Source organism: Ischnura elegans, chromosome 4, assembly GCF_921293095.1.
Source record: "Ischnura elegans chromosome 4, ioIscEleg1.1, whole genome shotgun sequence".
NCBI lineage: Eukaryota > Metazoa > Arthropoda > Insecta > Odonata > Coenagrionidae > Ischnura > Ischnura elegans.
Genome location: NC_060249.1, coordinates 56478833 through 56623011, shown reverse-complemented (window position 1 = coordinate 56623011; position 144179 = coordinate 56478833). Strand labels below are relative to the sequence as shown.

The window sequence follows — 144179 nt, the reverse complement described above, 5'->3', positions numbered from 1 at the left end:
TTTAGTTGGAAAAAAATATCGCCAATTCGTTTAAAGAGTATCCTCAGCATTGGATTTATTTTTTATGATGAAATAATTACAATTATAGTGACTGAGACAAACAGCTTCATAGCGTGTAGTTTCTCGAAAATTTACAAAGAAAATTCCTAAGCAAAAAAAATTGCTCTTTCAAAAGTGGTTTCCCACAACTCTGGTGGAAATAATAGTATTTCTAGGCTTGCTCATATCGATGGGAATAAATAAGAAACCAAGCTTCCGAATGTATTTTATTGGAAAACATGTTTGATACTCCACATTTTTTTCTCAATGTAATGGGAAAGGAAAGGTTATTATTGCTCACCAAATTTCTCTGTTTTGTAGATAGATAGAGGAAGGAAGTTGTAGAAATAGATCTTAACACTATAAATATTTCACCCATTAGTGCAAAATATTTTAATTTCGTGAACATCATAGCAGGATGGCTCATCAGTGCAAACAGACAGCGCAACAAAAGCGCCAAGGATGGCTCTCGGATACTGACACGGAATGTGCTTGATCGACCAGATGGCATTTTTTTCAACGAAACCGACCAATTGAAACATTTAGGGTTGAAAGAAGAAAGTCTGTAGTGAGTGAGAAAAACATAAAGAGGTATCAGGCACAGACTGGTCAACTGCTACACACAGCATACAGGAACAGGCAAAAGTAAATGGCTTTGAAAATTGTAAGGACGTATTAATAATTATCAAGTTCAAACAAATTTTTTGAGAATATAAATAATTTTTTGAAATTTTTTCCATGAGCAATTATGAGGTTAAAAATATTTTATTTAATGTCAGCACAAAGCTTCAGTGCCCCTGAAATAAAGCACCCTGGGCGATTTATATACCAACGATTAATGCACCACATGGGAACGGAATTGTGAGGACAGAGTTTTGCTGTGTCGTACACGCTTGAGAGGTAAAAGTTCACAGGTACCCCCCAAATGAACCTCCCTGAAATGCACCTCCTCACCAATTTTTTTTTCTGGATACAGCCTCGCAGATAATGTTGTACTTCTTGTTATCCATCAAAAATCCCCAAGCAAATGTGTGCATAAAAATGGCTCATGACAGCATATTAAAGGATAAATAAGTGTAGGAGATGAGAACATTTGAGAGGAATCTGCCAACATCATGTTCGTATCAAGTGACTTAATTGATACAGTGGATACAAAACCCTAGGGTAGGCTCGCAGGGTTACAACCTGGGCCGAAGTCTCAAGCTATAAGCTTATCACCTCTGCACCATAGGAGGGGGGGGGACAGGAAGGAGAAAAGAAGGAGGCACCACCGCGATAGGAGCCCGACGGCACCTCCTGGGGCAGGAAAGGGAAGGGACGAGGAATCCCACACCGTCACAGAGGCGGGCGGGTCCCACCATCAGCAAAACCAGGCATCAGCCATTGCTATTCTAACAACTTTGGAGAATCATTCTATGGGGAAGAATGATCCAACGATCAAATCATTAGATACTTAATTGATACAAGAGCTTAGAGGGTTCTAGGTGAACCCTCTCGGGATACAACCACCGGGGCCCGGAACCAAGCCCAAGGCTTATACGCCAGGACACCCGGGGAGGGGCTGGAGTGGAAGGAAAAAGGATGGAGACGCCGTCGCGATCGGAGCCCGCCGACGCCTCCAGGGAAAGGAGAGGGTTGGAAGGGAGTGGAATAGGGTTAAAACACTCCAATGCTATGGAAGCAGAGGAGGCCCTACCTAGCAAAACCATGCGTGCGCAATTTTTCTACCACCATCCCGGGGAGATTTTTCTATGAGGAAGAAAAATCCCAGATAGGGACAGTATTTAATTGATACAGTCCTCATCCTGATGAAAGCTGTTCATTAGGAACCCCCATCTTCATATGTGCCAACTCAACCCCTTTCCTCTGCTTTGGACTTGGCCCACCTCCACAGTGAGTGCCACCCAAATTACCATAATTTATCAGTATCTCCTGCTTCCATCCACTACCTACTTCTGCCCACTGGTGGCTGGTGGTAATTTATCTAGGGTGTGCATTGGAGCAGACATAGGATGATTTAATTATATTATGTTAATACTAATCCATGAGCATCATATTTTGTCGTAATAGAATACATAGCAAGCAAAACATATCACTGGTATATTCTACCCTTAAATTAGCATGAACAGAAATAATATTAGCATGCATGAAAATAATTATTCTAAACACACCTTTACAAGTGACGGTAGTTGAAATTCATTCTCCTTTCCTTACACCCTATGAGGAAGTAGTGTAGAATACGGCCACACAGATGACTCTGTAGACGGACTAGGATCCTGGGCGCAGGTAGTGTAGGTGGCGGCTACACCACAACACTACCTGCGAGTCACTCACCAAAAATATGCGCGTGCGCACTCGCATCGTTTTGAGTCTGCTCTCATCACCCATTTGAACCCCCCCCCCCCGCTTACTTCGACCCGCCAGAGCACCCTCGAGCGATTGCATAGACCAAAAATGCACCCAGCGCGATACCACGGGATTGCACACTTGTAGAGCAGTGAATTTGAAAAAGAGATATCTGTAGCGTTCGGAGCTTCATGTTTCTTGCATATGCACGCACCACCACTGCTTCTGCCTCATCTTAACCTCACCTCATATTTTCCTCTCTTCACCCAGCATGTGAGCACTTCCTCTTTGACCCCCTCACCTTCTCAACACCCACATCTAGTGGAAGTGGGGTAAGCTTATAAGGCTTGCGATAAATTTCAAGACCCCCACTTGCTTTTCACTTCATTATTAGCTAAGTCCTAGGTTACATACTGAAATTGATCTCAAACGATTCAAATATGTACTGCTGCAAGTGCCCCGAGCCTTTTTTCATCCTTCCCCCTCAGCATTAACGTTCTGTATGCACTTACATGGTGCTATTTCTCATAAAATTGTACAGGCATTCTCCCCTGTCAAGAGATCCCCTGCTACTACTCAAGATAAAAAAATACATCCCTTTGAGGTAACAAAACACATACCAACTTTCCGAACATGACCCGTGTTCAGGCACTAATTGTAAGTCAGGGGACTTCAGCCTTGTGGCATCTACCCATGATATATCGGCTTAGGAGACCCCTAGCCCCTATCCTCTGACTCTCTATTTCTCAATATCACTACATTTCAGTGTCTGCCATCATTGATGAATTTCACTTTCAGCATTATGCAAGAAAAACATGTAAGAAGCTCATTTTATGAAATGAATGCTTATCTGATGTATGCAAATTGAGAACACAATATCAGGTAAGGCAACCCATACACCACCCAGGCTCCCCCAAAATAAACTTCAGATTATATGCCTGATCTTGTCATGCTTGCATTTCCAAAAATACTGCAGTATTATGCATTCAAACTTTCGGTGAAATCAGTGTAAATCATAGGTCACATAATTATATATAAGTGCAATGATGGTTTTCATCTTACTTCACTTCTGTGGAATGTCCAGGCCCCATTGACATGCCTTTTGATGTAAGATCACTTAAATTACGCAATACTGGGTCCAGACTCAGGTTGGATAGGTGACCTTTCATACATTAACCACATTGCTCTTTTCTCCTATCTGCAAGTGGCAGACACGAAATTGGAAGAATGGAATGAGAAAGGTTGAATTTCTATCCACCTGGCCTCGTTAAGCCCCACTGCATCAATTTTCCCTTTCCAGATTAAAATCTCTCTTAATTCAACAAGTAAACCTTATTCCTCAATACAGAGCAGTTTCCTTCTCATCTGGCCTCTCTTCATCTGGATACACATGAATATATAGAATTTTGCTAAATGTCGTCTTCTTCTAGTTGCAAAGAACATTACCCACCCAAACAGGGCAGGGTCCTACTTGAGTTCCGCTTTAGAAATCCATAATCCATTGGTTTTCAGGGTGAGATAATTGTTGATGAAGTGTAAAGATTTTGTTTACCATTAGGGCTAGGTTGTAAAAAAATCATTGAGTGAACTTTTACTTCCTATCTGGCAAGGGCAGCTAAACTGGGTGCAAAATGGACTACACCCATCGACATAATTCTTTTAATTCAAAATTAATGACCATTAAGCATTTGCAATGTAACTATATTAAATATGGGTCAAGAGAAATGCTCTTACCACATCACGGCGATTAAGAGCAGAGGCCTTATGGAGATGCAGAGAAATTGTACAGGCATGATTTATTATATATTTATTCTTCCAGCTTTAACATGAATAAAAAGGGGGACTTAAGACCAAATTCAGGATATTATAACCATTGATTCTTTCTATTTGCATATAAGTAGTATAAAAATTCTTTCTCCAGCTTCTCCCCAATTTATGGTATGCCCAAAAGAATATGTATTTTGGTATATCTCAATTATTTATCCTAAAATATTTCCAAACAGAGATTGAACAGCTTAAATAATAAATGAAATTATAATTACTCACTTTTCTTAACTGTGTAAATAAATGGGATCAAAATATAAGGAGAGAGCCACAGAAGCAATGAGCCTGCCCTATTAATACAAGCATAGAGGAGATTTGTATTAACAGCCGCTGGGGATGGAGGGCACAGAGGCAGATTAAAAGGATCAAGGGGGGTGGCAAAAGGATGAAGGGGGTGGGGGTGGTGAACTTTATACATCCCTTTCACCTGCAATTTAGGGAAATTGCAAAGACGATTATCTTTATGGCGAGAGACTAATGAAAGTTTTCATTTCACCAACTTAACAAAGAAGGTTCAGAAATAATTGATTGATACCTAAGAGCTACTAATCAACACATTCAGATGCATTATTGGTGACTGGTATTGCATCCCACCAAAGTAGGACACCTTGCTCTTAACAGCATTTTTAAGGGAGAGGAGGAAGAAGCTGCCCTGCCTTACCCATATCATATGATAATCAACCCAAGGAACTGAAAAGCACCTTTTCATAATTAACTCCACAGCATTAATTGAGACCTTAACAACAATATGGGATTGAGTTAAAAATTTGAAACAAGAGCCCATATGATTTTCATTTATTAAGGTTTCCCAAGAAAAAAATAAAAATACAATCAGTATTAACTGATTACACAATTAACACTATATTTCACCAATGAATTTACAATTTATCTATTATTTTTCATCACTTCATAACATTGCACACCATTAATTGAAACTATACACAGCAACAGAAGAAATTCTTTAAAATCTAGCATTATTCTCTTGGGGAAAACCCTCATTAAGGGTAAAGAGTGCTTAAAATATCTAAGGCAGTACACCAGTATAATGCATGTACACAATGATGAACTGCCCCTAAGGTTTGATGAACTTTTAAGCTGAAACATGAACTGCAAGAAAGAATTACGAGACATTCAAGAAAAGCCATATAAATATTTTAAATAATAGAAATGGCAACATTCTCAGACAAATGATACTTTTAAACCATAAATTACAAATACGTATGGGTTTAACATCCCTTACCTCCAACAGGATCTTTAAAAAACTGGTACATTTTGCCACATAAAATATAGAGGGCAAGGAAATAAATTCTTCCATACAGAGCAAATAAGCAGTCAGTGCCAAGTGGAAAACCACTTCCTTTTATCTACACCCACTCTATTTTACACAGTCATACATTGTTTAAATATGTATATATGTATAATATCAGCATGAAATCGTTTACAATTTACACAACTTTCAGTTTCGCTTTTAAGTACTTAATGTTACATAATTCCTGTTTTTTCACAGTTATGATTAGGATTTTGATGACTATAGTTGAAACAAATACATGTAACATCATAAAACTTGGAGTACTCTAATGATTATGGGGAATGAATAATTTTACAGGCATTTGAATGTTGTCTTCATTTTCTCCTCCATTTTGTGCTCTTTTAGTTTCACTAATAACTGGGACCCGAATCAAGTTTCTGCTTCAAACAATAAGCATACTCTCAATGAGAGCACAACACAATTCACACCACAAATCTATTCTGTGAGATTCAAACAGTCAATAGAATTTTTACATCATAAGCAGAATAGTATTATACTTTTGGTTCCATGTAAAGTGCCCTGCACGAGGGAGGAAGATATAGAATAGCTGTTCATGGATGTGACTGTGGAATGACTGTTACATTTACATTGAATTCCTCTGCACAATTGAGATTCTTCTTAAAATATCAACATTCCAATAATTTAAAAATCGTGCAGAATGTGATAGAATACTTAAATGAAAGCCTAAAGCACACCAAATAAAGTGTCACAAAACATGAACATGTGATGGATAACTTATAAAAGTTGCACAGAAAAAAATGCCATTATGTACCACTCAAAAATTCAACCCTCTTGTTGTTAATTCGATGTTAACCTTTGAAGAGGTGATAAATTTGAGCATGGGTGAACCATGGTAATATTTACAATTCAATATCAATTAATACCTACCACCATAATTAAATTCTCTTACTGTTTTCTGTTACTCTACTTGTACAACTTCAAAAAAGTACTCCTGATAGAATAACCTCTGTAAGTTACATACTGAAAAGTTTTTTTCAAAGAAATAAAATAAAGAAAATTGATAATATATAATACATGGAGATATCCAATCTTTATTGTCACTAATTCAAATGAATATGCTCAATCCCCATAAATGTTATCTAATTCACTTGTTAAGGCTAAAGCAATATAATAGTTGAAACATAATGGTGGGAGACTTTGAATTGGAGACAAACCATACACTAGGTCAAAAAGACAAGTGATGTTTTCCAAGGAGCCAAGTACAAAATGAACATAGAAATTCAACCCCTTTCCCTCTCCGCCAGAAGAATAAAGAGCCGCTTATCCTTTCCTCTCTCTCACCACCCCATATTCTCTCCTCTCAACCTTCCCAGTGGGCTGGGGTGGGGGGCGGTTCTCCCTTCCCTCTCCGTGGGGAAGCCTACTTTGCTGCAGGAGCTGGGGCAGGACCAGGTTGGACTGGGACTTGGGCTTGGGGCATAACAGGGGCAGGCATAACGGGTGGGGGAGGGTTGTCTGGCATGAATTTAACTGAAGGAGACACAAAGGAAAAATTAAAAAACAGTGCCACATTAACTAACATACATACTTCAAAATAAATTCCTATGGCTACACATGTACATATATTTATATTTCAATGAAAATAGAATGAAATGAGCTTCATTTCATAAAAAAAGGAACAAAGTAATACTCAACAAAAATAACACAAGATTCCACTTTGCAGCCCAAAATACTTAACCTTAAATCAGTCAATAAAGGCATCTTCATGAGTACTTCATTACAAATGGATAAAGGGAAAACCATTATCTTAAAAATGGCTGCTATGCACCATGAATATAAAGACAGCAGCAACCAAGTTTTTTTTTCGGAAAATTTGCAGCAACGTTGTAAGGGGCTGCATTGAAGCTAGTTAAAAAACAAATTTCATTAAAAATTTAAATAATTAATACAGAAAAAAGGATTTTCTGCCTTAGAAAATTTGTGAATGGTAAAGAAACCTTTATAAGACTGTGATTTCAGCAAAAACGAGGTGATACCACAAAAACCATAATACCCTGCTATCTTAAACGTTTACAGTGTCTTCCGATTCTTTAATGATAATGTTAATAATCTGTTTAATCAATACTTAGCATAAGCATGCACACAAAATCAGCCATTAATTTTGATGCAAAATAATATCACTATACATATAACACCAACCAACTTACACCAATCAACTTAAATTGCAGAACGGGTTTCATGGGCCAGCATGGGAACACTTATACAAGTATCCTACACAGTAACTACATAAATGAAAATAATATGGTGCCCAGAAAAGATATAGTAGATTAAGGCACAAGAATTACACGTACAAATACAACACTAGATGCCAACAAGTATATAACATTGTTTTCTTTGTATAGATAATTACAAAAAACTAAAATATTTATCTTTAGCCAACAATTCACGGTCTGTAAAAAAATAAAAAAACTATGGCGATCAAGAGAGATTTGATATAAAAATAAGCAAAGGTACTGAAAAATTTTAGTTAGAAGTATTTATATCTATGAAGCAACATCACTAAAGTTTCATAGGAGAATGTTTCTTAATCTCCAAAGAAATGAGTAGTTAAGGCAATCTCCACCTGGTTATGGATCCAAAGTAATCATGATTTTGTACAAAAAATATCAGTTACTTGTTCCGTGCTATTCAACACCAAAACAAAGATACTATTTGACAAACAGTACATACAAGGTACACACTCTCAAACACACATACCAACAGCATTTTACGTCTGAAAAGGAAAGAAGAAAGATAGGCTTCTGGATTAAGTTCACAAACAGCCTTGAGACAGAGCAGCTACTACAAGCTGAGGAGGAAAGACAACCATGTGGTCATGTATTACATGTAAATATGGCAGTTATGAATTGAGTAATATATGCTGAATAAGAAATCCGTTAACTATCAGCTGCAATGCTACCTCCATTATGATAAGTACTTACAATTTCTATTTGAATTGATCATATTGTGATTTGAAGCAATCAACCAAATTAAAATGTAGGTTTTACACATATCTCATTCCAATAGATATTTCGTAAGTTATAAGTTGCGAGAAGGTATGTGACTTCCACTGGAACTTTATGAAATGTTCATGCAAATGATGTCAATCTACATGAAGTATCACGGCAAGCCTAGAATTTCATGAATGAATCTTTTCCCCTTCACTCTATTTATGATATATATCTCTCTCTGGATAATACATACTGCTAACAAACTTTGGCTGAATTGTACACTTGCAGCTATACTATAATACTAATGTGTGTAAATGAGATATAGCATGTAATTAGTCACCCATTCACATTCCAAGGACACAAAATGCACAAACATGCACTAGCAACCATCATGCCAAGAACACACTCTGCTAATTATATTGAGATCAAATGTGAAAGCTGATTACATCCCTCTTCCCAGGCACCATATCAAACAATCGACAAGACACACAGCACTCACAAAAAGCATAAAAAAAAACACCAAATAATGTTTAAGTAAGGTTGGAAGGAAAACTAATACCCAAAATCACTAACCCCCAGCTTAAAATGCTCTCTTGGAAATTTTTATGAATTGCAATAAAATTATTTATTTTCAGACAAAACACTAATAGAATCCTAAACTAAGTTTGCTAAAATGAAAGACTAAAGGTAATGAAGGAACTTATGGAAGAATAATCATGAACTGCGGATTTAAAAAGGTATTCATTCATGTAAAAATGCTTATATCTGAAGTGTCATCCAAAGAAAATAAATGATAATGCTTAAGTAAGCATAACTTGATCAAATTTGGTAACTTCCTTTGAACTTTGAAATTCCTTTCACACACTGTTGTCAGTTATCTTAGGGGACTTGAATACTGATCAACAAACAGACAAAAAATGATTGATGTAAATAATACATGTACAATCAAAATCTCACCTTAAGCGAATAAATACACCATAATCACCCATGCCAGAAAGAGAGATACTATCCTCAAAGGTTCAGATTTTATCACCAACAAGCAAACACGAATGTATAGAGGGAAAAATAATGATAACTTGGTAATATACCTAATTAAATTAGTAACTACAGCACTGATCAACAATGGATTTTTGAGGTAAGTAAAAATATTTCAATCAAATTAACTTCTACTGGGCCAGTAAATGTCGTGAATTATCAATGATTAAAAAGTAAATTTAAAGCCTCAATGCTACGACTTCTTGGATGAAGGCAAATAGTTAAGGTGCCAAGTGCAGAAATTGTCAAAATTTACTTCATATGCAATTAAAAGTATTTCAAGTAATCTAGAATCATTTGTGGCAAATCATCAAAAATTAGGATGAAGATTTTGATATTCAACAACAGGAAGAACAGCTCTTGTCTAGAAATATTTGATTTCAACAATACATGTTACACTTTAGAATGGCACACGAGAATGCTGCATAATTTTTTCAAGCCCACCCTTATATTTCACTCATTTTAATGCAATATTTCATGACTTCATATGACAGTCATTACATTTATGCAAGCAGCCAATGACAGCTCTCCAAATACATGCTTCCAAACTCTTGATGAAACAGTCTGATAAGACAAATTCTGAAGAGTAGTTTTTAAAGCAAGGAGTTATCTTAGTAAATCCAGAAGACTTGCTGGCACTAAGACAAATGTGCTTTACATTGCCATTTTCAAGAAATTTAATACAACCTCCAGGTTTCTTTAATTCAACTCCCGACTAAGCTCTACATAAAAACTAAATATAGGCCAACTTGTTCTATCCCCAAGTCATAGTCAAGGCACGATCAATCCCATGGCACACAATGGCCCAAGCAATTTCAGGTCATGGAGAGTTCAAATTAGTTTAAAGGTAAAAACTAACGCCAGACAACAGATAATCTGTACATTTAAAGCAAACATCATGATGTTACTAAACAGGGTCTAAAACATTGATTGAACAGACAATCCTAGACAGCGTAAATAATCACTTACCATAATTGATATATAATCCAAAAATAATATTTGGAATGTCCAAAATTTCTATTGAGATAGCTATCAAATCATATTTCTACTATGAGTGAGCACAGCCATACCACATGGCTGAGGAAATATGAATGACAGCTGAGAATTCATTCAGTTCACTGGCCTTTAACTAAGATAAGTTTACAGAATGGCTTAGCAATGAAACAAACCTGTATTTAACACAAATAATCATACCAGGATTAAAATTTTATAGGCTAATTCACCTCACTAATTCAAACAATAACTTTTGAAGTAATTTAAAAGTTTCACTTTTGCCTGTATACTAGAGCAGAAAGGATTTGGTCATGATCATATTTGGTAAATATATGTATATAATATCTTTTTAAACATGCATCCCAAGTATATATTTCTATTTAAAATAAACGAATTTGTAAATTAATGAAGTAGGGCCGGCTCCAGAGACTTCAATGATGTCCAAAGAAACATATGGTGCAGGAAGTAATAACTGATGTGGAGGAGGTCAGGGAGGAGGGAGGCGGCAGGATGATTCCATGCCAGTGAAGACAAGATGACCAAGGGAGTTGGAGTTCGTTTTTTTCTTTGTATCGTATGTACAAGCATCATGAGTATATATACTTTCATGTACTTCCATTTTTTTCAATCCTTTTTTCCTGATATTCACTTCCTTGCAATTAACTTGCAGCCCAAGCTGTGAAGAGAGGAAGAAGGGAAGAAACAAAGAGGGGTGGAGGAGAAAATACCACCCACTGTTAGTCAATTCAGGCAACCCATCAACCATTTTCCTCCCTCCTGACAAATTAACTGAATGACGAAACTAAACTATCTACATATGTCACTACTTTAAGCTAGTACTAACAAACTAAGAAAGAAGTTAATATGCCAAGGCAAATTCTGTGCACTTATTAGACTAAAAGGTACCTTCAGTGAAAACTCTCGTACCTCAGAAAGACATTTTTTCACAAGATCTCTAAACAGGTCACCATGGAAACTTTAAGCAAGGCTTTAAAGGTAAGATAATACAAAGCCTTATGTCTGCGTAAAGAGATCCTTTGAATATCAGAGAGAGCCTAGACTTGCATGCACTTAGATTTAGATGTTAAAAATGTTACTATTAATGCTACTGAAACTTGAGTAAAAACATGCCAACATAAGTGTATTAAAATATTCTAACCACATAAAATGTTTGTCTAACAAGAATGAAATATGGTAAATGCAGACTTATGATTATTTGATCATTACTAGAGAGCTACAATCCAACTATGGCTCGAATACATATGAGAATAGAGTATCCCCAGAAGTAGAGGATTTACCAAACATTTTTAAAAATACAAGGTAAAAGTTGAAGCAAATTTAGCATCAGGCACAAATCAGTGGCAAAATTACAAGGGAAGGTAGTCCCAGCAGAATGGCTGGCTGAGTGGCAATAGCATTAAGGCAAAAGTAGTAATGAAAAAGAGTAAGAAGAAGAAAAAAGAGGAGATATCATAAAATTTCAGAAACAATGATTAAAAAGTTAAATATGAATGTAATGCTTACAAAAAGATACACTAGATTTTTCACTAAGTTGATATCAGAGGCAAATATTAATTCAAGCCCAAAATTAATTTCTGTAATAGGATCATTAATCATGAAATTTGAAATACACAAAAGTTATTTTTCTGTACACCTAATATATAGAGAAAAACTATCATTGGAAAATGCATTCATGAAATGTAGGCTTGAGTCATGATGAAATAATTAATATTCACAAGAGGAAGTATATTACACCCTTATTCAAATTTCATTTTCTGAATTGCAAATTTAGACATGATATTTATCCTTGAACAAAATCTATTAAAACATACCTTTCAAGAGGAAATATATAAGTTTAAAGGGTAAATTACTTCCATCAGTTTGGAGAAGAATCTTACGGATAAAACATCCTGAGGTAGAGAGATAAATATAAAAATTAAAGGAAGATGAACAAGAGATAACCTTTCCTGGAAGACCTTGATTAGTAGATATAGAAAAGATTCATAATAATAGGATAGGAAAGAATGAGTAGGTAGGTGCCACTTAGCCAGGGACCATCTTCACTGCATACTAAGAAGAGACAGAAGAGCAAAAGAGGAGTATGTATGCAGAAGATAGTGTGTAGATTAAAACAAAGAAATAAAATCACATTGAGTTTATAGCATAGAAGAGTCGAGTTTTATACAAATCTTAGGAAAAAATTAATGAAAATCCATGAGTTCACTGATTGTTTCAATCATATAAAATTGAATACCTCTACGTTTGCATTTCATGAAAAAGTCAAAATGGCCTAAGCACTGACCAAAAATACTTCTACAGATAATTGTTAGTTTCATAGGTATCAGATTTTTGCAAGCCAATACCTTAACGAAAATAAAGTAGTTTTCTGTGCCTTGAACACTGAATTCTCGTAAATACCCAACATTAATCTTTCCAATAGAGAGCCAAATTTACTTGGTTTAAATATAAAGCAAATCTTATCAATTTATAACGGTCTTTCAACTAAACATTACACACTTCACTCATAAGGAGAACTGAAAGCTCAAGTAAATCTACCTTTCTCATTACTAGAGTATTTTACTGGCACAATGTTCTTTAGTATAGAAGGTATGTACTCTTCATTTGTGAGACATGTTACCTACTCACAGTTTCCAGAGTAACATGAGTATTTTGCCACTTCAACAGTGTCAACGCTAAGATTTGTATTCCTGTAAATTTCTGAATACGTACCAAGTGAAAAAAAAATTCTTGGTTACCCTTCTATTCCATTAGCCTATTAAGAACTGATGGCTAGAAGGTGAGGGAGAAAGTTGTTTCTTCAACTATTTTTTAAGACTTTAAGATAATGATTAACAACTTACGATGAGGCACATCACAAAGTAGTGGGTAAATTTAAAACCTGAGAGTGAATCAATTTGCCAATCTTAACTATTTCATGTCACAAAAATAAGGCAAGAAATAAATACAAGCCTAGGGGATGTCCATCAATTACATTAAGGATTTATGAGGGAAGGAATTGGGCTGAATCTCACCCTATCTCCAGTGGGGGTTAGAGGGAGTCATGGTAAATACATCATTCTTTCCCCAAGAAACAATAAAATTACAAAATCACCTAGGTTACATTAAAAATTTTTTTTACACTTAATAAGGCAAAATCTTAGTCAGCCCAATCCCTTCCCTCATAAATATTTTCTGTAATTAATAGACATCCCCTACGCTTGAATTTATTTCTTGCTTTGTTTTTGCGACATGAAATAGATTAGATTGGCAAATTGATTTACTCTCGGGTTTTAAATTTACCCACTACTGTGTGATGTGCCTCATCGTGAGTTGTCAATCATCACCTTGAAGTCTCCTAAAATAGTCAAGGGAACAACTTTCTGCCTCACCTCTCCTTCACGTAGTCATCTGAACACCACTACGGAGCATAAGAGCCTTGCGATGATTTAGCTGCTGATGGCCAGCAAAACGTGCTAACTTTACTTCTTCACAGAAGTTCTTGGTCAGTTCTGTGTCCAAGAGACAATGATTCTGAGTGGCTAAATCCGAAATCTACCTCCATGAAGGGCAAATGAATGTACTTTCGCTAAAAATATCCATAGTGAAATATTCACAAGCCATTAGGGGGAGAAGGGGTCAAGCCAAATCACATGACATCTCACGAAGGGGGGATGAGGGTAAAAAGTCATGTAAATTGCCTCGTAATTAATGGACAACCCCCTATGTCAACAATACAATTTTACATAAATATCATGAATACAAGAAGAAGACGATGTTTTCATGGAAGAAAGGCCAACAGTAAACATTGAAAAGGTCAGAAACTGGTCCATAATTATGTCAATGGTGGAGTCCAGAAAATTTTAAATTATGGCAAGAATATAAAATTCTATCTTTTAATGTGAAGGCTCTTGAACTTGCAGATCAGTGCATAACAATTTATCCTAGAAAATTTTCTTTTCACACTTATAACGTGATTCAAATAATTTTACGAGAGATATTTTCATGAAATGCCACCAAGTTTAGGACCACTACTTTTATCTATTCTGAAAGATTTTCAAAGGTCCCAAATTTTTATTTTCTTCCCTCAGTTATTTCATAATGTAGTGATCCGCCTATGATCGAACAGAAAACGGATAAACCATGGTGAAATTATCTTCATTCAGAAACCAGAAAATTTATTTTTCCCTTAAATGGCTGTTACGAAGGGAAAATTTATAAATACTCAGATTAATAAGAATGAAGAGTAAAATATCAAGAAGGCAAAGCAAGTACACAACAAAAACATCAGATGCAACATATACATAGGGGGAGAGGACACGAGTAAGACAACAAAAAATAATACACAAGACACTCAGTTGAAATACCTGCTAACCTTTCTTTTTTTCGAAACAACTGGCAGACAGTTACATGAAGTTGACTATAAGAGAAAGACATGAAACAAGTTAAAATTATATCTCACAAAAGCAAGTGTAGAACTCAACTCAGCACACATAGCAAAGGCTTCAAACTTAACATACCACAAAAGACATCAATTGGTACAGGAAGTAAAACAACACATTCATAGTTCAGGAATTAGATACATGATAGGTATTATAAAATTTGAAAAAATGTCTGAAGTAGATTCATAATAATGGATATTCAAGCTTGAGTTTTTAACTGGAGAACCTGTACATACTGTATATCCTTCAGTACAATCAGAGCAGAGAGATTCAATCCTCCTAGCCAAAACAATCACTAATACAGAGCATTTGCTGAATTTTTCGTACCAACATAACATTAGGTTAACCACTACAAGTACGATAAATGAGATAGTAAAGTAAAATTTCTCGGAGGAGCATTTGTAAATTAAGTAGGTTTTACAGAAAGGGATGCATGGCACGTGAGATAAAGATTCAACACTCAACGTTAACAGGGATGCCGACCGACAAAAAATATTAGGGGGCCCAAACCAGGGATCTTGCCCCAGGAAATTATACAAGTACAGGCATCCCCCGAGTTACGTATGTCTCGACTTACGTAAATCCGTACTTACGTAAGTTATAACCATACTTCAAATGATTACGTTAATTTTCGAATGCGAGCGTAAAGAAGAAGATATTCGCTTGTACAACCTATGGTAGAAAAAATATCGATTAGTTATCGAGTTTTTTACGTGCTAAAAATAACAAAGTGACCCAATTTGTCATTCTTCGAAGGAATTTTCATTAATTTCTGTGGAAAAATCACTAATAAATCCCAAGTCAGCAATCAACGTGAAAATTTGCAGTTATAGCGATGGATGTGGTTGCGCTCATTCCTGTACGATACAACTTGTTACACAGCATACAACCCGAACTCCGACTTTCAACTATTTAAAAATTGTATCCTTAAGTTTGGACATTTCCATCTGTGGAATTAAAAGAGAATGAAGTTCAAGCAGAAATCTTTATTGCGGAAAAGAATTGTTTAGTACCCACGTAACGGCATTGAAATTTTGAGTGTTGGCAATGAACGCCGCGAAAAAGTTAAGAAAAAGTTGACACACGATATTAATTGCGTAATTGTTTAAATGTTTCTGGCGGAAAATTTTATTAAGCTGCATTTTCTCGTTCTCTCATATTGTGTGCAACTGTAAATGAATATTGCGTCATTGAAAGCTTTTCCCCACTAACTTTGTCGCACGTTAATGACGGAGTTGGCTGAATAAAAGCTCACTTTTAATTAGCTTAGTGCTTTGGAAATACTCTTCGATATTTCGTATGTGCGTGTGAATGTATCTAAGAATATAGTAATTTTCTGGAATTTTTTTGTGTGTTATTTGCTCGTAATCCCAGACACTCCTCCTACGTGTATTAACTGTGACAATGATACCACCAGATTCATCGATCAACGTGATATATATATATAGGGCAGAAGATATCATGATTATAGGTAGGTAGACAACGCATTCTTTGGGCCCTTAGATCGCAGTATAACATAATGAATCAATTTAAGTATTCAGTTTCGTAATGTAGCATTGAGATACCGTACTTTCCCGAATCCACGCGATCAGTCAACTCTGGGAATAATATTACGCATTTTGATTGGCAATGCTCGAGATGCAACTCTCAGACTATATTAATGCTTATCGATTTTGTATCAAATAACGTAAGAATACACGGTAGAGTTCATGAATATCGCAGTGAATTGAATGAAACTTCACCGAGAATTTACCACGCATTTCTCCGCTGAGAATTTCACCGCGCCGATCGAAATCTCTGAAGCACTAACGCAAAGGTTAGAGTTACGTAAATTTCGACTTAATGCAGAGTCTGCCGGAATGCATCTCTTACGTAACTCGGGGGATGCCTGTACAGTACACTTCCGATTATCAGGGTTAACGTCGCGGAGAGACGGTACGAATAATGGGAAAACACATATAGCCCAAACTTTCAATGAAATGTCTTGCAATGTTCATAATTTACCTAGAACAATCAATATATTATTATTTATGCAGTTATTCTGTTACTTTAGAGTACTTCCTGGTCTCAATGAGAGCTTTCTTTGCCAGTTTGCAATCTTTTTAGCGGGAACAACATGGTTGTACTCGTATTATTAATTCTCCATGTAAGGCCTGGTTTCGAAAATCACACATCGGTGGCTGTGTGATCATAGATACAGAAAAGTGGTTTGCACCAATGCTTCAAAGCCACTGCTTGAAATCGGAAACTACACTGGTAGGCACCACGCCACGCAGTTGCGTCTCACGAAAGTTGCCCAGGTTGCAAATGCTGCGGGACGTGTATCTGTAATCACGGAGCGCAGTCGCGTACTGCGAGGCTTGGTAAACGGGTACACGGTGCTCCCGTGATACAGCTAGCACATGATGGCTTCCGTTTTACGAAGGGGATTCTAACGGAGATAATAAGCCCAGTGTATCCTAGCATTAATGCAGTAATTCCGATGATTTTTCGTCCGATTTTATTTTTTTATAAAGATCGCAAAAAAAATTGAGGGAGAATGAAAATCGTGCACAACCCGGATAATCGGGAGTCTGCTGTCGTGAGTTTTAAGTTTAATAAGCATTTTAGAAGAGTCATACGATCAACATTAGAACCCTGATAACTCGAATCTCGATATCTGGGCATTCTAGGAAAAATTGACAAGCCTGACACTTTTCCCTCACACCCATCACGAATTTTTGAGGGGGCTCGGGCCCCCTCAGGCCCCATGGAGTCGGCGCCACTGAACATTAACCTATCTAATTTATAAAATCATGGAAAATGATGCACATTCTTTTAACTCCCAGTGATATACATAGAGGAAATAAATTTAATGTGTGGATGGTCAAGAGTCAGAATGTGTTAACATTGTCAGACTAGATGAATGAATGAATGTGAAAAACTGAGGAACTATTTTTTATTTCTCGGGGAAAAACCTATGGGTAAAGAAGTAATATAAAATTACACCATGACATGTAGATGAACTGAAGCAAAGAAATTACTTTGACTTTGGTTTAATTTCTATTTTGAACTTGAATAAACATGGAGCAAATTTAAATTGAAACCTCTCACCAAATGGAGCCATTAGGTAAGGTTAAGGGTAATTAAGTTTAAAAAAAATTTAAATCTCATTCTATTTTGGATATATTATCAGTAAGCAAGGATAACTCTTAATAGTGCATATTTTTGCACATTTTAATGATTAAAAAATTTAGAATATTAGACTACAGCAGACTCCCAATTACCCGGCTGCGGTTTATCTGTATTGCAGCTTTTCCGTGCATGAGTTTTACTCTTCTTCGTTGTTTTCCGCGATCAATATAAAAAAATTAATTGGATGCAAAAGCACCATGATATTTGCATTTTAATCCAAAAAATCAACCGGGCTTATTATTTTCATTTGAATCCTCTGTGTTTAACCCTTTTGCTGCTACAATAGATTTTTCATCGGTTCCATTATTTTGCCTACTATCCAGAAAAAAATGAATTGAATCATTCATTTGACGTCGCTGAATGTCGCCGCACGAATGGACGTAGTTCCGCTAGAATTTCGAGCAGATGACAGCACCTACGACCGAAGGGAGGGTTTTTCGAAAACGTAGATATTTACCCGCATGTCGTGTTGAAAGGAAAAGTTTTTTGAAAGTCGTGGAATATCCCCGCATGTCGCAGGCAATAACCATAATGTTTTTTGTGGGTATTCCCGCTTGTAGCAGCGAAAGGGTTAAGGGAATTATTTTATTTAATTTTTGACAAGGAATGTTTCAAGTTTGATGGACGTCTCCTCTAGCATTTAGACAACGATCACTGGCAGGAAAAAAACTCCTGAAAATTTTAGAAGATTCTTCAGTAGTTAACCATACACGAAGTAAGAGAAATGTTGTCTATGATCTATAATTGCATATTTCACATCACAAATGCGCAGTTATTTCCGTGGCCGGGGATTGAGTTGAATACGGCCCAAAGGAACCGCGGATTTAGTCGCACTCTGGCATGTTTACGCCGCAACGAGTCAAGGTCAAACTGGAGAGAAAGGGAATAGTAGAAGTGAAGAGAGCTAGGGAAGTGAAAGTAGAGATAGCATGAGTCATAGTTGGGCACTCGCCTGTGTAGACTATTTTCCATTAGTCCTGGTTTCTTATAGCCGCTGCTGTGCGATGGGTTGATTGCGCACCAATAACCTACACAGAAGCTTCCCGTTCACGTTATCTAAACATCACGGTGTGCGACTGCGTTCAGTGATCACAAAACCACGTTCCACATCAGTTGCTTACCAGGTAACTTGTGCGAGATGCAATTATGCAGTGTGGTGCCTGACAGTAGAGTTTCACGCAGCGGTTTTGAAGCATCCCCTAAACCAATTTTCCAATTCTGTGATCTCACAGACACAGGTGCACGATTTTCGGAAACCCCGTATTACATGGAGCAGTAGGAATATGAGTACAATCACGTTTTTGCCGTTAAAAAGATCGTGGTCAGGAAAAGATAACCGTAAATGATTCTGGAAAGCAACCTAAAATAACAGACAATGTGCATAAATAATAATAAATTGTTTGATGTACATGAATTATGAAAAATACATGAAATAAAAGAGAAAGATTGGATTATTAGTGTTTTCCAAATATTTGTGCCACCTCTCCCCATCATTAGCCCTGATAATCGGGAGTATGCTGTATTCCAACTAGGTACAATTTGAGTTATCTGTATTATTGCTATCTGAAAGTTTTATCCTTGTTTCTTTGACTGTAACTGGTAGAGCACTTTGCCAGAAACTCTAAGGAAAAATAATCTCTTACACCAGATGGTATCAACATCGGTGATTTGATGTTTTGTTGACGAAAAACACATTTACAAATTGATTTCCACTACACAACCAGTTACCACTTTCCATTCCAGAAGACCATCACCATTAGATGATCATTAAATTAATCTCACCCATACCAGACAATTACTTATTAACAGATGAAATTAGAAATGGCAACATCAATAAGAGACTGAATTTTTTCGAGAGGCATAATATCAATGTAAAAAAGGCTATATCTGAAACCATGCTTACTTTCAATATTTAGAGACTGAAAGAGTTCTAAATTACACTGGGATATTACTCTGGGAAGGACAGCTTTGTATTGCATTATTGACATTTTAAATTATCATGAAATCCTGCTTTATATTATCAAGTTTTCACAGTCCGTATCCCAACTAATGGTTACAGGAACATTAGTTCACTATCATTTGATTTTGCCATCTCACGGAAAAAAAAGATTTTAGTTTTAATTCATGTTGAGGGAATTTTTCAAATGGTGCCCTTTTAAGACTCAAGCAGGAATCCTGCATAGTTTTGATGGCAGTGTCTACAACTCCCAAACAACAGCCAACATTATCTGAAAGATACATTGCAACATTATCTGAAAGATACATTGCCTCACTTTTGAAGGGTATAAAATGCTATTTCTCTAAATTTCCAGAAGTGAGAACACTACTCATATCCACCTTCAAGGAGTGCTTATGCAACACATGAATGCCCCCTTCACCATTATGAAATGTATTATCATCTTGATAAAATAACAAATATGGGAACCAATGAAGCATCTGAATACTAACACCAATTGCAGAAATGCGGCTTCGTAATGGTCGTTGAGAGGGCTCATCATTTTGGAACTTTTTTGGAGCAAATTGGGATACACGACAAGAATAGCCTAACCCTACCATGAACACACAAGGGATTTTATTTCCAGGCTGAGCACTGCTAGTGCATAACTTGCAGAAGTAAACAATTATTCCAATAGGGTGCAGTACATATCTGTTTTCGTAAAATGAATCCCGAAGAAATCTCAGGATAATGAACAAAATTTTACTATGGAAAGCTACCTCTGAATTAGCAACAGCCTTTTATCAAATAGGCAATTGCTAAGGAATTAATTCAAATCCATTACATACAACAGCACCAGGTTAGTCAGCATTTTTTGGCAGTGCTCTCTACATTCCAAAAAAATGGTACAGGCAGTCCTCAACTTTCGTAAACTCAAGTTCCGCACAATTCACACTTTTTTATGTTCCAAATTGACACCTTTCACTTGACTTCCATAGGCTAAACTCGGACTTTGAAAATTTGTCTCCATGTAATTTTTTTAAATTCCTGCAATGTTTACTGTGCATCCAACATTCTGTTTCATATGGCAGTATATGCTGACATTATGAATGTAAACGATCGAAGGCAGAGTGACTTCAATCAAGGTCATTTTTTTGAGAGAGATACTGACTGCTCAAGGCTCCTTTATCTAAAGAATAAGAAAGCTGTAGATCAGCCTTCATCGGAGAGATTATTCAAAACATTTGACTAGGCAATGTCAAAAGACCTTCAATAAAATTAATAAATAAAAGTGAACAGATTTAGGCGTTACTTGGTGGAACGATGAGATATTCATGGTGAAATAAAAACACAGTACTATTCCACAACCTTATATTTTTGCAGTCTACTAGTTTCAACGTTTACACCGTCATTATCAAGACTAACATGTTAGTCTTGATAATGACGGTGTCAACGTTGAAACTAGTAGACTGCAAAAATATAAGGTTGTGGAATAGTACTGTGTTTTTATTTCACCATAAATAAAAGTGCTTCTTTCTAATTGTGCTTTTTGTTTGAAAGCTGCTAAATTCATGTAAGACATTTACACCTTCCGCAACCATATTGCACAAAATATCATACGAATTTCTTATGTCTATTCTGAACAACATGCAAAAGATACGTGATCACTAGATACGCTGTGACAAGATGTCACCCGCCGAGGAATTTTGATGCAAAATTTTAAAGGTATCAAGAGTGAGGGTTCAACAATTAAACTTTGTTATGCCTCTTTATATATCTTTTCATTTATAGTGGCCAATATAAGTGGAATGTCAACTTAAAAACAGAGAGGAAGTTTCACTCAGTACCCAACAGAATTCAGTTTTTTTTTTAACTTTTTATAAATTTTCTGCATATTTTAAAAATGATTACATGACGTGAGGAATTTTTCTTATTTATTACTAAATATTAGTTAATAAAAATAAAATCTGAGAAAATATAAGGATTTAGTATGCATATTTTGCTCTTTTGGAATATAACCCCTAATTAGTATGGAACTCAATGGTTCGACTGTCGTACTTGACTTTGGTACATGTTTTCATGAATGCATTGTGTGTCAAGGGGACCACCTGTAATCATCAAATGGTTGTACATAACTACTTTTTAACAGCAGTAATATTTTTATGCAAACCCAAAATTTCCTTCGCTTATGGTGCAAATACACTCTTCTCAATTACCTGCTCTCTTGAGAGTCAACTAGGAGAATTGAGTCCTGTTTCAAATAGATTAGTAGCATACCAAGTCCTCTTGAGGTAGTACCTTGACCAAAAAAACCAGGTCTTGAAGCCAATTTATGAGTGTTCAATCTTTCAAACCCAAGCACAATTTAAAAAAATTAACTTTTCCTCCAGGGGCACATTAAAAAGGGAGATTACCACCGATTGACTATGCTGTACCTACCAAGAAAGTTTTGTGATAGGTTTGATAATATATCTCTTTTAAAACCATCTTTTCTGTGTTCATGCAAGGTTGAGATATTTAAAAAATTAATCCTGTGATTGAAAATTGAGATAGAACTATTGGAATTCAATGATCTGAATGAAGTATTGGCACTTTAAAAAATCTTAAATGAAAGGATCAAAGGCCAATTAATAAGCATTACGATTAAAAAATGCAGCCTTGAATCACAAGTTCTAGAGCATCCCTGAAACTAAAAACAAAACTAAACCATCAACTATGCCCTTCTTTATCAGTTTTGTTAACCACTTCCAAATGCATTCTGTCAGTGGGAAGGGCGTGGCCAGCATGCCTGCTGGTTTCCCACCTTGCTTCAGCTGGTAGCTACTATAGGTCAAGGTATATACGCAAGGGACCCGCAAGAAGAAAATGGTTAGTGAACGAAAAATTTTGGAAGTCTACTAAGAATTTCCACTCAGTAAGGACATAAAATTTAACACTTCAGTTTTTACTGCAGAACACTGCCATCCCAACAAATTGATTGATGGAGCACACCTCATGACTGTGGGTCCCTTGTAATTCCTCTATTAGGATTTTAAGGTGAAGAAAAACCACTTCACAATAACTGCCATCAGTGAGTAATTGTTTTTTTTATTTAAAATAAACTTTAGTGAGTGAATCAGTATGTGAACACAAATTTTAATTTTAAATAAACATTGGCATATTGGCAAAAAACTTGCCTAACTTTCAGTCATTAATTTTTGCACAAACCTCAAAAGCCTTTATAACCGATGCATTCTTTCATTTTAAGAACCAAAATTGAGATAGTTTGATAAAAGACTAATATTCACTGCACTATATTCAAGTAATTTTACCAGATAATCAATAGGGTAAGCGGAAAATATCCAATTATTCTGGCCTTCTGGAGTGATTTTTCTTTAACCTCAGCCTCCCTGAACCAAATCAAAGACTTTTTAACGTTAACTAAAGAGAGGTTCCACGCTTATTACTAATCTGACATGGCGACTTGATAGCTTATGAGTGAGAATTAGACCATAATTTTCACAGATTTCACTTAAATTTCTCGGTGATTTCTCCACTTCTCAACGAGAACTTGCATTTTAACTCAAGCAAGACTAATTTCTGAGGCCAGAGCAGACATTTGATGACCTCATGGGATGGAAATACAATTAAGTGCTTAGGCCTTCTAATTCTGATGGTATTGCTACAGCACACACACTAACATACAGTCAATAGCCATTTTAATTACCATCTGATGATTACGTAAATTCACTTTATCCTAACCTGTTACATTCCCATGAAGGATACCAATACCAATTGATCAAAATAATAACATCGTGGTACTTCAAGACTCACCAAGGCAATAGGAACGGAAACTTTGTGAGAAGGCATTGTGCCAAAGAATATTTACCTTGATTCACTCCTTAGGGGTACATAAATATTTTCCCAAGTAAGATGCATTTAAGCGCTAAATATGTAATCAGAGACAAATGCAATGGCCAAGGGCACACTTGATCAGCAAAATAAGCAACATTAATGGATATACAACAGGATAGAAATACAGGCCACAGTTGAAAATAGCTGGGAGGAACATTACCAATCATAGCCAACATAGAAAAGCACACTCACAAGCAAAACCATCCTAAAATTTCCTTTTCACATCAAACCATAACAACATCCTGAATATGCATCACATGTCTTCCAGTGTTGGTAAGAAGAATGACAGTACAATGATAGACCTATTAGTGTGACTTATCAGCACCCTATGAAAATGTAATAACAAAGTAACCTATTGAAAGATTATCAAATTATGTAGAACACAAAAACTCAATTGGAAAGATTAACTACTTCCAAAATAAAACCACCCACAGACAGGAAATAAAACTGTTTAATTTGTGGTGTTAGTCAGAAACATAAGTTACAATGGTAAAGACCTTTCCCACGCTATATGTGTAATATTGAAAAACCAATCATGCTTGTTGAAGTTATTAAATTTTTACAGGGTGCCAAGAAGTCAATATGTAGCTTCAAGACTCATGCTTTAGAGAAAACAATTTGACAGAATGAGATTAAGGTTCAAGCTTAGTAAAAGGATGAAGAAGCTAGAGCTTTGAATGTATGATAAAAAATGATAATTAGGTACTGCTAGCCATGAAAATTTATTAGCAACACATCATATAACCAAACCAGTGAACCTAGGAAAGTAACTTTACTATATCCAGTAGAAATAATATACTGTTAAAACCTAGTATGAAAATTAGGAATGTCTAAAATAAATTATGCATTAAGACTAATGGATTAAAATTATAATCAATTATCGAATAATTAAATCACAGCAGAAGATGGAGAACCCAGAAAGGGTACACCTCCAAATATGGTCCTTGGATAGTTGATTCCCACCATATCTTGAACCAATCTGTGTCAAAATGCTCGTAAATAACTACATAACATTAGTATGAAGGGTAATTTTCAAGAGAATGCTGTACTGAAATAATAATCTTACATTAATATACTTATTATAATATTGGTATGCATCAACATAAGAGTAAAAGGTTCATTTAATACATTACACGATAACTTGAAAAAATAGATAGTATGAGAATAAGAAAACTGTACCCATGAAAAGCTTTTGTTAAAAATACGGAATAGAATATAGAATACGGAAGGACAGAGATCATTTGAGAGACAAACTTTAGACGTTAAGTATCATATGATTCCAGTTGGAACGCTAATTACACAATATCAAAAATAAGAAAAATGTTGATTTAACTACTTTGATTTAACTTAAAATCTCAAGATATTGCCTATGATTGTTATTTTCTATGGCTGAAAATAATTTACTTACCCACAATAATGGCCAATATTACTAGGCCAATGACTCCCATGATAATCATCATCTAAAAAAGAGCATAATTAAGCATCAATATCCAAATTAGTATAAACATTCTTTCTGTCCCAATATCACTATAAACAAAGAGTCAGTTCCATTCCACCACTTCAAAAGCTCGTTTAACAAAAAATATGATAAATCATCACAAAGCAAAATGTGTAAGATACCCAAATTTCCAATTATCTAATGCCATATTTATGACAATAAAGAGGCCTATTACGAACGGCTCACCGCATGCGGTGAGATACCGCCTGCGGTATCATACCGCCCCGAAGCGCGTTTACCGCCCCCGAGCGATTACGAGTGGCCACCGGTCGGTATCATACCACGGCTTAGGGGTCGGTATGATACCACGGCCAGCTACCCCGGTGGTGAGATACCGACCCCCTAATGGCGGACGTCTGTTTACCTTTTTCGGGTCGAGCTGGCGTTTTTAAAACAAAATATCCGACGATAGAGACTCGGAAGTTATCATATTTTGTGTTATTTATAATATTAATGTCTGAGTAAGCGTATAAAATATAAAACTGGAGCCGACTGGAGCAGTTGAACAAAACATTTATAATACCCATATAACAACGTTGTAGCAGTCTGAGCCACGGCCGTAGGAGATGGATACGTTGGTTGTAAGTTGACCCTCATTCATTTATTTAATTAGAACAATTTGGATGTTTTTTAATGTCCGCTATGTTTTTATATGCACAAACCTCTTCCATTTCTTCATAGGTACCGGAAAATTCGTCGTTAAGGACTGCCTGTGCTTGTATTGTATGGTGAATACAGCTGTTGCTCGCCGCTTGGAGATTTCTACGAACATCTTTTGTGGCAAAATATTATTTTTTCAACGTGACAACTTCTTGTATAGCGAGGTGAATACTACTTTTGCTCGCTGCTTGGAGATTTCTACGAACATCTTTTGTTTCAAAATAGTGTTATTTTCAACGTGACAACTACCGTTAATCACAGTGCCAGTGGTTGTAATGCACAAGTTTGACGAGGTTGACAAATATCTGCCAAGATCTGTAATTATCAGTGTTCCATTGTGATTGGTTTGTAAACAGTGGTATTACGCTATCGAGAAGTGTCTGATAGTAATGTAAAAATTGTCAGTGGCGTTTTTACCTTCCTCATTCACCGCAGAGATTACATTTCACGACCAAGCTATCAAGTTCAAAGCCATGTGTGAAATTTGTTTATACTAGTATATCAATCGTACCAAGGAATTGTAGTGAGAAAAGTTACCTGTGCCACTTGCGTGGGATAATCTGAGGCTTAAAATCAGTGATTAAATAGTTGTTTTCATCATAGCGAGCTCTTCATTGTAAGGTTTACGTGATGAATATAAGAATGGTAGTGACTTCCAGTTTTTGATGATCCTATTTACCATTATTTATAATGGTGTGAGCTTGTATCGATTGTGGATTTTACCTTAAATATTGAAATAAGTTGTAGCCTGTGTGTGTGATTGCCGCGGAACCGATTCGCGATCTCATATGTTTATTGTGGGCAAACTGTTTTGCTGTGGTTGTGTACCCGTGAATAAACCAAAGAAATGGTGAAACTCTGTGACATTATATTGAAATAAAATTTTCTTGTAACCAGTAGTGCATATCTTGTGTTTTTTAATTCTCCATTGCTTTTCATAGATAACAGCCAAAAAGTTATTTTTCGTTATTTTAAAAAGTGCCTTTCTTGTTCTCTGAATTTGCATTAAGTTTCCAAACCCCGTAACTTACACGAAAGGAATGCAGAGCAACAGATATTTTGTCATTTCACAGATGTTGAGTGTCGTATTGTCTGTGATTAAAGCCGATGTCCCACGGTCAAATTTGCGTCAAAATATTTTGATCAAAATTTTTGTCCAAAAATTTTGATGCAAATATTTTGATACAACTGGACTGGGGGTGTCCCACGATGCATCTCATTTTTATCAAAAACAAACGAAAGACGATATTTATGTAAACAACTAGGAAACTTGTGGAGGTGGAGGATTCTTTCTTTTTAAGCAGGCGAAATTGTTTGAACAGGCCTCTTGAACATTTAAGATGCGAAAAAAAGAAAACAGAAGGAATGCTGAACTTGGCCTTGGCTGGAAAAGGGGTATGAAAGCGTTGGAATAAGCATGCTAAACATGTTGGAGAAGGAGTTGGTCGCCGATGTTCCCGTTTATTATCGATAATAATTGACGACAAGTCAGGATATTTTCATGTCCCTTATCAGCAAGGTTGAGGGCAGAATAAAACGCCAGGATACAAACGTGAGGCAGTTTATTCCCGCGAGGAAAATGTTATTAATAAATGATGGACATTGTGGTTGAGGAGATGTTATGAATAGTGCTGTAAGCGTGCATTTAAATCACATTTTTCTCTCCTAATCTAACAGTTTCTAAAATAAGGTCCTTATCCTATAATCATAGTAATAGAAACGGGCAGCTGTAGTGTTTCACAGGTACAATCGTCAGTTCATATTAGTCATTTCTCCAGCTGCTCGCTCGCATTGTATGCCTTCCATAAAGCGTAAAATTCGGCCTCGATACCTTAAGTAAATCTTTTATTATTTCCAGAACATCCCTCCTGGTATTGCGATTCTAAAGATCGCTTCCTTTCTATTTAAGATCATCTGATTATTACGGATTTCCTAGTTGAGAGCTTCCATCGCCTATCACTAAGACAAATTTTTGCTCATATTTACCTTTAGGGCCACACCAGGCGATGAAATAGACGATCACGAACGTATATATATATTTGAAATAATGTTTTGTGAATTCACTTCGTGGTATGTTGATATTATAAATTTAAAACTAAGCCTTTTAGTATTCCATACAATACTAATGAAAAAACTCAACCGGTTTCGATCTTTTCAGGTCCTTATCTAGAGGTTTACGATTAAGATAACGACCTGAAAAGGTGGAAACCGGTTGGGTTTTTAATGCATACTGTGTGGAATACAACAAATTTTATTTTTGTGTCCATAATATACATAACTATTAATTAAAATACTCATGCAGACGATAAATAAGTTTAACCTATTTGGCCTGTGTGTCAGCGCTTGGCGATGCTTTTTTGTCAAAGGCTCTGTGATTGGTCGGTTTCATCCAATTGGATGAAAATTTAGAACCTGTCCTATCCATTTGTACAAATCGGTGATTTGTACAAATGGATAGGACCAAAAGCCAGTTGGACAAAATTTTGACCGTGGGACAGGGTGCGCGTCAGTTGCATCAAATTTTGATGCAAATATTTTGACGCAAATTTGACCGTGGGACATCGGCTTAAGGGTCTCCAGCTAAGTATTCGTGGTGGATTTTCATATATTTTTTAAGAATGGGCATTTCGGTCAAATATCTAATGGAATTGGTGGTTCACCTTGCCCGTTGGCCTTAAAAGCACTTCTATCGTAATTTTTCGATGGTCTGCCATGCAATTTATCACTGCCTGCGACTGCTCATACGTGATTTTTTGATGATATCTTCCGCAAGTCACTGCTAATTATTGTTTTATTCGACTTTTTATCCTATAAGTAAGAATTGAGGAGCAAAATTCGTTCATTTGTCAAACTTTTAAGGTGAATTAACGAAGGACACATCCTTATTAATCCATAAATACCACTAATTGTCTTTATCGACTGCCAACAACTCTTGCCGAAATATTCGTCTGCTAGGAACAGTTGCCGCGGAATTGGAACACCGCACGCCCTTGCCATTGGCTACACCATTTTCGGGCTGAAGGAGCTCAGAATTTTTCATACAAACGTCACTTCCGCCGCATCGCTCCTTACGCTCCTTACCGACCCCCTGACACGTACTCTCCGCCCGGCGGTGACTTGCCGACCGTCCCATTCGTAATCGCAAGGGGCGGTATGATACCGTATACCGAACGAAAACTCCGCCCGGCGGTAGCGTACCGCCCGCTCGTTCGTAATAGGCCCCAAAATATAATTAAAAAATCACAAAATTTAACATGTACTAACAGAATAGAACAGATCATTGTGAATTGCTGCTGGTGAGTGAGTCCACTTGGGTTAAGGTTTCCTATACACAACTGATTCAAGGACTGAGATTTATATCATATTCATAGATATTTGATTTGGAATGCAGAAGTGTGGTGCTTAAATCCATAGGGGAGGGATCAAGTTAATGAAGATAGATGAAGCTAGGTTTCTAGTCATTACATTCAGTTTTACCTCTTACTCAGATGGAACCCTAAATCCCTAAGACATTAGTGGTTCCTTACACTACCCTGGCTCTTCCTGTGCTTCTCAGCTAAGACTTCTCCAGAAATGAGTCACGGAGAGGACCTTTGAGGAAACTGCTAAATAAATATTGGTCTTCCTCTTTTGATATTTGGCACGTAGATGCTGGATAAACATTGAGCAAACAATGGACTGCCAACGGCGAATAGGTCTTGAAGTCATAAAAAGCCTTAAAACAATATTATCCACAATATTGGAATGAGAATGAGGAAAACAACTGACAGACATGGTAACTATTCCCAAAAACCATGCCTTATTTGGCTCAAGCCATACCTAACTGACTAATGCTTCTTTTACTGGAAATGGGTTATGAATTTGCAAATTACCCTGATTGGTTAATGCATTTGTCTAACGGAGGCCTCCTTGGATGTGTCCCGCTACCCTCAGGACTGAGGTCTACATGAGGTACTCCTTCCATTTGGGATTAGCATTTCCCAAAATTCATTCCAGGACACCCTTTTGTTGATTCACCCTCTGTGAGATGTGTTATCTATAGACTGCTGCTAATAACTCATGGACAGCCATTTGGTCGAGGGTCCTATACATGTCTGGTGATCTTTCATTTCAGATTGCCATTTCCAAGAATGCATTCCAGTGCAACCTTTCAATCATTCCCTCATAAGCCTATTGTTGTATCTTCCCATTTCTGCTAGCTTTCGCCCATAGATTATAAATAGATAGATTCATAAATGCAAATTTTAGAGGGAAAAACTTTCAATTTCTGAGACATGGGTCAGAGAACCCAGGGCAATGGTGTCCATAAAAGAGAGAATTGTGCCCAAAAAGGTGTCTGTGTCCGAAAGAGGGAGTTTCTAGATATAAGAAGTTCAATCCTTACGCAAATGCATATCCTTCTGCCTGGAAATTGAGTTGTCCTTAAGCCAGAGGTCTCCATAAGAGGTTTACATGAACTGAGGTTTCACTGCAATTTGTTGTGCTTGAAAATTTTTATTCTAACAGAAATAAGAACCCTCACAGAGAAAATTTTCCCGCAAAACAATTTACAATCCTATAGAAAGCACCACAAATCAACAGTTCAGAATCAAAACCAATTGGAATAATTTCGATAAGCAACAAACACATCCCCTTACAGATAGACCATGTGCAACTGGCAGAGTGAAATGCCAGAATGGACTTGAATTTGACCTTTCTTTTCGTACTTAAGGAGACATAATTAAATTGATGAAGCATGGACATTTCTTATTTTCTATGAATTTGTCAAGCATCTAACACTTCCACACATCACAGAAATGAGGTTTGATTCAATTTGTACTCCCTTATGCAATAGGAGTAAGTGATAAACACGAACAAATGATCAACCACATTTAAATCTTAATTCAGTAATCAACTCACCTTCAAGTTTTGCAACCAAAATTTTCTCTTCAACTTGCCAGCCTGCTGCTCAAACTGTGAAGCACCTTGTTGCAATGCATCTTTAAAAATGAGAAAGAAAAATTGTCATTGCCAAGCATAAAGTACCTACTACAGAATGCAAGGCTGGAAGATACACCTGTTGATAACCACTTTTATACCTATTTTGAAACATTAACTACAGCATTTCTAAAATTTTTAACGCAATGCCACTAAAGACTGATGTCACGTGCATATAAATACTTTGAAGTACTTTGAGAATTAATTTCATTGATTTCTTTTCTATCAATATAACATTGTGGGATGAATCTGAAATGGGTGCTATAATGTCCCAAACAAACCACATCTTATATTAAATAAATACTCTGTAGCTAAAAATGATTCCATTCTGCAACATACGGTCAATCCTGTAAAAATGTTAAACATCATATGATACATGTTGTATCATCTAATCTGTTGATTAGTTACTGTTTTAGTCGAAGTCAAATAAAATTGTTCTGTGTGATCTGTCGAGCGATTAGTAAAAAATAATTAAAGAATTAACAGCAGCTCAACATGTTAAGGACCCAGGCACCTATTTCCACCAAATGATTAGATTCTGATGAAAACGCAAAAAATAGAAGACAGAGAAAAGACAATATTGGCATTTAAAAAACTAAAAGAGGATTTTAAAAAAGAATGAACCTGTCAACAATGAAAGAAGATCTATCAAACATTGAAATACTAAAAGGAGCTGAAACTTTCGAATTGTGGAAGTTCCAAACACGAATATTCTTCCGAGCAAGTGGTCTACTGGACGTGGTCGATGGAATTCAACGTCTGGCTGACGTGAAAGATGAAAAAGACATATGTCACTGGAAGATGATGGATGCCAAAGTATATAATAATGACTATTGATAAAAAGATAATGGTGCATATTGTCTTGTGTTACTGCCCATGATATGCTTAAAACCCTAATGAATATATATGAATGCGATACAGAGCAACAGAAGTGTAATCTACTGCAACAGTTCTACAATTTCCATTTCGAGAAGAGAGCCGATATAATGACGAATCTTTCCAACATCCAATCAATAGTTCACAAACTTAAAATGCTACAGCAAAATATTGATGAAACCATGTTAATAACAAAGATACTTAGTGTGCTGCCAGCTGATTATCAAAACTTTAGCACCGCGTGGGGGTCAGAGACCATGAAAGACAGAACTCAGCATTGAAGATGACCACGAAAGACAGAACAGTCATACAGAACTCAGCATTAAGAGCGGAAACGAAATACTGAAGAAATCAAAATAAATGTAATCACAGAATCATTGTTTTGCAGTATATGTAAGAAAAACAACCACGAAGAAATGAATTGTTATTTCCGAGAAAGATCAAAATATCAAAAAGAGTGACATCACTCTAAAAGACCAGGACATTTTATTAAGCAATGCCGTTTCCTGAAGGATGAAGAAAGGAAAGATAAAACAAGCAAAAATACATTCATCAGTTCCACTGCATTTTTCAATGAACGAGTAAATGAAGAAATTTGGTAGTAAATGAAGAAATTGTGTGAAAAGAACAGAAGAAAAAAAACACATGTGCAATGAAATTAAAATATTGGAGGAATACCAAGAGATTAGCGAACCCAAGAAAATAAAAAATGGAGACGGATCAATGCTGGATGCGGCTGGTTGCGGGATGGTAAAACTTCTGGCAAACAACAGTGAAGAATGGATGGAAACAATCCTTAAAAATGTCTCGTATGTGCCTGAACTTAAAACTAACCTTTTTTTCTACGGGAATAGCCCTTGACAAGGGATACAAACTGGAGTCCGATGATAAGAAATGCATGTTGAAGAACACGAAAAGTAAAATATGTGCACAAGCAATTCGATCCGGTAAATTGTACATAATGGACTTTCGAACAACCAGGCAATTAACTGATGAGTTATATTTGGCAAAGAAATCGGAAACTTAGAAGGAGGGGCATGATAGATTTTTTATATTTTGGTCATCAAAACTACACCCAAGTGGAACAAATTTTAGAAGAAAATAAAATTCCATTTACAGAAAACAATCTCAAGTTTTGCAGTTTCTGAGTAGAAGGGAAATATGCAAAAATAAAATTCACTCCAAGCAGCAGTAGCTCTAAAAGCATGTGTGTATTAATACATGTAGATTTATGTGGACTGATTGAGACATAGCCAATTGGAGGAAGCAAATATTTTCTGTTATTGAAAGATGACCTTTCACACTTTCTATGTACTATTTTACTTGTATTCTATTATTCCATGTACTATTCTAATGTACTTTCTATTTCACTTTCAAAGTACTATATTTTCTCAGAAAGAAAAGCGAAGAGAAAGAAAAGCTGAAAGTTTTCATAAAGTACGTAAAAAATCAGACTGGAAAAGGGATTAAAATTTTTAGGAGTTATAATGGATCAGAGTTTATAAATAAGGAAGTAAGAAAATTTTTAAAGATGAGGGCATTTGTCATTAAAAATCTGTGCCCTACAAACCTGAGCAAAATGGAAAAGCTGAACAAGAGATGAGAACTTTGGTGGAATCAGCTAGAACAATGCTGTTGGATACAAAACTGAGCAAAGAATTTTGGGCAGAAGCAGTTAATACTGCAGTGTATGTCATCAATAGAACTGGAACAAGCTCAAGATGGGAGATACAAGGCTAGACTAGTAGTTAAGAGGCTGTGAACAAGAGAGAGGAATTGACTTTGAAGAAACCTTCAGCCCAGTGGTAAATACAACATCACTGAGGTTACTGTTTGCCATTACAGCTAAAAATAATTACAAAATGAAGGAATATGATATTAAAACAGCTTTTCTTTATGGAGAAATAGAAAAAGAAATTTACATGCATGTGCCAGACGGTTTTAGTGTCAAAAATAAAATTTGTCGTTTAGAAAAATCCTTGTATGGATTAAAACAAGCACCCTAGAAATGGAATCAAAGGTTGAAGAAGTTTTTACTCAACAGAGTGCTTTTTCAGTTGAAATCAAAGCAGTGTGTATTCAGAAATGAGAACGAAACTCTGTATTTAGCTGTGTATGAAAATGATGGGATCATAATAGGAGAAAATGGATCTGATTTAGACAATTTTTATTGGACAGTTTAGGGAAGGAGTTAGAAACAAAGACTAGAAATAATCCAAAGGTTTTAATTGGCATAGAGGTAACAAAAACTAAGGACTCTATTTTTCTATCTCAGAAGGGGTACACAGATTATATATTAAATGGATTTGAGACGAAAAATACCAAGGGAGCTGATACACCACTTCAAATTGGGAAAAGAATTGACAAGCAGGAAGAAAGGGATAAAAGTGTTCTCAAGTTTTGTTACAGAGAAGTGGCTAGGAGTCTTTTATACTTGATGAATAAAACAAGACCCGACATGGCTTCTACAGTCAACTATGAAAGCAGAAGTCTGGCACATCCAACAAAAACAGACATTAAAAATGTTAAAAGAACATTTAAGTATTTAAAGAATACAGAGAACCTGGGTATTCAGTACAAAAGAAGTTTGAACTTGACTCTTGACTATGCAGGTGTCTTAAAGACTAGGAAGAGCACAAGTGGATACCTCCTGATGTTCTATGGAGGTCCAGTAGCCTGGTGGTCACGTAAACCACCAATTGTGGCTCTCTCCACATCAGAGGCAGAATATATTGCAGCAGCTGAGTGTGTGAAGGAAGTCATATATGCAAAAATATATATTGAAGAATTGGTGGGTAAAGAATTAAGTGTAAGTTTACATCTGGATAATCAAAGCACTATTCAACTAATTGAGACAGGACAACTTAACAGGCAAAGCAAGCACATTGATGAAAGATATTATTTCATTCCTGAAAAGGTGTCAGAAAAAGTAATGACATTAAATTACTGCCCAACACAATATCAGTTAGCCGATATATTTACAAAGCCCCTAAACAGACTCAAGTTTCATGCACATAAAAAACGTATTATTGTCAAGTAATTGAAGGAATTTTAATTTTTGCTAAAATGTAAATGTGTGATTCAGTTTTTTTGTAATATGGTTATTAAAATATTAAGTAATTCTGTGAAGTAATTTTCAAGAAATGTTTTACGATGTGGAATGATGTAATTTGTTTTCTACTGTTTCCAAAGAAAAAAAATTAAGAGAGAGTATAAAATATTATATGATACATGTTGTATCATCTAATCTGTCGATTAGTTACTGTTTTAGTTGAAGTAAAATAATATTGTCCTGTGTGGTGCGTGGAGTGATTACTAAAAAATAATTAAAGAATTAGCAGAAGCTCAACAAAAAATATACCTGCTCGGTCATCCAACTCCGATAGCTTCTGATCACGTTCCAGCACTTTTTCAACATTAGTTTTCATTATGTCCACAACCTTACCACAATGCAGCATGTAAAAATTTTTTAAGGTCATGATTAGCAAACATAACAAGCTGAAGAGTTAGACCCTCAACACAACAAACGTTAGCCAGCTGATAAGTTAGTACTTTAAGCTAAGGGATACATTTTCAGCTCAAGGATGTCACAAGTAAAAAAAAGGTTTCCAAATTATTTCTTTCCAAAATTTTTACTTCTTGAAAAACAATGTGAGAGTAAGATTTAACGTCCAAACAAATGAGATGACATTGATTTTTGTATGAATTCATTGCGACAGAATAATTTCCAGCATTTTAACACAAATAATTTTCTGGAAGTGCTACACATTTCCAATGTTATAAAGGATATGTGATTTAGTTAAAATCAGAAATTAACTACATGTTAAAATGATAAATAAAGGATTCACACCTCGTCCACTTGAGCCTGTGTCTGCTGAAGTCGTTTCTGTGCAGCAATTTGCTGTGGTGTTCTGGGACCTCCGACAATTGCTCCATCACCTCCTTCACCAGCTGCACCGGCCGGTGCTGGTGCTCCCTCGGCTCCTGACCTAATTCATTATATCATACATCATCACTGTCATGCAGTATTTGACAGAGCTTTGTGTAAAATTGTGTATACTCGTGGAAATAACAACCATTCATTGAGATGCACAATGTTTGTCCAATCAACTAACACACTAGCACAATGAAATGCAAAAGCGATGCTAAAGGAATGTTTAAGAGCTACTTTGATCACTAATATTACGAACTATCTTTAAAGAGTTGTAAAAGAAAGAATTGTAACCAGAATCACACGTTATAAATTATGTAGTCCGTACTTACGACGGCGCTTTATAGAGTTTAGACGCAGTTAATTAAATCTTGCGACTTGCATGACAGGAAAAAGCAACGTAATATCATCTAATACTCGATTACGACGGAACAGCGATGACGAATATACTTAACAACTTTATTTCTACCATTTGACCGATTTTGCATCATACCGCACATCTTCATGTATTGCAGACCTTAACAACGTGACAAAAAATGAAAATTTTAATCCTCTTCGAACAAAAAAATAATAAAAATAAGTATGAAAATCTAATGCATCGATTACCTTTAGACGTGACCACATCTAGATATGCTATAATTTCGTATAATGTAAGGTGTGACGCACTAACGGCTATGAGTACGTAACGATTATGTGACGAACATAACCGTACTACACATTAATACTACCAAATAAAAAATGGCACTTTTTTGTCATAAGACATACATAAGACCTCTAAATTAATTCTGATGGTAATGAAGGGTGAGACCGTCCAGTCATACTACCATACATATATCTTAGTGTGTATGTGTGTGTGTGTGACAGAGTGGGTGGGTGGTCGACGGCTTAAACTGTCAATATTCTTCACGTATCTAAAATAAATGACACTAGCAAGAAAAAATGAATTCCCTAAGCAATGAACTACTTCCGTTAAACAAAATAAATGGTCATATCAATTAACAGTGAACAAATCTAATTATGAACGTCGCAAACGAAACGTTTACAGCTGAACTAAACTAATAAGCTTTCCTCTAGAGACTAATTTACGACGAAAAACTAGCACTTAACCATCATCTAGTTACTAATCAGTCACGGAGCATCTACGAATATTAATCGACGATAATTTTGGCCATTTACACTACCATTATTCACGGAGAAGTTCTCACCAGTCATAACGAAATTAGAAAGGACATATTAGGAGGGGATTGTTGAAATCACTCTATGCTCCTTATTAAACGTCTTGGTAAGTAAATAAAGAAACAACTTACATTTTTTAGAAGAGGTAAGGTGGCTTCAAATTCACGAAGAGGATTCTGCCTTCGGTATTGATAAACCACCGTAATGGATACGTATCGATAGGCGATGCGAGATATCGTACCACGGCGATCGAAGTATGTATCACGGCATCACTTGTTATATTCTATTAATTTTTTCCTCTAAATAGTAAGACATGCATTTATATTATCTTCGCTTATCAATAAAACACACAATTTTCATATATTCAGACTTTATTCATTTGGATAAAATAATCCAATTCAAAATTATGTTTTTTTTTTCAAATTAGCATGTCACATTAATAAATCCTTTGGAAAATAAATGTGCCTTAAAGTCTCTGTGAAAATTAAAAACACAAAACTATTGTAAAATATGGACATTTTTCTATCTCAAATATATTATTTTCGATTTAGAAGGATCGAAATTTCCCCTCGAAGTAGGCCAAAGCTCTGCGGACATTTGCGGTTACGTCATACATGACGTCGCCTCTCAGGAGTGGATAATACCGCGGGATTTGTCGATACTCCTCGTTCGTCTGCCAGGAGAATCTTATTTCTGAATTTCGACCCTTTACATGTGAGGATATCATCAATTTTCCTGAGCAAGAGGTTTCATTGGAAAATTAAAATGGGCCTAGTGGAAGGTAAATTGTACTTTTATGCTGAAACGGCAATATTTTTAGTAAATTTTTTACACAACTTAACCAAAGGTCACGTAAAATTTCTGTGTTTTGTCTATACTATCTAGATAAATTTTGCTTAGTATAGTCGGGAATTTTAAAATTTTGTTTAAGTTAATGGACCTGACGTTGATTGGAGTGCTCTTATGTTTTTTTTTAAATAATCATGGCCAATGGAAGAATATTGATTACTTCCCTTCTCGTCAATCTCCATTGTAACTAAATTTTTATACATTTTAAAATCTGCTCCATATAAAATGTAGACTTCAGATGGTAGAATTATCTGATGTCAATAGCGCTGTACTCACTCAATGATTCAACCCGAACGTTGGTTAATAGATGTGAGAGGGTAGAGTTCATCCCAGATCAGGGCAAAGCCGTTTTAATTTTCACTCATTGTGGGCCAGTTCATTTTCCGGGGCTACTTTGCACTAAGAGCATTATTTTGGATGCCCCAAAGCCTTACTCGGGAGTTCAACCTGTGACCTTTCGGTCAAACACTACCTACCTAGTGGGTTCAACATTCCTCAACATGGGAAAAAATGGCAGCCTGTTGATGGCCCAGAATGTAGACTGTTGGCATAGCAGGTATCCCAGAGGGTAGAGCGCTATGCTAGGGTCATATATTCCACTCCGTTGTTAACCCTTTTGACACATAACATTTTTTTACATAAAATTCGAAGTTCGAGGTGGCCCATTGACCCTGGCCCCCGATCCTGAATGTGCGAAATTCGCATGTCCGTGGCTTGGTGTGGGGAGAGAACTACCCTAACATAAAGAATAAAATCTGCCCTCGGGTTGAAAATGGAGATGAAAGTTGCATTTAATGTGTGTCCAGTTCATCATTATTATTTTGATATCTCGCACGCACCGACATTTGGAACGTTAAAAGCCCTAACCCTTCATAAAAATATGTTCCAAAGCAAAACTGAATGTCAAAACTGGAGAGGCATAACTTTGCCCCAAGCTCTATCTTCTTGTGGGATGTTAAGTCTTAAACAGATGGATTGCTTTTCCATACCTACCAGTATCTATCGCAAGATAGGGCTGGTCTCAATGACTCCCTGTTCATTTTAACTACGTATGTAGTACTTTTTCTCGCATGTAATTTAAGGCTTGAAATCTGCGTCCCGATTCACATTTTGTGATTTTCTTGATAAGCAAAAGCTTAATACGCGTATTTATATAGCCTTTTTTTTTATAACCGATGGCACAGTTATTTCAATCGAGCAGTAGCCAAAATCGAGGCCGTAGCCAAACCCTCGCCTTATCCCCCAATTTTTTTGGATTAATAAAAGTGCACCCCCCCATGAATCCCCTTCCTATATGCATCCTGCCTTCAACTAAACCCAAAAGATTACGTATATGATATTATAGTTTGATTAACGTTTTCTATTGTTCGCCCAACTGCATTTCATCTAGTAAAAGAAACAAAAAAAACTACTGAAGTAAAGCAGTTTCTTTATCCAAGAATGGATGACGTGAATCGATTGCGTTTGCAACAGTGTAGATGCTAGCGAATGGAACCCGTTGAAATGTAGGTACCTACAAGCCGTGAAAACAAAAAATAATAACTCAACGATTATTTCAAGTCTTGGTTTGCGGTTAACAGTGTTTCTATAAAGTAGAATTTACCGATTTTCTACATTACATATTTAAGGAATTTTAATTTCTCTTATTCATTATAATGGAAGATAACATGGTTTTCTTTCTCTTGATCATTTCTCTTATCCCACCCTTTTTCTGTTTCCCCTAACATGTATCATGAATTTTGGAAACCTATCCCCCTTTTATTTTGCTTTAATCATTAGCTTTGCTAGATTCTGGTCTCTTTCTAAGTATTCTCTCCATGAAAGACTTGACTTTGAATATTTTATTGGATTTATTAAATGGAGACTCTTCTTGAATATCATCCAGGGGAAAAGGAGGAATATTTTTTATTAGTATTTCTTCTGGCTAATCATGAAGACTCACGTAAATGAGACCAACCTTTGTATTCGAAATAAGTTAGAAATAGCATGAGAGACTTTCATTTACCTTTCTTACCGTATTATCTTGCATTATGGTGAATGAATTTAGACTTTTATGTGTTTATATCATAATTCAACTCAATAAAGATCTGTAGTCTCTTTTCATAAGAGTCGATTTAACAATTTTTCTCAAAAATTAGAAATGGAGTTTAAAAAATTTAGAACTGATATTTTTCGTCTTTATGAACCACTGAAACAACCAAAAATCGAGAAGCATACCGAGTGGAAACAGTGTTTTAGCAGAATATGCTCGTGTTAGATCATATTTACTACATGGGTATCTTCTTGAATCCGTAAACAGTATTTAATAAATTTAATACATTTTAAGGCGAGGAATTATAAAATCGTAGTTATTCGATAAAATTGAAAAAAATATTCTTTCAGATATTTCCGTTTTAATACGAAGCTTGATCCGAGAGAATTGTTTCCGGGAGAAGGGTATGCTTTTCACTTGACTCATAGGAGATGCAGTGTAAGCTATTTTCAGGCGCCAAGGCACAGAGTAGATATATCTCTACTCTGTGGCCAAGGTGTTATGCGACACATCCGAGCCGCCTGTAACATGTAACGGTGTATTGATCTATGCATTTTTTTCTCGGGTTTTCTTCCGCATCAGTTGGCTTGTGGACAAAAGTTTCTCTAGTTATCCTATCAGCGTCTTCAGGAAAATTCCTTATCTTGGTCACACAATTGTATCTAATTACCACGTCGTGCTTGTTTTTAGTATTCTTCTTGATAAGTGATTCTGATGTTCCGGCGATAAGAGGGATTGTGACGTACATTTGCGGATAAAAGAACGCCTGAGGGCGACGAAAAATAAGAAATTGCGACTTCCCGCCATCGCTGAACACACGTGGTCAGGACCCGGCCACGAGATCAAAATTGAGGAGACGAAACTTTTAACGAGGGAGTGCAGAATCTTCCCTTGCACTGCAGATACTTCCCTTGGCAAATCAGGGAAGCCATAGAAATTATTTTTTTTTAACTTCGTTAAATATCAACAGGGAGGAAAGATATCTCCTTCACGGCACCTGGAAAATACTGATCCAAGAAAGAGCCAATCGGAGAGTAGAACCCAGCCCGCCCACGATATATATAAGCGAGGCAGAAAATACATACCGATACTTTCGACCTTTCGCTGGCAGGATAGTCAGCGAAACTGTTGTTCACAACCCAACTGATGTGGAAGAAAACCCGAGAAAATGCAGAGATCAAACCATCACCGCGGAAACCTTCGTACAAACATTATGTAATGGTACGGTTGAAGATTAAACTGGAGAGCGCAAGCACTTCCTTGTTTTCATCAAAAATAGTTCGAAAACGCTCCTGCTTCAGTATAAAATTCGTCACGGCTATTATAATCTTGTCTTCTTTAGATTTTATGTGTACCATGACAGCTGCATTTTTTACATAATGACCGAACAAGTACCTTATATAATAATTTAGTGAATCTGATAACACATTTGATGGCTACTATACTAAGTGACACGAGGGATATAGATTAAACAATAACGTTCACTATAGCCTACATCCATCCCATGGGACCGCCTCTACGGGCATGTTAAATATTACCGATTATGATTCTTTACCTCTACGAAAAATTAGTTTTGTATTTTTTATGACAGAGACAAATTGAAAAAAATCACTTGTATCAGTTAAATTCTTCACATACAATTTTTATTTTAGTATAAAAATCCTTACTAATTCCCATTTTAACGACAAAAAATTACTCGCATGTTAAGTTTCTGCTTCCTCTTCAGAATTTCGCTAAAAATTATTTCCTGTTCTGAGTCATAATGTAGTTTTCCAATTTTTCCTGACTCACCAGGCAGCTCAGTGGCGGTTTGCCCATAAGGACTCTCGGACGCCGCCCCTCCCAAATATTTAAAAAAGTAAAAAAATAAATATCCATTAATTTATAATTATACATCTGATTAATCAAAGCGTTTTTTCAGTCCCATACATCGAAAGTGTTGGAAAAACACGAAAAGAAATAGCGCGAGAAGTTCGTATTTGTAGCCGTGGGGCGCTGGCCAGAACGTCCCAATCTATCCCCATGCAGTTATATGGAGAGTGGTAGTGGTGGGGGCCGCTGGTGCTATGACGCGTCTAACGTTGTGTCTTATGGAAGTCTTGGGACGTCGTCCGAAAATGCGCAGAGCGACGAGTGAGTTGTATCGCTGCGCAGGTCGGCGGGCGTATAATCTGGCGTCTACTTGGTGCTGCCACAGAAAAGGGACCTACGGAATCAGAATGGTCACTGTACTGGGTGTAGTTATACGATTTTAATTTTTAATTACTGGTAGGTATTGCTACAGTAAATAAATTATCCCATTATGCTTGCGTTTTTTGGTGTTTGAATTCCGGAACACATAAAATCCAACCAGTTAAAGGCTGTATTGACGAAGGAAAACTATTCTCGAGTATTTGACACAGTTCTGTTATGATTACCTAAGAATTTCAAGAACCTTGGGAAAACTAATATTATAACATTTAGGCCTTAACAATGTATTCATACCTTCCCGATGATTAGAAATGTGGTACCTATTTTTCAGATAAATTTATCAAAAGACCTGCAGTATTAGGAAAAATCAGTTAACATTCCCCACTGATTTATAATTTAAAAAATAGTTGCGTGCGTGATAGGGTGAAGGAGTATGATTTAAATCGTTAAGCGCGACTTTAAATAGAGTCATTCAATTAATGTCATGAAGTTCCGCGTACAATGCACCTTTTGTGTGTAGGTTCATCATTTTTCTAGCCGTCCTTGTTGTATTAGTTCATGTTCACCTAATTCCTCAGCGGCAGAGCGGTAGCTGTCTGACGGAAAATGCCCACTTGGGTCTGATTTAAGTGGCCTCGAAGAGTTCATATCAGTGCGGAAATCCTTACAGCTCCCATCTATGGCTCAGTCGAGTCGTCTTCTTTTACGATCTAGAACTTATTTTCTATTATATCATGGCAATGATTTCGAAGACACGGTTATTCCAAATGCGACCCGTTGGCGTCTCGTGTGTTTACCACATATGAATCTTAGACTCAAGGAGATGGTCCGTGACGTCCTTTGTTTGCTTGAATGGCTTTGCTGACCTTAAATTCGTCCCTCAGCTGAATCAGCATTAGTGGACCACGACTTCTATCTCCCTTGAGTCGTCCTTATAGTAACGGCAAGACTCTCGGAAAGAACGGAGTGAAATGAGTTCAGACATCATTTTCGAGGAGTTAATTGTGCGTAATTGCCGATTAAGAAGTTTCTTAGTGCTGTGTGTACATTCAAGAAGACAATTTTGAATTAATCAACAGTGCTCGTTTTTTTTAAGGGAAATATAGGGAAAAAATTTCCCAATTCTGTGTCCAGGCACCTTGTTCTTTTTGGTCGTATTTTTCGTCGGCCTATTTTGTGTCGTCCCTTGTTTATTTATAGACTAGTGCCCTTGCCATGTGTTCAATCAGAAAGAAATTGTTGTCCAGCGCTGATTTCAACGAACGTGTAATTGATCACCTTGCTGGACAAAATGAAAAAGGATGGACTTTTGCAATATAACTAAAGGCCTGTGAGTATTTCATATTTTGTTAAAAATGTGTGAGAAATGTTTAATTGTTGATTTTAAATCATACTGTATTCAAGAAGCAACGCGAACACCGCCATCAAAGTTTACATCTGCAATAGCAAAGCGCGCGCATTCTAGTAGTGTTTGTTGCCGAGTGGAAGTCAGTGACACTCTCCTCCCTCCTCAGGTGTTAAAAGTGTCATTGCTACCTAAATCATTGCAAATGTTGTATATATTTGACAAATAACGCATTATGATTGCAAAACGAACAACAGAAGTGTATTTCGGGCATATCCGCACGAAGAATGTAGACGCTAAAACCTAAAGTTACGTATTTTCGTTTGTATTTGCAAAATATCGCAGCAAATATATTTTTATTCTTCAAGATCATTGATCAGTATCATCGAGAGTCCGGACTAAGCCGATCCGTATGACCGAGGGTCTACTGCATTTAGTATTTATTAATCAAGCTTTATTAGGAAAACTAGGTATTTTTGTTGAAAATAAACGGAACGTATGGCATCACAGAATTTAATTCCTAGATTGCCGTAAAAATTTAATAAAATACACGAAATATTAAAAAATTATGACCCCCCGGTAGAGTGCGCCCCCCCTAGCATTTGACTCACGAGCCGCCACTGAGGCAGCTGTATACTGCTCTGAATATTTCATCTGTATTTTTCGATGAGAAGTTATCAGAAATTCGTGCCAATTAGTGAGCGAGTGAATCAGACTCAGTCAGAGCCAGTAAGACAATATTTTTTTTAGATTACTATAAATCTACGTTTGTTACGAAAATATATGTGTAATGACTATGAATTACAGCCCTCGTTAGGGTGAATAATGAGTCACGGCTCCATGACTCACTATTTACGGTCATCAGGGGCGCAGCTAGGAATAGGGTAGTTTCCTTCATCAAAGAAAACGAAATGCATTGTTTGCGATTCGTTACCCACCATTAGTGTATTCATAATATACAAATTATTTGGTTTTAGAAATACCGGTTTAGACGAATGGCAGGGGTTAATTTTATCCTCATTTGAAAAAGGCCAGATTGGCGCCCATGCGATGCCACTCCACGTGACGTCACAGGGACCTAGTTTCTATACGAGTAGATAGGAGTTTTACATCGTCTGAGGTTACCAATGCATGCATGAGGCACAGAGCTCAGGGAAACATGTCTTAATAATCACCTATTAAAACCGGGTAATGTCGGAAAGTTTTCCTCGTTTGATAAGGTATTAATAATCCTTATTTAAGCCAAGCGCTACCAGCTAGCATGGTACTCTGCTACCTGCTAGCATCCTGCGTCTTATCAGCGCTCAGAGCCTCGCCCCAAGGTCACCTCACTTGCGGCAGCGGGAACCAGAACGACGTCACACCGGAGTTTTCCCGGCATTCATACTTACCCGTCGCGTTTTCGCGCGCTTGAAAATTTTCACTTTTCATTTAATCGCGAAAAATAGATATCGTCATCTAAAAATCTAAAAGCGTGAAATACATACTCCAGAAGTATTAATAGTAGAAGTAAAATAATCTTTCGATTTAGGCAATAAAAAAATAATAGGAAACCACCCTATTCAGGCTAGGGGACAGGCGGATTCGGCGCAACTAATACTGGGGGGGTCCGGGGGTATGGAATACCCGCGGGGGCACTCCCCAGAAAATGTTTAGGATAAATGGTGAGTTTTACAGCTTTCTGAGGGATATTTCACCAATCTTCAAACTATTCTGTAAGTAATATTAATACAATTAATTAATTAATCCAATACCCCCCGCCTAGTTTTGATCCTGGGTACGCCATTGCATCTAACACGGCAGAGATACGAGATATCAATTCCAGGATGTCGAGTTGCTACAATCGATTAAGGTAGTTATCATATCCGAAAAAAATATTCAATTGCCGCTCAGGAGAAAGCAATCCCTTTGCTGAAGTTTCATGGCATTCGCACTCCTTCGCCAATGAAGGAGCATGAACGAACTTCAGTTCATCTCCGTCGATTGCCTTCATAACTTTCGGTCGCAAGTACTTCTTAGCAACTACTTCGGACATTTATTTCTTTATTTTAAAAGACATTGCGGAGCAAATAACACGCCGTTTCAATCAGTGACGAATGTAAAGGATTTAGTAAATGCATATCCTGGCATAGGACCCATTGAAAGCGAGATGAACTGAAAAATCTTACATTCTTTTTATTGGGTAAACTTCATTAATTTTCACCGAAGGTCACCTCTGTGCTAAAAAAAGTAAAAGCGGTATATGGTTGACTGGCTTATCTGTTCATTTCACTGTTTTTTGCGTATTCAACTCGCAGAAATTCCAAGTATCTTTTGCTTTTAATTTGAATTCAAATTGTTCCCCTTGATGTATAATTGATCCCTGTTTTCCCGCAGTATAGTATGTACTTTGGTAACTTCACGTCCAGTCGAAATTTTATTCCGCTGCCATTACCCCACAATTTTTACTAAAAATTTTGCAACAAATTCTATGGGTTACTTACAATTTTTTCGCCATCTAAGTCCGACTTAAGTTGAACATTAAATATATGACCAAGCAACTCAATAAAGACTATTGTTAATAGAATACTAAAAATAACATGAATAAAAATCATATGTCAGTGGTTTACAAGGAGATGGGAGGGAGAAGGATGTGCCAGGGAAGCCATACGGGACTAATGCGACTGTCATTCGAGGAGAGTTCATACCGAGGTGGCCGCTACACCGTTAAAATCTCCGTTCTCTATTCCGTGGAATATTCCGAAAATCTAGAACAGTTGCCGGCTTACACTATGCGGCAGTAATCACCTTCAAGTGCCAGATCTATCGCTCGGCGGTTAGTCTAATTGCTTAGACAAATTTTAACACTTTTCATAATCGAAAAAACTTCATTTTCAAAGAAATAATTTGTAAATTGACGATTTTTCAATATTTTGTTATTTTAAGAGGCATGGTAGTTATTTTGTTTTATTTTTTGGGAGGGTTCAGACCCCCAGGCCTCCCCACTGGCTATGCCACTGAGATATACCAAAGCCACGCATCAGACGCATTAGAATACTTTCTTTACAATTGCAATATTTCTGAAGGAGAAAGAATATCTATCTCAGTGAAATCGTCTATTCTGATTTCTGCTCAAGAAAAATGAAAGCGTAGTCAGTATTGGAATAGACGAGTAATTTCTATTAGAGAGTCCGGTAGAAGCGTTATGGCAAGAATTTTATTTGACAGGATTAAGATCAACTCCTATTGTCACAGAAGTAGATGGTACTCAGGATGGTATTCATCAAACAGAATTAAATTCACAGAGAAATTCATGGATAAGGGAATATTAGTATATAAAAATGAGATGCGACACCAAAGGAACATCTGCAGCAGGATAGCTAACCTACACGAGTTTTCGACACAATCGTAATAATATCAACTGCAAAAGTCGACTAGAAGTTTTACAGGGTTTCGCACAGGGTACTTGAGTTTGTAAATGCACAAAGAACCGATTGCACAGGTGTAAAGGCCAAGAAAACTTCATAAATATGATCTACCTGGAAAGCATGAATTCATTAACGACCCTACTAGAATTCTTCACTTCACCCTTAGTGTACTAGTTTGGTCTTTCGAGTCTGCGTAATTGTTCACTGACACGAATTAAAACTGTGAACAACTTACTTCTCGTGTTTCGCCTTGTCGGGCTGCGATGTATACGTGCATGGTCCTGTGAGGACTCCGCGGCCGTCGGCATCTTGACTGTACTGCTCATTGATGGTCGAGGGTGTCTGGCTGGCGACTGCGGGAAACAAGGAACGAAGCGGCCCTCATAAGGTGCCCGGGACGTCGAAGGCGGGACAAAGGACGGGGGCGGCCCTAGGGGCGTGCGGGAGAGTTTAGGTGGGGGGAGAGAACAGCGCCAGTGGAACCCCGAACCAATCAGGGCTGCCATTAGGCTTGGTCAGGTTAGCTAGATTTCGATTCCGGACCAGGGACGCCGACTTACAAAAAATATTGGGGGGCCCAAACCGGGGATCTTGCCCCGGGAAATTTTATAAGTAGTGAGTTTTAAGTTTTTTAAGCATTTTATAAGAGTCATATGATCAGCATTAGAACCCTGATAACTCGTATCTCGATATCTGTACACACCGGGGAAAATTGACAAGCCTGACACATTTTTTCCTCACACCCATGACGATTTTTTGAGGGGGCTCGGGCCCCCTCGGGCCTCCCCATGGAGTCGGCGCCTCTGTTCCGGACGAGTGATCTCCATGTCATTACAGGGTCTTGAAATGCTATTTTGACACGGGTCCTCGCAATGAATTTCGGGAGACGAATTGGGCGACGAGACTAAATGGTACCACCTCCGTCTTATCCCCACTCTGGGTGACGTCCACAGGTTTCTCTCAATTAGGATTCGATTCCTGCCACTGGAATATAATAATTATATCATTCGTATGACGTAAATGACAATATTGCGTTGTGTGTCACAAAAACTTCAACTAAATCGTTAAACCTTTATTAAAGTTATTATGTTTTTACACGAAACCACAGAGTTAATATTGTCATTTACATAATGAATGAGTTCTGCAGGGAAAGGCTTGTGACCCTCAATGATCTCGGTATTACATTGTACATATTTAGACCTTTTACGAACAGGCTCGATTGGATTTGCATTGTTTCTCGTGCTGAAGAGTGAATGAGTAGTAGCTGAAGATACAACTAACCGTATGAAAGGCGTTACTTGTGGCGCAAAGATAATTATTTTCATTCCTTCCCATTATTTTCATTCTTATTTCCTTTCGAAATTCCCATTCTCTCCCTCCCAGCCTGCCCCGACGTAGACGATCTACGCTGCTGATTGCGTCTGCAAAAATCCAAAACGTTTGGCATTTATCTCATTCACATCGAAGGAAGCTAGAGGGGAATTTAGGAAGAAATGGCATTTCTCTTCGGAGTGGAAAATGGGTGGGGATGGAAATAAATAACGGATATTGAGCCGTTAAGTTTCGTGTTTTGTAATACTAAAATTTTGTCACCATAGGTATCAAAGAATAGTGCATATTTTCCGAAGTCAAGACGGTAAATATCATTTCTTGACCATGTCTTTTTTTAAGCTATTTTTCTCACGGAAACATAAAAATTAAGCCACTTTTTCACTTCCCTAGGCTTGATCAGAGGAACATCGAATTAAAGGAATATAAGTAAAATTGAAATATATCTATGATTTATTAAATGGGAGACATTTGAAAAATGGCAAAGAATATTTTTTTCCGAATTTTCACTTTCATACGCTATGCTTTCCGAAAATTTCAGCAGATCCAAAAACATAGATAGGGAATTGATGATAGTGGTGTTGGATTTCGAAACGTTGACACTTAACTGCGAGATGTTCAAGTCAGAGCCAAGAGGACGGGTAGTTAGGGAATAACTTTTATAAAAATTCTGTACTTGAAATCACAATAATACGATTGACCTAGTCTAAGAAGTAGCGGACGTTAGCAGCGATTTTAGCACTAGTCAAGCTGTCTTTCCACCATGCTTCCCTTAGTTCACCATTGAATCTCCTGCGGAACATCCTTCAGTAAAACTGAGAGACTGCGCACACCAGGAAAATATTCAAACATTGGGCAAAACGAATTCCCCGCGACTTCCGTAAGCCAAACGATTACAAAAAAATCCTTACCATAAAGGCCAATTAGACCGTTGTTGTGGATCACATCAATTGGTCACCTTGACTCGCGACCCTTTCTCTTTACACGGGAAGGAAATGTGCTTGTTGATTTTTTTGCATCTGAATGACTTCAAACATCACCCTGGAAAATGAATCCACTGAAAAAAGTGTGCGCAGATTGCTATGTGGGCATATCTTGGTTTTGGACAGAAAGCTATTAAACATCCAGGAGTGGTCACTCTATCAATCACAATCAGTGCTTCAACACGAAGATTTGGTAGGAGAGTTGAGAGATTTAGAGAGAGCAAATGTCTATAAGGAAAATAATATTTTTTCAAGCAAATAATTTTAAAAACTAATAAAGATCAGTTACAGTTTCCTTAAAATGCTGATTTCATTCACGTTTTCCATGCTTAAATCTTACCTACAACTTGAACAACCGTGGCTTGCCCCCCCCCCTCTAGTTTTGATCCTGGGTGCGCCCTCGTGATGTAGCGTCTCATTAGAGCAATGTATGATAATCCTCTTTGTTATATTTGTTTTTAATTTCATCAAGTTGTCTAAAAACCTGAAACCCTTGCTTTGTAATGCTCCTTTCTAATTTTTAAATGCATTGATTCGCCATTAGAAGGTATGGAGAACGGTACATGCAGTGAATACCGTGAAAATTTCATACAATAAATCCTGATCGCCTCCTGTTATTGACCGCCAAATTCTGATAATTCAACAATGTCATTCAAAGTCGTGAATTGTAAATTCATGCCATTTTCCCTTTGCTAACCGAATTTACCCCAGTATAAAGTATTTCATCGCTTAAAAAATTGTGGATCGAAATCGAAATTGAATTTAATTGATCAATATCGCACGTAAGCCTACGTTTCATCAGTGTTTCAACTGAGAAAGTATGTTAACACCGATAGCGCGGAGGAGAAAATTATTCAACCAACAAAGGGCAAGACGATGACAAAAATGGTAAAGGAAGGACCATATGACATGTATAAATCAATGAGGAAAGTAAAGGAAATAGTAGAGGTAAGAGTTTAAAAGATAACATTAGCATCTTAGAGAATTGAGAGGAGAGCTTAGTCAAACTAACCTTACCATTCTTAGAATAGTTGACCGAAGATGATGATGAAAAAATATATATTTTTTTTAATGGAGCAGTTCAATATTTTTAAAATGAGGAGATAGACATATTTTTAAAAGTAAAAAAAAATATTTTTCATTACCATCAACGGGCATATGCAGGTTAAATAACAAGAAGACTGAATAAAAGAGGAAAATTTTATCAAATGGTAAAGCATGTAGTATGGAACTTGAAAATACAAACAGGGAAAAGAAAACTGAGTAAAAATCATCATGTGCCAATGGTTAAAACAGTGCAGAAAATGGACGACAAAATAAAAATATGAAGTAAAATCGACCAAGTGAAATGAAATTTCTAAAAGCAATATAAGGAGTGACCGAATAAGAAATGCGTATGTAATGACAGACTTGAACCTAGATATTGTAAAATACAAAGTGAAAACAAAGAGAATCAAATGGTGTGGAAATGTTAAAGGGATGAAAGTAAGCCGTTTTCCGGGAAAAATGTAAGAACTACAGGTACACAAAAAAGACAGTGGCGGATCTATGGGGTTGGGGCAAAAGGGGTCCCCCATTGGGTCGAAAAGTACACCAGATAAGATCGAAATTCGAAGGGCAAGTGGAAGGCAAGAATGGAAAAGGAAGACCTCGAACAAAATATATGGAACAAGTAAAGAGAGATGTGAAAGAGAATAAATACGTGGGTGTGAAAAGATTAGCTGATAGGAGAATAGAGTGGAGAGCTGCGTCAAACCAATCCTAGGATTGTTGACCAATGATGATGATGAGGGCATATTTGTGAATTTTTTGTCAAAGAATTATCCTAAAAGAGCTGTTTTTGAGCCTGACAATCCTAAAATTCCAAAATTCCCGAACTCTCCTTCGGCTGGGAGGAATTCCCCAGACTCCCAATTTCCCCTTTCCCCCTTGGTCCAAACCACTGGAAAAACACATAGAGGAAGACCTAGAAATATTAGGAAAGAATTTGTGCAGGAGAGCGTGGAGAAGGTGGCCACAATGACGTCAAGTGGTTGAGGGAAAATAGTGGAAAGAACAAAGTAAATGGAGGGTCATCATTAACACCTAAACCAGGCAGTATCTGCAACTGGATGTGCTTACGAGAATGATTGAAAATACCAATTTGAATCGGACTGAGCAAGTCACAAAACTTTTCCTGCATAGGAAAATGTCAGGTTACTAGAGGACCATACATGTGGGTATGGTCAGGGACTAAGTAAGTTTTGTGGACTTCTAGAATGGACCAACAGTACTGGTCCTACGGGGAAATTTTGGGGAGAAGCTCGCCGCCTCCCTCCTAAAATTTATATCCACACCTGCTACCACGGACTTCCTAATGAGATCGCTTTTTGGCTTTGCTTAGGTACTTGCTATATTTCGACTTGTTTAACATTTTCAATATTAACTTTACAAATTCTAGCTATCTGATCTGGCAACTGGATCGTTTTAGTTCGGCCAAATGATAAACTAGCGTACAAAAGTGCCTCTTAGTTATTTGTTCACTTTCACTATTTTACACGAAATATCGCTGGTAAAACTCAAATCCGTTCCAAAAATATTGGGAGAAAACATTGTTTGTGAAAATTTTCATTTTCAGAAGTTACTAAAGGCATGCTAATGATGCAAATATTATTCAAGACTGTAGGCGTTTAAGATGCGGGTATGCAGGAGATTTGAGGATGTGAAGTGAGCTCAGGGGAAGAGGAACGAGGGCAAGGCATGGTAAGCGAGGAAACTTCCAGCTGAGATGCAGAGATCACTGATGGTTTGGTTGTTGCGAGTACTCAGCGGGTTGTAAAGAAGAATGTTTCATAAGCGAGGGTGGAGAAGGCGGGGAATTGGATTCAGTGGTAGAATGAAAGTAGTCGGCATTATTGTGAATGGTCGAAGGATGAGTCCAATTTTAAAGGGAAGGCAAAGCCGTGGAGTCGCAAAATTCTCCGTGTAGACCTACCTTAATCCGTAGAATCCGCAGCACAAGAAAAAAGGATTGTGCGTAAGATAAGCATAATTCAGCAGGGCAGCCTTCATAAATGTTGTTCCTGTTCCGTTTCACTGAAATTAAAGACCCCCAAGCTCTTCGAACTTTTTTTTCGTCTATCATTCTTCCAATTCTTACCTACTCTTGTCCCATCTGGTCTATCTCTTCACAAACCAGCCTCTCATCCCTGGACTGTGTCAGCAATTTCTTTGCCAATGTAGTAAAAAATAGAATACCGCATTTACGCAACATGTTAACTAATGCTATTCTCTCCTCCCTCTTCATCCCTAATCTCACTACCCATAGGCTCACAGCTGATTTAAAACTTATTTATAAGATTCTCAATTCCACCATCGACTGCCCTGCATTGCTCTCTTTTATCAATTTTAAAGTTCCACCCCGCCCTACCCGTTCTCATCCCCTAATCCACATGCCCATTCCGAGACTTTCACTCACTAAACGTTCGTTTTTCTACCGCATTACTTCTGTGTTGAACTCACTCCCTCCACACATTGACCCCTTTGCACTTCCATTGAAATCCTTCATAAGCCTTTCCCTATCCTATCTGTCACCGAAGTAGTCTGTCACTGCAGTTTCTTGTTGTCCTTTTGTTTTTGTAAATGTAATTATTGTTTTCTACATGTTATATTGCGTCTTCGTCCTCTAATTTATGTATTTTACCTGGCCACTATAAAATGGCCAGTATATGCTGTATGTGGTTATATTTCTTTAAAATAAATAAATAAATAAATAAAAATTACCATCAATCGTTCAACTAGACGTCTATATAAATAACGTTAATTACCCAAATCATCGTTCGCTGGCATTTAAGTAACATGAAGCATGACAATGTCCAGGGTTGAATGATTGCAAAATCTTTCCTTTCCGCAAGCATATTCAAAGTTAGTGGGCCCAATCGAGAGATTTTTTATGCAAAGAGCGTTCTGGGAGCATCTCATTGTCATTTTCGCGGTGGAATATCTCGTCATCAGATTTAGCATGAACAGGAAATGAGACATCCTTGGCGAGATCGATTGGATAGTAATGTCAATGCCAGAATATTTGACCTGGCAGCGATTTATTTTGTTTTTTTGCCGCACTACCCTTTCCTTACGTTCCTGTTGCGTGGGCAAGCGGGGTGGTTCCACTCGTATCGACCTTTTTCCCCCAACGCTGAATGAAAGAATGATAAGTAATCGGAGGGAGTGAGTGAAAATATTCGAGGGAAAGGAATCGGAATATATTTCGACGAATTTTTGGTGCCGCTCCGTGTTTAGGTTCTAGGCATTGTTAAAATAACATTGACGTGCATAATTTCATTACAGCCTTTAGATAAGCACTGCGAGAACACCAAAGTTCGCTCTGAGAAAATGGCTTGGCCGCATAACTGGCTAGCAAACCTGACCGGTAATTGGGAGATCCGGGTTCGAATCCCGGCAAATATTTTCATAAGTCAAATATTTTTTCATGGCGAACTTCATCCGTTGGTATATTTTTCATAGATAAATACCTATATTTGTAAAATCAACTGAAGAGGAAAGATTGTGAAGAGAAATTGAAGATTGGCATGTGTCAGCAGGCCAACCTAACCATTCAATAATCCTATCATACCGGCTAATAATATCAATCGCAAGATGTTCAACTTAAATAAAATTTAACTCAGGCAAATTTAAATACGTTCAGTATACGTTCTACACCATCTACTTCAAAACAAGCCATCCGAAAAATCTGAAATTCCCTTAAAATCATTCATGTATCCATTTTTGTATTCCTTTAAATTAGTTATATTTTAATGTTAAATACCGACCATAAAATGTTTTACTCGAAGTTCTGAAGTGATTGAGAGATTTAAAGCTTTCACGCTTCAAATTTTAAACTTAAATTCTTCGCAGTAATAACTTTGAAAATGGGAAGAAAGTAAAAAAAGGGAGTAAAACACTGCTCGTGTAAGTAACAATATGAAAGCATCGTTGCTAAGGGAGTGGGATATTTTGATGGCGTACTCATTCCATGTGGGGGACAACTTTCGCTATATTTTGTAATAAATTGAGAGTTAGTGGCTATAAGTAGGAGAATTTTGATATCGCGAAAAATCTATTTTCGTCCATCTAGAAGTTATGAACTCAATCGCTACTTTTGGGTCAAAATAAAGACCCTATTATAGTTCTATACTTGAAGTGGAATTTGTGTAGTTTTTACGCACTTCCAGCATTTTTTGTTATTGGCACCGACAGAGATTATTAAGATTATCTATTAAGATTCGTTTTGAGGAAAAGAAAAACTGACTTGCTCGCACAATTTCAACAAAAAAAAGCCTCTAAGCTTCGATGTGTTTTTAAAAAATCGATACATTTTTATATGCTCCAAACCAGTGACATAACTATGGGGGGGATAGATCCCCCCCTCCAAAGCCTCATAGAAATGAAAAATATATTTTAAACTATTGTCTAGTTTATATATTTAATAACCGCGTCCGCTTAAAGTTTATTTTTTAAGGCGAAAATGACGTGAAATGTATTTCCAGGCATGTTATTTTTCAAAAATTTTTGGGGGGATGGGATCGCCACCCCAGGCTATCCCATCCCCCCTCCCCTAGAGCATAGTCCTGGTTAGACGCCAGGCGTTTTGGGTAAGTGTGGTTGTCGATGAAAGAGGTAGCTTTTCATCTCGAATGTTCGGATTCCATTCGCGGTGGTTTCAAAGATTTTCATTTTTGAGAAATGCAGATTCTTACTCCAGTGATGTGATTACTTGAAAAAAGCATCATCTAATGTGACGTTACGTCTTGGACTTTGTGATCTCCATTGAGAGCAGCAAAATAGCGTACCTTGTTTCCCTTCATCTTCCCCCTTTCTATCACTATGCGTAGGAAAGGGGGCATCCATTAATTACTTGAGGTGATTTAGGCGATTTTGTACCCTCTCTACCCCCTCAGTGATATACCGCAAGATGTGGCTCGACCCCCTCCCTATAATCTCAGGTGAGATTTTTCAAAATATGTATGATTAGTGTAAGTACGTTAATCTATGCTTCATTGCGTTGTATTTATAAAAAAAAAACAAATTATTTAATGATATTCATTTAAATTATTTAAGACTAATGTTTAAGTTATTTAATACTAGTATTTAAGTTATATAAAAAAATTACGTGATACTCGCCAGGATTCTCCCGGTTTAATATTTCCTACACATAGGGCCCAGTTCCTTTTTTTTCCAACACCGTGCATGGGGTTCTCTCTCGCTAGGTTTCACGCAGTAAATCTGTTTTTACTTTCGGACCGGACTCGCAGAGGATTAGCTGACCCATTTTCTTCAGTTACTGGGGATTATCTCTGCTCCTTAAAAAATAAAAACTGATATCTGGCGTCCATCATTTAATTTATTATTGTATACATTGACAACTACGTCGGGTTTTCCATCCCTCTAAAAATTTCCCCTCTCATAAAACGTTATTTTTAGCTTGATGAGAGAGTTATTTGCACGAATTAATGCACTATATCGCTTCGATAATCCTTAGTATCTTGAATCGGAATCGGTTGAACGAAAATTTACCATTCACAGTAAGTTTCTGAACAAAAAATGATATCTTCAAAGTAATTTATTTATTTACAGCCTCTTTAAATTATCTCGCTTGAGTTCAGGTGTAAATTTTTGAATAAGCATAAACAAATTAGGTAGACTATATACGGTGGTTTCCTATTATTTTTTTATTGCCTTAATCGAAAGATTATTACTCCTGGAGTACGTATTTCACGCTTTTATATTTTTAGATGACGATATCTATTTTTCGCGATTAAATGAAAAGTGAAAATTTTCAAGCGCGCGAAAACGCGACGGGTAAGTATGAATGCCGGGAAAACTCCCGTGTGACGTCGTTGTGGTTCCCGCTGCCGCAAGTGAGGTGACCTTGGGGCGAGGCTTGAGCGCTGATACGATGCAGGATGCTAGCAGGTAGCGCTTGGCTTAAATAAGGATTATTAATACCTTAAGGTACCTTGATAATTATCAAACGAGGAAAACTTTCCGACCTTAGCCGGTTTTAATAGGTGATTATTAAGACATGTTTCCCTGAGCTCTGTGCCTCATGCATGCATTGGTAACCTCAGACGATGTAAAACGCCTATCTACTCGTATAGAAACTAGGTCCCTGTGACGTCACATGGAGTGGCATCGCGTCTAAACCGGTATTTCTAAAACCAAATAATTTGTATATTATGAATACACTAATGGTGGGTAACGAATCGCAATCAATGCCTTTCGTTTTCTTTGATGAAGGAAACTACCCTATTCTGGAACTAACATTGATCAGTATTCAACGCATATATTTTAGTTGTTTGATAGAAAAATATAACCTTGGGCAAATACTGAGGGTGAGGTAGTCTATGAGAAAGGGTTGAGATCTGACGCTACCCGAGGTCCGAAGGATGGGTCCGAAGTCGGGGAAACCCGCGATTAGGCTTTTAACCAAGCAGACGGTTACGACGTTAATGGCGTTCGCTCGTTTACATTAGAAAGTCATCCCGTTTCTCTGCTATTTTAGTTCACAGAGGTGAATTTTTTTTTAGTACTTAAATGAACGTCCTTCTAAGAAAGGCTTAAATTGCATCGTATAGAATTTTGTAAAAATAAATTCAGGAGAATTACTAATAGAGCACTTTCATAAGCCTTCAACCTCGCTTATCTTGCTGCATCCTTCACCAACTAAAGATTCAACAGACCGTGAAGTTTATAATGTAAAAGTCTTTCTTTGAAATAGAAATTCCAGCATATGTTCAACCAACCGTACGTATTATTCACATTTTTATGGCGATTTTGTGTCAATAACTATTAGAATTTTCACTATTTATTTAATGTTATGATGTTTTTATAGCCTAAGATATGCGACTTACATAATTATTTTGAAATGAAGTTGTAATTATATTATGATATATTAATTGATGCAACACGTATTTTCACTTATTTTATTTTGTCCCCCATAAAGTAAAATTTTACGAGGTTTCTCCTCCTCTGATTTCAGTGTTCAGATGGATCATCGTCATGAGCCCCAATGTAAATGACTTTACTCATATAAAAAGTAGTATACCGAGCAACTCGACCAAAGACGTGTAACTATAAACTTGAGCGCTATTAAATTCAGTTGGAAATCAACATAGATGATGGATGAAATATCCAGACCATTCTTCATATGAGAAACAGAGGGGTTAAATGAGCAATTAAAAATAACTACAGTTCTCCAAAATATAAATCGCCGACTCGTCCTTTGCAAAATTTTAATATTAGCGCTTAAACTTCCTGTCGCATGATCGAAATCACTACTGCAGTCACTTCCTGCATTCTTATTCGCCAACGCTGGGAAGGATTCTGTCCATGTTATTCTTATTTACGTTTATTAAAATTGATTGAGATTTAAAATAATTATTTATATAGTGTTGAATGTCGTTTTCGTAATTCATATTTAGTTTTATGTTCAAAACTTTATTTGATACTTGTATTGACCGGATAGATGACATCACCGCGACTCAGCCGTAGGTGGACGTCTGACTTCAGTACTTGTCATTATTTCGGAGCTATTATTGAATTGTTGTTTATTCGTTGACAGTTCACACAAAATTTACAATGTAAGTCTTCATTAATTTTCACATTCGGCTCTACTGTGGCATGTGCCATTCGCTCGCAATTAACGTGGAATTTATGGCTTGCTTGTTTTTTACATCCTGTTGTTTTTGTGAGCTTTGTTGTTCTGCGCATATTTATATAAGCTGTTAGTTTTATGGTCAACTTTTGGCTCTTTTAATTAAGTATTCTGGTTTATATTTTCTTTGTTGAAAACAATTTAGCTTTGAACATAAATGTAATACTGTTGAAGGAAATTCTTTGTTTACTCATTCCTTATTATATATCCCAGGTCAATGGAAGGAGCTACCGGGGGCTTCGGTCTTCCTGAGGATGGATCATCAGGGGCCCCAAGAAATCCTCAACATGCGTCAGCTCAAAAGCGTCTACAGCAAACACAAGCGCAAGTGAATGAGGTACGCCTATGTCAACACTGGGAGTCATAAAACTGTTGCATGCCCTGAAATACCTGTTGAATCAAGGCATTCTTATAGCGTTCAATATTTCCGTTGGTTAATGGAAGGGCGTTGTAATTATTGTAAGTATTCACCGGCGTCATCATTTATGCGTCGGTGAGGTTTCCTTGGTGTTAGCATTTGGGTATACTGCAAAAACGTAATAATTTCATTTAATTTACAATACGTAATTTCTAGTAGAAGTCAATTTTAAGCGTGATTTATTATCTCTTGCTCAACGATGGAATTTTTTGATGCAATTTATGTGTCACCCGATCTTTATCAAGGGAATGTTATCTCTTGCTCATCGGAATAACAATGGGTATACATTTTAGTTCTATTGGAGAGGTCGCTTTGCAACTCACGAGTTTTGTCATAATTCTAGGTGATTGACAGTTTCATACACCGCATAGGCTATATCCAATAGTCCATGTTATTCGTAGTAATTCCTGGCTTCATATTAAAGATGTTTCTATAATTATCGATTTCTTAAATATACCGCATTTGATCATTTAGCTGTGCATAATTATGTTTGCAGAATTAGAAATAGGATTTAAATGTGTTTGTAACTATGTAGTTGTTACTTTTTGTCTTCCTATTTTCTTATGTTGCAATATGAACTGCCTAATCACCATAAGGATGTGCTGATGTGATATTTGAACAAACAATAGTTCCCTTAACAAAAATGAAGGAATTAGAAATCTCAGGTTTGTTTGTAAACCGTTACTGCATAAAAAGGTTTCAATTATATCCTCAAATTATGTGTGAAAATAATGTTTATATATTTAAAGCAAAGAACCAAAAAAACATTGTAAATGGATTAAGATGATAAGGTTGATAACTTGCTTTGAAACATGTTTTTGGAAAACAATTTTCTTGTGGTCTTCTGAGTGAATATACTCTCAGGAACGGTGGCGTGCACCCTTCACAGTAAGGGACAATGCACACCAGCAATCAAACTCACGTAATTTGAAGTGAAATTGAATGGAAATTGGATATCTGTATGGAAGGAAAACCTGCACCCTTGGCTTCCACAGTGTGGGAGAAGTATGGATATATTTATGAAGTGTCCTCAAGAAACATAGAGGGCATATGGTTTAATAGCCAGATGTAGATAGCAAGATTGTTTAATTGCCAGTTGCAGCCAGAGTAATCTTTCTGAGAACACTCTGATTCCAAATGTTTTGTAAGTTTATATGCCTTTATGCTTTACCCTTGCATTGAATAGCCTCCTTTTTTACGTTTATGTACGCAAAATAATGTATTGACATTATAAAAATATTTTTTAATTAGCTTGTTTGATAATTTTTTTAAGCAGTTAAATATGTACATATTACCCAAAAAGGGTTTCTAATGTCTTGGGCACTGGGAGGCAGTTCTAAAATTTGCTGGGGTGGAGCAAGGGAAAATCTTTTATCATGTGAGTCTCTTTGCCAACAAGAATGCATTGAGCATAGCCTTACCTGTCTAATATTTAATCCATCTCAGACCACCTAGAGGCATGGAGGCCATTGGAAACCTAGTTATTTCCTGACAAGCTCTGCTTATTGCCCAAACCCGTTTGTGTGACATAGGAGATCGTCTGCGACCAATTGCGCAGTCGTTCAGGTTCCAGTCGGGCAATTGCCAGCTCAATGCCAGAAGGAATGGGGGAATTACCAAAACCAGGCAGGCACAGCTTAGGGGAATAGTATGGAGGGAGGTAATCCTAAGAGGTTTGCACCCCCACCCTATGGGGCCCTTGCTTCTTGGCAAAGAGTGGGAGAAATTGACCCATAGTCTAGTATCTCTTACTCATTTCCACCTAAGGAGAGAGTGACCATATTTTGTATCTGAATGCTGGCCTTTAGTTCATGCTATGCAAATCTGCTTCCTGTATTACCTAATCAAGAGATTTCTCTCTTTCAGTGCCATATGGGCATCCCCAAAAAAAATACAATCGTTGCAAAAGTTGAGCTTGGAAGCAATTGCTCCCCCACTGAAAACTGATATTCTTAATGCTTCAGGATTTGCTGTATGGTTCCCACCTTCAAAGTTTAAATCTGCCGACTAGTGCCCAAAATTTCCTTTATAGTGCCCTTCAATATATTACAGTGGTGTCCTTTGAATTTTTTCCCTATAGAGTTAAATAATTTAAATGAGGGAATTGTGATGGAACATGCATCATCACTTTCTGCTTTCGTATTTTGGAATCAACTATTCTTTTTCTCTTCTCCATTCATGCTGCTCTTATCTTCCCAAAAGGTTGTTGGCATCATGCGAGTGAATGTGGAAAAAGTTCTAGAACGTGATCAAAAGTTGTCTGAATTAGATGACAGAGCAGGTGAGGATTTTTGCATGAGCTCAAATTTATCCAAAGTTATAAAGTGGGTATTAAAGTGTATTGTGACAAAAGTTTTAATTAATTTGTGACCATAGAGAGGATAGGCTTTCCCACAGTGTAATAGTGTTTCTTAGCACTCTGGAATTACGTTTCCAACTCTCTCGGCTTTTGTAATTACTCAAGGTTTTTGACTAAAATTGTTTTTGTGCATGTGATTTTACCACAGGTAGTGGATATAATGAGAACTAACGTTAAAAAGGTGCTGGATCGAGATGAAAAGCTCACAGAGTTGGATGGTCGAGCAGGTACATAATTTAAATTTGCCTTGGTGAATTGGAAAACTTTCAAAAATTCACTTCTTTCACTTGTTTAAGTGCACATCAGGTTATAGTTTGTGCACAGTAATTGTTATTACATACAAAGAAGCACTCAGCTGATAAAGTATTGAATTCCAAGCTTTCTGTTTGCAATTATCAGTGACTGTAATCATAAAATTCTCTCTCCTACTAACATAATATGTATTATAAAATTATCTTGTTTTTATTTTTCAAATGTCAAAATTAACCAGGTTGGCCTTGTCCTGCTTTTCTATTTTGGTGGTGGCAATGGGTAAATCTGTTATGAATTACTTTTTAAAACATTCTTTGGTAGACTTCTAGAAGTAAACGTTGTAGTAGGAAGTTTTTTATGTAGATGTAGAGATATTATTCTGCTCCAGTCCGTCATATTATGTAGTTTTCTATTAGCCATTGCATTAAACAAATACTAAGTGTGATGTTGTTACAAAGAATTTATGAATACATGTTAAATTTATATTTTAGGTAATGCATGTGAATAAAGATTTCTAATAATGAGCACTTGGCCATAAATTTGAGTAGTTGCAAAGATTAGAGTGGGATTAGCATATTTTATGGAAACTGCTCGGAGGCTTTTCATTTGGGCTTATGGATTAATACTGACAGTAGTGATAGTTCATGTTTTACATTGCGTTACCAAAAGAACATTTGACTTATTGGCAATCATTGTTTATTTCTCTGGTGACATTTGCTGGCATTCAATTTTAATATGTAGCCACATAATTGTAATTTTTTGGTAAAGTTTGTGGAATATGTTCCTCGAAGTAGTTAATTTTTCCTTGTAATTGGATCTAATTGCCTTGCTTTTTCATCAGTTGAATCCCAATCTGTTGATAGATTGGTCCTGACTATTTTGAAAGAAAATCCCTAGAAGTCAATGTATCATTTACCTGGACTGACGTCTGATATTTTTGGACATCAATTTTGAAAAAGCCTTGGGAATAAAAAGATTAATTGGAAAATTCCACCAGACCATCAAGTTTGCATGTTTTTCAGTGTACAATATCATTTTATTTTCAACTGAGATAGTGTTGCAAAACACTGTTTTGGGAAGGCACATTTCTTTCTATGGAACTGGCCGCTTGATGTTTGCTTTAGTGTTAGTTCTGTGCTTGAACATTAGAAGTTTAGCTATTTTGTGGATGTCTTATTCTGAATTTAAAAATTTTTCCATGCCAATTTATTAGGCATAAAAGTATCTGCACTTTTAATACCCTCTTGAGTATAATATTTTATCTTAATATGTTTATCAATATTATGTTATATTGAGTTTATTTCTGCATGCAATTTATTGATTTATTCATTTTGATTACGAGATCCTATGCAATGGTTATAATTACGTATTTAAGGTATTTAACTTAAGACAAAAGTTAAGGTGCTTCCACAAGAACTCTATCAGTCTTACGGTTGGTATCATGAAATTTGATTTAAGGTTCAATGTAGTTATCTACTGAATATCTTATCTGGGGAATGGCTTTCCATGCTGTATGATGAACTCAACTTATACTTCCCTGCATGGATAATTGGAAATTTGTCCTTTTGATTACCTTCGCCTACATGTTTTGTGCTTCCCTTGAAATGGATGAATCAGAATTCATTTGTGATTTAATTCTCACTTCAAAGCCTTAAAGTGATCACTGGATTAGGTAGTTCCCACCTATTTTTAGTCCTGAGAATTTTTGTTTGCCAAAAATTACAGTGGGTGTCATTTTGACACCAGGTAAATGTTAGCATTACTTATTCATTTTTAGTGTTTAGATTGCATCAATTTGATCAATAATTGCCAGATAAATTCTAATTGAATATCATGTTTGAACTTATTATATTTCCTAGAATAATACTGTAGTTTTCATAAAGTTATTAGTCGTTGATATAAGATTTTTTCTAATTATTTTCCTCTTATGCAGCCCTTTTGTTTTCTGCAACCCAGAGAGTTATTTTTCCTGTAAAATAGCACTATTGCTGTATGCAATGTTCTGATGCCACATTGTAGGTAACTATTGCTAGATGTCATTAGCTGGCTCTCTGAACAGTTCTTGGCATTGATGATAAATAATGTGATACTGGAACATTTTAGAAAATGTACCATTCCTGAAGCATGTAGACAGAAAGAATGGAAAGGGACTGATTTTATTAAATATTTTACTCTAGTGTATTTTCTTTCATTGTATGTATACAACCCTTCATTTTGGTGGCCCATGTGCTTAAATATGATTTTTTTACTTAACTCTTCTTATGTCCTCACTAAATGCTGTGATTGACTGCATTGCCACTTAATTTTGGGATTTGCCGTGAAACATGGAGGGAAGATCAGACCTTTGTTTATGTACTTCTCGAGAATTTTTGTATGATCGCCCTTTGGCTGTTTTACATTGTTTTCAGCAACTACTTAGTTATCTAAAGTGGAAGCACCTGTATTTTTGGGTGGCCATTATGTGGCTTGCTTGTTCATTGAAAGGAACCTTAGATATTAGTATAGCCGTTGTAAATTTAAAATATAATTTTGGTTTTATGAATGATGTTTTGCTATTGCTCTTTATTAAACCTTTGTTTAGTCCTACATTAGACATTTTATGCCTGAATTACATTAAATGCTCTTCTGTTTTGTTGTTGGTTTTTGGTCACCTGTGTGAAGACTACTATAGAACTTTGTGGTGGTCTGAATTTATGGTGAAACAAATCTCACTTTGTGGAAGATGAAACATGCTTGATTTAAAAAAGATAAAATGGATGGGAAAAATTTAAGGGTAGGAGTTTATTAGTCTTAATACAATTATTGTACTTCAACTTGAATTCAGGGGTGCAGTTTTGAATATGTTCTATAATGGGAAACCGAGGTCATGAAGTCTATTATCCTTTGCCATGGGAGTCCCCCTGGACCATGGGAGTCCCCCTAGCACCCTTTGAAATATTATCTAACTTAAGCTAAATGTAGAACGTCGGTAGCAAAATTGTAAAATATTACAATAAAATCTTGATAAAAATGGTTCTGGCAGTCTAGCATTGGTGACCTGGATCTTTCAGGTAGCAGATGGGCAAAGAATTGTTACTACATTCATCATTTAAGTTCATAATAGTTCAATGGTGTCACTTGGTTTACTTGTCCGTTTAAGTTGAATCCACTTACTCTGATCTTAATGATTACCCCAGTTGCTACTTAGTCCCTTGCTGGGTTACAGGCAAACTAGGGAACTCTGAATGTGGCACTCTTTGTTATGCATGATTTTTCTCTGTTGATAACATCCATCACTTCATTCATTGAGATTTGACTCACGAGGTTGATGGTTTAACCCTTTAGCTGCGGGAGCGTCAAAATTTTTCTGCCACTGTGTGCGGGACATGAACGGGGAAGATATTTTTCCGTCGACCCCGGGCGTGTGTCTAGCAGGTAGTGGACCCTCATAATCCGGGACTACCCACCCTACCCCCTGACGACAGACCATGAATACAATTGAGCCCTTTCAAAGAATAACAATTGGAATTGAAATATTTGATCGTTACTTTTTCTAAATTGAATGTAAATGATTTTTTTTCCTCAAATTTGGACAGCATGACATTTTTATGAGCGATTTGATATCAAACAGTAAAAAAATCCATTGATTTTTAACCATATTTCTCAATATTTCAACCATACTTCAGCCGATTTGAACTTTAGGGAGCATTTGGAACGTATGTTTGGATGCGGTAGGTAAAGGTAATGGATAATAAAGGTTATAATAGGCATTCTCATGAAGGTGGTCCGATATTACACCAGATGAGGAGCTGTCGAACTGGAAAATCGGAGGAGTAAAATCAACCGTCCTGGACCAAGAAGATGATGCGGATTCAATGTCTTTAGCCAAATTGAATGGACCACCATCGCCGGAATCATTTGCATCATCCTCATCCGTCTCAGTATCCCTGGTAGACACAGACACATCGGAAAAATTTCCGTCCTCACTCTCACAATCAGAGTCGAATAAAATATTGAGAACTTCATCCTGGAGAGAAACCTTTCTCCTTTTTGGCCGAGATGGCAAATTTTCACTATCCATAGTGAAAATAAATGAAGAGATTCACAATATGTAGTCACTCGAGTAGGTACTTGATTAGGAGCAAACGTACACCACCGAAACTCTGGAAAAACTGAGCAAAGATCAATAGAGCATGTGGAAAAGACAGGATATTCGAAGGGAAACCCATTCGGTGGGAAATCCAGAACGAGATTATAATACTCAAAGGAAAGAAATGTTCATGGTAATTACGCAGGTGCGACTGACCCACCACCGAAAGTATAAGAGAGAATAACCAATGCTTTCAAATAAGTTTCCCCGGCTAATGGACAATGACAAGATTAAAAAATTCCTAGGAAATGTAAGGATTCATTGGAATTGTTTTCTTCGTGAATGTGCCGCGGAGAGCTGGGAGCTCTCTCCCTCGGTGAAGGGATAATCTGGGTAGCGCTCCCCGTGGTGAGGGTATCCAGTCCTCGAAAGACGCCTTTGTGCTCTCTGCCACTAGGTTGGGCCGAGTTCAAGCAACCGCGGAAAGGACGGCAATAAAATCCTAAGGAAAGTCTGCCAGTGGTAAGAAAATCTGGTCAAACGTAGAAAAACGTTTTTCCCGCACTCACCATGCAGAACGTTTAAAAACGTTCCCGCAGCCTAAGGGTTAAACATAGACTACAGAATACTCTAGACTGCTCACTAGTGTGGTTAATTTGGGATATGGTAAAATTAGCTTCACCGCCATTTCATGGGAGTGTGACTATAGATTCTTCTGCCAATTGTGCTCCCTATGCCCCTTTGTTATTAGATATAACTTCTCTGAATTCTATTGAAATAATTACATACCCAGAGAAATAATCTACATCTTGCAAGGCATTTCTTAACTTAATTCATTCTTAACTGTGTCGTATTCCATTATTAGGTTTCTTGGATAGTTGTCTTTCATGTAAAGTATTGGTATAAGTGGACTATCCACGGAACCTTATTTCTTAACCTCTTCTACCGCCCGGTTTTATCTTTCTTTGCTATCATTGTCACCTAGATTGAAAATCCAAAGTGTTTGTTAGACATATTTTTATTAAATTAAGTCAATAAAAATGTTTCAATTTTGACACAGTCACCCAATGTAAGTCTGGCTACTGTTATTAGTCCAGTACAGAATCTAAATTATTGGAACACCCACTGTCCCTTGCACTCACTTGCAATTGACCAGTTTGCCAATTCATAACTTCATTTGAGTATAAGTATTCAAATGGGTATGTAATGCTGTGACACCGAAGTAACTGTGTTTACTTCTTTAGTATTTCATTGTGTTGAGGGGCAGCCATAATCAGAGGGCTTCACTTGAAAGATATTCTTGGTGGATCTGCCCCCGTCGGCAGAAGATAGAAATGAGTACTCCTATTCTCAAGTCAGCATCCCTTTTTCCCTTCCACATTGCCTTCATTCTTGTGAGGCCCCAAAGATTTAAAAATATATCTCCGCTTCTCATAAGCCAGTGAGCAGTCTTATTATTTTCTTTAGTCCATGGTTTTGGGCGAATATTTTCACTATGTTTCAGTCGAACTGCCTATCTGGGCTTCATTCAGAAATCATGGATGTTCTAGTTAAGCCAAGTTAATTGATAACTTTGAAGTGTTATTTTTATTGTAGAGTAAATCCTGCATAGTTAACATGTAGTTTGTATTTGGAAGCTTAGTTTGCTTTCGATTGTGAATTTTGAAACTTTTTGAGGATATATCCTTTTCTTTCAATCATTTATGATTTTTTAAATATCTATCCCTTTCTTTATAAATAATATGCATACTTGATTTTATCCTGCACATCGATATTTTGGTCTCTTATTTATTGCTGAAAAAAATCATTTTACAGATGCCTTACAATCTGGAGCATCTCAATTCGTACAGCAGGCAAAGAAGTTGAAAACCAAGTATTGGTGGAAGAATTTGAAGGCAAGATTATTTTTTACTTGGTGATGAAGAAAAAATGTACCTTGCTTCACTTTTTTAAGAGCTTTTTTAATTTTCTTTCCAGATGATGATTATTATGGGAGTGATAGGCGTAGTAATTTTAATAATTATTATTGGTAAGTACATTTCAAGATGAAGTCATCAAATAATTTTTCCATGCGAAATTGAATGAATAAAATAGAAAACTTTGTTTGTAGTGTGTATTTGTTCTTCAATACAATTGGCATTGCTTTTTCTTTTTTTGTGGTATGTATTTAAATTTTATTTTCTCTTAGTAATGGCATGGCCATCTGGTTCTGGGGACAGTAGTTCAACTGCGGTGACCACCACACCTCACCCTCAGTGATTACAGGTAAGACTATCAATTTCATACTTATGCATGAGAGTATGAAAATGCATAATTTGTATAGAATTTTATTTGAGCATGCTTAGTGTAGCTAAAAATAATTGCAGGACAAGCCTCAACTTCTTTAGTTCAAAGAAGTATGAGTGGCCGTATTAGTGATAATGAGACAGTTCCATTCCTTTATACAGTCAAATTATTATTGTTACATTTATTTGAGCATTTCATGTACAGAGCCAGTAGTGAAATGTTTACCCTTATTACACAAATCAAATTAATACAATTGATAAGTATTCTGGACGAAAATTCAGGAGCGATAACGTGTACGACTAGATATCACTGTTTCCATTACATGACACCCCCTTTTTGTTTATTATTGCATCATCCATCAAGAATTGTCATCCATTATTATTTTACTCCTATTGTTTTTCTCCTGTTGTCGTAGATAATCGTTACTGTAGTTTGTTGCTACCCATTAAGCTCCCTACTCAAGTAAGGCTCAATATTGTTGATATTTTCAAAATAGTGTTTGAGATTAATCCTGTGGAGAAAATAAGTTGTAAAAGTTGTAGGCTAGCACCAGTAGTGGAGTGTTATTGGAGATGAAGGGAGGAACGGAAATACATAGAACAGGACTTGAAGCCGCTCCTTCAAATGGTTCGTGGGTCGTTCCATGTACAGTTGGCTGGCTACCTTGTACCACCATAGGTTTGGATAAAACTGTAAGGATATTTGCACATGGGTCTAATGACCACAGTTAAAATTTCACTTTGAAAATTTGAAATTTTGTGCAAAAATGCAAATTTGAAATTTCAAATTTGCATTTTATATCTTGTTAAATAATGTTTTCAAAGAAAAACAATGTGTGTCTGTAATGATTTCTAATGGTTGATTAAAAAGAAAAAATTGTACTGACATTTTGACCACTTTGAAGGCAATAATGATAATAACGTATTGAGGTTAAATTTGGTGTTTAGAAGTGTTTAGTTAAGTTTTCATTGGTCCCAAACCTAATCAAAGGTATTTCCTATGAAAATTTCAATTTCATGTTTTATTACCAACCAACAGTGTAATTCTTGGGCTTCAGTCTACGTTTTTCATCATCGCCATTGTGTTGATTATCATATTAGTGAAGTGAGGATTCTCATCTTATGATTTCATGCCATTGTAGTTAATTCATTATGCAGATTTCTTTTGCTTTGCTTATATTTTTTGAAATGCATGGTAAAATTTTGCTTACATCAAATTCTTGACTTTCAGTTTTTGGTAGTATAAATTATGCATACATTGCCTTCAAATGTTACGTTCATCAATTAATGGCATATTTTTTTGCTATTAAGGTATGAATTGAGCAATAGTTATTACTTGATATTTTGTCAAATTCACTTACCAATAATCTCTTTGTCTTCTTATAGGTGTCTGACGTACTGGTTGGGAGTGAGCACTATCTTCGGCAACAATTTTATGACTTCTTTGTCAGTCATCTATTTTCCATTGTTAATAATGTAATAACTTCAGAATTCACTATCAATAAATGTTTAGGGCTCTAGTCAGCAGGTACACTCAAATTATGAAGAGAGTTTGTCAAGATATACAACCACGTGGAGACTGCAAAATGAGCATGAATGAGCATGAAGCAATTCTTGTTCCACCTTAGAGTTATTACTTTCATGAACTTCCAGTGACTGCATGAAAATGGAATTTTTTGGCTTCTGGAAATATATTCCTGCCATGCTTTCTCGTGTCTGCTGCTTGAAAGTTCTTCCTATTAAAAGAGAGAAATTTATTCTCGAGGGAATTATTTTTTTAGCCAATCATATATTTCTTGAGTCTCACTGAAATGAGATGAATGTGTATAAGAGCTTTAAAGCAGAATATATTTAATAGTTACTAAAGTATCAAAAAGGGTACAGTATTCAATTTTACAAAATGTGTAGTTAATATCCTGTTACTACAATTTATTATTAATCTTACTAGATATTGGATTTGTAGTACATATGTGTGAATGCAAGATGCTGATATTCACATGGATTGCTTTTAAAGAACTACATATTTGTAATAAATTCTATTGTTTCATGAAAATAATTGTCTTGATTTATGATTAGTTCTTCCACTCATTAAGATTTTCTGCCTAAAAGTCTGTTTGATTTGGAGAACCTGCCAGTTACTTTTCATTCTTCACCACCCATTTTCACAAATAATTAACTGCTAGAAATGATGTACTTAAGTGGGGTATTTTTTCTTCGTCAGGTTTTATCACTAAGGTTATTGGATGATCTTTGTAAAATGTTGGCACAAAGGCTTCAAGTGTAGGAATTAAAACAAAATTGTCTGGCATACAGAAATAAAGTGTGATTGTGCCAGAATATGCTCAATTCTTGATTTGATGTACTACATATTTCACTGAAAACCACCCAATACTGATTGTCTTTTGGATACTGATAGATTGAAAAACCTTGCCATTTTTTTAGCCTCTAACTGGAAGCTAGGGCCAATGGTGTTAAGGTGTGCACTACCTCTATGGCAGTCACTCATTGGATGGACAGATGACCTTACCCTAGGTGGGCGACTGTAGGACTCCCTGGAGGGGTCCCCAGAAAGAGATAATAGAAAGCTGGGTGACTGGCTTCTTTTATGATCACTTGTACTTACACCTTTCCTGAGGTCATAAATAATTTACCATGGTTGCATTTCAAGTTGAACTTACCTTTGTAAATTGTAAGTAATTTTCACCCATGTAGTTGCTGACTAAAACAAATATTGATACGTCTTCTTTATAATAAAAGTTAATTGCTCTGCATTAGTCTCACTAAAACTGGAGAATGGCTATTGGCTAAAACCGATTTGGCTAATTTTGGTTTTGAAATGTTCGTAAAGGTTAAGGGAAGGTTTAAAAGGTGAGAATGTTATGATGCAGGGCCCATGAGGCCTTGGAATGTGCCCTGAATCATATCCATAAAAAATACATGTTAAGGTAATAATTAATGCCTCCAGATCTTTTTTATTTTGCATATTTAAATTAGTGGTAATGGTCACACATAGTAGGAGCATGTGCCTTTGGTAAGACAAATAATTACACATTCTTACTGTCCATTTTCGTTTTCCATATGATTTATAGTGAATTTTGAAAAAATGCTGAAATTTGAGCATTTTCGGATTGCTGTCCCCTAGACGACCTTCAGTATTGTTATTGTAGTTGGACATCTCTTTCTAAGTTTATTCACAAAATAAGTGCACAAAAATATTTTTCACTTAATTTAGACTAATTTTGTTACTAACCATTTATTGTTTATGTTAAAGACTCATTTGCGTATGTAATTTGACATAGCGACTCTATTTATCCTAAGTGCGGGAGAACTTTCTTGTCTTTGATTACATACAATACTAAGGAGATGGCAACCAAACTTAGGTCATTGAATTCAATCAAATGTGTGACGAGCTACCTTAGGTGCTAACCATAATGATGACGAGCGAGAGACAGATAGTAATATTAATGATAGTTGTATTAGTATGGCAGTATTGAAGAACTAACTGCAATAGACTTGTGTATGCATATAGTGCATGAATGCAGCAGCTGATGAAATAGGGCAAGAAAAAGCTGGAGGTAGTAGGGTAGATTGAATATATTTTTTTAGGGAAGTGGGGGTGAACACATTGGAAGTTCAGGTTGTATAGTTTGAAATAATGATCACACCCCATGATTTTGATATTTAAAATGAATATTTCCTTACCTTACCTAATTGTCCACTCAAATTTTTTTTTTTGAGGTTTTTGGCATGAATGAAAATATTACATTAAGAAAATAAGATAGTGCTAGTAGATGGATAGATATATGAACTGTGATAGGTGCAGAAATTTTCCTCATTTCTGGTGGGGCCCTTTCATGTACAACCCCACTTGAGGTATTGAAGATGTGAAAGGAAATATGGAAGCATGGAGAAGGTGAAATGGCCCAAGAGGAATGACAAAGTATGTAGTGCTGGACATGGCGAGTGAGGAGAAGCAACTTTTAGACATGGAGGAGACAAAGAGGTTTGACTGGAGGGGGCACCAAAAACTAGTGCCGTAGGCAATAATGTGAGGTAAGCAGGGAATAATAAGATTGATAGATAGTATGAGAGGATTTGTCATCCCATGGCTAACATTTGGAATGAAAATGCTAATTGCGCACCAGTAATTCACATCCTATATCATCAAACACATGTCCTAAAACCATACATTGCCATACATTTGCTACCTACAGCTTTTTCTTATTTCTCAAACTCATTCTGAAGTACTCATGGAAGACCTTATTATACCTCATCAAAATACATTATATTCCATCGTTGTTTTATCATCACAAAAATTTTCTCTTGAATACTATTAAATACATGGGCTGTCCTTACAACATGGTGTGGAAAGAGATCACTTAAAGCACTAAACACAAAATGCTACTCATGGTACAAGTATGACCCCTATGAAGAAAAGAATACGTATGCACCAGTAAGATTGAAATAGCAATTATTTGTGAAAATGGGTGAAACTAAATTGTAAAATTAAAAAAATGAGATACATGGAAAAATTAACATCAGATCCTGATTCAGGAGGAAAAAGTCATCTTAGAAATCGATGAAGGGTGCTGGCAATGAAAAATATTCAGGACAGTGTCATTATGGTCATAAATTATAACCTAAAATGGTAATAAATAAAAACCTTGAGATATAAAGGTATGTATCAACATTGTAGTCAGAAAAAAATGGGGTCTGGCATTCTCTTGAAGATAAGTTACATCTGACGAAGGTTTATCTAGGGAGGATACACTTTTATTTATCCAAAATACGTACAGGACTATATATACCAAACATTTGGGGGATTTTGGACCCCTTCATTTCCTCCTTATAACAGCTATGGTGCTAGCCTGAATGATCATTGGAGTTTTTAATTAATGGTCAAATAATATCTACTAAATGGGACACCCATGAGCCAATGGCATTAGCAGCAGCAAATTCTCTAATAGAGAAAATTACTCACACTAAACTTCACGATGTACTTCAGGATCAATGATTAGCTTCACATAAGCGATCTTACCCCTCAAAAACTTAACATATGAATGATATATAGCCTGAAAAACTCAACTTAATGGATAGAAATGCAATAAAAGGTTTCCATCAGCTGAGTAACAACCTACCCATCTCAATTTTTTATTTATTTTCATATGCTGACATTCCATCAAGGTAAAATGCCAAAACATGGTACATTATTCATCAAATGGCACTTCATAATCCCAACCAAGAATTGCAGGTATATACATTTGAGGATAAAATAAAATTTTTATTCAGTTAAGAAATTTTTATTTAAATAAAAATAGAGGGACTATATGGGGCAGCTAATATCATTTGTATGCAAAAATCCTCAAAACTAGAAGCATGCACATGCAACATGGCAAGTGCAAACACTATATTGTTGATATGAGAGTAAAAAACAATGCACAAAAGCCTAATTGGCTGCTTAGCTGTGGTGAGACCACCCCACTACAAGATCGGTGAGCTCTTACATTACAGCAGGGGCAACACCATTCGAATTAAAGCTACAAAAGAGCATTTGCACCACACCACAACAGTTGTTCTTATTGGCCCCCAAACACCCCCTCTACCTCACTTGTCAAATCATGTCTCATTTCTTCTATCAGGCATTCCTATGAGAACATCCCTTCCATTAGAAAGATGGAATAAATCCACACTCGTCTACCGCACAATCACAAAATGAACATATCATCCATAAGCCGCCACACAATGATTTACACTCTCTAACCTTATGTAGAAGTCTAGAGATAAGCAGTAATTAGTTCTTCACTACTTCAAACACAAATTAAAAAAGTACAGGAAATGTGTCAGTTACTATGAAAAGATATTAGGCTTCATTTATATTTTTCATGTTGAAGGCATCAATAAAGAAGACATTATACAATAATTCTGTTTGAAGCAAGCATGTACTTGCAACAATAATATCCATAAAATCTTATTTGTAAATCTTATGAATGAAAATTTTGCAATTCATCCAATGACAACTGGTGATAAATGATAGACTTCCTCTAAAAATTCTCTTTAAACTCTAATCAAACTCTGTCATAATTCCAGTTCTATATTTAAAATATTTCTACAACATAATTTGATGATTTGCTGCAAGGATAAAACACTCCTCCTAAGAAAATAATAGAATGAATTTACAGAAGAAGTTAAATTTCTGTTTGAGTAGACTACTCAATATTCTGACAATATCACATACATAGAAAAATGTACAAAATACAGCGATAATCCATGATCAGCAAAAACTTTCTTCATTATTTATGGAAAAGTTTATGATTATTCACGATGATTTAGTTTTCCAACTATTTTAATGGGGGGGTTAGATGGGGAATATAACGGTTAAAACTCTTATATTAGTATCAACTATTTCTTGAAAATCATTACCCATACCTTAGTGTATTATCACTTCTGACAAAACATGACATTTTCTGACCTATCATAAACTTGTAGCATTCGATAAGCTAAGGCTATGTTGGAGAAAGTCCACAGTACCAATCCATGACAACTTCAGAATAAAGGACACAAATTAATTTCATGTTGTAGGAATTCACCGGAATAAGTTCACACATTCTGGTATTCTATCAAAATATATAGACTATCACCATTAAAATGATGATTCATTCAATAATTATTACTTACGACTTCCATTAGAAAATCATGCTGACTTGCAGGTATAATAAATTCTATGATTTTTTAAATAGACCAGGCTAATACTTAAATCTGTATCACAAAGAAAAAAATCAAAGCCAACAGTCACTGTAAAATGACTACACTGATAAACATTTACTGAAAAAAATGTAGCACCCTTAAAATGAACAGTAAATCAATGAAAAGATCATCCTTCAATTATCAAACATGAATGAATGTCGACAATATGCTATGTACAAAATATACTTTTCTCATGATTTGAATCAGAAATTAAAACCTAACCACATTTATAGATGGCTAATTATGAAATACATAAAGCATTAGCAATAAACCACTGATAGGCAATGTTAAACAGAGGCAACCCATCATATGATCATTATTGCCCTCTTCCAAAAATAATTTGGATCACCCTAAAGGTATCATACCCTTTAGGCACAGCCAGTAAATCAAGAGAAGTAGGTGATTATGAAGTCCAAGAAGACGTCAGAAATGAATTGATTCCACACTTCATCTAAAGAGTAGGCAAGCAATGAACTTTCCCCCATTCCCACTCCCCACATCCTGTTCCTCCCAACTGGCATGTTCACACACACTTATTCCACATACACACACAATCCTTTTATGGCTTCTTCCCTGAGACCTACGAGGGCAGTGGACAAGAGTAATTGAACTATCCAAATAGATAATATAATTATTTATACACATGTAAATGACAGCTGGCAACCATATATATCATTGAATGAGGCTCAGTACCTGTCACACAAGATTTGCATATGAGCTAAAGTTTCGCACTCTCTTCAAGTGAGGAAATGCATCAATCAACACTTATGTAGGGAGGAAACTTTTCCACAATACAATGTCATATCTTATGGCCTAGGACCCCTCGCTGCTTCTTCCAAAACTCGTACTTTCATTTCACGCTCTCTTTGCTGCTGCCTACAATCAAAGAAATACACACCAATCATTTAAAAAGAAACCCACAATATTTAATAAAATAGAAATAGTCTGATAAGCCCATTTTAGCTAAAACTTTTTTTTACATAATTCTGCAAAACGTAGGATGAAAAATTACGTTATAATGCCAAAACTGATTTAAAAATGACAAAACAATTAAAGACATATCAAATCAGCATTTAATTAATGGTTTCATTCAAATTGCTTCAAAATAATTATGGACAGCATGCCTTGATTAGCATAAGGGCAGAAGACTAAATGTGTTTGTGTTGCTTATTAAACTTAAAAATATAAACATAGGAGATCTAGGGTTGTGTTCTGACTACCTTGGGAATGCATTTACAGAATTCTTTGCTTGAAAATTTTTAATTGCTTAATTAGGCACTGAGAGAGCTACGTTTATTCATCCTGATGAAGAATAAGGCCAAAACAGGAAAATGAAATAGATAATCCATTCACATTCCATTCCTCAGCAAAATTTACTTTTCTTTCTATACTATACTTTTTCTCCTTCTTTTGATCCTAGACAATGAAAAATAGTTGCTTTGGGATAAGAAAGAGTAGGATGGATAGAATAGATGAGCAAGGCTGTACAGGACAGTTTGGGATGATTGAATTTGGGTATAAAATTGACAGTAATGACAAAAATTAACATAGGGGTGAATTTTTAGCATAAATTGACTTATTTTTTTGCACACCAAAATCCATCTCACAACAACTACAAACCTAAGGTATTCCTCATGCTGCGCAAGAAGTGAGGGATGGAGTTGCGCTGCAGAAGGATGAGGAGGGAACCTCTCCCTCTCCATCATCATTTGTCTCTGGAGCTGTTCATGGGCAGCTGCTTGAGCTGATAGCTAAAATAAAGCAACATCAAACAAATTAGAACAAAAGCGTTATCTCTGAAAAATATTTCCAAATGAAAAACACAAGAATCACCACTCCAAGCTTAAGGTACTTCACATCTAATGCATTTTTTGTAAAATCGTAGTTTTAAAATTGAAGGCAAACAACTATATCTCGTTGGAGATTCCACAGGAAAATCTGTGCGTAAATGCTGACAATGTTAATCATCATTAAAGTTTAACTAATGAGTACTACATAAATGCAATATCCGAAAAAGAGAATGTCATTGTAATAATCAAAAGATTACAATTTTCTCATTTCAGAAATGAGGACTTCTCTTTCCGGACTGTTCAAACTCAGGGTGAAAGCAACTCATACTTGCTTTATGTTCATAGCTCAAACAGGCACAAAAAACTCACTGATATTACAACAGGTGAAAATCAAGATAATCACAGCACAAAATGAACTTGACAGTAGGTGAATTAACTTTGCGGAAGTTATTCTTGATAAAATACAATAAAAACCACTTTGTACTTTCCACAAAATTTTAATACTTAGCGACCGGTTTCCACGTGTTCTACGTCATTTTCAAGCTAGACTACTATCTCCAAACAAGCCAAAGTTCATTTTATACTGCATAGTGGGGTAGGGGGAAGTAGGTAATGTGGAAAAGAGATCGGTTGAAGGTTGGTGGTTTGAATGGTGAAGGTCACCTACTATTGGGATCTGGGTGTGGAATTGGGAGGTATTTATGGGGGGAAGGTTAACACTGAGGAGGAGTGACAAGTGGGTAGGCACAAAGTCATTGAAATGAAAATGAACTTGCTGAAATTTTTTTTTAATCATTGACACTAGTAATGAAGTTAAGACCTCTGATCACAAGATGTCTGCTGTAGTCAAACTATCTAGAACAAAAACACGTGACAGAATTTTTAGAATATGTACTTAAAGAGCACTTACTTGATGAGCCAACTGATCAGCATAGGGACGACCCAATATATCAGTCGGGTGATGAAGCCCCATTGCAGCTGCAGCGGGGTCTCGTGGAGGTGGAAGTAAGCTCGGCCGGGGATAACCACTGGCAGCTATTGAAGAAGAGAAAAACAGCCTTCATAAGTTTAGCCTCAGTAAGGTTGGAACAAATATCAATACTTCTAACAACACAATTTTAAATTAACTGGTGCACATATCCACAGGTACAGAATAATGTATGCAAATGTTAAGGTTTCATTTCCTCAAATTCAAAATTGCAAAAAGAAATATGCAAGTAAAAATCTACACTTGCGTAACTCAATGCAATCAACAAAAATCTTAGTCAAAAAGTGACAAGAAGTAATATGAACATAATGATTTGAGCACATGAAAATACTTTGAAGCCACTCAAGACAGCAAGCCTAATTAATTTCTTAATATTCGAAAAAAAAAGATATTGACAAAACTTTTGTTAATGATAGCAAAATTTTTTTGATAATAGTAAATTATTTTTAAATATTTAACTTCATTACTATCCCAGCTTCATCATCAGGTGTAACCATTTAATTTAACTAATAAATTTTTAGAATTTTTAATTTGGCTTGGACAAATTAGCCTATAATGGTTGGTTGCACTTGCTATGGAGGGAAAAAGGAAGATGCACTGTCAACTTGTGAAATGCAAAGCCCAGTCAAAGATAAAAAGCAAGAGAACGTTCATTCCATGAATTTTTGTACGACATAGAACTGAATGGGACAGTTGCTAATTGAAGGACAATAAAAATATAAAGAATGGAAGAGTAATTTTATCACTTCCTTCACTTAATAGCAATCGAGGAGGAAACTTGGATGCAGTTGAGCAGCAGTGTATGACTCTGGAGCTGGGTATCTACCTCCTATAGTTCCTTTACATTCTCATTTAACATAGCTTCTGTGTACATACACATTATATAAACTAATTTCATCTAATTCAGGAGTAAGCAAGCTTTTAGAGCTTGCAGGCATGCTCACATAGTCATGGCTACATAGGATTCAAACATTTTCAAGATATATTTTTATCCAATTAGTGATGTAATAAATTTATAGAACACATACTTCACACAAGTAATTTTGTGGTATAAAGCACCAAAACAATTGATAGCTAATACAGGGTTCACACCACCTTCACAATCTCGATTTCTCTGATACTCTGTTCACACAACATTAATAGTTATGTGTGTCTTTATGTGCATAGACCAAAATCGTTGAGTGAATGCATTTCCTTGCGCACATAACTTTTAGTTCCTAATCCCGTCATTATATGATGTTAAGTGGTTTCATCACAGACCTACCAGGGAAGAAGAAATAAGAAAGGGCTTTTGATATCAATGTGTCCCATTGAGGGAGTCACAGTTCTAGGATGATAATACTGATGTTTAGTGAATGCATATAATAATATTTATTTGCCCAGAGGACACAATACATCATGATACAATCGTAAGGGTTTAGGGCACGTCAAAAGAAAACATATTCTCAAAGGAAATGTTACAATTCACTGTGTAGATAACCTTTTAGATTATAAAAAACTTCCTATGTGTGAGCATTACCTATGTAACAATCAATGAAGTGCAAATGGTGTATGACTTTTCCTTAATTTCAAGTTCAAATTTTTTTGCTTCCCTGGCTATAAGCCAATTTAGTATACTAAGTATAACCAATCTCATGAAGGATTTTCATAGAAAAATGTAGTAAGGTATACACTCATGCCTTGTGTAGCACAACTTTGCCACAAATCAAATTTGTTCAATGGGAAAATATTCCAAATGCCACTAAGCCAAAGCAAATTGACTTCCACCATGAGGATCCACACTGCAGCCTTCACGGACATCAGTGATCACGGGGTAGAAATGGAGCAGGGCCACCAAAATGTAGCAGGACGGGAAAGGGAGATTCTCAAGTACATTGGCTTCATTTCATCCAAGCAGTCATAGGTAGTCGCATTGCAGTTAATTTCACCTATGCTCCAGAAGAATTATTTAGCTCTGGAACAGAGTGTGACAGTTTGCAGCAGGAGAAGGTGATTTTGATAGTGCCCTACAGTGTAAACCCTAAGTGAAGACTAACAGAAGAGAAGACTGTGGATTGAAAGATAAAGAAGTTATCAAGAAAAAGTATGAACCTTGAAGAGAAATTGAAAGTACAGCATACTCCCGATTGTTCAGGCTAATGATGGGGAGAGGCAGCACGAATAACCAGAAAACACAAATAATCCAAACTTGCACTTGAATATCATTTAATTTTCATAATCCACATAAATCAAATGATTAAATATTATTATGCACATTGTCTGTTATTTTAGATTGCTTTCTGGAAACATTAAGAGCTTTCTTTTCCCGACCCTAGCGGCGAAAATGTGATTGTACTCGCATTCCTACTGCTCCGTGTCACACCTGGTTTCCGAAAACCACGCATCCATGGCTGCTAGATCACAGATTCAGAAAAGTGGTTTCCACAAATGCTTCAAAACCACTATGCGATGAAGGGAACTACGCTGTCAGGCACCATGCTGCATAGTTGCATATCGCACAAGTTGTCCGGGATATAACTGCTGCAGGATGCGGATCTGTGATCACTGAGCGCAACTGCACACCGCAATGCTTGAAAAACAGGAACAGGAACTCCCGCGAAGGCAAACGGGCGTGCAATCATGCCATCGCGCAGTAGTGGTTATACAAAACCAGAATTTATTGAAAATTGTCTATGCAGGTGAGTGCCCAAATATAACTTATGCTATCTCTACTTCCACTTCCCTCGCTGCCTTCACTTCTACTATTCCCTTTCTCTCCAGTTTGATCTTAACTCGTCGCGGCGTAAACATGCCCGAGTGCAATGAAATCTCCGGTTCCCTTGGGCCGTATTCAACCGCATGGGAGGCCACGGCAATGATTGCGAATTTGTGATACGAAATATGCAATTAAAGATCGTTAATAAGATATTTTCCAAAATTACGATCGGTTAAAAATTGAAGAATTTTTAAAAATTAATCAGGAGTTTTTTTTTCCCACTGCTGATCATCGTCAGCACTGCTGGAGCAGACGTCCAAGTAAGACTTGAATCATTCCTTGTCGGCAACTAAATAAAATAATTCCCCTTTAGGAAGGGAATTCTGATAGAAATAATACGTCCGGTGTAGCCTAGCATTAAAATGCAAATATCCTGGTGCTTTTGCGTCATTTGTATTTCTATTAAAAGGTTGTGGAAAACAACCAAAATGTGTAAAACTCATGTATGGATAAGCTGCAACATGGATAAACCGCAGCCGGATAATTGTGAGCCTGCAGTAATAAATTGCTTGCAAGATGGAGTGTCAAAGTGATATATATTTCTTAAATGTTAGTCCACCTGCAAGAAAGGAGGGAATTTCAAACACGGCCATGAACTTTTTTCATGAGAGAAAATGACTTTGAATGCATGCCTAGATTCTTCACAGATAGTTTAATTGGTAAATGTTTATAAGTTTTTCCCTGGCTAGTAATGGGAGTATATATATGGCTCACAGGAAATTCGATACCCAATACCTATGCTAGTGGAAACATGCCCATCTTCAGGGGTGGATCCAGGATTTCTTTCTAGGGGGAGGGGGGGGGGGGGGGGGGGGGGGGGCACATGCCCCCGTTAAAACTTAAAATGGTCCGTTATTAAAATGGTCTCTTTTAACCCTTTCGAGACGGCAGAGTTTTTGTCTTAGCAAGACTGCTGTACTGAGCCCCAAGAGACTCTTCTTTCTCGTGGTACGGAACATTTTTGGAGGCCATTCGTTAAGAAGGGTCTCGCTGAAACTTTTTCGACCCTCCCCGCTGGAACTCCACATTATCTGGGACTCCGAGAGTAGTTGTGCTCCCTCATTTCCGGGTTTACAATATACCTGCAGCATTGGTTCGTGGTCAACTTATGTATTGCTTGTACGTATTTAGCAAATGGATAATTGTTTCTAGCACGTAAATTGCAGACTTTGAATTGAATTACTCATTTTTTCTGAGCATTGTCAAATTTTAAACGAAGTTCTAAGGTCAATATTAACGCATTTAATGCAGCAACAATTTCCATATTGATGTTTATACATAACTCAAGATATAAGTTTATATTTATCGTAGAATTTCTTTTAAAAATTGTAAATGCTGCTCAAAAGAGAAATAATTCAATTCTTAGTTTATTTTTTATGAGAAATGAACAAATATTTATTTCGAAAACTGACTGGATAAACAATTGTACGACCGCTGTCCCTTACCGCTAAGAGGGGTTATACCTGCTCCCGCATTCAGAGGGTAAATCCTAAACTCCGCAGGGTTGGGTCCAGAGACAAAGACGACGTAAACCCACGACCGTCCTAAAAGGGGGAGAGCTAGAAAACTTATGTAAACGGCTTTCGTTAGCCTAGCCAGGAAAATCTCACACACAAATATACGGCCGTCGTCTCCCGGTTCATGAAACGTCCACACGTATATACACGTGTATAGTAGGGAAAAGGTTAACGCAAAGTCAATAGTGTGAAGACTCCAAGAAATGCATCCCTTGCACTAAACGAGGCATGAGTGTGCTGTGAAATAAAGTCAAGTAGTGAAGGGGTAGCACTACACCTTGCCACCCAGGAGGAGGGCAACAAAATGCTCACCTAACTGCTCTACCTACTAGCAACATCAAGTATTCAACCACGATTTATTATCTTTTTACAGCACCTCTAGAATTTTTTCATGAATATAACTTAATTTTCTCTGACATTTCCACAACTTCCCTGACCAGCATGAACCCTGTTATAGCACTGCAGATGATGGGCTGCCCACTTTGGTCTAATCCATTTGTCCAAATGTGAAATTGACAGCTATTTAGGAGCCAACAGTTTCCACACAAACTCTACCATACCTGCGGATGATGCCGCAGCGGCTGCAGCCACCATCTCCTGCTGTTGTTGCTGTTGCTGCTGCCCAGGGTGCAGGTGGAGGTGCGTGTGTGAGTGAGCATGTGTATGGGCATGGGTGTGCGTCGAGGGTGTCGTGGTGGGGACAGCGGGCACGGCCGCAGCCATGAGGGATGAGGGCGGTGGAGGGTGAGGTCCTGGTGAGGCAGGCGGAGGGGCCACGGGTGGTGTGGGGAGGATGCGGCCAGGCAGCAGTGGTGGTGCAGGGGAGAGGTGGGGGTAGTCAATGGGCGAGAGGCCAGCTAGCTGAAGGCGGACCATTGGGTCCAGCATGGCCGAGTCCAAGAGGTGAGGGTAGTGCAAGTGTGAGGGGTGAGGTGGAGGAGCCAATGAGCTTGCGGGGATCCCTGCAACAACAGATGAGCCTCCACTGTAGAGACATCCGCACTTGTTTTCACTTATTTCCCTTGACTGGGGACAGCTGAAGAGGATTACTTCTTTTCCATCTGAGAAGATTTCATTTCCACTATTTTACTCTTTCTGACATAATTATTACTTACAGTCTTAGTGCCACCAAGAGAACACTAGATATATGTACTCAAAAAGGGAAAAGATTACAAATTTTAATTGAGCCACAACTCATAGGAATGAAATGGGTAATTAGGAATCTTATATGCCAGTTTCAACAATTCAGCAAAGGCTCACAGATTCTTCTATCATGCCACCACAGAAGGCATTTGATTTAATTGAAAATAATTTAATTAATAGTAATTTCTGAAGATGCTTATAGCATTTTAAGGAGAACAGATGTCTTCCAAAACTCAAGTAAAGTATTACCTAATATAGAATTTTCTCATTGGACTGCTGGTAATTCCCCCTAAGCAGAATAACTAAACAGTAGCCTCCACCATTCCACCACCAATACGTCTTGCTATTAAACTGAATGTATGATGACTTGAGTGTAATGAAAATATGAAATAAGTGTAAGCCTCCACCATGATGCCACTGGGCAGCAGCCATACCAGCAACTTTGACAGCAGCTTGACAAGTGAAGGTAATGGTTAAAACAACAAAGACAGGCAATGGGAAACAAGACATAGGAGTGGTAATCACACATACTTAATTAACATATCAGATGATTGGGCACAACGCAAACAAGACACAATGCATTTATTTCATTTGTTAATCTTAACGACAGTGTTAGTGATTCATTTAATGGCTATATGTGATTCCAAACTATTAAAAAATATTTAAAATATGGATTAGAAATTAACACTGCATCACATATAGTTGTTTGACACATTAAAACTTAAAATTCAATTTCAAGTTTCAAAGTTATGGTGGGATCCTGGATCAAACTAAAAGGAAAATGGTGAATAAATCACAAATGGAATACCATGGATAAATCATTATGTGAAAATGAAAAGGAGACTTTGTTGCTTTCCACAGATTTATTTCGTCCGTACGACATGTTTCGAACCATAGAGGTCATTATCAAGTACAAAAATGATAATGACCTCTATGGTTCGAAACGTCGTACGGACGAAATAAATCTGTGGAAAGTAACGAAGTCTCCTTTTCATTTTAGTGTATTAATTTCCACATAGATGAGCCTAATACAATTGAACGAAATCATTATGTATTCGACCATGACTCAGGTCAGCATATGATGATGAATATTAATTTAAAAAACAAGTAACATCATTTATTAATAATGAATATACTGATTAAGTCATGGAAACACTTAATATGTAACCAGTAACTTTGACAGCAGTTTACTTCAATTGTGAGCATGACAATATTAAGGACAAAATATTATTTTTTTGAAGACATTAAGGATTAGATACGCACAGAACAATGGAAAAAGATTGATTATTGGCAAAATATCATTCATCAAAACAGCAAATGACAGCAAAACAGGAGGTTGAGTATTCAATGGGACTTCATTGGTGTATGCTTAAAATAAGCATAGCATAACTCAACATATCAAACAATTATATAACTATAATATCAAATTCAATCAAGAAATTCAAATCTTAGTCTCATGAACATTAGTGATCACACAATTCATATGCTGGAGAAAAAGCTTAACTAATTCCACAACCACTGTAAAAAATGTATTTAATAGTGACTACTGCACTCATAGTCACTGAAACTCACCAATAGGTGAAAATATACACATCAAACAAGAGTGAGAGACAACAAAGCAAAATTTGAATATTTATGTGGAAGTCTAATTCCATTAAATATATGTTTAAACTTAAAAGAGATTTAGGTAGTGAAAAAATGGGATGTTGGGATAAAATTATCATGGATTGTCATTAATGAAATGAATGACAGCCATTAATTTCATTTCTTAAGGACAGAAAATTTAAATGTAACAAATAAATTCTCAAGTTTGTCGTGTAAAATAAAAAGCTAAGTATTGCTGAATCTAAATTAAAACAAAATTCATTAGAAGACTGTGTATTTTAAAATAAATCCATTGGCATAACAAGTCACATGAATGAATACATGCTTTAACTTGAGGATAAGCTTTTTTTTTTTAAGGTAAATGAAAGCTTTCACGGCACAACATGCAAAGCATAAGAGTTAAATATGCAGTAAAAAAACAGGTAGAACTAATCTTACAGATACACACCATTCATGAGATTAATATTTATTTTAAATTGGATTGATATTATTATAATCAACTACAAACATGTAATAGTACAATAAATGAACAACATGGGCTGGTATTATCCAAGCTATGTTTGATACTTCACAATACATTCAAAATTAGCCAAGTAATATACACTGGGGAAAGAGATAACAGAGGAAATACATTTTACAAACAAATATGGAGTATGATATGCCCAGGTGCAGGCTTGTCTTTCCTATATCCACAATTAAATGTAATAAATCCTATATTTTGCCACAAACATTATCACCATTTGATAATCTTTTCATTGAATGCTATCAATACGAGGGTCATTCCATAAGTCTTTAGAAAAAGGCATAAAAAGAAATTATAATGGTTCAATTTTTAAAATTTTTTCATTATAGTACTCTTTCAGCCACATAAAATTTTTAAGCATTTTTTCAAGAACTTTAAGCCATCCAAAAAGAAGAATTTTGAAATCTCCTCAAAATAGGCATTGGTTTGGGCAATGACCTCCTCCTTAGAAGTAAATCGGTTACCGTCAAGCCATTTCTTCAAGTTTTGAAATTAGAAACAGTCACTATAAGCCAAATCTGGTGAATTTGGTGATTTTTATTAATAATTGAAACTTAATTCCCTAATTTTGGCTATTGCAACTGAACGCGTGTGCAACCCTGCATTATCTTGTTGAAGGAAGGACATTTTTGTCGAAAAAAGGACGTTTTTCTTGATTTCTACAATCTACAGGTCTAAATGCGATGCATCAGACTCTCCTGTTATCGATTTTCCCAATTGCAAGTAATCGGTGTAGATTATTCCGCATACATCCCAAAATATCGTTGCCATGACTTGACAGGCCCATTTCACCATCTTTGCCTACTTTAGAGCCTTTTCTCTTTCTGAATTCCATCGCTTAGACTGTTCTTGTCTCTGTAGTTTAGCGATGAATCCATATTTCATCAAAAGTTATGAATTGATGCGGAAAATCCTCAGGATTGCGATGGAAAAGCAGCAAAACAGCCTTTGAGTTGACCACACGATTGCGGGTATTCTCCAATGTGAGAAAACGCGGAAGCAATCTTGCCAAAATATTTATTACACCCAAATTTCCGTAAAAAATTGAAACAATTGTGCATTACGATATGCCTGTGGCCTTATCTATAATGTTCACTTTTATTCGTCTAGCACTTAAAACCATATCGTGGATTTTTTCAATCATTTTGGGGGGTAGACACTACCACAGAGCGTCCGGACAATGTTCATTGTTTTGGATGTACGGCCACGTTTTAACTTATTTACCCAATTGAAAATAATTTCAAACACAAGAGGGGATCTTCCATAAGCTTAATTAAAGTTAGCTTTGAAATCCTTCGGCATTAACCCTTTCAAATACATGCGTTTTATAACCGCACAAAACTCAATTTTATCCATTTTGATAAACAAATGAAAGTTGTTCACTACAATCGGCAACAACAATTAAACTATGGGATGGATACAGCTGAAAATTTATCAGCTGACTATTCACAAGTGCTACTTTCTACTCTGCATTAATTTTTGATACTACGAGAGATATTTATTGGAGATTCTATGGACTTATTGAACGACCGTCGCAATTAAAGAAATTGGTAAAAGGCAGATTTTTTATGAGCATTTGATTTTTTCCAAACACAACAAAATGAACGAATAAAAGGCTAAAATGGAATGAGTGAATGAGAAAGGCTTGAAGGGAAGTAAAAAAAAAAAAATTTTTAAGAAAAGATCTCCCATAAAATGGAAAGACATCATCTATGTTAGCTAAAACTCAGGAGAATATGATTCTAATTTGGTAATTAGTTGTGACTGGCAACAGCAAGAACCACACTAGGTCTTCCATTTCCATACATACTGTGTTCCTGGAAATGTGTATAAAACTCTTAAAGTACAGAAGTTGCATTTTAATTAAGAGGCAACTCCCATACGGTAAAATATACTGAGTCTAACCTTAACCCGCATTTACATAAATATAATAGGAAACTATGCTCAGACGCCCAAATAACTGCCTAAATGTTCGTTTGAATGCAAGAAATAACACCGATATAAGCAGGTGTGTTTAATGGTGACTGAATTCAAAATCAAATAATTCAACATAAAAATTCAATATTGCTTTTACGAAAAAGATTAAACTACCTTGCAATTCTGAAGAAAAGTCATAATTAAAATGTTTGATAAGGATATTTCTTGTAGCTTGTTTTCCAGTAACAAGTTGTTATGACTTTGCTTAAGAAAATGAAAACTTTGGACCACGAATACTTTGATAAGGAACTTCAGTGGTTGAAGAATTATGCTGTCACTTAGACTCTAGAGCAATTTTTAAATGATAATCTTTGATACATGGCTCCTACAATTTTTCTTTTCCCTTCATTACAACACCACAAACTGACAACAGTTTATGAAATGTTCCCAGTATTTTGGCTTCAGTTCAATGATCTTTCTTTGTAGCAACAGATTCCACCATTCAACACGTTCATAGTAGACTTCTGTTTCATCAAAATAAGGTTATAATAACTAGGCTTATTTTTTTATAGGACTCTTCAAATTCACTTTTACTGTAATCAGTTGAAATAATGAAAACAAATGTATTATTTGTTTCTTGTATTAAACATTAAATGATGCCTGAAGATAAACTAGTCCCAGAAAAATTGATTTCCATTGAACAACATAATTTATTTCTTACTACTTTCCTTACTTTTCCACAAATTAACACTATAGATATTTCTATTACTTATACACTACAATGTAGTAACAGAAAAAAATAGTTACTACATTCTATGCAAAGCAAAATTTTTTCTGAGCTAACACCCTCACAACTGAATAAAATCAAGGATTGGAACAACCACTGAATGTATCAGTTACATTACTGATTATGAACAGAAGTCAACAATGACGGTAATTTCATCCCAGCATAAATGACAATAACTATTACCAGACAGACAAATACGGACATACTATGATAGACATGGGATTGCGAACAATGCCACAGCCAGTTATTTCTTCTCATATGATATTGATGTATTTAGAATGAGAAAAACCTAGCAATAATACTTTCCTTAAAGAAACTAACCTCAACCCTTGCACACAGGTTATTCAACTTTTTGGTGAAATCACAAGCAGTTCATTTACACTTGCATGTCATAAAAATTAAAGCTATTCTTCACTCTCAGAAAAAATAGATCCAAACAAGAAATAGTATTTAAAAACAATTAAATGAAAGATCAATTAATCTGACATCTGTTCTCCAATAAGAATCCACAAACAAAGTGAAAAAAAAATTACTTCAAAAATACACCAACAAATCAGAGGAACATAAGGCACATTTTTAACCCTTTCCCTGCTGCTCCATCTCCAAAAACGTACCCCTCACATGCGGCAAAAGTGCTAAGTGCATGGCAAGGAGGTAGAAAAGGTACATTCACAGCAGCCTGTCATGTGAACATACCAGGTATGTACACAGCAGTGAAAGGGTTAAGAATGTAGAACAATAACAGCAAATTAAAATAAATACTTTTGTATATTCCATAAACAATATCATTTGTCACTTAAGCATTACACTGTTTCCCAAGAATTTCAGGAAGATATCAAGTCAATGCATAGGGTATGTAAGAAATTATCCGCAATATCCACTAAAAAGATCTATGCCCACTTCACAGCAAATAACAATTTTATCTGCTCTCATTATAGAGATCAATCATCTGTCCCAGAGGGCAAGTTAGCAATTATTATTCATTTGTAAACGATGGGAGTCTTACTGAACTACACCAGTTCGATACTGCACTATGCGTTACTTCTAAGCTCTTTGACTTCCTACATCAGTCGCAAACAAAATACGGGGATGCTATCCTTAAAAATTAAAACAGTTTTAAAACTATTGGGAACAAGTCTTCGATTTGGCTCATCAAAAGCAGGCCTAGCTATCAAAAATTGCCACTGAATTTAAACCTAAAGCTATGGGAAAACACTCATATACATGTATGCAAGAAACCATGACTGCTGGAAAAACGTAATTCAACATTCGACCATCTCTTCTTCACACTCTCCAAGGCCCTTCTCATCTTGATGGCACAAAATTTTTCGTACATGAATGGGACAATAGGCAACTTTCTTTGACAAGTAAGTCCTTACCTCGCTTGTTAGGGGTTGCATTCCATTCCCTTGAGGTACTAGATTGTATTTAGAGGCATAGCAGAGCTTTAAACAATGTAGGAAAAATCAACTGATTTTTTTGGTGCCTAATATCTAATTAAACAAAATTACAATCAAACTACATAGATTATTTTTCTTTTAGAGATTTTGATCACTGAAATAATTTTACCACATTTCCCAAAACTTGCTAATCTGGCTATGGCTATCCAGCTAATATGCTAGGCCCATGGCAATAGGGTCAGGGGGGAATTCAAGGGTCTTTCACCTATTCTACCCATTATGGAAGGAAAAAGGATCTGACCTCCCCAGCAAATTTTCCAGCATAGAGGAAGACTTGAGGTCTAGCTACCACAGCTCAAGGGTTAAGTGCCCCCTTTCATGTACCCTGATGGAATTCCACTCAGATGTTAAATATCAGACAGTAATAATTTGCCATTCATTCATTTAAGTTTAAACTGAATTAGGCAAATATACATTTCCATAAATCATACTATAAGACCTACCAGGCTAGCACACCTTACACGCACATGTTAAACATGTTCTCAAAGGCACATTTTTTGGGTAAGAGAAAAATTAATTGCACACATTCATGTTTTCTATATGTTATATTACAAGATTTTTTTCTATCTGACTATCAAAAAAGGTCAAAAGTTGGGTATAAGTGCTTAGGTGACCTTAGACACTTCCCTAATCGACAGTTTCTCTTGCATCTTCAAAATATTTATACCATAATAACTGTATTCTGATGTATATGATTTAAGTGTGTACTCTAGCAAACAAGTCTAAAAGCCTGGTTATGGGTACATTAGAATGTATATGAAGATGTGATGACGTCCGAATTTCAGAATGAACGTGAAAATTCACCATGCAACCACGCAAAAATGTAAGAATGCATGAATTTCTGAACAGAAAATAGAACCTGTACTAATTTCATTCAGACAATCGTACAATTTGAACTCATAACAGAGTCACCTGGCGGCAGACTACGAAAATTACACATTCAGTTCGCCTGGCTTGTATTGCCAACTCCTTCGTTTACGTGCTGCTCCTATAGTTATTTTGATTTTGACATCTTGCTTGTCTTACATATTTCACTGACTATTTTTGGCAGTATGTGCTGCATTTCAAGTAGAATTGTACCTGTCTTCATTGATAGACTTCCGTCTCTATCATAAAGACAGTCCATGAGTTCATAAAGAGAATATAGCCTTTTTATAATTTGAAAAGAGTACTGTGCCAAAACACTCTTCAACTAAAATGATTTTAGTCGACAAAACCGAAATTAGAATCCATGACATTTAGATTTGGCATTTCAGTCACATGACAATATTTTTGGAAAAATTCCACCTTTCTCCTGCAGGCAAATAAATAAAGGAAACAGAAGTTAATCATCCATCAAAATTGCCGGCTGTATGGTTTAGGAATGTGTTGTTGCACCCAGGGACTGTACAGTTGACTCCACCGTTTTTACTCCTCGGAAATGAAGGGTTCGTCCCAAGTATAATTAATTCATTTTAAGTATTTAAGAGAAAAAAATCAGGCTTCTAAACCAATAATTGCCAAAAATCATTGACGAAAACAACTGCCTTTTGGGTCATTCCATTTCAAATCAACCAGGCCCTGACATCCACCAACTTGGGGGAAGCCTGAGGGGCTGGGCATTGGCAGTCTACTATCTTCTCACTGACAGGAGGACCGGTGGGTAATCCATGGACCAAATGATAACATATGTTTCAGAGGAATTTTTGATAGGGCCTAAATTTGTACTAATACCCTTGCCGGCTACTGCTCCTTGTAAAAACACGAAAAGGGTCATTCCATGTCAATTCAACCAATATTTTGACCAAATGACTGTTAAATACACGGATTGATTTGTATGTGTGTTGGTCACATTATCAATGGTTCGCATTCATGCGATTTGTGTTCTTCTTTTGTTTGTTGTGATGTTGATGTTGACGTTGTTTATTCGATGTTTGTATTGTTATCTGTGATTGTATTTGTGGAGTCTGAGGAAGTGGATGAATAAAAGAGGACCAGAATAAGTTCAACAGATTATGAGACTTAAGCGATCGGAAGAAAGAAAGTCAAGGAAGTAAAGCGAAAGAAAGTAAGCAAAGTCGGAAAAAGTGATAAGGTGAAGTGAGCGACGCCGAAGCTAATAAGTCGAAATGGCAGAGGACGAAGCGGTACGAAAGTACTTGAAATTAGATAAAACGAATTATTTTTCGTGGTCGCTAACTACTAAAGCAATACTCCGGCAAAGGGGATGTTGGGAAGCCGTCTCCCCAGGGTATTTGCAAGAAGGCGATGCCGATGAGACTGACACCTTCTCATCGGAAGAGGTAAAGAAGAATGATCGGGCATTATCGCTCATACTATTAACTTTAAATTCTAAAACAATAGATTTTGTTGGCGATATTAATGTCGCACAATTTATGTGGCGCAAATTAGAAAAATTGTATACCAAGTCTGGACCCATTAACCAAACTCTATTACTTCGAGAGTTGATTTCCATCAAGAAAGAAGAGGATGAGCGTATGGAAGACTATTTTGCAAAATTTTTTAATTTAAACAGGAGATTGAAGTCATCCAAGGCTAATTTTGACGATAAAATAATAGCAAGATTTATCATCGGTGGTCTTCCGATTGAGAAATATGAAGTACTAATCACCACAATAGACCAGGGAGAAAATATAGATCTAGAAGAAGTTATGGCAAGATTAATGGCCGAAGAGGCAAGAAGGGAGAGCCACAAGTCCTTAAGTAAAAATAATGAAGATGCCGGTGACGTCACTGCTCTAACGTCTAGACTAGATAGAAGTATTAACTTTGGAAGCAGGAGAGGCTGGAATAATAATTTGAGGGGAGGCCGGATGAACTATTTTGGAGTAGAAGATGATAAGAATGCAAATTTTAATGAAAGAAGGTTTTGGAATAATGATTTGAGGGGAGGCCGGATGAACTATTTTAGAGGAAAAGATGATAAGAATGCTAATTTTAATGAAAGAAGGTTTGTATGCTTTGCATGCAAAGAGCCAGGGCATATTGCTCGTGAATGCCCATATTTTGAGGAAAGAAAGACATTTCATAAAAAGGATAGGAAGTACCAATCACCGAAAAGAGTAGCGAGATCTGCAGATATGGAATCATATTCTAGCTCAATTAATGTAAGTGAGAGTGAATTTGAAGAAGAAAGGCAACAAAAAAGGAAGGGTACAGTAAAGAAAGCATCAATGAAAACCATTACGGCAAAGGCTTTCATAGCAAGCATAGGCACTTCAATAAAGACTTCGCCTCTGGTGAAGGAACATGAGTTGGAGGAGACTAGTCGACAGCTTAAGGAGAGCGAGTCTAAGGCTGAAGTGTGGAGAAGTGAGCTACAAAGTCATGCTGAGCAGCTGAATGACCTTCTGGAGGAGCTTAAGCGGTCTGAGGAGGACTTGGCACGTGAGCGTGGTGATCGGGAAGCATTGGAGAGGGCATTGGATGTGGAGCGTTGCCGTAGTGAGAAGCTGTTGGTTAGGCTGCAGTCGGAAGTGGAGCGTAGGGAGGAAATGGAGCTACGTGTGGCGACTGTGCGCCAGGAGAGGGAGCTGGTAGCGAGGCACAAGAGGGAACGTAAGGAGGAGGTGGAAGATGAAGCTAAACAAGGCAGTGAAGCACTCAAGGCAGCGCAAACAGAATTGGACTTGAGACGCACAGAATTAGAGGAGATGTCAAAGAAGGTGCATGAACTTGAGGCCAGGCTAGAAGACCAACAGGCGCACCATCCATCTATCTTTGAACTGGAAGCTCAGCTCACAGAAAAGAATAAGAGCATCAGAGTTCTTAAGCAACGGCTGGGGGACCGGAAGAAAACCCCCCAACGTGAACTCAGATACACTGGTGGTCAGTCGTTTGATGGTAGTGGGAACATCTCCGAGGGTGAGTCGCTTGCAGGGGGAAATTCTACATTCCCATTAGCTCCTGTCTTTGACATCGGTGCGGAAGGTGGGAAAATGGAAAAATCTTGGTGGAGCAGTTAGCTGGAGGAGTAAGAAGCAGACATCTGTGAGTCTGCCTATCATGGAAGCAGAGTACATAGCCCTAAGTGAAGTGTCAAGGGATGTCACCTGGATCTGTAGATTAATTGAAGACCTTGGACTCGAATATCTCTGATAGCAAAACCTATTACTATCCATGTGGACAACCAGGGAGCTATTGCGATTGCTGAGAATTGCATTGTATCCGAGAGGTCCAAACACGTAGGCATCAAAAATAATTTTATAATTCTGGTGCATGTTAATTCTAAGTCAAACCGTGCTGACATTTTTACGAAAGTTTTGAACTCCAAGTTGAACAAATATTGGTGTCAAAGTCTAGGGCTTAAGTGAAATATGACACATTATTAATTTGATTTTTTTAAATGTGACCAACAAGGGGAGGTGTTAAATACACGGATTGATTTGTATGTGTGTTGGTCACATTATCAATGGTTCGCATTCATGCGATTTGTGTTCTTCTTTTGTTTGTTGTGATGTTGATGTTGACGTTGTTTATTCGATGTTTGTATTGTTATCTGTGATTGTATTTGTGGAGTCTGAGGAAGTGGATGAATAAAAGAGGACCAGAATAAGTTCAACAATGACATCCACCGACTCGGATTTTCATTAAACTTGCCACGATCATACAATCTGGTATGATTAGAGATTGTGTTCAATTTAAGCCTCCAATTGTCAATTGCTAATGAAATATGAGCAACTGACATTTGACTTCACTGAAATTTGGGCATGACCCCTAGTGCTGCAACGTGCAATGCAGGGTGATTTTTATTTTCATCTATTACTCCATTCCTGCGAGATGAAAAGGCATGATTTTTTTTCTAAAGCTAAGTACAGAGAGTCCTCGTTTAACGTCACTTACCGTTCCTGAAAAATGTGACGATAAACGAAATGACGTTAATCGAAACATAATATCCCATAAAAAACAATGTAAAAAGTGAATATCGGCTCCTAGACCTCACAATTCCTACACGAAAAAAATTTAGCGTATCATATCTGGGGCATTTTTTTACAATGGGAATGCCAAGCTACGGCATAAATACGAGTTCCTGTCTTCATCAACGACAATAGCAGCACTGACGTAAATCCTTCTCCATTTTTGTATCTTCCCGGGCGAGCGTCGCCTGGGCATCATCATCGCTGAAACATCGTCGCAGTTACAGGAACCAAAATTATTGTGAACACGGCAAAAAAAGTGACGACAAAAACTCCGAGTTCTACACGGAAAAATTCCTTGAAATCACTTTTTAGGATCCTGAAAACCATTATGTCAAGTAAAACCTTGCACACCTACCTAAGAATTCATTTTGCAGAAAATTTGCTAAAACCGTAATCGCAATTAACAATAAACACACCGTTTTACAATTCATTTAGACTGACTGTATTACCGCCCACAAAACGAACAACCTGCAACGCCCGCCGCTTCGCGTTTTTTTCTCGCGCGAAATTTAAAAGCCTTGACGTTATCGCGAAGCGAAGGTGCGATAAACGAATTACGGTCTCAAAATTTTTGTGACGTTATCGCGAAATGACGTTAAACGGGGTGACGTAGAACGAGGACTCACTGTAGTCCACAATGATTCCATGATTATCATTAAATATTCAACACATGAAGTAATTCAGCTGCAAAAAAATAAAGTTTACAAAAACATGTTGCTTGTACCATTTTTCATTGTCAGCATCCACAGGGAAAGGCCATTCAAATACAGACTCATGGTTCAAATTAAAGTAATCATTAATGAAAGAGCTAAGATCCTGATGAAAAAAAATCATGAGTACGGCATTCCTTTTAGTAAGAAAAAAGTACTCATTCATGGTCAAGGGAAAAAAATTATATCTTTTTCAAGGCACATAGAAATTACACAATTTAGAGGAGAGATAAGCTTATGCTCATGATTAAACAATATTGGAGCATGGAATATCTTTCTATTAATTCTCTGTCCACTTCTGGTAGTTCTTTGAAATAAAAAGTTTGGGCTGTGTTTGTGTAGCTCTTTTTGTGACATTCACAACTGAGTTCTTTGCCAACACTGCACCATGCTATCTCTGACATTGCAAGACAGACCTCAATACGAACAAGAGATATTACAATGCAAGCCTGGCTATCAGTCACACTAACATGCGTCACTTAGTCTGAAATTCAACCAGGATATCACTAAGGCGGGACCATATGAATGAGAAATTAATTAACTTCACTTACAAGGGGAACACACGACCTTCGGGTGGCCGATTGAGCTCAAATTTTCTGATTCGGTAGATCATGGCTATCAATTAAATATGCCGAAGCAAGACGACCGACTTCTCAAAAATTTTCAAGAAGGAATTTTCAAAATGAAGGCCAAAATGCAAATATCTTTGCATTTATCCTTCTTAAAAATAACCATTAAGCTGAGTTAGCACTATAAATATGACTGAACTATGAATAACCTTCATAGAGACACAGTGAATAGTTAATAAAGTAACACGATATCCACTCACAAAGAATTATTAATATTATTTGATCTACTTGATACAACTCCCCTCATTACATCTTCAAGGTTCATCAAGCCTTGGGTACTACATTTTAGGAGAATTTAACCACTCCAATCATAAAAATACTACTTTTAACTTCTTTTTTCCATTGAATGAAGTGCAGCCATGCTTTGCTAGGCAAGTTAAAATTTCCCTAGACAGGGATTCCCATAATTTGAGTCAGGTGCTATACTCAATTATGTAAACAACACTTTCTCCTAAGGCTTTTAGGTTCAAATGACAGAATTAAAAACCTATTTGTTACAGCAGTAACCTTTTAATATATGAACTCACCCAATCTTTCCAGCCTTTCTCTCTCAAGCTGTCCTAATGCTGACTGTGCTGGAGCACCAGGAGATGGATACAGGGCAAACTGATGTAGGCCTGGTCCTTGAGGGGGGGGTCCACCTGGTCCTAATGCAGCATACCTAGAGTTAAAAAAAGAATTCAGAAAAAAAAGTTTAAATCACAATGCTGTATTTTACATTTTAAGCAAATATTTGTTCCACTGATGTATTTTATTTCCAAATTTACTTCCAGACAATAATTGGAACAAATCGAACACACAATTTTGATTAGAATGCAAAAAAGATTACTTATGTTTTAAAAAGATGGTGGAGCATACAACTGTACACACTCAAACTGCACAAGTCACTTAGCTCCCCCGCATCTGCATAGACTTCACAAAATTTCACGATCATACACGCTCGTCCCTTGCTTCCTCCTGTATTCTCTCCAGTGCCTTGCTGCTATGAAGGCAAAAAACACGCTCCATCCCCACTACGGCCCCTCACCGTCCCATGCTTTCGCACCCCCTCCTTCCACTCGCTGAGTGGATGAGTTCTTTTAGTTCCCCCACTCGCCGCTGACGATGCCCTTCAACAAGTGGTTTTTTTGGCATTCTTATTACTTAATTTATTGATTAATATCTGCATCTTAGTTTTTAAAGTCGTATTAGACTTGTAACTTAGCTATAATAGGATAGTTTCCTTCATCAGAAAAAACAAAAGGCATTGAGTGCGAATCGTTAACCACCATTAATGTATTCATAATATAAAATTATTTGGTTTTAGAAATCCCAGTTTGGACAAATGTTAATGGTCAATTTTAACCTCATTTGAAAAAGGCCAGATTGGCAGCCATACGATGCCACTCCACATGACGTCACAGGGACCTAGATGCTATACGAGTAGTCAGGAGTTTTACATCATCTGAAATTACCATGGATGAGGCACAGAGCTCAGGGAAACATCTCTTAATAAGCACCTATTAAAATTGGCTAAGGTCAGAAAGTTTCCTTCATTTGATAGGGTAATAATAATCCTTATTTAAACCAAGTGCTACCTGCCAGCTGGGAACTTTGCTACCAGCTAGCAGCCTGCATCGTAGCGGCTCTCAAAGACTCACCCCAAGGTCACCTCACACGACGGCAGCAGGAACCAGAAATATGTCACCCGGGCTTTTCCCAGCATTCATACTTAGCTGTCGCATTTTTGCACACTTGAAAATTTTCACTTTTCATTTGATCGCGAAAAATAGATATCGTCGTTTACAAATCTAAGAGCGTGAACTGCGTACTCCAGGAGTAATAATCTTTCGATTTAGGCATTAAAAAAATAATAGGAAACCACCCTATTCTTTTGTGGTGACTTTTTTGCCAAAAACAACAAATTCAATTAATTACCACATGTATGTCGTCCTGATGTTATTAGCCATAAATTACACATAGTAAATACTTCGTCTCATTTTCGTCAAACGATGGATGCAGGAAAATTATATACATTATGTATACATCAGGTCCGTTTAAAAGATCAATGCGGGAACAATAGATCGACGTTCCACTGTACTTGGATCCTTTCCATTTGACTTTTTGCGTGCATTCAGCAATGTGTGCCATGTCTGTCACATCATACATGCACCACCTAAGTAGCAGTGACCAACAACATGCTATGAGAGAACAAAAAAGTGACACATTCTTTGGTCATTATGACTGAAACGGCGTGAAGGTGAAGTATGTGTTTTGGTCATAAAACCAAAGCGGCAGTGAGCATGTTAAATTTGAAAGTTAAAAATGAAGGACATGAAACTAGGGATAGACCAATACCATACTTCTTTGCTGATACTACTTTGGTCTAAATACTATAAAAACAATTAGCATCATGAACATTTTTTACCTGACTCAATCAGCAGAGAAATATGACATTTAAGACAATTTTTTTGCCGCAGCCATATGTTTTCATGATTGAACTCATTCTTTTAAAAAACATTAAGGGTTGCATTCATTCTTATAGTACAGGATAAGCTGAAACTATAATTTTGTGATGGTGCACAGTTAAAATTTTTACCTTCGGTGCAACTCCAACCAATGAGGGTCCAAGGGATTAGGCATACGAGGCTGTGAGCCTGCAGCAGCTGCTGCGGCAGCAGCGGCCGCTGCTGCTGCCGCAGCATTCTTCATCAGCTCCTCTTTAAGGCGCTCATTCATTATCTCCCTCTCCCTCAGCTCCCTGATTTCTCGCTCTCTCTTCTCTCTTTCCAAGTGCTCAAGTTCAAGCCTTGAAGTAAAGATAAAACAAGAGTGTGACCCTAATCAAAAGAGGCAATCCAATAAGGCAGGAAGATCACAAAATATATAACATGGAAATAAAATAAAGAAAACAAGGCAACACATCAATTCCTTTTTATATGCAATTCAGATACATAGCTGCACAATAGTAAAAGTAGCTTTTGAGACAGGACGCAGAAGGCCCAGAAATTGAATCCAGCATCCTTCCAGAATATGAACTTGCTTAAAATATTAGACCAGGCAAAATTTTTCTTCACAAAAAGTTAACTGAAAACGGAATCATTTCAAGGGGCAAATTTTGTAGAAAATGCTTCAAAAGTGCTACTAGAAGAGAATTCAGTGGAATATCTGAAGAAATTTTCAGTTGATGTACACTCTAAGTACTTTCTTTTAATACTATAAAGGCCATGAGAGAGCTACAGCTTTATATAATGCAAGATTGAACCTTTTCTTACCTTTCTCTGGATCCAGGCCCATACATACTATTCAACTGATAATGAAGCATGGGGTCAATACATTGAGCTGGAAGACCAAGAGCACCTGATCGTGACAATCCTCCAGGGGAAAAACCAGCATGTGGCCTTGCGTACTCGCTGAAAAAGAAGTAAGTATGATTTATTTCTTGCGGCCATTATATACATGCATGCAATTCATCTAAATTTTATGGGCAGAAAAGAAATTGTTGGCACTAAAAATACAACTGAACAGAATATATAATCACAACTTGTCTAGAGAAGTTTCACCATACTAGAATACTATTAGTATTCAAATCAGAAGTCTGCTATACACATATATTCAGAACAAACATGGTCACAGTGATAAGTAAGAGCCAAGTGCAAAACGGAAATGGAAGCGGAAGTCATAATAAAAGTCTAAGGCTGGGATATCTTTGCTTTCTGATAATGTATTTATGCAACATCTCTCCAACAATACACTGAATAATTGGGAAATTTCCACACTTACAGTCATGTTATGGAATGTTATTCAAGTATTGATCCAGATTCAAACTCGACTAGGACACCACATTGGCATTATGATATTTCACCCGAGCCCCAAAGCTTGCTCAGATTATACTCCACAGTTGATTAATCGAGTCCCACCTCCAATTGAGTGGCAAAAGTTCAAGATATCTACCACAGTCGCATCACGTTTTTGAAATAAAATGTCTTTCACAAAAAACTTTTTCATGTGATACTAAACTCCAACTACAGTGGAAGCCCGGTTTTGCGAGTACGGCTTTTTACGAGAATCCCATTTTTGCGAGTGATAGTCTTTGTACTGCCAAATGGCCTATGTTTTACGTGTAAAAAAAAATCGGATTTTGCTAGGTCAAAAAATTTCTCCCGCTGGGTACGCACGATATTTCTTGAGGGTGATGCACCGCTGAGCAAACATTAACTATTATGCTTTGTATTATCTGTTTATTAAACAGAAAATACAAGATGTTTGTCAGATCTACAAAACCAAACGCCAGTTATGTCCAAGCCTTTATGTGATTTACGGCCTTGAGTACACTCTGCGCACTCCTATTTTACGTTTTTCTTTTGTTAGGTGCCGTTATCAGTGGGAGGGGAATGGGAGGAAGAAGACAGTGGGAGAGGGATATGTGTTAATGTTCGAATATATTTGTCATTGTATAAAATGAAACAAAGCCTTATGCTGCTCTAAAAATAAAAATTCATCCCTTACACCACGTTTTTGTTTTCTTTGGTGATTCCTAATTTCACAGGTAATTATTGTTATTCATACCGCACGGGCCCTGGAGATGGCAGTACTTTAGCATAGCACGAAAAATGTCATGGTGCCCAGGGTGCCTTCACAGTTTGGCGCTGCTTTGATGCCGCGGCTAGCGAGCCAATCAGAGCCTGTCTTTGACAATTGAGTGGGTGAGAAGCCAAGCGGTACAAGTGATTTCTTTTTTCTACCCAGAGTTAGGTAGAGGATATTAGGTATACAAAACAAATGAGATCAATTAGATGTTTAGTATTGCATTACATTTTCCACTCGATGTCCGCACAGAGCAGAGACTCACTCGTATCCCATGGCAACGTTAAATATAAATGTTAACCCTACAATACGTTACAATCACTGAGGTGCATAGATTAGCATAACACATACCAGTCAATGGTATCACAAGCTAAATACAACGTGAGAGCTCCTTGCTGGTTACTACGGTTGTTTAAATTCCACTTTATACTTTATAATTTTGCCCTCATGATGTGCTCAGCTGAAGCTAATAAGATAACATGCCTGGGACTATCTGTTTGAACAACAGTTATCATAAATAAATGTTCCTGATAACTTTTCACTAGAGATGGGTCGAATAGCAGATTTCTCGAATTCGAATATCGAATTCGAATATTAAATCATAGCTCGAATATTCGAATACCTCGAATTTCGAATACCTCGAATACTAAATGATGAATGCTGGAATGTTTGACTCGGTTGCCTATGCAGCAGGCAACACAAGATTTAGGGGAGTAATTTTGATTTCCTTAAAATGATTCGAACAGGAATTTAGCTGATTAATGAATAATTTAATTTTATGGAAACAATTGGGCATATAATTAATTCAACTAACATCGCTTTACCCCCACTCCTGCTGCCAAGTGCTAGCTGACAATCTGAGGCATTTTGCAAAATACAAGCTCTTTTCCACCGGATTTTCTTCAATTATTTTCAGTCCATCTTTGGGAGTTCTCACGAGATAAGAAGAGGAATTGGAATTGCTATCAGGGAGAAACCAAATATTCTGAGAAAATATCCTTTTGTCTGTGACTGTAACAATAAAGATTTATAGCACCACTCATAAATTGTAACTTGATATATGTTTTCGGAAAAAAATACCGCATCAACTTCCGAGAAGCTCTGCTGCTCATATCGAGTTTCGCCAGAATGCTAAGTCTCCCTCGTATTTTGACATTTATTTCTTTGCGTAAAATGCTTAAATAAACTCAGAAATACGTCGTGTTTGGTCTTGTTCTTTTTGAAATTACGCGCACATTACTAATATTTCAATTCAATAAAGGTGTAACATCAATTGACGAAAGTCATTCTTAGACACCCTTTGTGCTAATAGATGACTCATGCAGCGGTTGACCTCCACAGAAATGGGGAACTTCGAAGCTGGTAGGAAAAAAAAAGGTCAGTGGGGGAGGAAAGGGAGGGCCCGAAACACGTTTCTATTGTTCTCGCGTATTTTTTCGAAGCTAAGGTCTTCGTAATATGATCCCTGCGGGAGCTGTGACCTTTTTTTTATTTTGAAGAAGAGGAAAGCCTCAGAGGGGGGGCTAGTGCTGAATGGAGAGGGATACCGGACCTTGGGAAATGCGCTAATGTAAGTATCTCACGGTACTCCCACAGCAGTTGACCTCCAGAAATGGGGAACTTCGAAGCAGGTAGCCAGAAAAAGGTCAGTGGGTGAGAAAAGGGGGGAGGGCGTGAAACACGTTTTTATTGTTCTCGTAACTCGATATTTTTTTCGAAGCAGGGGTCTTCGTAATGCGATCCCTGCGCGAGCTGGGACCTTTTGTTTGATTTCGGAGAAGAGGAAAGCGTCAGAGTGGTTGAGGCGAGTGCTGAATGGAGGGGGATAGAGGATCGTGGGAAATGCCCTAAGGTTGCTATCCCACGGCACTGAGTTTCTCCTGGTGGGGGGAATCGGGGATTTTCGGATTTTTTCACCCGACTATTTTCGGTCCCCCTCGTCGAACACTTTTCACCGCTAAAATCCACGGAATTGATGCAATTCGTCAGCTTGCGTAAAACGGCGCTGCGAGCACTAAATGACTACAGTTCTCTACATTTTTTCGAGTCACTACCAACGACGTGCGTGCGACAGTGTATGACGCGAAATTCAAAGTATTCGAGGTATTCGAGGCGGTACTTTTCGCATAACTATTCGAAATCTCGAATATCGAATACTTACTAGTATTCGAGGTATTCGAGTATTCGCGGATACTATTCGCACATCTCTACTTTTCACATAACTCATGTTCACTGAGCGTATTTCATTTGATATTTTACTAGTGTAAATAAAAATCATCGGCACTACTTTGCGGGAGGTTATTGAATTTGAGTAACAGAAACTGCTAGGAATAGATCCCTTGCAGGAAATATCTTCGACCACCGCATCATGCTGTATTTCAGTGAACGTTTCAGCCAATTTTCCCAACTGATGGATTTACTGGTTAACATTCGAAAACTGGACAAAACTGATATTATCGTCTTAACATATTCCCAAAATTATCCAAAAACTTCCACCGCATACCAAATATATTGATTCCGACTAGTTGTACTGTTTTAACAGATTTATTTGGCGATCAAAAAATATAAGAACGGGAATAAAATCTCCGAAACTTGAGGAATTAATATTTTATATGATTGAAAAGGTCAAAAGGAAAATTTATATAAGTTGACACTCAACCAGAATGTGCCTTATAATGACTCTATACCTGTTTAACTTCGTTAAATATTATAGAAACAAAAGAAAAACTGTTAATACCAATGATTATGGGACTTCGGTGAGTTAATTCAACACCGGATGCAACAAGCGCTCGTTTTCACGAGTGATTTCCAAGGGATTATCAGCACTCGTTAATCTGGGCTTCTACTGTATGAACCGACAGTTTTCAATGAGCAGGAGACCATGAGTTACAATAGTATAGATGACTATTTTATTTAACCATTGAAAGTTACCACAATTACTCTGGCTCAGGTGACTTGAGTCAAAGTTAGTTTCCAAAATACAAACTCTAACTTAAATTAAACTTGAGTCTGAGATCCGAACCACCAAGGTAGAGAGAGGACTCAATATTGATTCCTCATTTATAGACGAAGATTGAGGTTCTAGAATACACCCCTGAGAGATTCAAATCCAATTTTAATTTAGATTACTGAAGATGAAAACTATGATGCTGAGCTCCTTAATTGCATGTTGCTGTCAGCATTACAAGCCAGCCTCACACAGCCTATAAAATAATTACAGTGGAACCTCGTTAAAGCGAGTACGGGATATAGCGACACCCCCGCTATTACGAGAGATAACCGATGCACCGTCAATTGACCCTATAATAAGCGTGTTAAATAATTCGTTTTTACGAGACCCTTTCGGTGTTGGCTCTCGCCATAGCGAGGGTTTTACCGTCGGAAGACTTTCATGAAGACTCCTTAACCTCTGTAATTGCTAGCTATCTGTTAGAAATGAAGTTAATGGAGTGCTCAGTCTCAAATTTATGTGGTAAACTGTCGTTCGATAAATATAATGATTGACGAAACAATGCTTTGCATGATTTTTATTTAGTGCGGCGCTTATAAATTGTTTGAATAGTTAGTCGTTATTTGAGTAAGGAAATTTAGTGATGCAAAAATCGCCTTTCGTCTGGATTTATGCTTACGTTTATCGTATAGATGTTTATCTGTCGCCGCACCACTCCTGTTCCTGTATATCTGTTCGCAACAGGTATATTGGCTATTATTTGCTCCACCTCCGGTAAAGCGACAATTCGCTATAGCGAGTGTTTAATAGTGCACCGTGGGGTGTCGTTATATCGAGGTTGCACTGTAGTATGGACCAATTATAAACGGCTATAATTACCTTAACTGCCGTAAGGCAGGTGTGTCAGGATATGCTTGTCTAGGAGCAAATCTGTCGTATGGTGAAGTAACAGTTTCAATGGGTCCCCCACCAACACTGCCTCCACCACTGCTACTGCCTCCTCCACCCCTGGAAGGAGCCTTAGGGGTGTCTGGCTTGTCAGGGGTGACCGCTTTCCTCTGTAGAGCAACGGATACAGTTACAAACAGCTCCATTCACAGTAATCATAAAATTCAGACTTTAAGCGCATATTTAAACATATTTAAGATGACATGGAAAATAGAATTTTTGATAAAATTTTATTTTATATATTTATACTTGTTGGGATCCAGGTGCCGGCCGAGACAGTCTACTGAGGCGGCTGACTAACGCAGAGCCTGTGCGTCATCGCCTGCTGTTCGTATGAAAGGCCGTAGCGCGGCATGACAGGGAGCAGTCTACAAATCAACGTCTTCCCTCGATGTAACTCAGAGACAATAAATTGTTAAACCCGGAGTTGGTGTTTTTATAATTAAGAGAACGCTACAATACTTATATTGAAGATAAATGTTAAAAAGGTGTTTTTCTTTCAAAGAGGATGAGTTCAGGAATTAAAATTTTATGAACAGACGATTAGAAAAATGACATAATTTTTCAGCTTCCCATACTTCTTTTGGAGACTCTGACCTAGGTTTAGATAATTTAGCTCTTCATAGTGGAGATCAAGGGACCTAGATTTAAGGACAGGCTAAATTTTCAAAACCAAGGTCTCAAAATAAACAACGAGCGGAATCGACTGAATTATTTTTCCATGAGGATGAAGGCATCACAATTTCATAAAGTATACCATTAGTACTCACGGATACGCAGAATTAATGTTTCCTGGATCCATTAACAATTCCACAATTCACAAAGACAGGAAAAATGCAAACATCCAACAATATGACTCACAGCTTGTGCAGCAGCAGAGTGGGCAACTTGAGCAGCAGCTTGAGCCTGAGCTTGTGCAGCTCTCTCTCGCTCCTCCCTCTCTCGCTCCACCTGTTTGCGCAGACGTTCCTCTCTCTTACGGGCTAATTTTGATTCTGGCACTGGCTTAAAAGTCAAGTCTGTCCGAGTACAGGAATTGAAATCTCCACGATTCCAGTGACGAAGGAAACTACAAAAAAAGAAGAAATCAGAAATAAGGATCTCTGATTAACACATTCAGGGGACACATTTTCACAGTCTAATTCATAATGAAATAACTATGGCTACATATTACACCAAAGGTTTTTTTCTGAATTAGCTCACTAAATTAGCAAATGGAGAATCACTAGTTACTACAAGTACATACCACATACTGGATGGAACAATAATATCCAATGAAAAGATAATGCATTCCACACACTATTTTTAAATAATTTAAAATCTTGTTAATTTCCATACAAAGGAATCAATAAATTTGACTTCAAAATATACATGTGGTTTGAATTCAATGTCCTTTCCAACTCATGCATCAAACGAGTTAGTTTGCATGGGTAAGAGTGAAGCCTCCCCAGAGTAAAACACAGAGATGGAAAGATAAATGAATCAGGGAAGGGGCTCCAGCCCTCACCCTGAATCACCCTACTACCACTGAGATGTTTTCTTTCCAAAAATAATCAGAAATACCTTAATAGTACAAATTTCCCAAAAAAACTATTACAGTGGAGAAATCTCTACTCAGCAGCCACTTCTATATGAGGCCACTTCACCTTGAAACCAAATATAGTTCCCATTGCAGCAATCTAATTCATACCTCTTTTGAGCAACAACCTTCTTCGATGTCCAGAGATAAATTTTTAAGTCAGCGCACAATCCTAAACAACCAGTCACTGACCTTTACTTCAACTAAACACCTATGAAATAATGCAAAGAAAAATCTCTCATCTACTTTTGAAATAATATCCTGAGGAGAGTCTGAGTAAAGGTAAATCCTCGCATTCTTATTATACCACTTTCTTGAAAGCTCAAATTTTTTCTATATCACCTGCTGTGCCCTGCAACCAGTACATAATTTTTTATCCACACTCCTAGACATACCCCATTACCTAGAAATTTGAGAACCAGCAAAAACTCACATGGCGCTTTGACTGCGGTGGCATTCTGAATCCTCTATCTTGGGCTCTGGACTGGGTCCACGGGGGACATGAGTAGGACTAGGCATCTCCTCTTCCTCTCCACTCATTGGCAAAGGAGCAGCTGGTTGTGACAGCTGTGAAGACGGCGACTGCCCCACCATGTCTGGCACCTCCGATGGCTTCATGTCCTCATGATGGAGTGGGGGCAAGCCAGGGTGTCGAAGGGGATGGTGGTGATGGTGGCCATGGGAGGGGTGCATCTGCTGCTGGGGGGAAACCTGGGGGTGTGGATGTTGGAGGTGCGGGTGGTGTGGATGGATGGGAGGGGGAGCACCAGGCATGCCAGGGTGCTGTGGAGGCTGCTGTGGGTGGTGGTGGTGGTGGGGGGAGTGGTGATGGTGGTGGTGTGGGTGGTGATGGGATGGAGGAGTCTGCTGAGGCACCGGCTGGGAAGGTGGATGATGCTGGTGGTGAGGATGCTGCTGGTGAATAGGGTGATGGGGAGATGCAGGAGATGATGCTGAAGAGGTGGCAGGGAGGGGCTGAGAGGCACCATGGGGCACAGCTCGGAGCGCATCGAGAGAGGAGGATGATGTTGGCGGAGGTGGGTGAGATGCACCTACGACGTTTGCCAATCCTTGTAGGGATGAAGGGGTCTGAACCGAGGGAGACGAGTGAGAAGGCGGCTTGTGGTGATTGCGACCCCCCGACTGCACTGCAGGAGACAACCGGTCGGCACCCTGGTGCGATGATGAGTGTGAGGGAGATGATGCCACTGTGACTGTCACAGAGTTGGACGTGTGGCATGAGGGACTGGATACACGTGACTTGGAGCTCTTGTGGTGGTGACCACTAGAGGATGATGCTGAAGACGTGACCGAGGTTGAGGATGTGGACATGAAGGGTCCTTGTGCCAACTGATGATGAGGATGGTGAAGGTGGGGATGGTGGTGTGGGTGATGGTGACTTGGCGAGCTCTGCGGAGGGGGATGCGGACTGTGATGGTGGTGGTGCGGGCTTGGGTGGTGATGGTGGTGATGTGGAGGATGGTGAGGCGATGCATCATCCATTGACGCACCCTCCCTTGATGATCCCCTCTGGTGTGGAGATGGCCCTGAATCTGTCGGCGAAGTTGCAACTGACGAATGTGGCGGATGTGGAATCTGTGGATGAGGTGGCGGTGGAACAGGTTGCATCCGTGGGGGGAAGGGGTAGTGGAATGGGTATGAATAGCCATAGGGAGGATACGGATGTGCAGCGGCGGCAGCAGCTGCAGCAGCAACAGCTGCATTGTGAGCTGTTGCCGCAGCATAGGTGAGGGAATGCGACTGCAAAGCATGGGCTGCAGTGGAGGCAGCCACAAAAGAGGCATACGAGACAGGGGGTGGCGGAGGAGGCAGACCAAGAGGGTGAGGTGGAGGGGGTCCTCCAGTAACGGGAGAAGAGTGACCTGAGGGCCTGGAACCAGGACGAGACCCAGGACGTGGCGGCAAGCCAGAGGGAGATGGTCCTGCATTACAGGGAGATCTGGGTGGCTGAGAAGGTATGGTTGGCTGAGGACCAACTAGAGGAGAAGTCCTGTGAGGTGAAGAGCTGGCACGCACATGCTCAACAGCCCTTGGACTCTTCGGTGCCCCATACTCTGGCTCCCGTTTTATGCTATCCAAAATAGGACCTAAGTATGATGGCTGAGGATGCGAGACTGAACTTGATGACTGCTCGGATGAATTCCCAGGTATGGATGGGACCATAATTGAAGAACTATTACCTCCTGTTTGAGGGACTTGTGTGAGCTGGGGTGGTGGATAACCTGGAACCTTTACCTCCTTCAGTGATTGTAGAGGATCAGGTATATCAGGAGGGCCAATTATCTCTTGCTTTATTTTCAAGTTCTGTGGCTCTGATTGTATTCCTCCAGGAGGCATGCTGGGAACAGACCCAACACTCATGCTTGGAGGCAGAAAGGGAGGAGGGGGACCATGTACATACGGGTAGCCTGGAACACCACCCACAGGAGGAGCCTGAGGAACAGTGATGGCTGAATGCGGAGGAAATGTTGGTGGTTTCACATCTCTCTCATCTGGTGGCGGTGGCCTAGCACCCTCATTTGGTACAGGCATACGAGGGCTATTAACAGAGGACACTGGTATTGAGGTGATAGCAGGTGGCCTATCATGAGGAGGCAACACAATATTACTCTCGGAGTCCAGAGATGGCTCAGTTTTTACAGAGGACTGCATCATCATAGGTGGGGGAGGATGAACATTCATCCCCATACTACACTTGGCATGATCAACCTCAATACGCTCCTCCATCTCCCTAACAACTTCTCGATCCTCCATTTCTTCATGTCCAACCACTTCCTTGATGACAGGTTCTGCGCACTTTTTCTCTTCCTTCACCATTACCTCTATTGGGGTACTATGTTCAGGAGGGGCAGGTGGCATTCCCACGTTCTCCTCCTTAATACTATCCACAACCTCCTCTTTTACCTGTACCTTCTCCTTCATCACTGGAGGTTCAGATGCCTCTTTGTTTAGCTCACTGGATTCACTGACTGGAGGTGGAGGCAGGGGAGGAGGAGGTGGAGGAGGCTGATGATTGGGAGGCGGAAACACTGGAACAGTTATTGGGGGGATATGCGGAACTTGCACTGAAGGTAGAGGGGAGGTTGAGCGTGAACTAGCTGCTTCCCCTTCCGCTTCTCCCTCCTCATCCACTGATGCACTATCAGACGTTGCACTCTCCCCAGGACTCTGCAACAATTAAAATATGTATAACTTATCTGGTGCTTATAGATCTTATGAATAACCATCATTCTAAAGACCTGTTTACACGATACATTAACATGTACGAGTTTATGCCCGTTTGCATGAATGATTTTTGTGGACCAGAACAGAAAATGTACGAATCCATGAACCAAATTAGAACAGGTTCCATTTTCTGTGCATGCATTCACACAAGTTGGGTGGTTACATGGTGCATTTTGGCATTCATTCTCGCATTCATTTATTTACACATTAACCCATGCGTGTTAATGTACCATGTAAACAGGCCTTAATACCTGGGAAATAATGATACAAAATGATTAACTTATGAGATGGAAAGGTGACTCATCAGGCTTCTCATTAATTTGATTCAAAATTCAAGCAAGTTAATATGGACATTAGGGATGGCATTCCATAACTTCAGATGAAATAATGCTTAAGAGTACCAAAAAACTTTGCTTGCACTACAATGTTGTTAGCATCATCTCACGGCTCCGAAAGAACAAGAAACCCTAATGCCCACAAAAAATTCTGACTGCTACTTATAAATCAACTATCTTTTTGAAATTTACTTTAATACAAAGATGACAAAGATTACAATAAGCATTATAGAATTAACACAGGCAGGCTTCAATTTATTGGAAGTCATCTATATTTTCATTGAAGAAAAGATTTATATTGAAGAAGAATGATTCTGATTCCTTAAAAGATTTCCCCTAATTACTATTATACATACAAATGATTTGGATACAAGAGAACCAATCTAGACAAAAAATAAAGCAAAAAATTGAAATCACAAGCAAAAATTTTAATGTATTTATTGTTTAAGTCCATATTAATGGAACCACCTATTATTTTAAAAATCATTTAGTCTTCCAACAAAACATAATCCGATAGAAAATGGATTTTGGTGGAGTTTCTCAGAAGAACTCACATACTATAAACCAACTCCATTATTACAGTATTTTCAATGAGATTTCCAATGAATCAGATTACAATTAATACTGTATTTCTCCGAATGTAGTCCCCCCCCTAATTATGAGGCCTCAGTTTTGGGAAAATTAAAAAAAAATATGCCTGAATATAGTCCCCTCTACTTTTTACATGGGCATTTTTGGAAAAAAAGGGGGACTATATTCAGATAAGTACGGTACGTTTCAATACCTCTGCTCTTTGGCGCTTGAAAAGAGAATCCTTGTCTTCTTCATTTTCCCCTTCTGCTTGACGACTTCTACTCCTCTTACGATTTTTACCATTACCATCAGGTTTTGACTGCAAACAAAAAATAGACAGGGGTCAAAAATACATAACAACAAGAACCAAAATACATACAAACATTGAATAGACTAATACAGAAATACATACAAACATTGAATAGACTAATAATGAAGATTCTCACTATAATTCAAACATTTAAGCAAAATATCATTCATTTTTGCTCCACCTGAGTATTCTATATTTCGGAAAATAAATAAAAATTTTAGTAATTTTTTTTAGTGCTACAGCTAAACCGAGGAAAATGCTTTCTCTAGACAGGCACTTAGGAACATTTTCACATCTCTATACACGGAGCTCTCTGGAGGAGTAACGTCATGCAGGCACAACCATAGCCCATCCTTGGGACCCAACTCAGTTGGATGCCACGCCCTTCCCCATCCATTGGCCTTGACCCGTCAATGGATAATCTGCTGTTTTTACAGCATGAATAGGTGGCAAACCTACTACATTAACAGTTATATTTAAACAAAAGTTTGGTGTTTGTATAATTAATTTGAATTCAAATGCAGTATCCTTGTGTTCTTCAGTGCAATCAATTTTTTAAACGTAGAGGGTCTAGCCGGTTTAAATAATATAAATTAAAGCCGGATATGAAAAAAAATAATTTTCGGCAGACGTTGTATTTCTCAAGGCTTGAAGACAAACTTAAAGCTTAACAGCATAGTTATAAACAATAATTACGATTACTCCAAGTGTGATAGGCATTGTTTATGTTAATCTTTTTTCTTAATCAATTATATAACAAACTGATCAACAATGGGGAACTTGCATGAATTTTTTTTATTTCACAGGTGGACAGAAAATTATTTTCTGAATACAACAAAGAAAACCGCATGTAAATCTGAGTTTTCCTTCGCGAGATATTTAATGATAAATATAACGAATTTTAAAGCGCGGGAAAAACTCCCTCACCCCCCAAGCCACTGCCGACGAAGCCTCGATGACGTCAAAGGTGCCTAAACATCACGCGAAGCTATTGTTGTGATTGTTTGTAATAGTTGCCAGCAGTTGTGAGAGCTTCGTTTGTTAGACGTGTTGATTATTTTATATTTAAAGATAAATATCCGACGATAGAGGCTTGGAAGCCCTCATATTTTGCATTATTTATAATATTAATATCTGAGTAAGGGCATAAAATATAAAACTGGAGCAGTTAAACCAAAAATTTTATAATACCTAAATAACATCGTTGTAGGAGTCTGAGCCACGGCCATTGGAAGGGGGATACGTTAATTGTAAGTTGATGTTATCGACGGCATATAATTCATTTAAGTATGTAATTAGAACGATTTTGATGTTTACTAATGTCCGCTTAGCTTTTATATACAATAACTTCATCCGTTTATTCGTAGGTACCGGAGAATTCGTCGTTTAGGACTGTATGTGCTTGTATTATGAGGTGAATTCCAGTCAATGCAACTTTTGCTCGCTGATTGGAGACATCTAGGAACATTTTTGTGCCAAAATAGTGTTATTTTCAACGTGACATCTCCCGTTAAGCTACTACTATAATCACAGTGCCAGTGGTTGTAATGCACAAAGTTTGACAAGGTTGAAAAATATCGGCCAAGAGTTATCAGTGTTCCATCGTGATTGAACTGTAAAAAGTGCTATTACGCTATCGATAAATGTCTAACAGTAGTGTAAAAATTGTCAGTGGCGTGCTAATCTCCGTTGTTCATCGTAGATATGGCATTTCACGATCACGCTATTGAAATAAAAACTGTGAGTGAAGTTTGTTATTCCATTATTTCAACGAATAGTAGTGAGAAAAGTCACCTGTGTCACTTGTGTGGGCTAATTTAAGGGTTTAAATCAGTGAATAAATAGTTGTTTTCATCATAACGAGTTCTGTTATTGTAAGTTGTACATGATGAATATAAGAATGTGACAGTGACATCCAGTTTTTGATAAGAGTATTTGTCTATTTCCCACTATATTTTTATGGTATATGCTAGTATATTGTTTATGGATTTACCTATATTATTGAAATAGGTTATAGCTTGTGTGTGTGTTGGCAGCGGAACCGATTCGCGATCTCACATGTGGATTGTGTGCAGACTGTTTTGCTGTGAATTCGTACCGTAGGTAGGATAGGACTACCTTCTCCGTTAATTCGGTGTTGCCAAATTCAACAGCACAGCTTACTCTAATGTCAACAGCACAGCTTACGATCGTTATCCTCCAGTATTACAAGTTTCTTTTACAACTCGATTTGCCGCCGACGTATAGCAATAATTTGTCTTAACAAATTCCATGAGGGTCGTGGCATCAATTTTTGGTGTCCTAAAAAAAGGCTGGTGTCCTAACACCCCATGCCACACGCCTTTTAGGCGGCTTGCGGGGTATTATGTAGATGTAGATGAATTTCAGGTGTACTATTCGAACGAGTGGCAACGTTATCCATTTTTCTTATCACTAAAACATACGAAGTGAAACGCTTGTACTTCATCATCCCGATGCCGCATTATTAATATCCCAAGTAATAATCTAGGCACAATAGCAATAGGAAAACTTGCCTAAGAATAACAGAACAAAATAAAGTGACGATGAGCGGCTGAATACTCCCTCAAAACAAATTTTACACCATGCGCTCAGCGTATTTCCCTACTCCCTACGGTTGTTTAGGCACCTATGACGTCACGCCTGGCCTCGGCAACGCTCGGGTGTCTTCGCGCAGTGGTCGGCTCAGAGAAATTTTTCTCGATTTTAAATGCAATTTTTTTATTTCTTTTGATGTTGAATGGAGAAACTGAAGGTATTTTCGCGAGCTTATGTATCCATTTGACTTATTCAAAATAGTTTTTAGGGCAATCTACGACCCATGCAAGTTCCTCATTGTTGCTCTCAACAATCAAATCAAATATCCTCCTGGAATACATAGATGCAAATGGCGCAAAGCAGTTATTCGTGTTCCACCAATTTTAAAAATCTGAAAAAAATTAGGATTATACTTTGATGTAGGGGTAACAACATATATTTTTTGCGGCGTGTCTATTGTTTCCTAAAATTTTTAATTTAATTTTGAAAATTTCAAACTAGTGCAAAAGTTTAGTTTTCGGTCAAAAAAATTTGAAAAAAATCAGGATGGTAGAACATAATAATATATACATTTTAAAATTAAGAAAAAGATTTTACAAAAATAAAAAACTGGAGATATGATTAAAAAATGAAAAATCGTGTTTCAATTTTTTTGGAGTTAATTTCCATTGTTAGGACCTGAAACTTTGGGGAAACATAATTTTTTATGCACTTTAAGTGTATATTTTTTATTTTTCAAAACATCCGGGGGCACTTTTCACCATCTTAACCGGCTAGACCCTTTAACATTAATATTAACTAACACAAGAATTCCATATTGTTTTTGTGAATTATAATCCTCAAAATACGTCAAAAATTTATCTCTCGTTCTCATTTATCTCAGCATTATTTTCCAAAGACAAACAAAATTTTAGCACTAGTTTTTAGAAAAATAAGTAAGTATGACAACACATGAAAAGAAAGAAAAAGGTTACTCTACACAGAATCAAAATACAATTTTTTCTGAGTGAGTAAGTTTCATTAAATTAAAAGAATCCATTAAAATTCAATGCATTTGCCTCATAAACTTGTAAATGATAATTTAAAAATTGCAAGGTTGTTCACAATGCATACTATCTAATAATTTTAGAAGAGGAAATGCTACTACTGATGAGAAGAAATGTTATATCTATGAGAGAAACTTGTCTATCAGCCATAGTATCCATTGGATACAGGGTCCGGCCATATATTTTGCAGTGTTCAGCAATGCACTGGTGTACTCTACATTGCATTTGTCAGAAATTAGTACATTATGACTAAAAATTGAGCTCTGGGAAATTAAATGAGCTTGTGCGAAAAATCCACAGAGAAAAAATCATTCGCCTTGACCAGGATTCGAACCCGGATCCCTCGATTTCCGGCCGAGTGCTTTAGCCAGTTAAGCTACCGAGGCGTCATTCATCTCTGTGGAAATTTGTGGACTATACCGGACAAGGTGGTATGGACTGCTGAGCATATTATGCGACGAGCAGTCCAAATCGTGCGCACGGCGCCACAGCCGGAGAGTAAGGTCCGAACTTTGAACACATATAGGTGTTCTCTCTTTGACGAATTTAAGTATACCGGGACTAGCCACGGTGATAACTTTTACGGGAGTCACCCGCAATGCACAATTGTGCGAAAAATCCACAGAGAAAAAATCATTCACCTTGACCGGGATTCGAACCCGGATCCCTCGATTTCCGGCCGAGTGCTTTAGCCAGTTAAGCTACCGAGGCGTCATTCATCTCTGTGGAAATTTGTGGACTATACCGGACAAGGTGGTATGTTAATACCACCATATAACCATGTTAATACAACCATACGTTAATGACTCAGCAATGAGAGGAAGGTGACAGATCTGTGAAAGTAGTTTACTAGAATACATAAAACCACTGCGCAACTAAATTGTCATACACGATGATTAACTAAACCACCATAATCAATCTATGAAGAGAACATCTGGTTACCTTCTTTTTGCTTTTGTCACAAGGAGAAGATGAGCAATTACTAGATGCCCCAGGAGACTTTTTGTCAGCTTCACCATCTGGAGTTTCAGGTCCATTGCCTCTCTTTGGAGGAACACCAGGAGCGTTCACTGGTGGCACTCCACCACCATTCCCACCAGAAACCACACTAGGAGGAGTCCCAACACCAGCCACAGGCACATTTCCTGGTCGGTGATGATGATGTCCTTTTGAGTTCTGCAACACATAATGAAAAAATTAGTAGCCATCACAATTAACCAAAAAATCAAAGCTAAAATCTTAAGATAGGGAAAGAGCAAATCAGCTCAACACGCATTCATGGCCCTGCTGGTTGCCTAACTCAAACAAAAATTTTCTTACATAGAATTAATTTTCCATTTAAACTGATATTAAGGATTACTATTATTAGGATACTTCAACTCCAACATTTAAAACTAGATCGCCAGCATATGCATTTCGACTAGTTTTGAAATTAATTTTTTGCTGCAATTTCCATAATATTCAATCAACTGATCCGACTTCAACGATTTTTGGTTAACGGGATTCCTTACTGCCGTAAGCATGAGCAATTAACATTTATAATTAGCGAGTTGAAATCAATCAATTCAGCTTTAACTTTGTGAAAATCCAAGTTGAAATGAAAAATACAAAACCTTAATAACTTTTCACTGTAAAAGTTACCAAGGTTGTGTATTATTCATTTCAATTAGTGAGTTATCTACCTTCAGCCCATAAAACGATCATATTCAGTGTCTCTCGGGGACAGTCTCTCGTATATAAGTAGAGCTCTTGATGAAAGGCCCCTAGAGCTTGTGGACTTCAATTCCAAGAAGTTAGGTCAAGTCTTGTTTATGGGAAACAATAAGTAGGGGCCGTTTCACTGGAATGATGCATTATATTCACTTGGAAGAAAAGCCATCTCTATCACAGCACCTCTAAAAAGACTATTTGCCTTCCTATCACACACATGGAATACATTCATAGAGAACTGCTACTAGTTTTAAGTGCCAGGACTTTTCCTCAGAACATATGGAAAGCAGTCCATAACAAATGGTCATTGATAAATCCTGCAATAAATAAGATAATAGGCCAGATAAATTTGGAGTCCAGCTGTGGCCAATATTAGACATGGAATCCCAGTATCCATCGATTTTCTTAAGCGGGTACATGTGAAAGAGAAACACATGATGAGTCACCATCGTAAAGCATAGTAATGAGTTAGAGCGAGCAAGACTTGTCTGTGCAAATAAAGAAACATTACTTCTGATAATTTTTTGCAGGTGATAGGTAGAATATTACCAAAAAGAAGAGAGAGAGCCAGACTGGATATTGCAAAGAAAATAAAGACAGCAATTTTTAAAGCACTTGCTAAAAGCCGGTATGTGAATTATTCACTGAGTTAGACGATAAGATGTTTCTCTGTAAGGTGTGCAAGTTGAAGCAAGAGATATCTGAAAAAGTATTGGACTCATTGCAGCACTCTAAAATGAAAGTAATTGAACTGTTTCCTTTTTCTTGAGGAGTGCATTTCAGCCACTGGATTACGCAAAGTTCACACTTATGTATGAATTAGATTTTTTACTGAGAAAAAGATTAAAAATTTGTAATAATTTGCAACAATTTTTATTATTTTTCAAACTATAACCATGAAATGAATTACATTAAATATTCTTTAGGCTACTTTATTTGTCATCAAATTAAATTTTTGATATCAATTCCATTGTACTTGTATCATGGGAATAAAATTTCAAATGATGATACATTGAGGGTAGGTGGTAAACTAAATATTTAAAATCAATCCCTATATTCCATGGTGTAATATTAAAAATGCAAGTTTCTCATATAAATCGAGGCGTACATGAGGAATAAAAATTAAATCTCTTAAAAAAAAAGTGGAAAAAATACCATCTATTAAAATAGCTGATCCCAGAGTTTTAGGTATGGCCTAAAATCCTATTTCATCAAAAATCTTAGCATGAGCAACTTCGTGAGAACTGTAGATATCTATTATTTGCATAGGCTTAGACATTACCATTTCTTTAGCTCTTGTCCTTGTCCTCATACGTCCGCCTGGATTAGGAGTAGCTCCATCTTCCATCTGCACAGGCCGAAACATATAAGGGGAGTCAGCACTCCTGGAATCTGAGGTTCCACTGTTTCTCCCAGCTACTACACCAGGAGGGGATCCGACACTGGGGGCACTTATGTTATGGCTGGGGACACTAGGCACAGGATTTCCACTTGAGTTCAAGCCAACCCCTGGACCTGGAGGAGTACTAGTATTTGCTGGCATAGGCATACTGTTTATTGCCAATGCAGGGGTTGGGGAATTTGTGTTAGTATTGTTTGCCATGCCACCACTTATAACACCGTTACTATTATTAGGGGCCACAGGAGTAGGTAGCTCTCCGTGTTTCTTGCTATGATTGCGACAGTCCAAACAAAGCAAAGTACGCTCCTTACCGACGTGCTGCCACTCTCGAGAGTCTAGAATAAAAGCAGAAAAAAGTTAATGCATGATGACTTAAGAAAGGACAAAACAAGAAAATCAATTTTTATGGTTTTCAAGAAGTCTCATATTTAGAGAGGTGAGATTCTTTTACTTAACTTTAATAAGTTTATCAGTTAAGATCTGGATTGAATTGAAAAATACTACACATAAATTTTTGTTATGGTGCGACTCTATTATACATGATATAAATTACATGAGCCTCCATCCGAACGACCAACTTTAAACCGATGAAATATTTCACAATATAAGTGTACATAAAGCAAAAACGGAGAGTTTAAAAAAATTATAATAATGATTAGAAAAAAATGAAAAAGCTCCTGTGTTTCCTAAATGTCGCTCAAGCATTCATAGGGCAACCTTTTCATCAAGTAAGCTTTCAAGCTATCTCTTTAAGTAAGCGTGACTTCCTATCCATTAAACAACCCCTTCCCATGCATCAGCAAACTTTTTTTAATCTTTTATTTTTTAAGTTACCACAGGCGAAGTGATTTTTCTCCACTATGCCATGTTTACAGTGGTCAATTCCATGGGTGCCACTCAGACAAACCTCTTTATTTGGCATCTCTGCACCTCCCTTCCTTTCTCTCTCTGGTTGGCACCCAGCAGCTTACAGCACTCATCACCCAAATTACCGTATTTTCCAATCGATAACGTGCACCCACATATGTATAATGCACACTCAAACCTTCCTAGTTATCATTAATTTGTATAGATACCGCACACCCAGGCTTCGCTTGGTTAATATTGGCATTCAGCTGTTCTAGACACCCTCCAACCCCTCCAAGTTTTATGAAAGTGCCATCTACATGGTAACTATCTCAAACCTGTATTAAGTTAAGCTTGCGTGAGTTAGATTTTTTTAAGAAAATTACCAATGGATAAGAAAAATACTGTGAGAAGAAAATCGTACACAGCGATGTTTAAGCTAGAAGTAGATTTTACAAAAGAAAAAGGAAATCGCAAGGCTGCCAGAAAATTTAGCATGGGAGAGTCCGGCATACTGGAATGGAGGAAAGGAGAAGAGGTGATCAAGGGTTTACACCAAAAGAAACGTGCAATGAGATTCAGGAAATGCTTCTGGCCTGAACTTGAAAAAACTCTTCCTCAATGGGTCATTTCTGAGATAGCGAAAGGAAGCTAAGTGTCAACAACTAGCCTGTTCCTGAAGGCAAAAGAACTGGCAGAAGAATACAAAATAGAAAACTTCAAATCCTATCCAACATGAGGATTTATATTCACGAAGCGAAAGAATCGGTGTATTCGTACAACTTCAAGTGCTGGGCAAAAACTACTCCAGGACTGGGAGGCCAAGGTAGAGAAATTTATACTGTACGTCAAAGAAAATCTGTGTGGTGCAGATCCTGCACATTTCAGCAATATGGATGAAGTGCCTGTTAGTTTTGATCTTCCTGGTTCTAGGACAGTACATCTAAAAGGATCCAAAGAAGTTTCCGGAACCACAACTGGAAACAAGAAGTCAAACTTTACGGTTGTCTTACGTGTAACCTCTAATGGTAGAAAGCTTCTGCCCTTCGTCATTTTTAAGAGAAAAACATTGCCCACAGGAAACTTCCCGAAAGGCATCTTGATTGCTGCTAATTGAAGGGATGGAATAATCAAGAGAGTATAAAAGTGTGGGTTGAATCTGTGTGGGGAAAAAGGAAACAATCCTTTTTCAAACCAAAATCTTTATTGATGACGGACTCTTGCCGTGCTCATATTACTGAAAACACGAAATGGTTAGTGAACAAGTATTCCAAACTGGCAATAATTCCAGGTGGATTAACAAAAATCCAACCGCTGGATTTATCCGTCAATAAATCTTTTGAATCAAAGATACGTCCTTGTTGGGAAAATTGGATGATGTCTGGTATTAAAGACAACACAGAATTGAGAAGGAAGAAAAGAATGTCTCATGAAGAAATAAGCCGGTGGATCCTGGAAATTTGGGAGGGTGTCACAGTGACTTGTGTACAAAGTGGATTTGAAAAAGCTTTAGGCAATATTTCAACGCCAGTGCTAGAAGATGAGGAAGAGTTAACTTCGGAGAGGGAACTCAGTGATGTGCCTGAAGAGTAAATGCACTTAATTCATTTAATTGTGATTCAGATGAAGAATTTACAGTATTTGAGTGATCTACCTATCCTACCATGTATTTATGAGCATGGGCATTAAAAGAATTTATATGTAGTAGAATAAATGAAGCATAGAAATTATTTGTTTCTTCTAGAGATGGGTCGAATAGCAGATTTCTCAAACTCGGATATCGAATTCGAATATTAAATCATTGCTCGAATATTCGAATACCTCGAATACTAGAATTGCGCAAAGCATATTAAACGTACGTTTTTCTTCTATTTCCCTTGATGAATGTATAAATAAAAAGATATACAGTGGAACCTCGATCTACCGTTTTTCAGGGGGGACGAAAAAAAACGATTAATGCGGGAATGTTTGACTAGGTTGGCTATGCAGCACGAAACCCAGGATTTTGGCTAGTAATGGAGATTTCCTTCAATGGATTCAAACCAGAATTTAGCTGATTAATGGAATACAGTGGAACTTGGTTAGTACGTTCCTCCTTAGTACGTTTTCCTCCTTAGTACGGCGATTTCCCTCGGTCCCGGTACCATCCAAACAAAATACAGGTAAAAGAATTTGGTTAGTACGTTTGAAAAAATTGCGCTTTCCTGGTTAGTACGCTCAATTGCTTGCCGTGACGCAACCCGCAATTCGTTCTCTAGTGTCTTCTTAAGGGTCGCAAACGTCTGAATTCATGATTTAATTTATTATCATTAGTCATTAACATTCTTCCATTCATTCCACATCTCTTTCTTCTACCGTAATTTATCCAAATGCATTTCTGAATTCTTGTGACGTGATGAAAAATAAACTGCGGCCATTTTTCGGGAATGTCTGACTATGAAAAACTACAACCAATAAGAAGCCCCAATTTTCCCCACCCCGAGCTCCTCACCTTCTGTTGCCTTTGGAGCGCTTGGGAGTGCCCACTGCTGCGCACAAAGTTCGTGAGTGGGCAATTGTTGCTATTGCACGAGTTATCATGATGAAGAAATGAGTCAGACAATTTCCACATTATCTAAAGCAGTACTGTTCCATAAACTCGACGTCGTGCGTATTTACTTGACTACTGTTGCGGGAGCGGACGATCCTCAGGATCTCCACGCGAAGCTTAGCTTAAAAATAATTGATCTCGGAACGAAAGCAGACGACATTAGACAAATTTTGAAAGTAAATTTCAACTGTTTAATATAAAATTTTCTTGTAATTACGTCGTAATCTAATAATCTTGCGTGTCATCAGTCGATATATCGATCGATTTTACAATCGAAATGGTATCATTCCAGAAGCGAATGTCTACGGCTGTTGCCGTAATTTGAAAGTCAATATAATTTTGCCCAATTTTTATGTTGTTTAAAAAACCAGTTGACTTACTCCGGGTTGTTGTTATATTCTCCGAGTACGCTGTGAGAAAGAAAAATGACTTGTCTTCGCTTGTCTGAGCTTCACTCGTCCTCGTTCTGTAAATATATATAGGATAAATCACGGGAGATAGACGCCGTAATCATGAAATCGTCTCCGGGATGTCCATGAAAAATTGCGATTTTTATTCACATGGTATTGTTTTTCATGGTAGCGCTCATTTTCTTGATTTTAAATGTGAAAAGAGTTCAGGAAGGCGATCCTATGAGAACTACCGATAGTAATTGTAATTATGACGACTTTTTCACTGATTGCAATAACCCCGACTGCTATTATTTACTTTCCTCGTTAGTACGTTTTCCTGGTTAGTACGTTCATTTTTCGTGGTCCCTTCAGAAACGTACTAACCAAGTTCCACTGTATTTTAATTTTATGGATACAATTTGGGCTTATAGTTGATTCAACTAACATCTCAAATATCCTAAGGGGACACACCACCTCACTAAAAAATGATTGCATGTCATCTCGGCTATCAAATCTAATTGTGCTACGTAGTTACTATCCCACAGCACTGAGGATCTCCTGGTGGGGGGAATCGGGGATTTTCGGATTTTTTCACCCTATCATTTCCCGTTCCCCACGTCGAACTCTTTTCACTCCTCTAATCCACGAATTTGATGTAATTCGTCAACTTGCCTAAAACGGCGCTGCGTGCACTAAACGACTACAGTTCTCTACATTTTCCGAGTCAACTACCAACGACGTGCATGCGACAGTTTATGATGCAAAATTCAAAGTATTCGAGGTATTCGAGACGGTACCTTTAGCATAACTATTCAAGACCTCGAATATCGAATATTTTCTAGTATTCGAGGTATTCAAGTATTCGCAGATACTATTCGCACATCTCTAGTTTCTTCCTTTACTCACAGATTTACGAGATGAAATAACTGCAATTGTGGCAGATATGTATAAAGTAGAATGCTATTAAAAATGCATAATTCCAGCCTAATTTATTTTTGCAAGACTTCTTTAAATTACTGTGAACATATATGTAAATGTTTAAATTTTTCAAATTTTCATTACATAACGCACATTGTCATTTTTTCGATCATCTGAACATTTTTGTACAGATAATGCGGGCGTTATCGATTGGAAAATATGGTAAATGTTAAACTATATAGACTTAATAACAGATCCCGCAAATATATCATTAGGGGATGCACCATGATAAATTTTTGAGCTAAATTAAAGGCCAAACAGCAATATCAATGGATGTGTAGATCGGAAAATAATGACTTTTTACAATCCTATACATCACTACAGTATTAATGAGCCAACTATCTTGAAACTTCATTGGACTCACATGACTAATGTGAAAATCTTTAGCTACAACATATGTAAATGAAAGTTTGATAAATCGACCCGTTTTGCTGCTATAAAGCTGTAAACGTGATTCATCATTGTAGCAAACAGAAAAATGCGCGGAGATTCAGTTTCTGAGAGAAGAGTGATTTAGTTTTAGTTAAATAAGACATTTCAATATACCCACCGACTCAATTTTCACAAAGCACATTTCATTGTTACAACAACATTTTCAATTGCATCATGTGCAGCCAATGTTGTTGTAACAACAAAAAATGCGTGTTGTGTGTCATGCAAAAATAAATTCTGAGGAGATATCTGCAATATCTTATTCAACTAATATTAATAACTTCCACCAAATCTTGTCACATATCATACAAGAGAATAAAATAGTTATGGACATAACAATATTTTCGATGCTATCATACGACAGCTTTAAAATTATGTACTTTATTTTAAAATAGAGTGAGCAGAAATATTTGCCTTTAAACTCGGATGACAGAATATTGCAATGGATAGTAGTGGTTCACATTTGAACCAAGACTAAACATAAAAAATGAAAATGTGGACATTACTACATGTAAGATCACAAGGCATCCATCTTACTTGGAAAATTATAGGTTAGTAAGTAATCTTACTTGTGGTGAAACAATTCTGACAGCGATATCCTGCGTGGTCTCTGGAATCAGAATCGTCCTCAGAGTTGTCTTCTTCACTTACAGAACTATTTCCCTCCCCTGAAAAAAAATATATCAAGTGAGAGAAATAATGTCACCACTATACACTAATAGAGATTTGTAACAATCATAATTTATGTACAATGGGGCAAGCCATGATGAATCATAATTTATCCTCATTTCCCAAAAACATATAAACCCTTTCATGAATAAGCAGCTAATTATTAGCTTTGGATTTTCTGAAGCAAAGACTTGTGCTCACACGCCTGATATTTAAGGGTACCAATTGAAAAAGCTTTGGAACTAACATAATCAAAGGTCTAAAAGAAGAAATTATTGATAATGACATACATGGCTAAAATTTTCCCAGCTGTATATACCCAACTATTCACGTAGGCATGAAAAATAATTAAGTACAGTGGAACCTCGTTAAAGCGAGTACGGGCTATTGCGAGACCTCCGCCATTACGAGAGATAGCCGATGCACCGTCAATCGACCCTATAATAAGCATGTAAAAAAATTTGTTTTTATGAGGCCCTTTTGGTGTTGGCACTCGTCATAGGAAGATTTTCCATCGCCGGAAAACCTTCACCAAGAGTCCCTAATCTCTGTAATTTCTTGCAATCTGTTAGAAATGAAGTTAATATGGAGTGCTCAGTCTCAAATTCATGCGGTAAACTGTCGTTCAAAAAATAAGCAGTTCATTTTGGTGAAATTATTGTGGCATTAACATTCACGAATGCTTGATCTTTTGTTCCTCGGGTGGCAGAAAGCAGTCGGCAGCATACCCACACGTCCGTGAGTTGAGGGAATAGAAAATATTTTATGGTAGACACCATGGCTAAAAAACACAAAACATGCCTAAGCAAGAAAATAAAAATAATAGAGTAATATGACAGTGGCGTAATTAATTTATCTTCCTATTCGCTCATCACATTTAAAAAACAAAAGCGCCCAAGGAATGCAGACTATGAAGAGTAGGAAGGACCTTTGTTCGGGTTTTTGCCCACTTCAATCTGCGGGAATCTTTTCTTATATTACCAATTTGTCCGCAGAAACAAATGCAATACATACATTATTTCACTTAACTGCTGCTTAACATACAGGAACAATGAAAATACACCAATGGAAGCATTTGAGGCATTAAATAACCGCAATACAGTTTTATCAGCTATTTTTTAAATTTTCAGTGGAAAATACCAAAATATTAGAATGATCACGTAAATGCAGTACTTAAGTACATAGAAAAATGGCTTCGTCGTTTGTGCATTGGCAATAATTATTGACAAAGCATGATTTTTATTCAGTACAGCACATATAAATTGTTTGAATAGTTAGCCGTGGTTTAAGTAAGAAGTTTAGTGATGCGAAAAAACATCGCCTTTCATCTGGGTCGCGGTCCGTTTCACGCTTCAAGCGATTTGAAGCGACACCGCTCTAAAGGCCGGTCCGTTTCATTCCTTCGCTTTGAAGCGCTTCAAGCAAGACGGTGAAACGGACCGGCATTTCAGAACGGCGGGCATTTCGACTTGGGTTGCTAGGGAGTTGTTGAATGAAAGAGTTTGTTTATAAACATGTAATCAATCAGACATCTCGATCTTACCTTCAATAGCACGGAAATGGAATGGTTTTTTTCAATTGCTAACAAATATTCTTGATGGCGAATCGGATACGAGTGATGACGCTAGTACAAGTGAGAGTGAGGAGGAATTGGGAAACGTCGATGAGGTGGATTTATTAGTAATTTATGCCATTAAAATGATGGAGGCGAGGGGAAATCTGGCATTGAAGCCACGGATTCTATCTAACGTAGAAAATGTGGTGGGGAATTACAGTGCACTAACGTTCTCAAGTAATTTCAAGTATTGTCATTGATAAGCCTGATCTTATTTAAAATAATAAATCAATCGTGTGGCGAGCAATGCAGCTACAGCGTTCATGACGAGCGGGTGTTAAAAAAATCACGGCTCTCTTACATTTGAGCCATCAAGAGGAATCCCTCCCCAATGATACCCACATCATTGCAGACTCTGCTAATGGAATCAATGAGCATTTGATGGTACTATTCAGAGATTCAGTGATTTTACGGGTCTTGATGCGAAACGAAAAGATGAACTACACTGCGGGATGACTTTGCATCAGAAACTCTTCAATGCTAAGTTTTCGAAGGCTCGAAAAGTAATTAATGATAAAAAAGTAAGAGAAAAATTGAAATTAATTATATGTGGAACAGATAACGGTATTCATCTTGGTCTGTTGTGCGCTCCATAATAATTGTGAAGAAAGTGGAGGCTAAGCGCCCGATGTAGCTCCAATTGACGTGGAAAGAGTACCGATTAAATTAAATGAAAACATAATTAGGATGAGAGAGGTGAATAAAAGGAAGATAATCATGATTATGAATTACCTCAGGACTAATTACATTTATATATCTAAGAAATTAAATACATTATAATTATAAAACAATAACAAATTACAAGAACTTATTATAAAAATGCATTGAAACTCTTCTTACTTATTTCATATCAATTAGGTTAAAAATATTATGAAAACCCAATCAAAGAATGTCACTGATTTAAAAAAATTAGTTTCTTCATCAAATCTATCACTGTTCTTTACAATTCCATTTTCTCCTCGGGCCTTTGACGCTTCTCTTCATCTAATTTTTTCCCTCTCCTCCGTCGCCTTTTTTCTTTCTTCCCTCTCTATTTCGCGCTCCCGCTTGTTATTTTCCTTTTCCTGGTTGATATTTTTAATGAACTCCTCAATTATTACATCGACTCGCCTCTTCTTTGGCATTGCTTGGGAAAAATGAATTGATAGAGATTACCACAAGAAATAATGTTACTTTGGGGACTTCTAAGCTAATTAATTCAATAAACTAAAGTATCGTCACAGTAAACACACTATTAAATAGAAACATCATAAATAACTATAACGCTAAAGTCATTAACATCTCTTGAAATAATTCATCGTTTGTATTCACTTACTTTCTGCAGATTTTGATGGCCCTTCACGGCATGGCGGCTTCCTTTAACTGATCGGGCATGCACATTTAATATTATTTTTCTCTCCATTACTTTCAATTATTAACCAAAACCTTTCTCAGCTACGATGGTAATGTCTTCTATTCCACAGCTTTATTTATTTATCTCACCAGTGCATAGTAACCGTGATGATATCATGGGAAATTGGCGCAATTTCTCGAATGATTGCAAACGATATATCGCATTCGCTCCAAACACTTCACGTAAATGCTGGGGCGTTTGGAGCTATCAAAGTTGATAATTTATGCTCGCTCCCGGGCCCCACCTCCTGTGCTTCAGAGCCCTCCAAAGCGTGAAACGGACCGACCTGAGGCGCTTCAAGCGTGAAACGGACCGCGACCCTGGATTTATGCTTATGTCTATCGGATAGAAATTTCTCTGTCGCTGCACCACTCCTGTTCCTGTATAACTGTTCGCAATAGGTGTATTGGCTATTATTTGCTCCACCTCCAGTAAAGCAACAATTCGCTATAGCAAGTGTTTATTTGAGCACCGTGGGGTCTCGTTTTATTGAGGTTGCACTGTATTAACTTTAAAGTACAATAAGTCCTCGAGATAACAACAAGATGCATTCCAAGACCTTATTCGTAAGTTGAAAAACCTAAGCAAGATTAAGAAAAGTGTAGTTATTCTGCAGAATGCAACACCGCAATACCAGTTTGTGTTAACTCATGATGGTGACAAATTGATTTCGCTGTCAGTATGACGTGGCAGGGCCGAAGGAAGAACGTGCGAAACGATGAAAAGTTCCCAACTTCACAACGGTTTAATTGATAGTTCGTTTAGACTGTACCCAAAAAGCGAGTTTCTCAATGCCACAATGCCAAAGCTCAGCTCAAAGGCACCAAATTTGAAATTTCAGGCATGCTTCGATTTTAAAATGTTTGCAATTCTGAAAGTTCGTAAGTGAAATGTTCCTACTGCCGGCGTCAAAATGATGTGCCACTGTACTTTGCAAATTTATATCTAGACATCAGTGCATGCCATAATAATGAATAATGCATCATTTTAAAGGAAATTTTATTCTCAATCCAGATTGATTTTTAGTTTTATGAAAAATTCAAAAATCAAGACATGCAAGTGCAATAACTCTCAGCGAACTCTCAGACTCAGCGAACCATAAAATTAGCCATTCTGTCAACTTCATGAACTTTGTGACTAAACCTAGGGAAAACTACTGCGCCTACAACATTCATCTACCACACTAAGTTGCAAACATTAATGTAGATTAATAAAATGTCTTCTGCATATTTTAGAATGGATATTTAGTTGTAAAATAACGAAAATGTTTAAACACTACCTAATCCTACAGTTTACCCCGAAAGAAAATATAAAATTGATAGAATCACTTCATAATTTATTTGCAATTTTTCTATGACCCATGATTTTTATAATACATGATTTTTATGTAGTCTAGATTATAATGTGCATTAAAAAAAATCTGCCAGAGCGAACAAATACAGCATTGCCACGTCTTGCACGTGAAATTGATAGAAACACTTCTTAATTTATTTGCAATTTTTTTATGATCCATAATCTACAAAAATATTAATATTAGTGAATGAAAATAACTTCTATTAATTTCATGTTGTCAAACGGGGCTGCACAGGGCCAGTGCGGGTTACCAGGAAGCAAAGTTTCGCGTGCAAGACGTGGCAACGCAGCATTCGTTCGCTCTGGCAGATTTTTTTAATGCACATTATAATCTAGACTACATAAAAATCATGTATTATTGGATCATAGAAAAATTTCAAAAAATTTAAGAAGTGTTTCTATTAATTTTATTTTTTTCTTTCGGGGTAAACTTTAGGACTAGATAGTTTTTAAACATTTTCGTTATTTTACAACAAAATTTTCGTTCCAAAAATACGCAGAAGCCATTTTATTAATCTACATAAATGTTTGCAACTTAGTGTGGTAGATGAATGTTGTAGGTGTAGTAGTTTACCCTAGGTTTAGTTACAAAGTTCAAGAAGTTGACAAAACGGCTAGTTTTAGGGTGCACGGAGTCATTCATTGCACTCGCGTGTCTTGATTTTTGAATTTTTCATAAAGCAAAAAATAAATCAGGATTGAGAATAAAATTTCCTTTAAAATGACACATTATTCATTATTATGGCATGCACTTAAGTCCAGATATAAATTTGCAAAGTACAACAGCACATCATTTTGAAGTCGATAGTAAGTAGAGGACTTACAATACTTTAAAGCAAAATTTGCAATAAACCATTAATTAATTTAATAATAATAAAAATGTTTACAGTTAAACATAACAAAAAATGGAATTTTGAATCAACTAACAAAGGGGTTTTTTTAGAGACCATGACCGATTAAATAACATAATATACTATGAAAAATTAATAAATATCTTACCATGCTCCTTAGAGTTGGGTCTGGAGGAACCGACAGCTGAAAAAATTAAGTCAATCATATAAACTATAGTTTTACCTTACAGCAAATTTGAATAAAACAATTTATCCAAAATTTCAGTGAATAAATTTGCAAATTTATGCTTTCTAATCAAATAAACATTCATCTAGATAAATCTGAACAATGTTCAAACATACGTGAGTCTTCCTTAGGTGTCCTAGTGTTCCTTGTGTTGCGGATACGGCGAAGAGAACCCTGGCGTCGATTTCGCCTATGCGGCCTATTATTATTAGCACCAGGAGTTTTCTTCCACAGATAATAGAATTCTACCAACTCAGGCTATGGTAATAGATTTTAAAAGTGAAAGAAAAGTTAAATTTTAGTTTCTCCCATAATCTATATCACTACACTCAAGAAAAGATATTTCAAAAATGCATTACGTACATTGTGGGATAAAAGCCCATTTGCTTGCACTTGCAACATAAAAGTCACAAAAATCATGTAGCAGTTTTATCAAATTGTAATGTTATAACAACTACTTTTAAAAAACATAAAATACAGAAGAGACTGAAAAGTTTGATTTCAGGCAAATGAGAATGTACTCGATGGCAAGGTAAAAATAACAGCTGGACAATATTTTTTCAGCAAAAAAAAAAAAAAACTCAAAATATAGGCTAAGTGAAAGCTAAATTTATATATTGGAAATTAAACCTATATCAAGAACTTCATGAAACTACTTACAGTATCTTTATGAGGTAGCAAATCCTTTCTTATGCGAAAGAAATTTTTGCCAAATTGGCGGAGACCTTTAACAAATCGCTTCTGTAATAAACAAAATTGTATATTACAAACGATATTTCACAAAGAGGAAGCAACTGTCAGATAAATGACAATATCACTTAACTACAAACTTGCCCATTCCGATTTCCCCGAATGTTCACCAATCAAAAATATAATTGAAAAGGAATAATTTATGAAATAAAAAATTGACAAGACTAGAGTAGAATTAAATGAATGGATATCAAGGAAAATTTTGCTCTTTCTCAAAGAAGCCTAGTGCCATTCGTGTCATTTCACCATATTTCAAAGCCCAGGCATTATTCACCAAGGATGAAATTCACCATGAAAAAATCATCTCGCTTATCTGGGATTCAAACCCAGATCTCCTGATTGCCTGTTAGGTTTGCTACAAGTTACACTACCAAGCATCTTCTTCCAAGACAAATCTCAGACTGGGTTAACTGAACAAGGTGTTGCCGTCTCCCCGAATGCTTACAAATCAAAAACATTATCAATAAGCAATAAGTTATGAAATAAAAAAATGCAATAGCCATTAGTTTTGCTATAATAATTATAATTTAAAATTGAGTAAGTATGAGAAAGTTTACCAAGGCATTTTTTATAATTTCCTTAGTAGAATGGCAAATGGTTTCAACAAATATATACATGTAAACCTAAAACAAAATATTACTTCCATTTTAAATTAAAGAAATAACTTACTGTCTCTTCCTCTGACCACTTCTTTTCAATACCTTTGGGCACAGGACACTTTACTAATGCCTGCAAGGCTTTTCCTGGGTCATATCCAGAATCATGTAACTGTAACAGAAAAAATGAGCAAGGTAAGAATTCAAGTTCGAGTTCAAATAAAATTATGACATACATGAAACTTGATCAAATACAAGCTATTAATTTGAAGAGAAGAACATCACTCTATCCCACAAGAGTTTGAGAGAGGACAGATTTGCAAATGCCTGAAAATGACACAGAGTAAAAGAAGTACTTCCCCATGACATTGATAGGGTACATGCAAAAAATTTAAAACCCTAGACTGACTCAATTTTTTCCTAGCTACAAATAGGAATAATAATTTTGAATCAGCCATGGTAGTGCTATGTAATCTCAATGAATTATTGCAAGAAAAAATTTACCTGTAACGAAAATGGAACTATTCCCTTTGTTTCAAAAAACCATTCAGATTAATTATTACCAGAGGGAGTTGCATGAGAACTTAAGGGAAAAAGGAGTCATGTTATTACATTCCATTAAGGATTGAAACATAAAAAATGAGAGCTTCACTATCCATTGCTATTAAAACTGAAACCATTACCAATGACAGCAACATACTTGGGTGTAAATGTCAATATGGATGCACAAATGTGAACTATTCAAGTTGCCAGCTACAAAATCCCAACTAGTTGACTTCAACAGCATAGGAATCACAGATCAAAATTATCACAGGAACCAGCAAGGACACAGTGGGAAAGGACCTCTTTCATGAACACAATTATCCTGTATTCCATCTATTTGATTGATTCACATTGAAGAAATAGTGCTTGATGCTACTAACCACATCAAGAGCATTTATGGTTGTATCATCACGGGAAGCGGCTACACATCCATCATCGGGCGACCCGCCATCGCACATCCCAGCAAATGCCGCCATTGAACGAGCCGCCCGCAGGTACATCAGCAGATCGCCATCCAGCGATGCTCCTGGTTCCCAGCGGAGCTCTTCCCGTTCAGGGGAAGGGGGCAGGAGGAGTGGAGGGCGGGCCGGGGCTCCATCGACCCCTCCCTCCCCTCCACCACCCTCCCCATCACCTGAACCACCTGCCGAGCTACCACTGGACCCCAAGCAGGGGCCACCTATGTACTCTGGCAGACGAGCCTATGAAACAAGAGCCAGAGAACACATGATTAGCGTAAACTTAAACAGCTTTATAAAAGATGTTGTGTAGTCTATAAAATATGGCGTACAAACTTAAAGAAATTGTCACAATTGCTACGTGCTTTTTCCCGAAAATGTTTTCATTACATTCCAACCCTTCCCAACAACATTGCTTACCATCACAATTACATATGAACCATGATAACCTGTATCTATGTAACTGCTCATTAGTTTTTTTTAGACTCTTGATCCATACAGAAGATATATTAAAAACTAGTTTAAGAAAGTCAATTCACCAAGATCCTAAAGAGAGAAACAGAAATACAGGCAATACATAGCTTCACAACACCCCAATTTGGAACTTTGGCCTAAGTGAAGCACAACAGGAGGGAGACTCCAGAAATGAACTTCTAAGGAAATGATAGCATCAGCATTTGAGTGGATCATACCTACAAATTAATTGGATTCATCCCAATACTATTTATAAAACAACTTCAATTAAAATTAGCTGTGGCATCGTATTTTTCATGGAGAATGACTTATTTCCGGCATGAATGTATACATTTTTGGTGTTCCTATAATCAGAATGGAGGATCAACGGAGTTACATTATCCTTAACTTAAAGGCAGCACTTGCAAACTAATAAGCTTTCCTTACAGAAGCAATCTTAGTGTACATTTCTCTAAAATAAGAGAGAAATAATCCAAAATATCTTTGCGAAAACATTTCCCTGCTAACTTCAATATGTAACCTTTTTAATGCTTCTCTGGTCTTTATTTTACATTTCAGTAGTTATTGAGCACCAACTTTTGAAATCTTTCTATAAAACTACCAGCTGATTTCATAAGTACTCAAAAGTCAACTTGGACCCATTACCTTAATATCAAGGCCTGAAAGAACACTCCACAATATGTACCCCCAAAACAACAGAACCTCCATAAAATATTTTTCTGGCAACAACCTCACTTAACATAATCAGTTTATTGAACTAGTTAATAAGCACAATCAAGAAGACATGACGGGCTAAATATTGATAGATTCAGCACAGTTTTGATAGACTTGTAAATTTAAATGCTTTAGTCAGAGGAAAATTCTTTGTTGCATAAAAATATAACATAAAGATACCAATGTTCGTTGCGCCCTTGATTTTATGATAAATCCCATCCCTAAGAGCACTTTAATGGCAAATTCATACTGTATTAGTCCCCAAATGGTAGTGCACCACAATAGGGTGGTTTCCTATTATTTTTTTATTGCCTAAATCGAAAGATTATTACTCCTGGAGTACATATTTCATGCTTTTAGATTTTTAAATGACGATATCTATTTTTCGAGATTAAATGAAAAGTGAAATTTTTCAAGCGCGCGAAAACGCGACGCGTAAGTAGAAATTATAGGAAAAAGTCCGTGCGACGCATTTCTGGTTCCCCCTCCCGCCTTGTGAGGTGACCTTGATCGAGGCTCTGAGCGCTGATAGGACGCAGGATGCTAGCGGGTAGCTGAGTACCTTGCTGGCTGGTAGCGCTTGGCTTAAAAAAGGTTTATTAATACCTTGTCAAACGAAGAAAACTTTCCGACCTAAGCCAGTTTTAATAGGTGATTATTAAGACATGTTTCCCTGAGTTCTGTGCCTCATGCATGCATTGGTAACCTCAGACGATGTATAACTCCTATCCTCTCGTGTAGAAACTAGGTCCCTGTGACGTCACATGGAGTGGAATCGCATGGGCGCCAATCTGGCCTTTTTCAAATGAGGATAAAATTTGACCCTTGCCATTCGTCAAAACCGGTATTTCAAAAACCAAATAATTTGTGTATTATGAATACACTAATGGTGGGTAACGAATCGCAATCAATGCCTTTCGTTTTCTTTGATGAAGGAAACTACCCTATTAAAAAGGACCATGTAACGGTTATGAGTAAGGTTGTCTACTATTTTTTTTAATTTAAGTATACTGAGTCTAGCCATGGTAAAACTTTATTAAGACCTCTGGGGAATCCGGGTTTGAATCCTGGTCATTGCAAATGATTTTTTTCTTTGTGGGATTTAGCACAATTTTTTTAAAAAAGCTGTATTTGAAAGTTACGAAAGAAATTAAAGTCATGTTGATTTTCTTCATTGACTCTTTACAAGTGTATTAACCCCTTTACTGGGGAGCACGTCTCTAGACGCGCACCGAGGACGTTCATGAAACGGGGAGCGCGTCTAGAGACGCGCTATAGACAAAGAATTTTCCTTCACTGGGCAGAGCGTCTAGAAACGCAATTCTTTCTCCTCTATACTCTGCATGGGTCTGACATCTAGCGTGATTTTTTTTAAACTCGGTGTTCATATCTGCAGGGGCACAAACATGCTTTATTTGGGTAAAGGTTTTATGGTATTTTTGGGTCCAAAGAACCCCTAACGGTTCTTTTTATTGCACTTACCTCTTGTCACATTTCTTACAGAGAAGTTTAGTTTTAGCACGCATGTTTTTGTGGATAGACGTGTTTCATTTAGAAGTGTTTTTTTTATTATTTATGTCGTGCGCAGTTACGAGGAAATTTCGAACATTTGAAATTTCTTTGAATATCGCTTGTTTTGTGAGTGGTAATTCAGTTACAATTTGCTACAGTGTTTTTGGTGCTTCATAAGTTTCTATATTCAGTTTTCTTTCTTTTGCACAGCTTTCAAACGTGTTTTATCTATTATTTGACAATCCCATCGAGTACTTTCCTCCTCAGGAATTTTTCATCTTGCGTGTGCTCCCATTCTCGGTGTTTGTTTTTTGGCATTTTTATATAATATTTCATCAGTGTCTAGTTTATAATCGTTTTGGTAATTTGCCTTAGTTATTGCCATAATGGCTAAGAGACCACCTACTCTGCCTGAAGATATCATAAATGAAATGTTGGAGCTTAGTGAAGAAGAAGAGAGTACGAGTGACAGTAGCGCGGAGGAAGAATATTCAAATGTGTCAGTGGGAACGACCGCTGGCACTAGTGGCACATCTACAGGGTTTCCTCACAGAATCCAAGAACTGCATGTTGATTCTGATAGTGAAATAGATAGTGAAGCTGAAGAAGGTGATGAGGAAGACCAAAATTTTCCGCTACATTCTAGTGTGTGGGTTGAAAGCGGACTTCCTCGCCCTAGGTTCCCGGCTAGATTTGAGGCTAGTGTAAAAGGAAACTTGATTGGCAAGGATGACTCTCTCGAAATTTTCGAACATTTTATTGATGAAGAGATCTGCAATTATATAGCAGAGCAGACAAATTTGTATGCCCTGCAAATGATAAATGAGAAAGTTCTGCATAAGAAAATGAAAAGGAGAAGCCGTGATAAGGATTGGGTTGATACCAATAAGGAGGAAATAAAGTTGTTTCTTGGAGTGTTGCTTTTGCAGGGAGTTATCCAGAAGCCCACACTATCAAGTTATTACTCCCGCAACCGACTTTTAGCAACCCCCATCTTTTATGAGATAATGAGTGAGAAGAGATTTTTTCTTCTTTTGAGATTTCTGCATTTTGCAGATAATGAGCTATACAGTGACGCCGAACGAGTTTCTCCTAAACTCTACAAAATCAAGCCTTTTTTTGACCATTGCATCAGGAAATTTGCTGAAAGTTATCTTCCAGAGGGAGAACTGTCAATTGATGAAAGTTTACTGCTGTGGAAAGGCTGTCTAGGATGGAAGGTATATATTCCAAAAAAAAGGTCACGTTTTGGGATGGAATCCTATAAACTTTGTGAGGCAAAAAGTGGGTATGTGTGGAACATGATGATGTACACTGGAAAGGACACAGAACTTGTGAAGGATGTCGGAGGAGTTGATGTGAGTAGTTTTACGAAACCATCACGGGTAGTTCTAACCCTTGCAGAGAGGCTACTGAACCAGGGTTATCTCTTAGGGCTTGACAATTATTATAGCAGTCCTGAGCTCTTTGATTTTTTGAATTCGCTGGGAACTAACGCAGTAGGAACCGTGAGAGTAAATAGAAAGGACTTGCCAAAAACGGTAATGAATAAAAAATTGAAATCGGGTGAAATTGCCGCTGCTTTTAGAAATAAGTTGATGGCACTGAAGTGGAAAGATAAGAGAGATGTATGTATATTGAGCAGTGTTCACGACGCAAGTACAAAGACTGTGCGAGACAGGAAAGGAAACTCAAAACAGAAACCTCTCGCTGTTATTGGTTACAATGAGTCAATGGGAGGAGTTGATCTCTCAGATCAGTATATGGTCAACTATAGTACAGCGCGGAAAAGAATGAAGAAATATTATCAAAAGATATTCAGACATCTTCTTGATTTATGCGTCTTCAACTCTTATGTAATATACAGGAAGAATGGAGGAAAAGAAACTCATCTCCAATTCAGATTAGATCTTATTCATAAGATTTTACACAAATACGGAGGAGCAACATCAAAGGCGTCTGGAAGCCGCTCAAAAATTGACCCGCCCTTACGGTTATCAGGAAGGCATTTCCCTCACCTAAATTCCCCAACAGCAACGAAAAAGCATGCCCATAAGAGATGTGTGGTGTGTTTGTCACACAAGCAGAGAAGGGAAACAATATACAGCTGCAAGGACTGCAATGTACCTCTCTGTGCCGCGCCGTGTTTCCAAACGTACCACACGAAAATGGAGTATTGAGTGAAAAAAAATGTGTATATATATATATAGTGTAAATAGTAAAACTAAAAACCAGTGTGAATGTGTAAAAAAATGAAGCATCCTGGTCGGTAAGTGATTTTTTTTCTATAAAAAATTGCATGAAAAAAAGGAATTTGTTATAAACAAAAAATTGTTTAAACTTTTTTTTGTTGTTGAAAAAAAAATTTTTTTTTCAATATTTGTACTCTAAATGCAAAAAGGTATTATTGTAGAAAATTTCAAATATTTCTATCGAAAGGTAAATAACCCCCACCAGGTAGGTGACTACTAAAAAATTGGTCCCCATTAAAGGGGTTAACACGTTGTGTACCAGGGTATTTTCACACAGGGTAACAACGTACCTGGGTAGAAGTGTTGAGATTGAAAATATGTGTCAATTTGGGCGAACTGCCATTGGTTTAAACATGCATAAAATATAACTTGACCCAATCAAACATTACAATATGTCTGTTCATAATAAGTAACTAGTGACAACTGATAACGTACTACTAAATACCTATAGTATGCTTTAACATCGTATAAGTTAACACTCCTGAATAACGAGAATTTTTGTCATCCATCCGGGATGTTCGGGAAGAAATGATGAGAATTCTCGCCATCCATACGCAGCATGTTATAAATCACTCTGGAGTTGGTAAAATTCTTTGCTGGCTGAAATATATCAATTGAGGAGTGACATGACAAATTGGTGTCTTTGTTGAATGCTTTACGATCAAACTAATGTTGATTAATACAACAACATTACTGTGATTGTAAAATTGCCTACAACTTCAGCGTTAACAGCTAAAATCGTCCAAAATTCCCCATAGCATCTCAAGGCCATATGGGCATTACAGTAACCACTGGTGGTACACCACCCATTTGAATATAAATAATTGTGCAGAAAATTACCATTAGGATATTATACGAGGATTGCCCAGAAAGTAACGCACAATATTTTTTTCTTCAACATTTATTTATTGCACATAATGAGATTTACACACGCGAAAGAATGATGTTTCAGCTACACACCCTATTTGTCTATATAATCTCCACCCCTTTCTATGGCAGCAATTTAGCGTAGAGCAAGGGCGTGTCTCCCCTGTTGGTATCAATCCTTGTTCTGACCACGGAGCAATTTCTTCACTGAGTGAATCACCTCCTCAAAATGTCTTCCACAAATGGCATCCGTTAATGGCCCTAACAAGTGGAAGTCTGGTCTGAGTGAGCCTGGTAGGGATGTTGAGTGGATGAGGTAACGCTGTCCAACCCTGTTTTGCCATGTGTTCAGCAGTCCTCAAATTTATGTGGGGCCGAGCGTTATGGTGTTGAATCAAAACATCTGCAGGGATGGTATGGCATCGAAGTCGCTGGAAGCATCAAATTCCTCTGCAAATTAACAGATTTAGCACCAGCTCCCAAGTTGTAATGTGTCTTAACTTGCAAATGGCAGCATCAGCTTGCTGCAACATGTCAGGTGTGACAGCCGTGCATGGTCTCTCTGACCACTGCAAATCTTGGAGCAGTGCCAAACCACCTTCTGATGTCCTGGTCCTCTCAGCCCATTGACTAACTATAATTCTCTTGACAGTAAATGCTCCATAAATTTTGCACAAATTTTTGTGAATATTTTCCACAGTTTCTTTCTCTGCAATGAGGAATTCAATGATGGCATGCTGCATGTTACACACATCACTAACAGATTCCATTTTGAAATGGTCCTACTACTACACTATCTGTTGGAAGAGCCAGAAATTTTGCAAGCGCGTTCATGAAACATCAGATAATGCATACATAACGTTTCGAATTCAAAAAATTGTTGTCATCTGAGAAGAAAAATGTGGTGCATTACTGCCTGGGCATTCTCATAAATACAATTACTGATGTGCAGGTCATCTGCAGTATAGCACTCACAAAAACATTGACTGAATAGCTAAAGCACCAGCAAGTTCACAATAAAGCTTACACCTCTGAGATATTAATTATTCTTTCAGATTTTGTCAGTTTCAACAAAATAAAGTCAAAATCCAAAAAGAAAGAGCTAACATTAACCACGCCTTTGGTAGTCAAAAATCTATCTTTATGAATTGGATGGATGAGGCAGATACTTTGTGGAGATCCATTATGAGATATGAAGTGAAACACTTTGCACTTTCCACATAAAAAAAATTTATTACACTAGAGTCGACATGTTTCGCTGCACTGCAGCATTATCAAGACACTAGCGAAACATGTCGACTCTAGTGTAATAATTTTTTTTACGTGGAAAGTGCAAAGTGTTTCACTTCATATTTCATAAAGATCTTAAAGATAAAGATCATAAAGAAAGAAGAAAGAGCGGGTCTTGATAATGCCGCAGTGCAGCGAAACATGTCGACTCTAGTGTAATAAATTTTTTTTATGTGGAAAGTGCAAAGTGTTTCACTTCATATCTCTATCTTTATGATTCCCAATTCTTGTGATGTCACTGAGATTTAATTACAAGGTATAAGTGAAGAAATAATCACCAAAGGAAATCTCTAGTTTTGATTATACTACGTCGTAAGTGAAAGACAGTCAAATCAAAATTATTATTCTGAAAAAATTACTATCTACATCCACATATAAAATACATCTATATAGTTACTTGATGAATCTTTGTACAGATGAACACATATGCTAGTAACCATATTAACTACTCACTCAATTTTTCTGACAAATTTCCGTGAAAAATAGGTGTATTATGTACAGAAAACTGTGTTAAAATGACAGAAAATGTTCCTATTGAGTATGCTGCTTATTGTGCCTCCACGGATGACTGTATGATTTCAAATTAAATAATATCTATCAAAAATGTAACCACACAGAGTTTAACCTTTTCTGTCAGTCATATTTTTCTCTAAGCTGATGAAAATTATTTTCTTACCTATATAAACTTGATTATGGTGCCATGAACACTAGTTAAAAGATTGGCTATGTTTTTGCTAATTAAATTTTTTTGGTCTAAGTCCATAATTATGGACAAGTATGCACATTGGTAGGTTAAAATCGCCGAAAAGTCATGTTCATTTTTATGGACACTATGACTGAAATGGTTAAGGTTTGAACTGTGATTGTTCCCTATAGAATCTTTCAAGGTTTTACAGTACTTCAGCTGATTATCTAAAAAAAATGAAAAATAATTGTTTTACATGTTGAATTTACTTTTCCTTGTGTCCTTACTTTTTATATTGCATGAAAAGCAGTGAAATCTATTCATCTACTGCGCAAGATTCATTTCACCTCAGTTAGAAACCACAAAGAGGTCTTCATAAAATTTCAGTATTAAATAAATAACCTTATATCATAGCCTATTTATGCACCATTAGTCATTAATCATCAATAAGAACTGAGCATGCTACCTTGCTATCACTTATATATTTTCATGAAGGGGTTCCACCATGCTATGCCACTCACCATCAAACCTAAAATATTAACAGGGTTCATACCAATTTCCCATTTTTATTTTCCCTGACTTTTCTCATACTTCCAGACCGAATCTTTCAAATTTCCCTGACAGATCATAACAGAAACAGTCATACATGGGGTTATTTAAGGGAAAATACAGCAAGGATATTGTGAAATAATGTCAGTAATAGAGCTAGAAATAAAGGTAGTAGTGCCAAGTCAGTGCTACTCTGTGACATCCACCCAGGATGGCTACAAAACACTCATGTTCCATGCGTTCCATGATTTTTGCCCTTTGCTGCGAATCTGGAGCTTATCTCTCATCATAGTCGATTTCCCAGGCTCCCAGTCCCAATTTTTATTCCCCTGACCAGTACGAACCCTAATTGAAATGGAGAGTGGATACATACCAAAATTACAGAAAATTAAGTAAAGTATTTAAGAAATAAAATAGGTATCTTCAATGACTACCATCAAATACACCACTACCATCACAAGAGATCATAGATTCTGCAAATTTCCACAACTCAAAAACATATCCAGCATTTGAGATGCATCCAGGAATTAAATATTTACTTCTCAAATAGACAACTGCTGAGTTGTCTGTTTATCCTAATTTGGAATTTCTGAAGATTTTTTACTACACGGGACTTCAACTGGCCATGGTTTGATAGCATTCTGAAATTTCCAGGTGAAGAACTAGGATTATTCTGGGATGCAATATAGCTTTGAGCATGAGCCTGGCAATCCAGAAGTCCGAGTTTACTTAACAGAATATCATGTTCAACAGAAGCAGGGCAGAGATTTTGCTCACTTTATGGGAAAAGAGAGGTCAAATATGACCACTTCATTTGGTTATTTTAAGGAAAATGCTGCATTATAGCAATTAAAATGTCTTTACTCAGTCACCAGCATTATACATCATTCTCCATTTCAATGCTTCTTATGGTTTCTTCGATTTAAAAATGATGCACCAGCGCAGAATTCAGCAAAAGTCATTTACCCGCATGTGTAATTGCCATCAATTGAAGATACCAATCACCAAGTTTTGTGGCATGAATGCAAGCCTCATCAGGTCATTCAGTCATTTACATTTTCTTAAAATTAATTTTTTTAAATCTCTTTTCCTATTTTCAAAGCATTTAAGGGCACACGTTACAAAGGGGGGGGGGGAAGAATGGGCTCCACACCCTCTAAAAAAAGGAATATGAAATGCAGAACTCAATTAGGTGTTAAATTTTAACTATCAACACTGATCCCACTTGCAACAATGAATCACTGAGATGGTGAGTATGAACAAGGGAGGAGTTTTTTTTTCACAGGGACCAAACCCCAGCCATTAAACTGGAATTGCGAACACACACACAAATACATACAACCAAAGCAAGATCCACTATGAGGGCCTAAGGGACCCAAACTAAGGCTTCCTAGTCGAGAACCTGGGATCTTAGCTCGGCTGAGGAGACCCTGCTAAGGATGCTTGGATGTTGGCAGATATACATGCACAAGTACTCAGAAAAAAATCAATAGGGTAGTTTCCTTCGTCAAAAAAACGAAAGGCATTGATTGCGATTTGTTACCCATCATCAGAGTATTCATAATATACTAATCATTTGGTTTTAGAAATCCCAATTTAGCCGAATGTTAATGGTCAATTTTAACCGCATTTGAAAAAGGCCAGATTGGCGCCCATACGATGCCACTCCACGTGACGACACAGGGACCTAGTTTCTATACGAGTAGATAGGAGTTTTACATCGTCTGAGATTACCAATGCATGTGTGAGGCACAGAGCTAAGGGAAACATCTCTTAATAATCACTTATTAAAATTGCCTATGGTCGGAAAGTTTCCTATGTTTGATAGGGTATTAATAATGCTTATTTAAGCCAAGCACTACCTGCTAGCAGGGCACTCTATGCTACCGCCATGCTCGGCAGCAAGCAGCCTGCATTGTAGCAGCGTTCATAGCCTCGAACACTGAGCCCTACGAACCCATGAGGAATGACATGGGCCATACTTAATGTAAAGTACCTGAACCAGCCCTACACCCTACAAAAATAAATTTCATCTGCTGATCAATTCGATCAAAGAATCTACATTGCATTGGATGGTAAGGAAGACGAGCTCACACAAACCATTTTAAAACATACAGAAACACAGCAGAAAGGTAATATTACCATATTATACCCATCAAGTGAAATAAATAATAAAATTGGCTGAAGTATAAATAAGTACAATATAGTGGCATACATCACCTTGTTTTTGCGGATATATACATATTAATATTTTTCATGCTAGGCACTTTGTATGCATTTGAGAAACCAATATCGTTTATGTACAACCATAGAAAACATATTTTCATGTCGCTATTTGCCACATAATTAACTTAACTACAGAAAGTAAAAGCGAATGACGAACATTGAATGCAACATAAGCTCCCACTTCAATGATCATATTTGCCCCGTACTTATCACTATCTTGTACAGACCGCTTTTGAAGTAATTTAAATACAATATGATTTGGCTTGATATGAGAGTATTTGTAGCAATAATTAATGTAGCGACACGACCTGGCAGACGACACCCATTGTTTGTTTACCTTGAGCCATTTCCCTAACAAAATTATCGGATGTCTTTTCTTAGTTTCATAGCTAGGTCTCATTACGCAACCAGAGTGGAAAACTGGAGCTGTGCCATCATCTATGTCATTTCAGAGAACTTGACAAAGGAATTACCCCCCACCACATACGTAGGGTCAACTGAGAAATGCATGTAGGGGCTTCTTGTTACATAGGGTCGAACATGTAGGGTCGACTAAGAATACGGGACTTAATTCCTTCAGTTCCCAATTGGAGTCTTCTAATGTGGGAAAGATTGCTGTACTGGGCCTTCGCATTTCCACAATTATTATCATAGGAGTACTTTTATGCTGCTGGTTATCTATCGACTGTTGGTTGCTTTTTAATATCCACAGTGGGTAAGTACTACTTTTTCCTAAACTCAAATGAAAATCCCTATATACTTAACTAGCCATTAAAAAACATTGCATAACTTAATCCAAAAAGCCATAAAAGCACCTGGAAAAAGGGAAATTAACTATATGCTGCACGCAAATGCCATTTGAACTCTAGGTGACAAATGAGCAATCCACGTAGCTAATGATGTCCCTACCAGAAATGTACATAACAAAGTTCAAGGTTAGTGTGGCTTCTCAATATATTCCCTAGACAAATTTATTACTTGCTACATTTTGATGCTATAGTTTACAAATGCTCCAAATCATTTGATATCCATTCCTGTTGCTGGAGCAGATCTACATTATAATGCTAACAACATTCAAGCGGATGACATTGTCTTCACATTTCTCAAGGCTAATGGAGACACTTGATCCACTCTTCTTTCTGCCCCCAGACATACTCGCAAAGATATCATCCATGAAGTCTGCGGCTACCATTGAGCTTCTAGTGATTTTCTTGAATTTATGCCTCTTCAGTTTCATAGCTCTTGAAATTGAAGAATTACAATGGATGATTACATAGGTATTATTTCTTATTTCAAACTAATCATTCAAGCCATCAACTCATTCATTTTTCATTCGCTCAAATTTCATAAACAAAGCATCAGATTGAGTAGTTCTATTATTTCACCTACAGCTGCATCACCCAGCCTGTTGATGCATTCAATATTTTCCCTTTGAAATTTTCCCAATCAAGTTCAGCATGTGAGCACATTTTACTTTTACTGTACTTTATCCTCTCCACAAAATGTCAAGCAAATACAGTTAAAAGAAAAATTTATTACTGCTCTCTTCTGCATTCCCTTCTTGCAATAAGGACTCCTGTATTTCAACCATGTACATTTTTGTGCCATCCTTTGATTGCACAGCTCCATGATTATTTCTCCAAATTATGATTTTGTTTTCTACTGTATTGTTTGATGATGAATGTACCATGTTTAGTGTATTAAATTCTTTATAAGACTCTAAAAAGCACACAGCAGAAATCATGACACGACATCCAGGAGTAGAAGAACACTTCAACTCAAAACCCCCGCCATCACAATAAAGCTTAAAAAAAAAAAAAAACGGATTTCATCAAAAATTGTCATTTTCTAGATGATGAACGTATCTTTCCTTTTGAATTTCTTCATCATCCACGTAAAAATGAGAAGAAAAGCTATTTTTTATAAAGAGCCAATGAATCGTGTAGTTTTCATTTCACACTACAAAAGGCCAAAAATTTTATATCCATGAGCTACATAAAATTAAATCCTGCTCCTGATGGTCAATCTTCCGCTTTACCACCACATCTATATGACGCCAGGCCAAACATGCCAGCTTCCAGAGCACAAAGGCAGGTATTGAATCTGTTTCCAATAGGGAAATGAGCAAACAAAAAAACTACCAGTATGCGAACCCCTGAACCACTCACAATCCCACTGGCTTCACCTTTTCTTCCCCTGTAACTTTTCCCCTTCCTTCTTTCACAGAGAGAACTTATGTAAGTACACAATAATAAACCACTCTAGCATTGAATTGAAATCATGTACAGAAAAGCTTGGGTTAGCTAATTATACCAGTTGACACTAAAGTGCCCCGTTTGTGCTCTAGTTACCAAGGTACGTATAAGTCAACACTTATGCAAGTTAGACAACCAATTCATAAAAGTCAACAGCATGAATGAAATCAGCTCAAATCCCACCTTTATTAAAATTAAAGGCACCTATCGAAATAAAGGTACTTTTGATCGTAAATTCCACAATGATCTCCGATTACAAGAGCAATATTGCTAAATTAATTAAGAATTAAATTCGCACAAGGCCAATTTTATCATTTAAAATGTTCGAACGTCCTCCTCATCATTACTCTATAAGCCACATTGAGCTTTTAAATCACAACATATTCAGGTTGATTTCAAGCCATCATTATGCAACCACAAAATTTACTGTCATTACACACTGTCGTGCATTAACTATTAATAGTCCAACACGTAGCTAACCAGGAAAATGGACTTCAATTGAAATAATTACAGTACTTAACCACAAATTCCACTAACAAAAACAAATATCAAGAAAAATATTAATAAATAATACTAGAATTCCTGTGTACACCATTTCTACAAAGGAGTACATATCAAAATGGTTAATTGAAATATACATCAAAAATACAATTTGAGATTTTAAAGCAGCAAAACAAAAACACAATCCTACATATCTGAAACACTTTCAACCCTTATTTCACGGCTGATACTCAATCAAAAGCAATGAATAGTGACGTAAGATTGATTGCATATCAAGCAACACGACAGCATTATTTCTTCATTTTCATGCAAAGGCTAAACTAGAAACGATACCTTATCAAAAACACACACTAGTGCTATATAAACAAAATGTACATAATTACCTGGTGGGAAGGGCCCACACGAATCTCCCCCTGTGTTGATGCCAGCCTGTTATTTTCCCTTTATTTGCACCTCAAATGTGATTTCACAGGGGAAGAATTTTTAGAATCCGCCTGGTAAAGACAAGGAAAGGAAATGTATCTCGCATGCTGAACTAAACACCAACGAACAATAATAAAAGAGGAGTCGCGGTTATTATTCCATGAATAAATAACTCTGTTAACAGATCGGAGGGCTAAGGTGGTACATAATGACGCCACAACAGATACAACAAAAATTATTAGGTCGAGGCATCACATTAGCACTAAGCCAAGTGTAGCTACACAACAAGAGCAAGATGTACACAATAGCCGACGTGGCCTTGCGATATATCCTCCATAGATTCACGAAAAAATGACTTTAAAACCAAGCAAATGTCTCTAAAAACCACAAATTCCAATATTCTGCATGCAAATCTAATTCATATCCACTCGAAGCAACAGCGAGCATTGTTGTTTTCCTAGGGTAGGTATGACGCACCTATTTAGAGCACTCCGGCAGAAGAGAGGGGATACTCCAACCCCAAACATCCCTAATACCGCTCACTGATGTATATAAAAATAAAAATGCAGACTCTACACGGGTAATTTTCGGCCGCAGCTCATTTTCACTTCCGAATGAACAGTCTTTATTGCACGATCGAGTCGTATGTTTAAAAATGGTTTCCATAAGCGTCACCTCCAGCCTCAAAATCCTTTCATCCAAGAATCGATTTGCCCGAGCAGTTCGGTCAGGTTCAGTCAGTTCAGTTGAGGCCGCTTTTGAT

At 37.1% G+C, this 144179-nt stretch overlaps 3 protein-coding genes and 1 long non-coding RNA gene across 6 annotated transcripts; 1 reads left to right on the top strand and 3 right to left on the bottom strand.

Moving 5' to 3' along the window:
- Positions 1–4987: 4987 nt before the first annotated feature.
- LOC124157540 (vesicle-associated membrane protein 2) lies at positions 4988–37295 on the bottom strand. Of its 2 annotated transcripts, XM_046532358.1 has the most exons (7): positions 37190–37295; positions 35802–35940; positions 35313–35391; positions 30998–31077; positions 25349–25400; positions 14870–14914; positions 9951–11173 (listed from the first exon to the last, which is right to left on the bottom strand). In XM_046532358.1, coding segments are annotated over exons 1-6 (366 nt in total). In that variant the 5' UTR covers positions 37192–37295; the 3' UTR covers positions 9951–11173; positions 14870–14900. The 2 variants fall into 2 exon arrangements, with proteins under 2 accessions (XP_046388313.1, XP_046388314.1); XM_046532357.1 differs by lacking the exons at positions 9951–11173; positions 14870–14914 and adding an exon at positions 4988–7009.
- A 20385-nt stretch (positions 37296–57680) lies between these two features.
- LOC124157538 (synaptobrevin-1-like) lies at positions 57681–69324 on the top strand. Of its 2 annotated transcripts, none has more exons than XM_046532355.1 (7): positions 57681–57811; positions 58099–58222; positions 60811–60889; positions 66799–66878; positions 66961–67012; positions 67172–67248; positions 68655–69324. In XM_046532355.1, coding segments are annotated over exons 1-6 (408 nt in total). In that variant the 5' UTR covers positions 57681–57809; the 3' UTR covers positions 67243–67248; positions 68655–69324. The 2 variants fall into 2 exon arrangements, with proteins under 2 accessions (XP_046388311.1, XP_046388310.1); XM_046532354.1 differs by lacking the exon at positions 60811–60889 and adding an exon at positions 60506–60584 and having other exon boundaries at positions 57683–57811.
- On the bottom strand, positions 63296–66792 carry LOC124157539. The gene is made up of 2 exons (XR_006864610.1): positions 65597–66792; positions 63296–64232 (listed from the first exon to the last, which is right to left on the bottom strand). It is a non-coding gene; the product is annotated as an uncharacterized LOC124157539 (long non-coding RNA).
- Positions 69325–72386: 3062 nt separating the features above from the next.
- On the bottom strand, positions 72387–143436 carry LOC124157537 (arginine-glutamic acid dipeptide repeats protein-like; the record flags this gene model as incomplete). The annotated part of the gene is made up of 20 exons (XM_046532353.1): positions 72387–74888; positions 75633–75763; positions 76713–76837; positions 81623–82024; positions 95283–95416; positions 97334–97543; positions 98010–98147; positions 103151–103329; positions 104081–104288; positions 105232–107987; positions 109164–109271; positions 113807–114040; positions 115857–116311; positions 121784–121882; positions 127244–127279; positions 127438–127579; positions 127982–128062; positions 128741–128839; positions 129591–129911; positions 143377–143436. Coding segments are annotated over 20 exons (5988 nt in total), but the record flags the coding sequence as incomplete, so codon positions are not given.
- Between the last annotated feature and the right edge of the window lie 743 nt (positions 143437–144179).

Excerpts from the sequence above, each read along its gene's own strand:
- LOC124157540 (XM_046532357.1), bottom strand. Across the intron at positions 35,392-35,801 it reads CACAGGCTCAAGTGGACGAG|GTTGTGGACATAATGAAAAC; the intron begins GTGTGAATCCTT and ends CATTGTGGTAAG. Across the intron at positions 7,010-25,348 it reads AATATTGGCCATTATTGTGG|TTAAATTCATGCCAGACAAC; the intron begins GTAAGTAAATTA and ends TGTCTCCTTCAG.
- LOC124157538 (XM_046532355.1), top strand. Across the intron at positions 60,890-66,798 it reads AGAGTTGGATGGTCGAGCAG|ATGCCTTACAATCTGGAGCA; the intron begins GTACATAATTTA and ends ATCATTTTACAG. Across the intron at positions 67,013-67,171 it reads AATTTTAATAATTATTATTG|TAATGGCATGGCCATCTGGT; the intron begins GTAAGTACATTT and ends ATTTTCTCTTAG.